The sequence below is a fragment of the Physcomitrium patens genome, chromosome 23 (genome assembly GCF_059467195.1).
Source record: "Physcomitrium patens ecotype Gransden chromosome 23, ASM5946719v1, whole genome shotgun sequence".
NCBI classification, from domain to species: domain Eukaryota; kingdom Viridiplantae; phylum Streptophyta; class Bryopsida; order Funariales; family Funariaceae; genus Physcomitrium; species Physcomitrium patens.
Genome location: NC_143432.1, coordinates 10063939 through 10208117, shown reverse-complemented (window position 1 = coordinate 10208117; position 144179 = coordinate 10063939). Strand labels below are relative to the sequence as shown.

The window sequence follows — 144179 nt, the reverse complement described above, 5'->3', positions numbered from 1 at the left end:
TTTAATGGCCTCGTACAAGGTGAATGGTCCTGCAGTTCGATCCCTTGCCTTTACAGGCATTTGTCATATTTTTGTTTGATTATGATTATATGGATGTATACTTTTATATATACGTGTAACATCTGTGTGATATTCTGGGTTAACAAAGTGGTTTGAGTAGGTTAATTGGGGGGTTCTACAAGACCATGTAAGTACAATCAAAATGTGTCTCGAAGATAAATCTGACAATGTTAAATATCATACTTATGTTTTAATGATATATCAAGGTTGAGACGGTTTAATAAAACTTGGTATGATAGCTTTAGAAAGTTTGAAATTTTGGTTGTTTATTTCACAAAATGTAGAGTGCATTGTTTTTCTACTAACATTGCTATTGGTAAAGACTGGTGATATACTAAGAGATGCTTTTAGCAATTTTTCCATATCAATATGAACAATTTAAAACTGTTTCATTTGTGATATGAAATTATTCCCATACCATTTTGCATGAGATTAGTTTTTAAATTTGAATTCATTATCAAATGCAACATGAATCTCCGTATTTAAGAACGGAAAAAACTACAGAACAAGGAATTATATGTTATGGTACTTTCTCAAATTTAATCAGTTGAAATGCCGAAGTTATAAATCATTCAAATAGTAATTGTTCATCAAATGAAATAATATAATGTTCAATCTTTAAATATTTGGTATGTATATATATATATATATATATGTATATGCGCACATCTATGTAAACAAATGGTTTGTGTGAATATTCCAATCACATGATTGGTTGACGTAAAAAAAAATTTCATGTCAAAAGACCACCCACAAACAAACACACGAAAAACGAAACAAAAGAAGAGCAATATATAAAAAATCTAAGTAAAGTAGAAAAAGCAAAGAGATAATATCTTCGAAAGCTCCACGCGCAGTTTCAAGCACGGTCCGAAGCGCAGTCCAGGTAATGCACGCACCATTTCCCGCGCGGTTCACCACGCGGTTGCAACCCTCTTATCCTCTTCCTATCCTCTTTCCGGATTTCCATCTCCGATCACAAAACACGCCCTCGTTCGATTGCTGTAAGTAAATCCCCCTCTTCTTCTTCTGCCGATCTGTTGGAGAATCCCTCGCTTGCGTTGTCTAATTCCTCGTGGAATTGCCTTTCCAACGATGGCTGCCATGGCTGCAACCGCGAGGATTTCAAGTGCCGGAGCGGCGTTGGACGTGGTAGCACACTCCAGAGTGGACAAGGGAGCGACGTCGAGCGGAGTGCAGGTTTTCGTGAAGAATGTTTCGGCGTTTGTTGGGCAAGGAGTGAAGGTCGCGGCGAACAGGAGCTGGGAAAGGAGAGAGCCGCAGCGGAGGAGTGTGATCCTCGTGACCAGGGCCTCCGAAAGCCCCCACGGTCAAGACCCCGACTGGAGCGACGACGATTACATCGTGCTGGGGCTGGCGCATTGCTTCCGGAAAGACGAGAACGGCAAGCTGAAGGATGTCTTCGTAGTGGAGCCCGTCACCGCCGGGACGCTGGAGTGTATGGAGAACGGTGGCGTGACGTGCTACAAGTGTGTTACGGCCACGAATCTCGGCGTGGCCCTGCAGGAGAAGGTGGAGTTGTTGCCTGCGGAGATGCAGGGCGGCGTGTTTGGCGATGAGTTTGATTTCCGTGCTAAGTGTGCCTCGCGGACGTGGAAGCGCGACCACCCTCAGAACAATTTGTTGCACATTGTGCCGAGGGATGGCGTGAAGTCGGACTACAATTTCAGTATTGAGGACAAGCGTGTGCTTAACGCTGAGGTGGTTGTGAATGACTCGGATAACATTAAGCAGGACATGAGCATTGATGTCTACGGCCGTGAAAAGGAGGAGGAGATGAAGAATGAGATTAACCAGTTGTACAGCGTGTAATCTTGTCTTCCGGTATGACTATTCTCGTTAGGCAAGATAGTTTTTCTTAGTGGTCTCATAGAATAGATTTCAGTGGTATTGATAACAGCACCAGACAGTCTTCTGGATTGTGCACTTAGTCAACTTAGGCGACAGCGTTGAACGTGGAGCTGTCAATTCTGTCATCTTGAGGAGTCCTGCTCGCGCTTCCTTCTGGTTCGTATGCAATTTTGTAAATGCATGGAATCGTTCTTATCACTACTTTTTATTGCTCTCGCTTAGGATAATCAACTCCTGGGTATGATTTTGTACCATGCTTAATATAAAGCCTGCACTCCAGCGACAGACACTGTTGTACCTTCGGTCATACAATTGTGTTGCCTAACCGATTGAAATGGTCACCTTGAATTGAGGTAATAATATTAAGAATGGTTTTGAATGCTGTTTAACGTGCATACGCAGCTGCTTTTGTGCAACAATGGAGAAACCCCAGTTAGGGTTTAGCGTTGCGTCGGTGGGGTATCATATCTTTTCAGCAGCCTTGAACCTGTTATTCCTTATTACACACTCCGAGTATCACTTTGTACCGTGCACGCTTATGCAATGTAGGTGACAGGCACTGATGAACGCTGCTGCTACATATCCTCTATTATTCTGTTCGGCTATGTAAACCACTTATATGACATGTACATTGGCGATTCGAACATTTCAATTCCATCTACCACATCCAGTGCCCTCGCCAATCTGCGCGTCGCACTTCCTGCACAGTTTGACGATACTTGTACATTATCTCCTGGCAATTGAACGTCTATGGACTGGATCCATTTCTCGGCGGGCATGCACTGCAAACTGGCTCCTTCAAACTGCAAATTTATCACACTTGGGAGCAGATCTTTCAAGAGAGTGTAGAAATGAGGAATTGATCTATCTACTTTGAGGAGTGAGTCGTGGACAGGAACCATCAATTTTGCAAAATTGATGAAAACTGCTGAAAAACTGCTTAACCCAAAATACCACTACAGTATCTTTAAAAATGATTGCTGCGCAACCCAGGGAAGAAATAGTTGAAGTAAATTAAGGTTAAGTACGAAATCTAGAAATTTATTGGTCTGCCAGTTGCTCTCACGTAAGGTTACAAATTTCTAAACTTCGGTGTGAGATGCTGAGAAGATGCGCACTTTGCATTCGTTCCACGATTTGATATTCTCCTTGTCAACACACATGCTTTTGGCTAGCACACAAAACAGGCATGAAAATAACTTCCAGAGAATTGGAGTTACAATCACCTTTCCTTTACATCTGCAAACATTTGCGTATAAAATTCTGAATTCCTGTAACTACATTCCTTCCATGCACATAGCAGTGGTGCTCTTGGGCAATGGTTCAACCTCGAATTCCAGCAAATGAGAGCAAGGCCATATTTCTGCTAATATAACATGTTAAAGTCGAGCAGAACATACTTGTTCGAGATGGACCAAATCCTCAGGTATGTTGAGCAAACGCAAAGCTGTCGGCGTGGGTAACCTAGTTAGGGTTGAATGTTTCTATCGGGAGCTTCAAAAACCTGGCGAACGGGAATGGTTCTGACTGTGCAGGATCAAATACGGTTTCCTATCCAAGGGGGTGTTGGCTTTGTGTTAAGGCAGTGCTGGTTTATGCACTTCTCCTACGGCATCCTGCGGATGTACTTGGTAAACTGGGTCATTTTCATTTGAAGTTAGCCATGTGGCCATCTCCAATAGGGGGTTTCAAATATGGCCTTTTCGGGTGATATTTCCATGGTGATATTTCTTCAAAGTATCCCATGGTATTTTGAAATATTACTTGATATTTCACCAAATCACCTACATTGTAAGGTTGGTGATTTTGAAATCAAAATATCAATAGAAGTGCTGGTGAATATCAAAAACCACATTGTTTGCCTCAACTTTCTTTTCTCTTTGATTCCATACTACACCATAGCCCCACCATGCCTTCCTTGGTGCTCCAAAAAATAGCAAATCCTCCAAGACTTAGAAATATTGATGACTTTCACAATTGATGAGAAATTCAATGAATTCTTTAAAGAATAGTACCAATAAGTTAATAGCAAATTTCAGGATTTTTTTTTTGAATTTAATTATATAGAAGAACTTGAATTGATTCACCACACAAATAATAGTCCTTGCTTCGTGTTTGCTCAAAATCTTATACCCAAATCACGCAATTAGGTTTTGAATTATTTTATAAATGAGCCTCATGCCAAGTTTTGTCACACAACAAGAATGTTGGGAGTAAGCTTTTAAGGAGTACTTTCAGCCATCAAAAACTATCTTGTTTTTAAAAAGAATGATCATTATCTACAAACTAATATCACTTGGCAATTGACATTAGCATTGAAGCGTCTTAGCTCAAATAGAAATGGAACTAGTATCAAAAGATTGAAATGGACTTGTAATATTGGCAAATGCATCATGTGCCTCTATACTAACCAAGTGATTGAAATCATTTTGTGATTTGAAAAATTATATTTGTGATAATCAAATACTCCCCAAAAGCTTCATATTAGCCAATCTTTGAGCCCACTTGGCTTTAAACATTACATTGGATTTGTTAATATAATGCAATTTCTTTTAAGCCAGTATCCTAAGAATAATGGAGATGTATTTTTTAATAAGAAAAAGAAATACTCTATGAATACATAGATTGTTTGTAACCTTGATCTTTATATTATTAGTCTAATCACTAATTGGCCTAGATCTTATAAAGATACAAAAATATTTAAAAAAATAGAGATATATAAAAATTCCAAAAAGTACTTTGATTATAGGCAATACTTGCTGGCAAACTCAACTTATGGTATGAGCCACATGGTTATTCCTAACTACAAGTCTCTAACTATAGAATGGTTGATTAATAGGGAGTTTAATTATTATTTAATTAAATTAGAGATTGTAAATAAATAGTACATTGGAATCCTAAAAAATAAGTGAACTTTACTCAAAGAAATCTGTATCTAACTCAATCAAACAAATGGTATGAAAAGAATTATGAATTAGATCTTTGTTTGTTGCATTTTACATAATATGCATGTTAATTTGAGTGATAAGTAGACTATTGAATTTACTGAGACTAGCCAAGAGTCATATAGACTGAAAGAATTCTATTGCCAAATTAGAAGAGATAATTTTCTTTAGAAAAATGGTTTGAAATAAAACAATGGCACACAAAGTTTAATTTATAAGTACTTATTATTCTTTGTGTGTTGTGCAAGTAAAAATAAAATTTTTTTTTTTTTTTAGATCTTGCCACAATTTTTTTCTTTTTTGTATTGTTGTAAAATGCATTGTTGTGTCAAGCCTTTGATTTTAGAGGTGACAACTTGCACTACAAGTATATATCACAAAATTTGTCAAGTTCTATTTACTTGTATAATAGCTCACAAAGATATCACTTCCAAAATTAGAGGCCTTTAGAACCTTGAAAATTCACTACTAGATGCTCAATGTATTTTCAAACAGGATGACATGTAATACAACAATAGTGGCATTATTACTAATAAATAGATGTCTTACAAAATATGATGGTGATAAATATTAGAATTAGAAAAAAATGAAAGAAAACAAAAGATTATGCTCCTTCTTGTATACCTCATTTCATTCATTAGAATTTTCTTACAATACAATCTTATAAGTATTTTTGAGTAGTAATTATTTAGGCAATAAATTCAATCAAGCAATAACAACAATAAATTAGTCATCAATATTGCCTCAGAGTCTTACAACAATATTGGTGAGATTATATTTATTACTATTGTGGAGTCAAAGAAAGGAATCATGTTTGGCTTTATATCATACAAAGCATGTATTCTTTTGAAGAGTCAACAAGTGTCCTTCAACTTTGTATCTATGGTGTATATACTCCACTTCTAATCTTTTTCATCAATGTTAATTTTGGTATTAATTGACTAATCATATGTAGCCATAAACTTTGCTTTGAAAGTATGCAATTAACCTAATATGTTGGCTATAGAAAGATTGAACTTGCTCTTTGATGCTTTGTTTATTTAGACAGTGAATTATACCAAAGCTCTAAATTTTGATGTCTACTTCTTACATATCTTAATCTTCCTTGAACTATGCAATTTTTTGAAGTTTGCTAGATTTTCAAACTAAGATGTAATTGTAGCATTCTATCATAAATATATATTTATTATAATTATTATCTAAATAATAAAAATAAATAAAAATAAATAAAAATAGATTAATTTCATAATATCTTTTAGGAAAGCTTCTTAGAAGCTTTATAGATGTTGCTTTAATTCTACATGTATTTGTAATTGATTAATAGGTTAAAAATTTAGTCAACAAGTTAACTATATGCCACACATATTGATAGCTTACAAAACAAGGTAACTATGTGGCATGTATATAAAAAAATTATCTTACAAGCTAAAATATAACTTGTACAAAATTAACATGTTTTAGAGGTCTTATAGAACGTCGCCACATAGCTCCTAGATAGACAACATATATAAAGATAAGAATGAAGCCTTCTTCACTGTTATCAATTCCTTTCTTACTTCTAGTCTAGTTACAAGAGTCTCTAGTTTCTTTATCTTTTAGCAATAGCTATTCTAATTTCTTTTTTAATATAAATACCTTTTTATTTTTATTTTGTCATACTTCTTTAAAAAAATCTTACTTATTTATTTATTTTCATTGAGTTTTTATCCTTGAAAAATTAACAAGAGTATACTTATAATATTAGAGCTTTATCTTTTCTTGATTAAGAGTGGATTATTCTTTTTTCTCAATATAATATAAGCATATTCAATGAGTCTCATGATATTTCTAAGTTTGAATTCAAAAACAATCTAAAATAATTTAAAAGTTGCTTATATGTTTTAGAAGATGAAGCTTGATTACGTATTCTCAAGCTTATTATGACTTTCTAATAACAAGATATTTTGGATATAATAAGACTTTGAAACTTATATCCAAATTTTTTGGTAGCCTCAAATATGGAAGGCGGTCGAAATTTTTTTACGATCTTATGATGTGTGCTTAATATCAAAAACTCCTTGTCATTGACCATATAGACTTTTTTAGCCATTATTCATTCCAAAACAATCATAGCTTTCTATTTCTAAAGATTTTATTATGGATCTTTTACTCTCAAGTTCTTATGACTTTATATTTGTGATAGTAGATCATTTCACTAAGATGGTATATTTTATACCATATACAAAATCTATCATAAGTAAAGAAACAAGTTTTTCATTAACAATATCTATTGCTATCATAGACTACCTAAAAATATTATATCAAATAGGAAAACTTAGTTTATATCAAGATTTTAGATAATGCTTTTTAAAATTCTAAAGATAGATATAAAACTATCTTCAACTTTTCATCTTCAAATTGATAGACAAACAAAGCATGTGAATCAAGTTTTTGAGTAATATTTGAAGTATACTATCAACTACCAAGAAGATGATTAGATAACTCTTTTGCCATTAATAGATTTTTCTTATAATAATATGGTACATTCTTTTATGTAAAAAATATATTTTTTTATTAATTATAATTATCATCTATAATTTGATGCTTTTGAATTTTTAAAAGTTGATAATCATGCAACAAAAAAATTAACAAATCATTTATTTGAGCTACATATAGCAATGAAGATACAACTAAAAGAGGCTCAAGAACAACAAAAGAACAATACGGATGCCTATTGCAAGAAACAACCTCATTTTTATATTAATAATAAGATATGATTACTTTATTATAATATTAAAATTATTTGATCTTGTGATAAGTTAGATCATTGTAGACTTGAACTATTTTCTATTTATGAATAAATCAATCTAATTTCTTATCAATTATATCTACTAAAGTCCATGAAAATCTATCTTATATTTTACATGATTCTTTGAAAGTCGTATAAGACAATAAAATTTCTAGAAAGAAGTCAAATATCACGACCTCCTATTGCAATGGATAATAATGAAGAATTTAATGTAGAAGAAGTCTTAGACTTGAGATAGTACAAACATAGGTTGAAATATCTTATTTATTGGCACATGTATGATATTAATAAATGTACATGGGAGCAAGCAAAAAACCTTACAAATGCAATAGAGAAGGTCAAAGCTTTTCATCAATAACATCCATCAAAACTAAGATAAAAAATATCAAACCTTTGTTAGAAAAAAAATACAATTTAGGAATGATTGCATTCTACCTTCTATCCTTATTTGTAGTTTTTGTATAATTGTGGGATTAAAGAGATGAAGTTAGAAAATTACAAAGGTTTCAACAACCTAAGAGGGAGTCTTGATATTTGGTGATTTTATTGGAAATAAGAACAACTCGTGATGGTATTACAAATATTTAGTTTGAATAAAGTTACGAAGATTTCAACAATGTTTAAATAATATAGTAGTCTTTTCACCTTGGAATGGAATATTATCAATGACTAAAAGGACCTATCAATTACCTTCAAAGAAAATAAAGTTTAAAGTATATAGGAAATAAAATTTGCCACATCTTAGACTTCTTCAACATGTGATTGCCATTCCTTATGGCATTTATCTCTAAAAGGAGAAATAATATCATAGACATATATTTACTATAATTATTATTTAGATAATATAAATAGATAGAAGTAAATAAAAATAGAATAATTTTATAATAGCTTCTAAGAAAGCTTCTTACAAGCTTCATACACACTGCTTTGAATTTATATGTATTTATACTTGATTAGAAACTTAGTCAACAAATTAATCACATGTCACACGTATTGATAGCTTGCAAAATAAACTAATTATATGTTATGATGTAAAATGGCTAATAGGTGAATGCGTGAAGAAAATATCATATTTTTGAAGATCTTATTTCAAAAATATTATAAAAAATTATCTTAAAAAAATAGATAATAGTCAAGGGATAGAAAAATTAAACAAGCTAATGCTGCCTTTTTGCAAAATAGACTTCTATTTTTTTTGTAGGACCACAAATAGAGCAAAATAAGGTAGATTAGAAAAATAAATAATATATGTACCTTTAAAAAGAAATTAAGAGTAGTTTTTGGTAAAAATTACCTTAAAAATTCAAGAGTTGATATCCAAAGAAGATCGGTTACTAACTAAGATTGAAATCAGATCTTGAGGCACAAAACCAAACCTTGACAACAACTCTAGAGTTCTTTTAGTGATCAAAGAAAATTATCTAAAAGTTGATTTGATGAAGTTTCTTTGAGTTTTAATTTGAAGTAATTTGAATGTGTATTGACTTTATAAGAGCTTTGCAAAATTGGAATTTGTTTTGTGTGACTCTGGATTTGTAAAATAAAATGGATGATACTTTTTGGAGAATTTTGTAAATTTGGCAATAGATCTACAAGTGAAAAAATTTGGATTTGCGGATGTAGTTGTGCTTGACATGTGCTGTGAATTTGGATTTGATCGAACAATTTGATTGAAAGGCATGAAGGTTTTTCTAAATTATGGTCTCAGAATTTAGGGTTTTCAAGACCAATAAGATTTACTTAGATATCTGTCAATTTACCAATTAGATTTAAGAATTTTTTTTTCATAGAGGTTGTCAACTTGATTTCTAATAAGTGTGTAAAGTTTGGAATCAAAGTAATGGTTCAATCAAGAGTAATTGACTTTGGGAGATTAGCATCAAGGTGAGAGAAGAAGACTAGCCGACACTCAAGCACATTTTTGAGGTTATCATCTATTTGGTAATTTCGATCATTTTTAATTTTATTTTTACTCCTTATCAACTTAATTGTGAAAAGATGTGCAAATTTTGAGTTAAAATAAACAATTCATTCATTAGTTATTGAGATTTAAAACTACTATAGGAATTACTTGGAATTGATTAGGATTCAGTTTAAGATTAGGATTAGGATTTTGGATTGATTTAAGATTTGATTAGGATTAGGATTTGGTTAAGATTAGGATTAGAATTTTAGATTTGATTTAAGATTTGATTAGGATTAGGATTTGGTTTAGGTTAGAATTTGGTTAGAATTTATCTAAGATTTGATTAGGTTATATTTAAGATTTGATTAAGATTTATTTAATATTTGGTTAGGATTTGTTTAGGATTTGTTTAGGATTTGTTTAAGGTTTGATGAGGATTTGATTAGGATTTGACTAGAGTTTGACTAAAATTTATTTAGGATTTGATTAGGACTTATTTAGGATTTGTCTAGGATTTGATTAGGATTTTATTAGAATTTAATTAAGATTTGATTACAAAATGATTAGGACTTATTTGGAATTTGACTAAGATTTGACTAGGATTTATTTAGGATTTGGTTAGGGTTTGTTTAGAATTTGATTAAGATTTGATTAGAGCTTATTTAAAGGTTGATTAAGGTTTGATTAAGATTTGACCAAGGTTTGACTAAGATTTGATTAAGATTTGACTAAATTTTGACTAAGATTTAATTAAGATTTTTCTTTTAATTTTTTATTAAGATTTCTATTTTAGTATTTTTTTTTGAATTTCTATATTATTTTTTTATGATTTATTTAAAGGATCTCTAAAAATTCTTTTTATTTCTTGTATAATTCCTTTGAAATTTTAATTAAATTTTATTGATGTTTGATTATATTTTCTAATCTTTAATTATAATTTATTTAAGAATCTATTAGAGTTATTAAAACTTGTTGTTGCAATTTTTCTTTTATCTTCCACAGCTAGGTGCCTAATGCATTCTCAAGCCAAATGCCATGGAATACAATAACATGTTGGTAGCTTACAAAACAAGGTAACTATATGGTGTCCATATAGAATATTTGGCTTGTAAGTTAAGAAATATCTTGTGTATAATCAACATATTTTGGAGGTCCTATAGAATATTGCGACACAGCTCTTAAGTAGATAATATATATAGAGGCAAGAGTGAAGCCTTCTTCATTCTTGTCAACTCTTTTCTTGCTTCTAATCTAGTTTCAAGCGTCTCTAATTTTCTTGTCTTTTGGCAATAGCCATTCTAATTTCTTTATTAATATAAATACTTTCTTATTTTTATTTTTTCATAATTCTTTGAGAAAGTCTCACTTGTTTATTTACTTTCATCAAGTTCTTATCTTTAATATATTTTTATTTATTCTAAAATAAATTTCTTTGTTACTATTTATAAGATTCAAGATCTGCTTTAGAGCCATAAGAAATAACATATTAGATTGAAAAGAATAGAAGTAGAATGCTAAGTTAACATGCTAGGTGAATTTAATATGACGATATATTACCAAAATATCAAGTGTTACTTCTTAAAATATAGAGAGATATTAAAATTTGAATGGTGATATTTATCATGGACATATATATTCTTCTAAATAAGAAGTGTTAAGTAGAAGGTAACAAAGATAGATTTAATATTATCTTATGGAAAATCTTCTTAGAGCTTCATAAATACATATTTGACTTTATATATATTTATAGTTAATTAATAGATTAAAAACTTAATTAACAAGTTAGCCATATGTTACAAGCTAATAATGTGGCATGCATATAAGAAATTTGCTTTGCAAATTAAGACATGTTGTTATGATGTAATATGGCTAAAAGGTAAAAAAAATTTAAAAATATTATATTATAGAAGATCATATTTTAAAATATTAAAGAAAATTATCTCAAAAATATAAATAATAGTTAAAAGATAATACACTAAAAGTATCAATGTTGCCTTTTTACAAAGTAAGCTTCTACTTACTTTGTAGGACCATAAATAAAAAAAAACAAGATAGATTAGAAAAATAAATAATGTAGGCATATATACTAAGGAATTAAATGTTGATTTCAGCAAAAACTACCTCAAGAAACCAAAAATTGATATCAAAAGAGGACCAGCTATCAACTAAGCTCAAAATTAGACCTTGAGAAAGAAAATTACACACCTAACAATGACTATAGGATTCTTTTATAAATCAAAGAGTAAGATTTGAAAGAAGACTTCATAGAATTTTTTTAAGCATTTGATTTGGAAAATTTGAGTTTGTAAACACTTTATAAGAGTTTAGCAAATTTAAGGTTGTTTTAGATGACTCTGGATTATGTGAAATAAAATAGGATTTATAATTTAAAAAATTTCATAAGTTTCTTAGCAAATCTATAAATAAAATTTTATAAGTTTGTGTATGTAGATATACTAAACATATATTGTTAATTTGAACTTGATTGGACAATTGGATTAAAGGCTATTGAAGTTTAAGTTGGCTAGGGTCTCAAAAATTGGATTTTTAGGTCTAATAAGGTTATTTAAGAATTGCAACAATTTTCCATTTGGATTGAAATAATTTTAACTGGAACTAATATTTGACTTGACTTCTAATACTTAAGTAAAATTTGAAAAAAAAATAACAATTCAATTAAGAATTATTCCTAAGAGAAGATCAATATTAAGATCAAAGATGGAAGTAGGTTGATACCTAAGTATATTATGATATTTCTCTCCTATTTTGTAAGTTCAATTCTCTTCAATTTTTTTTTTTCTTTTTTTTAATAAAAATATTGAAATGTGTATGGAATTTTAAATAAGATCAATGGTTTAATCAATAGATATTGAGGTTCTAAAACTACTCTAGAATTGATTTGAATTACTCAGATTTGATTAGGATTTCTTTAGAATTTCAATAGGATTTGATTAAGTTTTTATTAAATTTCATTAGAATTTGACTACAGATCTTTATGGTTACTTATTTATTTATTTATTTATTTATTTATTTAGAATTTCTTTAAGATTTCTTTAAGAATTCTTTTAAATTTCTTTTGAATATTTTATAATTTAATTAGAAGTTCTTTAGAATTTTTTAAAAATTTCTTTTAGATTTTTAGGATTTCTTTAGGATTTCTATATTATTTCTTTATGATTTCTTTAAAATTTCTTTAGAATTTTTTTTATATTTCTTTCATAATTTCTATAAAAAATCAATTAAACTTGATTAATATTTAATTATGTTTATTAAGCTTTAATTATAATTTATATATGATTCTAATAAAAAAATTAAGGCTTATTATTGTAATTTCTTTTTATCTTCTATAGCCAAGTATATAGCATATTTTCAAGCAAGATTTCATATAACAAGACAACATGTCTTACAAATTAGACATATATTAGAGATCTTATAGGACATCACCACATAGCTTCTAGTTAGGTAATATATATGGAGGCAAGAGCTAAAACTTCTTTATTCTTATGAATGTTTTTCTAGTCTTTAGTCATATTTTAAATTTTTTTTATCTTCTTGTCTTTGGCAATAGCCATTCTAATTTTAATATCATACCATCTTTGAGTAATTTTTCAAATATTTCAAGTGACACTGGAATATATTGATCTTTTAGTTTTTTAAGATTTATATTCTTAATAGTTTGATAAGAATTCTAACTCACCTTTTTTGTTTTTTTTATTATAAGAGAGTAGATTATTCCACTTTCATTATTATGATTTGAAGGTTGTAGACTATTCATTCTTAAATTCGCTTTTAGTTTTTCAATATTCATTTTTTTCTTCAAAAGAGTGGACTAGCCTTCTTTCTAAAAACTTTCATTTAATATTAGAAGTTGTTAATTATCTGCTTCTAATTTAATTTTTAGATTTGTTTGAATTGTTTATAGAAGAAATTTTTTTGGATACTACTTATTGCAAAAATTAGAATAGATTTGAAATCATTACAAATTTTTATGAATTTATTAACAGTCTTAGGGTGGAAATCTCTTATATCTCTAACAACAATGATAGAAGTAGTATTTTGATATCTATAGGAAAAATCAATAATAAAGTTCAAATTCTACATCAAAAAGTTGTGCAATTGAAAAAAATAAGTAGATCAGGCTCACAACTAAAACTAAGAAGTCTTATTATTCTAAGTATGAAAGAGGCAAAGATAAGTATGCCTACAAAGTTTGATGGAATAAGATCAAGATTTCAAAGATTTTTGTAATAAATAAAAATCTAAAATTGCATCTTTCTCAATACTTTGATGGATTTACCTAAGTTAGATTCATAAGTGTATTTCTCCCTAAGAATACTCTCTCTTGGTTTACACCTTTGATGAAAAAAATTCATGTTTTTTCTATGATCTAAATTCATTCTTAGAAGTATTTATAGCCACTTTTAGAAAAAAATATCAAAAAAAGATAATAGAGACCAAACTTATATCTTTAAGATAAAGATCATATTTAGCCACTATATATGCTATAGAATTCCAAAATCTTGCTTATAATATAGATTGAAATGAAAAAGCCCTTATTAATCAATTTTGATATAGATTAAAAAAGAATAATATATCAAAAAATAAGTTTCTTCAAATATAATAGAGTCTATGGGGTTGAAATCTTATATAACACCTAATAAAGATAATATTTTTTTTTAGATCCTTCACCTTGTTTTATAATAGAAGTTTATTTAAGATCAAAAAATCAAAAAGTCTTTGCCTTGTTAGATTCAAAAGCCTTAGTGTAACAGGGTATAGATAAGATATTTGTATTATTGATACATAGGCATAGATAGTTGGAACCATACTTGAAAAATTATGGAAGTTTTTATAATTAGGGCTAGATTAGTGGACCATGTGGGACAAATTGTAGAACATTTTAGAAAGAACTTAAGGTAGTTATTTAGGTAGAGTCGACCATAGAACCTTCTAGAAAAGGCTTAAAGTAGTTATTTAAGTAGGATCTACTATAGAATCTTCTAAAAGGAGTTTAGGGTGGTTATCTAAGAGGAGTCTATCATCTAGGAACATTTTAGAAAGCGTAGGGTGGTAGAACCAAGTATAAATAGAATTAGCTAAGGACTTTTGGCTATTTGGTTAGGTATAGCTTTGGACCTTCTTTCTTAGTAAAATTTGCTTTGGCATTTTTATATTCAATTCTATTTTGTTCTATTTTTTTTACATAATTTTTTCTTTTTTGTCCTATTTTGTTTACTTTTGTTCATTTTTTCATTGTTATTCTGGTCCATTATATCCTACCTTGTGATGAGATTTTATGTGGATGTAGATTAGAAGACATTTAGACTCTCAAAATAGACTAGTCTTATTTTATTGGTATCAAAGGGAGTGTTAGACTATTCTTTGGTAGTATGTCTATAGCCATCATCTGATTTGAGGTCAATTATTATCGTCACATTAGATATTGTATTAAAGCTATCATGAATTATTTCTAAAAAATGAACGAAAAGATAAGAAGGCATTAGAATAGTAGAATCTAATAAGAAAATTACATCATGGAAGATATGGTGGAACAATTCTAGATGAAGGCTCAAATACAATACCTCTTAGGTCAAATAGCTACTTAACAATGATAAATAGAAGCCTCTTGAATAAGAAAATTGACATGTTCTAGGCTGAAATTGACTAAGCCTAGTACATACTTTAAGACTTCAAGATAAGAAGATATAAGTCAATGGCTTATCAACATACAACAATACTTCCAAATATCTAAAGAAAATACCATTGAAAGAATTATGTATGTATCCAATTATTTAAAAGATGCAGCATCCATTTGGTGGTGATATCAAGTTCAAAGCTATAAAGCTTAAGGTAGATTTTGTAATTGAAAGGAGTTTGAGACCTAGTTCAAGAATCAATATTGGCCTATCAATGTGGAGAAGATAGCACATGATTAGTTGACAAATCTTACAAAATCTAGATTGGTGCAAGATTATGTCTCTCAATTTAAGTCTTTATATCTCCAAATTGGTAATATTTCATAGGCAGAGATGATAGATCAATTTCTATGAAATATAAAACCTAGGATCCAATGAGAGGTGGAGCTAAAGGATCAACAAATGTTTGAAGAAGCAATTAGAATTGCAGAGAAGATCAATATTATTGATTTCAAAAATCGTATAGCACGACCTATAGCACAAAGTTTTATGCTACTATCTAATACTTTGGTACAACAATCAATGCCAATGAAGATTGATGCCATATAAGGATCATTGACACCACAAAGATAACAAATATTGGTGCAAAAGGGATTGTATTTCTATTGTAAAGAACCAGGCCATCACATTATAGATTGTCCAAAATGTCAAAATTCAATCATCAACAAAATGAGATAGATTCACAATGTCAAGACTCACCAAGTGGATAATGAGATAGAGGAGAAAAACAAGGCTCTCTAGTAAAGGCACCGAAGGCCAATACTACAGATAGCTACTATCTCTCAGTCACAAATGGCATGGCCTTAATCAACTATAAAAAGAGTCGATTGATACATCTAATAGGACTATTAAAAAGACAACCATGTCAAGTACTTGTAGATTGTGGCTCTACAAAAAATTGCATCTTGATTGAAATTACCAACCAATTTAAGATTAAAACTAAGATAATCAAGAAAGGAAGTATATACCTTATAGATAATTAATAGAACATATTAAGTGAGACATCTGAAGAAAAAACCTTGAGATTGAAAAACACTTATATCCTAAGAAAGAAGTTTAAGGTAACAAAGCTAAAATATAATGTTATTTTTAATATGCCACAGCTGGAGGTGGAAAATAAACAAGTTGATTAGGTAGTAAGGATAATCTCCTTCAAAGATAGTCACTTTTATTGTAAGCAAATAAAATGTGAACTTTGCAAGTTGAAAGCTACCTTTTTGAGGCATGTAATGTCTTCCAAAGGCATGTGCATGGAACAAGATAAGATGAAAGCAATAGAGGATTAATCAACTCTTAAAGATGCTTCTAAAGTCTACTCATTTTTAGGTCTTATTAGATATTATTGCCATTTTGTTCAATGATTTATACACATAGCTACCTCATTGACAAACCTATTAGAGAAAGATGCCCTATTTGAATAGAAACTGGAGCAGCAAAGTACCTTTGATAGATTGAAGGATGTACTCATTACTACTCTTATATTGTAATTATATGATTTTAATCTTCCTTGTACACTTGACATTGATGCTTTTGACCTTACTATTACATTGATCTTTCAAAAAGACTTTAATAGGGGCCTTCAACTTAAGGCATATAAATCATCCAAGCTCAAAAAGATAGAGCATAATTTCTCTATACGTGATTGAGAGCAATTAGCAATTGTACATGACTTAAAGAAATGGCGATACTATCTATTGGAGAAGCCAATGGTTGTTTGAACTAACCATCAATCCTTACTATATAATTTGCATTTAGAAAATATAAAATTATGGCATTGTTGTTAAGAAGAAAAATTGCAGTTTTTTTTATATCTAGTTTGAGTATAAACAAGGCAATAACATATTGTGTGAGATAGCTTATTGCGGAGACCAAACTTAAAGACCGAATTAAGAGACAAGACAAAAGTTGCTACCATTAGTAGAGTTATTTCAAATTTAACCAAAGAAGTAAAATAGAAAAAAATTGTACATTAGGATGCTTATTTTAAAATGGTTAGTGATCGATTGAAGGTTGATGATATACGGTATGCAGATTACAATCTTAGTGATGGCTTACTCTATTTCAAGAAGTAAATTTATATACCTAACAATACTATATTTTAGATGCACATACTTCAAGATGGACATGATATCCCAATATCTAGATATCTAGGGTAAGAAAAGACTCTAGAATAGATCTCAAAGATTTTATTTTGGGCATGTTTAGATTGTAATGTTTGAACTTTTGTGCATTTCTACAAGTCATGTCAATGTAATAAAGCACACAATACAACGTATTTTGAACTATAGTAGTCAATTCCACTATTTACAGCATGTTGGAAGCAAGTGACTATGAATGTCATTACATGTTTGTCACAAACGCCTCATAATCACATTATGGTTGCCGTCTTTGTAGATTGACTTTTGAAGCAACTTTACTTAACTACAGTATGCTCAAATATTGATGCCCTAGTACTTGCGTGAACCTTCTTTGATATTATTTTTTGTCACCATAGCTTATCTCATGTCATTGTTTCAAATCAAGTTCCATATTTTATGAGAAGCTTTTGGCAAGCTTTGTTCAAGCTCACGACTTATCATGTGTAATGTCTTTGATCTCTAAATAGGTAGACAAACAAAGCATAGAAATCAGACCTTAGAAGATATGCTAAAGGTATTTGTGGTACTTCATTATAATGACTAAGATGAATACTTGACACTGTCATGGACATACATTGGAAGATTCTTCGAATATTCTTCTAGAATATTCTCTAAAGATTCCTTTAGAAGGTTCTAGAAGATTCTTAGAATATTCCCTAAAGATTCTCTTAGAAGGTTCTAGAATATTCTGATAGATTCTAGGAAGTTGCTCGAGAAGTTTCCTAATTAGTAGAAGTTGTTGGAGAAGCGTCCTAGTTAGCGGAAGTAGCTCGAGAAGCTTCCTATTCAGTAGTATATATAGGAGTCGAGGCTGAAAGGTTCTTCAGTCTCGACAACACATCTCTTGGAGTTCTAGCTCACCTTTCTGGTGTTGTTCTTGTACTCATCTGTTTAATCTAGTTCTGCCACTTCTTCTTGAACTTCTTATTAGATTTCAAGTCTGTATTTTGTGTCCGTGACAGTTTGTCGAGACTGCATTTTCACTAGTATCAGAGCTAGTTCCTTCTTGTTAGAGAGTGGATTACCCCTCTTCTTGAAGGTGTGCTAGTGTTTTAGAGGTTGCGGATTACCCTCCTCTAAACTGATATCTCTTCTTTCTCAATATTGAAGCCTTATTCTTCTTGGAGAGAGTGGATTACCCTTCATCTTGGAGTCTTAAGGCGTTTTAGAGGTTGCGGAGTACTCTCCTCTGAACCAATATTGTCCTCTTGTCAAAACTCTTTTTTCTTCTTTCTGAAGGTTAGCCGAAGGTTAAGACGTTAAAATGGCTGAAAGTTTGGAATCCAAACTAGACGCCATCATAAATGCTCTTGCCTCGTTGTCACATAGGACAACAGAGATCGAAGGAGTCATGGTAGGACTCCATAACAATGGAGCATCTGGGATAGCGCCATCTAAAGCATATCAACCTTAAACTTCTGCGCCAGAAGAAGCAGTTCTACCTCCATTTCAATAAGATCGAGTAGTCCTACAACGAAAGGAGCCTCGAGTTAGTCTTCCGGATAAGTTTGATGGAACTCGTTCCAAGTTTCGAGGTTTTGTCAACCAAATCAGGTTGATAACAATTTTACAGCCCGAATGTTATCCGACGGAGGAAGCGCGTGTTGGGCTTGTTGGAACCTTGCTTACAGCACAAGCTCTGTCTTGGTTTACTCCCTTGTTCGAGAAGCGATTGCCAATCCTGAGCAACTTTGAAACGTTCTTGGAGGCATTTGCAGAAGCATTTGGCGAGCATGATAAAGTTCGATGGGCTACAACAAAGATCCAATCGCTACGACAAGGAACACGCTCTGCATCAGTCTATGCCTCGGATTTCAGACAATTGGCAAGTGACATTAATTGGGGTGAAGAGGCGTTGGTGAGTCAGTTTTATTGGGGCTTGAAGGATGATGTGAAGGACTTGTTGTTATCTCTTCCTGATCCTCAAACGCTCAACGAAGCTATTAGCCAAGCTGTAAAGTGTGACAACCGCCTATTCCAGCGTCGCCAAGACCAACGTCCAAGACACCAAATGACTCGTTACGACGTGACTATGTCTGCAAATAGCTTAAACTCACATTCGGAGGCAACAGACATGTAAATCGACACGGCGCGTGTCCGATCTCTTACTCCAACAGAGAAGAAACGGCGTATGGAGGAAGGGTTATGTTTGTACTGTGGAGAAGAACGTCACAAGGTTGGAAATTGCCCAAAGAAGCAAAATTGGCACCTTGTCAAGACTAGAAGTGCGATGATTCCGGAAAACGACGATGCCCAGCCACAGTAGGAACCGTGCGGCTGGACAATCTAATATCACGACAACAATCAAGTTCCTCCTTCTCTGTCCAACCTGCCCGTTGTTTTACAATTCCTTTGTTTTTAGGCCCTCAAAAACAAAAAACTTTAGCTTTATTGGATTCGGGGGCATCTACTTGTTTTTTAGATGAAGAGTTTGCTAAACGCCACAAGATCCGTTTAGTATAGAAGTCCAAACCTGTTCACGTAGAGGTGATAGATGGACGACCCTTATTGTCAGGCAACGTTACCCACGAATCAGAACCTATAGAAGTGGTGTTTAAGGACCATAGTAGTCACGTTATTTTTAATATTATTAGAACCCCATCAAGCCCTGTTATCCTTGGTCTTTCTTGGTTAGAAGATCATAATCCGTCCATTGATTGGAGGCTACGAAGGATAACATTTCCTGAAAAAAATAATAATAAACCTGTTGGTAGAACCTACATGAAGAAATCCATGTTTATTGGAGCGAGAGCGTTCCTAAGATCGTCCAAGGAAGGCGCACCATTTGTCATTTATGCAGCTCCAACTAGCGGCGAGAATATCTCAACATCGAATATACTAGAGCAATATAGGGATTTTGAAGACGTGTTTCAGAAGAAGAACGCCGATATACTGCCGGAACATCGACTATATGATTGCGCCATAGACTTAGAGGAAGGAGCGCAACCACCTTTTGGTCCAATATACAACCTATCGCAGACGGAGTTGGCAGAATTGCGGAAGTACATTGATGAGAATCTAGCCAAGAATTTTATTCGACATTCAAAGTTGCCAGCTGGAGCACCAATCCTATTCGTGAAGAAAAAGGATGGCTCACTGCGGATGTGCGTGGACTACTAAGGACTCAACAAGGTGACCAAGAAAAATCGCTATCCCTTACCTTTGATCTCCGGCCTCTTAGATCAACTTAGACGTGCAAGGATTTTTACAAAGATTGATTTAAGAGGAGCCTACAACCTTGTGCGAATCAAAGAAGGAGATGAATGGAAGACAGCCTTTCGTACAAGGTATGGCCATTTTGAGTACAATGTCATGCCTTTTGGTCTTACCAATGCTCCACCGGTCTTTTAGCATATGATGAACGACATCTTTCGGGAGTACCTCGATGACTTTGTTGTCATCTATCTGGATGATATTTTGATATTTTCCAAGAATGAAGAAGAACATGAGAAGCACGTTTGTTTGGTTCTTGAAAAACTACGCGAACGAGGACTCTACGTCAAGTTGGAGAAGTGTCAATTTCACCAGAATGAGATGGAATTTTTGGGCTTCATTGCGACTACAGAGGGCTTGAAGATGGATCCAAAAAAGGTAGAAGCAATTATATCTTGGAAAGTTCCGAAGACGGTTAGAGATGTTCAGTGTTTTCTTGGATTTGCTAACTTCTATCGGATCTTCATCAAGAATTATTCTCAAGTTGCTGCACCACTCACGCGTCTAACAAGCAAAGACAAGCTCGAATGGGGATCACAAGCAGCAAAAGCATTTCAAGATCTCAAGACGGCATTCACTACGGCTCCAATCTTGGTACACCCTGACTTTGCAAAGGCTTTCTATTTAGAGACCGATGCTTCAGATTTTGCTTTGGGAGCTGTGCTTTCACAGATGGGCATAGACAAGAAGCTTCACCCAGTTGCGTTCTATTCATGGAAGTTCTCTGCTGCTGAGATCAACTACGAGATCCACGACAAAGAGCTGCTTGCTATAGTGGATGCCTTCGAAGAGTGGCGTCACTTCCTCGAAGGAGCTGCACATCCAGTGACTGTTTATACGGACCACAAGAATTTGGAGTACTTCATGACAGCTCGAATTTTGAATCGTCGTCAAGCTCGATGGAATATGTCTCTATCACGATTTGACTTTATTATCACCTACCGCCCTGGAAAACAGCAAGGATTATCTGACGCATTATCGAGGAGATCGTATCTTGCGCCAAAGGCTGGAGAAGCAGCGTTTGATCAACAATGTACAACATTGTTGAAACCAGAAAAATTCAGGATTTTTGCTACTGTTGCAACTATCGATGACGGCTTCCTGAGCGAGGTACGTACTGCGACCATTGAGGATTCTATAGCTCTTGACATCAAACAACGTGTCGATAATGACAAGTTTAAGGTGGAGGGAGATCTTCTATATTTTGAGGAGCGGTTGTATATCCCGAAAGGACCAACTCGACTCCGAGTACTTCAATCTCGCCACGACTTTCCAGTTGCGGGACATTTTGGATTCAACAAGACTTTGGAGTTCATTTCATGAGATTTTTGGTGGCCCCAAATGTGGAAGGATGTGAAGGAATTTGTCCTTTCTTGTGATGTTTGTTCAAGATCCAAGATCCCTCGACATCGTCCGTATGGACTTCTCCAGCCATTGCCTATTCCGCACCGACCATGGTCTTCAGTTTCTATGGACTTCATTACGGACCTACTGCCATCGAATTCATTTGACAGCATCTTTGTTGTGGTGGATCGATTTACAAAGATGGCGCATTTCGTGCCTTGCAAGAAAACATCGTCAAGTGAAGACACCGCAAGACTCTTTCTTGATAACATATATCGTTATCATGGCCTACCAGATGATATCGTGTCGGATCGAGGTACTCAGTTTGTATCCAAGTTTTGGAGGTCCCTCTTTGAGATATTGAAGGTGGATATTAAGCTCTCTTCGGCTTTTCATCCTCAAACTGACGGTCAAACGGAGCGGGTGAATCAAGTTTTGGAGCAATATTTACGATGCAGCATCAACTATCAACAAGATGATTGGACTGCATATCTACCGCTTGCTGAGTTCGCATACAACAACACTCTTCATGCGTCAACTCAACAAACACCATTCTTCTCCAACTACGGATACCACCCCAAGCTCGATTTATTGAGTTCTTCAGCAAATAACAACCCAGCAGCTGAAGGATTTGTGAAGCAACTATCGGAGCTTCAAGCGACGTTGAAGCTTCAATTGCAATCTGCCCAAGAGAGTTACAAGGCATCTGCAGATAAATATCGAAATGAGGCGCCTACTTTTAAAGTTGGAAGTAAAGTATGGCTTCTTCGACGGAATATCAAGACCAAGCGGCCATGTGACAAATTGGACTATCGAAGATTAGGGCCATTTGTTATCGAGAAGCAGATCAATCCGGTGGCATATCGTCTGGAGTTACCAGCTACTATGAAGGTACATCCAGTCTTTCATGTGTCTTTGTTGGAACCTTATCGAGAGTCAGCTTTTCTCCAAAGAGTACAAAGTCCGCCACCAAGTATCGAAATTGAAAACCATGAGGAATACGAGGTGGAAAAGGTACTAGATTCACGGCGTAATAGGAGAAAATTGGAGTATTTAGTGCATTGGAGTGGATACGATATCAATGAACGAACGTGGGAGCGTGCCAAAAATCTTGCCAATGCACCAAAAAAGGTACAAGAATTTCATCAACGATATCCTCATAAACCTAAGCCGATTCAACGATAGCTTCTTGCTGAAGCTTGTTCATCAAGTAGCATAAAAAGGGGGGAGGGCACCTCCAAAACCCATAGTTCGATAGTGTAGAACTTTGTTAGCAACTATAGTTTGCTCTCATCATTTTAGCCTTTGGACATGGATAGTCAAGATACTACACTTGTTATGTCATCTCAAGCGACTAGCTCACGAAGACGACCGCGAGATGAAGAACCGCCTGCACCACGACGACGTCGGAGGATACCGAGCAACAGATCGCTAGTAATTGTATTTGAGGTCGAGCCTGCCTACGACGGTCAGCCAGAAGGTGTGTTTGGAGGACAGTTTCACAATGAAGACACAGAAGTCCACGCTTAGTCAGAGGTTGAAGGTGTTGGTCACTACCGTTGGCTCGAAGGGCCGATGAATCATTTGCCTCGCGAACAACAATTGGAATTCATAGCGGATGTGATGCGACAGATTTTCATTTTCTTGCGTTGGTATTGACTGATAACAACATTGCTTCTCGGAGACCTCGAAGTTAGAAGAGGAGGTGATGTCATGGACATACATTGGAAGATTCTTCGAATATTCTTCTAGAATATTCTCTAAAGATTCTCTAAATATTCCTTTAGAAGGTTCTAGAATATTCTTAGAATATTCCCTAAAGATTCTCTTAGAAGGTTCTAGAATATTCTGATAGATTCTAGAAAGTTGCTCGAGAAGTTTCCTAATTAGTAGAAGTTGTTGGAGAAGCGTCCTAGTTAGCGGAAGTAGCTCGAGAAGCTTCCTATTCAGTAGTATATATAGGAGTCGAGGCTGAAGGGTTCTTCAGTCTCGACAACACATCTCTTGGAGTTCTAGCTCACCCTTCTGGTGTTGTTCTTGTACTCATCTGTTTAATCTAGTTCTGCCACTTCTTCTTGAACTTCTTGTTAGATTTCAAGTCTGTATTTTGTGTCCGTGACAGACACCCTCAAAGTTTGCTTACAATAGTAATATTCAAGCAAGTATTAGTCATTCAATATTTTTTTTAATATCAATTAGCATCTAATTACGCTAAAAACTTTTTATTGTTCCATTGATATCAACAAACCAACAACATAGGAGTTTATATAAAGGCTTACAATGGCCTTACAAGAAGCACAACATCCCCTCTTTATCACACAAAATTGACAAAAATAATATGTGGATAGCCATCGACAATACAAGATCTTTTGAGAAAGTGACCAAGTGTTATTCTCTAATATCAACTTGCAACTTGCTACATCAACCAAAATCCATAAATTGACACTTTAGTAGCTTCGACATTTTCTTATTTCTATAGAGATTTTTTATATTACATATCGCCTCAAGCTTTCACCACATATTCGGATCCATCCAATCTTCTATGTTTTGCAATTGAAGAAATTTCATATTGAGCCAAAGTGCTTTTTGAATTAATATCAATCAATACTACCACCAGTTGTAGTTGATGACCAATAAAAATATGAAGTATATAAGATTTTAGAGCATCAATACCTTTGCTATGGCAATGGACGTCCAAAACTTCAGTACAAAGTTCTTTCAAAAGTTTATTCCATCTATGATACAATGTAGGAACCTACACATAACTTCATCCATTGCCAAAAGACAATTTCGAGATACCATTGGAAGCAAAATGAGGACATTTTATATTAGTGGAGGGAGATTAACACTAACACGGTATAAATAAGATATTTATATTATTGACACATAGAGATAGATAGTTGAAACTATGCTTGAGAAGTTATGGAAGTTTCTAGAATTAGGGCTAGGTTAGTGGATCATATGAAACTTGTAAGTATAAAATTCACTCTTCAACTTAATAACAAGATGGCCTCAATTAAGAGTTACTTGTCATGGGTGGTATGAAGTGAAAGTAGCAAGAACAAGAACAAATGAAGCAAAACAAAAAAACAAGTAGAATAAGTACAATCAAGCAATTATACATTACAAAACCAGTTATAGTCTGTTCATTGAGTTTTCATCTAATAAAAAATAAAAAATAAAATTAAAAAATATATTTTTAAAAATTTGATTTTTATCTTTTCAATGGTATAAGAAATATATAAATCCGAGTTACTATGAATAAGTTATGAAGGTTTGAAAAATAACAAGTAAATAAATAAAAATTTAAATAAATAATTTTTACCTTTATGAATCATCAAATTGACTTAATTATTGTTTTAGGATAAAAATATGAATTTAGAATACTTTAAATCATAATATATGGTGAATAGTGTAGAAGTCCTTAGAGAAATAGAAAATTAAAATGTTAGTGGCGGAAATGGAGTCTTAGTAAGTTTTGGAGGCAATTATCTATGTTGATTTAGTATTTTTATTTATCATTGAATATTAAGGATTATTATTAAGACCAAAATTTATATTGGACTTCTATCTATATGTACTACTTATAAAAACTATAAATATTAGTAGTTAGAAGAAGCATGAGAAAGAACCTCATGTCATTTTTATTATTGATATAAAAAATATGATTTATTGTGGATTCAAATTAATTTTTATTATTATCAAAAATCACCAAGGTAGGAAAATATAGCCTTAGATGGATATTAGCAATATAGAAATATTTTAGAATTTTTTAGAAGTTTTTAGAATTTATTTAGAATGTTTTAGGAATTTTTAGAGTAATTTTTAAGATCTTAGTAAAAATGAGTTTTATTACTTTGGAAGCCTTTATGAAGAAATGGACCAATATTTGAATGCCACATAAGGTTCGTAAGGTAATTGAGTGTTTTTGAATACCATCATGAGGTCAAAATTGCAAAAATATTGGTCCTTCTAGTAGAAAATAGGAAGACAAGTAACTAATGTAGTCCTTGTAGAAAGGGAAGTACATAAGTCCCATGTGGATTGTAGGACCTTGAAGGTAGTTAGGAAGATAAGACTAAGACCTCATGGCCTCTCTTAGACACCCATATATATTACATGTGAACCTTTGTGAGGCTCGAAGCCTTGATCTATAAATAAATTATCTTTGAAGTAAAATATTTTTACTTTAGTTTTTAATTATTTATTTCATATCTTTAAAACTTCATAACTTATTTATAGTAATTTTAATTATTTACTTCTTATCTTTAAAACTTCATAACTTATTTATAATAATTTTAATTTATATATTTCTTATATCATTAAAAAGACAATAAAATTATCTATCTAAAAATATATTTTTTACTTTTTACTTCTATTTTTTATTGGATGAAAATACAATAAACAATCTATGACTTAGTTTTGAGTGTTGTTATTATTTCATATCATTTATTTCAATTTCTTTGTGGTTGTTCTATTTTTGTTCTTGTCATTTTTTTACTTCAATCTACACCACCAATTACAAGCAACTCTTAATTGAGGCCATCTTGTAACTTGAGTTGAGGAATAAAAATTTACACTCACAACCTTTAACATAACTTGCTTAAGAGATCATGAGTTCGAGCCTCACCAAGGCTCACAAGTAGAGCTAAGAGAGTCTGTGAGGCCTTAGTCTTATCTTCCTAACTACCTTCAAGGTGCTACAACCCATATGGGACTGGTGCACCTCCCTTCTTACAAGGACTATATTAGCTGCTGGTCCTCCTACTTTCTACTAGTAAAACCAATAATTTTACATTTTTGACTTCACCATGGTATTTAAAACATCCAATTAGCCTAGAAGCTTGATGTGGCCTTCAAATCTTATTTTATTTCTTCATAATGGCTTCCGAAGTAGTAAAACTCATTTTTATCAAAGTCTTGAAAATTATTCTCAAAATTCCTAAATAAATTCTAAATAAATTTTAAATAAATTCTAAAAATTCTTATAATATTTCTATAATATTAAAATAAATTTGAAGCTGTACTTTATTATCTTGATGATTTTTTTTATAATAATAAATTTAATTTAAATCTACTATAAATCTTATTTTTTATACAAACACCTAAAAAGACATGAAGTTCTTTCTCATGCTTCTTTTAATTATTAACTAATATTTATATTTTTTTATAAATAATATGTATAGATTGAAGGCTAATATAAATATTGACCTTAATAAATATTCCTCGATACTCAATAATAAATAAAAAAATATTAAACCAACTAAAACAACTAGTGAGTCGATTTGATGATTCACAAAATCCACTAAAGAACATTCTAAAAAGAGTTGAGGGCGGTTATTTAAGTAGAGCCTACCATAGAATGTTTTAAAAAAAGCTTAGGAAGATTATCTAAATAAGGTGCATCATTTAGAAACATTCTAGAAAGTCTAAGATAATAGAAGAAAATATAAATAGGACTGACCATGGCCTTCTTGGCATCTAGTCAAGTATGACTTTGGATCTTTTCTCTTACTAAATTTTGGTTTTTCATCTTCATTTTCAATTCTATTTTGTTTTATTTTTGTTTATACAGTTTTATCTTTCATGTCTTATTTTATTTACTTCTGTTCAATTTTATTTTGGTCCATTTTGTCCTACTTTGTGATGAGGTTTTATGTGATTGTAGATTTCAAGAGTCTTACACTCTCAAAATAGATTAGTCTTGTTTCACTTACCTTGTTTTGTAGATAAATCTTTTATTAAATAACAAGAAATATCTTTAGTCAAGAAAAATAAGTCCATGCATGTAGTCATAAATAGTTGTTCATCGTCCTCTAAAGACATTACATATAAAATTCTTCCTTTAAATATAAAAAATAAAGATTATAATAGCTTAGTAATATTTAATGTTATTAGATTTCCATCCAATTCAATTATTTTAGAATTATTTTGGATAAAAAAATATCATTCTAAAATAGATAGGACTTCTTGTATTATTGACATTTTTTGTAGTTTGGACTAGGATTCTGCTAGTTATGTAGAAATCCATAAATCCAAAACAACCAAATTCTAATTGATAGGTAAAAGATCTTTTATGCATATGGCAAAAGAACAATCAACTTTTGTTATATATGCCACACCTATTTAATAGAGAAAAGACTTTAAGTCATATTTCAAGCTAGTACTAAGATTAATAAGATATTTTTGAGAAAAATAATATAGATATTTTTATAGAACATTGTTCTTAAGACTATTCTATTGATCTTCAAGATAAAATTCAACAACTATTTGGACCAATTTATAGTTTATCATAAAATAAGTTGACTCCATTCAAAGCATATATTTATAAGAACTTTGCTAAAAACTTCATATATCATTCTAAATCTCTAATAGGAGCTTCTATCTTTATTTATAAAAAAAGAAGACAATTTTTTGTAAATATGTATTGACTATCAAAGATTCAACAAGATCACCATAAAGAATAGATATATTCTATCTTTTATTTTAGAATTTTTTTTTCAATTCAATGAAGTAAAAATTTATATAAAAATAGATTTATAAAGAATATGCAATCTAATATGCATCAAAAAAAGAGATGAATAAAAGATTATAATTTAAACTAAATATGGATATTTCAAATATAATATGATGTCTTTTTGGCTCAAAAATATACTAGCTACATTTCAATTTTTGATAAATGATGTCTTTTATGAGTTTTTTAATGATTATATGGTAGATTATTAAGATGATATTTTATCTATTCTAAGAACATAGAAGCATGAACTTTATATTTATCACATGCTACAAAAACTTATAAATACATGATTATATACCAAGATAAAAAAAAAGTATCTATTTCTCACTATTCAAGTTGATTTCTTAAGATAAATTATTTCAAATAATGGTCTTATAAAAGATCCTAAGAAGTTTAGACTATCATAGATTGGAAGATTTCAAAAAAAATCTGAGACATGTAATATTTTTTGAGATTTATCAATTATTATCAAATCTTTATTAAGAACTTTTTTCAAGTTGTGACTCTTCTTATATATTTGACATGTAAAAAAAAACTTAAAAAAAGAAATTGAAGCATCTTTTGAAGCTTAGAAGACAACATTTATTTAAGCACCAATTTTGTATCATGTTAATTTTTTAAGATATTTTTTATGAAAATAAATGCATTAGATATTGATATAGGTGCAGTATTATCACAAATAGGAAGAAATCATAAGATCCACCTAGTAACTTTTTATTTGAAGAAATTTTCAACATCGAGGTTTAATTATAAGATCTATGACAAAGAACTTCTTGCAATCATAGATTCATTTCAAGAATGATATCATTGTTTAAAAGCTACTTTTAGTCCAGCCACTAAGTTTATAAATTATAAGAAATTTAAATACTTCATATGGATACATGATTTGAAGCTATTGGAACATGTTTTTATGAAGATTTGATTTTAAGATCAATTATTGATTCAAAAAATAATAAGATTTGTTTGATGATCTTTTTAAATATTCTTATCTTGCATCCAAATAAGGAAATATAACTTTTGATCAACAAAGAATAATTCTCTTGAAATTAGAATATTTTTATCTTTGATAAATGAAATCAACATTAACTATTGATTTGATCTTTCAAAAATAAGTTCAATTAAGTATGTCTTTTGATCATTTTTTTATGGTATTAAAAATAATTATTTTTAGTCTTATGAAATTTTTAAGATTGAATTCAAGAACAATATATTTTATTTTAAAGAATGATTATCTATTCTAAAAGACAAAGCACAATTATATATTCTTTAAGCTTATCATGACTTTCTAGTGGCCAAATATTTTGAATACAACAAATCTTTTGAGCTAATATCAAAAGATTTTTGGTAGCTTAAAATATAAAAAGAAATCAAAGACTTTTTATAATCATATAACGTTTGTTTAAGTTCAAAAACTTTTCATCATCAATCCTATGGACTTCTCCAAGCATTACCTATTTTAGAACAATTGTGGTCTTTAATTTCTATGGATTTTATCACAAATCTTTTAATCTCAAATTTGTATAATTCTACATTTGTGATAGTAGATTATTTTATGAAGATTATTATTGGTGAAGAAATAGCTAAGCTATTTCTTGACAATATCTATTGCTATCATGGATTACTTTAGGATATTATATCAGATAGGGAGGCTCAATTTATATCAAGATTTTGAAAAATCCTTTTTAAGATTTTAAAGGTGGATATAAAGCTATCTTTGGCTTTTTATCCTCAAACCAATAAGTAAATAAAGTATGTAAACCTAATTTTAAAGCGATATTTATGGTGTATCATCTACCAATAAGATGATTGAATAATTCTTTGATTATTGATAAAATTTGATTATAATAATATTATATTTTTTTATGTAATAAACATCATTTTTTACTTACTATGGTTATTATTTATAACTTGATGCTTTTGACTTTTCAAAAGTTGTTAATCCTGTGGTAGAAGATTTAACAAATTCTTTATCTGAGATATATACAATAATGAAGGCACAACTAAAAGAAGCTCAAAAATAAAAATAAACCAATGTAAATGCTTATTGTAAGAAGAAACTTCAATTCTATGTTAGCAATAAGATATGATTACTTTGTTATAATATCAAGGCTAGTCACCTTTGTAATAAGTTGGATTATTATAGATTTAGACTATTTCCTATTTGTGAACAAATCAATCTAATTGTATATCAATTACATCTATTAAAGTCTAAGAAGATCCATTTTATATTCTATATATCTCTACTTGAGTTATATGAGGGAGTGAATATCTTGGAAAGAAGATAAATGCTACTTCATCTTGTAGAAGTAAATAATAATTAAGAATTAGATATGGAAAGAGTCTTATACTTTAGGTGGCGTCAAAATAGATTGAAATATCTTGTTTATTGATATAAATATGATATAAGTGAATGCATATAGGAACCAGCTAAGAATCTTACAAATACAAGAAAGAAGGTTGATACTTTTTATTGATAATATCCAATCAAATCAAGATGAAGAATAATACATCTTTGCTATAAAAAAAAAATAGTTTAAAAAATATTTCATTTTATTTTCTACCTTTATTTGTAATTTATGTGTATTTGTAGCAATAAAGAAATAAAAAACCAAAAACTACGAGATTCAACTCAAGAGCTATTATTTGATGATTTATTAAATAAAATATTATAATTTTCATAGCCTTAAAGAAGATATAATGAAGATGAAGATTCTCAAGAATGACAAGTTCTTTCTTGAATAGATGGCGAGATACAACATGCTTGGTATCATGACATTGGAAAAATTTCTTGATGATTGATGATTGTATTAGAAGTAAGAATGAGTCTTGATGGTGTTACAAATATTTTGCTTGAAGGAAGTTACAAAGACTTCAACAATGACTAAATAATAGGATGGTCTTCTTGCTGTGGAATGAAATATTATCAATGTCTAAGAAGATCTATCAATCACCTTCAAAGAAAATAAAGATCAAAATATGTGACAAATACAATTGGCCACATCTTGGACTTTCTCAATATATTATGACCTTTTCCTCATAGAACTTGTTCCTAGAAGAAGGGATAATATTAAAGACATATATATTTATCTAGATAAGAAGTGTTAGATAGAAGATAAATATAAATAAATCTAATATTATCTTGTGGTAAAACTTCTTAGTCCTTCATAAGTATGTATTTGACTTTATATGTATTTATAGTTGATTAGTAGGTTAAAAACTTGACTAATAAATTAGCCATGTGTTATATATGTGGATAGTTTGTAGTACAAGCTAACAATATGGCATGCATATATAGAATTTGTCTTGCAAATTAAGTCATGTCTCTTGCAAATTGGACACATGTTGGATGTCCTATAGAATGTCACCATATAGCTTTTAGTTGGATAGTATATATGGAGGCAAGAATAAAATTCTCTTTACTCTTGTCAATGCCTTTGTAGTCCTTAGTCTTCTTTCAAGTCTTTCTAGTTTTTTCGTCTTTGGCAGTAGCCATTCTAGTTTAATATTATATTATCTTTGAATGATTCTTTAGTTATGTCAAGTCACATTAGAGTGTATTGAACTTTTACTTCTTTGAGATTCATATCCTTCATAATCTTTTAGATTTGATAGTTTGCATAATCATAGAAATATCAAATGCTAAATTTTGATTATTTTTTTTAGAAGAGCACCATGTTTGAAATCTTTTAATGGTTATAATTTCTACTAATCTTATCTTATGGCTACAATCATTGTTAAATGTTTAAATAAGAATATCTTTCAGCATTGAAAATAAAGAAACTAATTGCATCATTGGATATGTGTCCCATGGCTATATAGACCTAGTATAGGATTGATAATGAAGAAAATTTATTAAAATCTTAAACAAAGCCATAGAAAAAGAAAAAGAAGGAGAGTCATGAAACCCATAAACTTAAGTAAAATTATGAATGAAAATTGAATAGTTTTATCAATTAGATTTACTAAATAATGTCTTCCATAATGTTTCCATGAATGCTACAAAAAACATGAAAATCTTCTTCAAATTCACATCACTAAAATTCTCTGCACTAAATTTGCATAGGCCACATTTGTTACAAGGCTGCATGCAATACATTGATTAGAAATGCAACAAGGGCTTCTGCACCCGTCATCCAAAGACAGCATCTTAAAACTCCAAGTCCAGAAGTGTATTGCACAATCAAATACCATCACAAAATAAAATCACTTCAAGCCAAGAATTCAGTTTAGAAGATTTGAACACTGCAAATAATTACACACATTTCTTCTTTTGAAATAGTAGGCAGTTAGGCATTCTTATAAGTCCTTCACTCTTCCGTTCCGTTGCACTAATTGCTTCTTTCAAACTTGGAACGCTCAAGTTTCACAATGAGCAATCTATCCAGGACCTCACACCATATTCATCTCGAAAATTGTGGGTTCTTCTTAAATACACACACATGCGAACAAAGACAATAACAGATCACACCAAATGGCATTCAGAGGAAAAAAAAACAAATAAATTATTCTGTTCTTATAAATTAATAGAAGCCTGACATCACCATTAGAAACCTTCCAGTTGGTATCAACTAATCCCAACTGTGCCTGAGTGGGCCTTAACCCTAGACAATTATACCACTGCTGCTACCATTAACGAACATGTTCATTCAAATGTTTACATGGATAGCGATATTAATGAATGTAAAAACAAATTGGAAAAGCATTCTAGATGTTTATTTTTAATTTGTTTTATTTTACACCAGAATGTAGGCTTTACAAAGACTGAATATCATGTTCATTGTTAAAAGTTTTTTGAATGTGATTAAAACTTTTACATAGGAAGTTAAGAGTTGAATCTCATTTAATACATTCAAGTTTATATTTATAAAATCTAGTTATTATTTTTTTGAGACTTCTATTTATTTCTAAAATTTATTTAATATATATTTAATATATTACCTAATTTACTTTGAACCAACATGATGTAATTTTAACATCAAATAATATATGTGTGTATATATACATACTTACAAATGTTGATGTTAAGCAACATATTACTTTATTCAAAAAAAAAAACTATGATATAAAGTATATAATCAAAAACTATGCTTTGGAATTTACAGAGCCAATACATGAATATATATATATATATATATATATATAGATATACTCTTTAGCTATATAAAATTGGTGTCTGTCCAAATATTACCTAATTGATTGGATTCCAACTATTAATTTCATTCAACTCCCCGATTGACTGAATTGCAACTGATATCTGATTTGCTGAATTTTTAAAAATATTCTAATTTGTATTTAATGTAAACATTTTCCAACTTTTTGGTGATTTTTTAAAAAATTTCTATAAGGTCTTTAGGAAAAATCATAAATAAAAATATCTCAAAAAATTCAACCAATCTCACATCAAAATTTCACAATATTTTTGTGATGATAGTGTGATATGAAAAACTATTTGTAATGCAGATTCTCTAAAAAAAATTCTTCTAGGCTTCAACAATCTTTAAGCATGCAAAATGGGTCTCCTTTCTCTTATGTATATATATATATATATATATATGTATATACATATCACACTTTAGCCTCGTTCACACTGCAGCCTTATGCTAGACAAATTAACTCCTTTCATGGAGTTTCCCTGTTCACACTAGGACCACTTTCACACCACAGCCCTGTTCTCGACTCACTCCGTGTTCATATTTGAGTAGTAAAATGTAACATCGTGAATTATGTTACAAAAATAGAAAAAATAATATTTTTTAATTATTAAAGTTTATACATTTTTATTTTATTTTTATTTTTATGCAAAATATGAAGAAAATATACATAAAAATAGATTAAAACCTAAATAAAAATGCAAATAATAGAACCATAAAACAATGAAATGCATAATAGTTTCATTTAGCTTGCTAAATGGGTTTCCTCTTGATGTATGTATGTATGTATGTATGTATGTATGTATGTATGTATATTTATAGTATTTCTAAATGATTATTTTAAGTCCTTAAAAAATAAAATGTTGTATTCTATATTTTAATTTTAAAATATTGTTGACATTAATCATAAAATACAAGTAAATGGTGTTGCACATCAATACATTAGTAAATGGTATTGTATTCATAGTATGATTTTTTTCAATATTTTCTACATCTGCAATTTTTGAAGTTTGTAAAAATTAGTAGATTAGTAAATGAGTAGACATCAAAGTTGTAAAATTTTAATTAGTCACGTTGGTTCTTTGACGACTAAGAAGTCAAAATTAAGTACTCTAAAAGTATTACATTATAATTATAGTTGTGTACAATCCACATCTCAGTCGAAAGATGATCTTTTCATAAAATTATCATCTTACAGCATAATATTGCATAATTTTTCTTCTATCTTCTAATGTTTGTATTATACAGTATCATATAGTTTTCTAAAAAAACTATGAGATTCGAAAATAATAGAAGGTTTGTTATACCTACCTGTTTGTTGTATCCATCACAAAAATTAATGGAAATAAAACACTGAAGAAATATGTTTTATATTTGGATGGCTAGAGGAAAAACTAGTGCTTCCATGATTTCTAGATAACTACTAAAATCTTACCGCTGGAAAAAATTAAAATTAAAATAAAATAAAAAACACCACGCACGTGCATTTGTGTACCAGTTCTGTCAATCATAATCAAACAATTATTTATGTATTGACTATGTCCAGCATGTGGCTACGCTGACTCATAAAAACAAATCCTAAACAGAAGCAAGTTGACAAGATTAGAAGAACGATAGTCTTGACCCAATCCTGGTGCAGATTCTACTACCTTTTCCCATACACATCCAAGAATGCGATTTTTAACTACATGCATTTTTTCACATTCGTTAAAAAAACACCCCATTATTTTCATCCTTCTTGGCTCATATGTGAGCAACAAATTAGCACATCTAAGCCCAACTTAGTTAATCAATCAACCATCCAGCTAAAGAGCATGCACAGATTTTGTGATGCAAAATAATGAATCCTCAAGACAAACTCTTGTTCAAACAACACAAAGACATACACATGCCCGAGTTTTATTTCCATGTGATTCTAGAATTACAAGTACGTTTCTTTCAAGCTTCCCATGATCCAGTATATTTGGAGGGTTGCTTTGGCTAGATTTGAGTTTGTTTTATTCACAGCTTCCAAACCACTAAGCTTTCACAGAGAAACCGTTAGGGTTGAGTTTTTTTTCTAAACAAAGTTCATAATGAACGCAAAAGGCTTTCTCTGGATAAGTTATTCTGAATTGGAGTTTTTTTCTGTCAACTAGTGTTCATTGTGAGTAATGTTTGAGTTTAGGGTCTCATAATTCAGTGTAGTTTCTAGTGAGTTACGAAGAATCACAGTTGCGTCGATAGGTTTGCAGATACAAGATGAGGGCCTACAAAGGGCTGCCATCAATGGACACGCCAACGGCGAGCAGAGAATTGGTGAGAATTACAGTCGATCGCCGTGCAGGTCGATCTCTATACTGTGTTATTGATCGGCCACCGCTTCACCGTTCGCTTGCTTGCGGAGAGTTTGGTACAGATAGCGACCACTGAGCATGTCGATCGTTACTGATAACGCGGAGGAAGCTCGTGCGGAGACCTGCACAATAGCAAGTAGATGAGTTCATAGAACAAAGGCTAATGGAAGAGAGTATGCCCTCGGAACACGTTAGGGTTTGTCAGAAAATCTAAGACGTGTAATCCGAGGGTCCGCGGGAATAAACGCAATGGGACGTGTTTGTGAGGACACGAAAGTGGAGAGATCGAACAATCTACAAATTAAAAGTACCAAGCTTTATGCTTCAGGCGTAAGACATCCTGTTGTTTTAGGAAGATTAGAATGAGTGCATGAAATTGCACGTCACGCGTTGAGTGTATGCTTACTACGGCAAAAAGACCCTTGTGCTCGATTGCTTGCTTCGGCGACTCTTCACTTGGGTCTAGGATGCTGGATTCCTGTTGCGCTTTCACAGTCTTCACGGCTAAGTAACCCGCCAGTATGGCAGAAAGGAAGAGCAGAATGACTCGTAGAGGACACATCCTGCTTTGAACTGCGCACCTTGACTTGAAAGAATTCCTCAGTCACAAACCCAAAAATTGTTCTAAAACACAGACAATACGCTACAAGAAAAAAACGAGCAAATTAAGGTACTAAATGCCCCCACGCGACAACCGCAGCGAATCGCAGAGACAGAAAACGAAACCCCAGGCTTCAATGCTCATTACACTCCAACCCACTTCAAAATGCCAAACGAAAACATGCGAAAAGGAACGACGAAATCGTACAACGATATCAACTAATCGCATGCAACATGTAATATCTACCTACACGCTATTATACTCCGGCACAGTATTAGACAACACGCACACCAAACATGACTACCCAACTAGGTAAACAAATCTAAAGTCAACAGAGCACATCGACGAAGACCCAAAACTCCTTCGCCAAGGACTGTTAAGCGAGATACAGAAAAATTCGAGGACTACTGTGGCTACAACAGGCAGCAACCCATCCGTGGATCAACAACACCGACCCCGCGGGACTGATCCACGCACGCGAGCAAGGTCAACAGCGTGTGGCAAGCGCGAGTACGGATAGTGGGAAAGGCAAGTCGGGAAAGTCGGGGCTGCCAGACTGGCTGCAGCCCCGAAGCGACGAACTTGCACGTCGATTCCTGTTGCAAAAGTCGCCTTCGCGAGTAAATGAGCCAAAACGGGATTTGTCCGGACCCGTGGGATGGAGGGATTCGCCCACGTCGAAGAATCCCGCCCTCTTGTCCTCGTGCCCTCGCTGCGGCCGACACGCTCTCGGCGCCCCCCGCCGAGGCCCCGCTCTAGCCGCAGCAGCAGCGTCGACGCTCTTCGGGGTTGCTCACGTGTCCCCGATTTAAAATATGAAACCCTGACGAGACAAACGAGGTTAGGATCCACAACGTGGTAACACACAGCCTTGCCTGCATGCTCGTGTTTTACCTGTTTGGCACATTTATGGCATTCATGGACCATTGACTTTTTGCATGTTTGTTTTTGTTGTGATGCATGCATCAATGGCATTTAGGGTTTGAACACTTGGAAATAAAACTCTAGGATTTTAGTTGATTGATAATAGGACTTTGTTTGATGAATGTGATTGGTTATCATTGGAAATTCTTCTTTAGATGGCTTAGTATTTTTAGAGAAATTAGATGAGAAGTTATAAGAGGAAACGATGAGGTAGAACTTATCATATTGCATGAATAGTTTTGTTCCTAGAATTTATCTTAGGCCTTTAAAAATTGGGTTTTAAAAATTGTTTGTCACAATTGCCAAAATCAAGATATGAACTATTATACTTAAAACAATAATAAATAAAATCATTTGATTTTGTCATTTACTTAGTTCTATCTCTAAATAGAGAGGTTTTTTAACAAATAATTTTTCTTCAATACGCTTAAGATATTTAGAAGTCTTTAGCTATAGTCTTTTAAACTTAACTCATAGTTATAAAATCCTCCATAGTGCCTATTTTTTTATATTTCATTGTGTTGTTCATTTTATATGTATAATATGTAACATGCATTTATATAGGCAATGATGACTTCAATGATTTTAGTTATGTTCATTTGTTTATTTTGTTTTGAATTAATTCTATGTAAAAAGTGGCTATACATGTAAATATGGCAAGTAAACTAATTTATTGTAATTAAATATTTTTTATATATTGCAAAAGAACTACATAAGAATATAATTTTTTAAAATATAAAATTTAATATATCAATCTAATTATGATTAAAAAAATATGTATATAAAAATATCTTGTATTGCATCAAGAATATTGCTTTAAGTATTTATTTTTTTTAATTGATATCTAAAAAAATAGTAATAAAAACCAAATATAATGATGATTATATATATATATATATATATATATGATTTTCTATAATAAGTACATACAAGCATTGAAGGCCATACTTTGAAAGTAATATATTGAAGCAAAATATTAATGTAAAATATGGTATAATATAATAATAATTAACAATACAATAAAAATAATTAAAAAATATTAATATATTCATATTAATATCATAAAAAATCAAATAAATAAATAATTAAAAATATATATATATATATATATATATATATATTCTTCAAAAAATAATTATTCATAATTTTTAGGAAATTCTTATAAAATAAAATAATATAAAAATATATTCTATCTAAAATATTAAATAATTAAGATATTTCAAAAATATCAATAAAATCTTCTTATGAAAAAAATCTAATAATATATATTACTTATTTTAATTATGAACACCATATACATAAGATAACCAATGATTGTATCTGTTACAAAGTGTTATATATAAATGTTTTTACTTGTCAAAGCATGAAATATAAACAAAAATCATATTCCATTTGTAGGTAAAGATATTAATGAAAGTTATGGTGTATATATATATATATATATATATATATATATAGATATAGTATAAAAAATACAAAGAATATTATAAATATATGTCCATATACAAAGACATATAAACATTAAAAACATTGTGTACAACTTATATTATTACTACAATTGTAATAGTTTTTTTAAAATATACTGTTTTTGCTACATTAGGATAAAAATCAAATATCTTCTTTATTTTTTCTTCTATTTTAATCTCTTGTGTAAATGTATTTGATTTATTTTTTAATTTTTTATTAAAACTAAAACTTATCAAAATTAGTATAAAACATATCTTATTGGAAGCAGAAATAGGATCCAATCTTGTTATTATTGTATTAATGTAGTAACTAGTAATTAATCTTGTAACTGCTAAGGATATAAATTTTAAAGAAAAAAAACTCAATACACTCTTATATCATTCAAAAAGATTAGAAAGTTATTCAAATTTGGTAAAAATTGAACTAGAATTTCTATTGCCAAAGAGAAGAAGTTTAAAAAGTTTTGAAATAAGATTAAGGACTAAAATTGCATTTGTAAGAGTGAAAAAGGCTTCATTCTTGCTTCTATATATATATTCTATCTAACTAGAAGCTATGTGACAATATTCTATAGAATCTCTAACATGTATTGGCTTTAAAAGATATATATCTTACCTTGTAAGTTAAGTTTTCTATATGTATGCCACATAATTAACTTGTTCCACAAGCCACCAATATATGTAACACATGATTAAGTTGTTGACCAAGTTTCTAATCTACCAATCAATTGCAAATATATGTAAAGTCAAAATCGAATCTATAAAGCTTTTAAGAAGCTTCTTTAAAAGATGTTATGAAATTAATATACTTTCACCTACTTTTTCTTAATCATATAGATAATTTTTGGAATAAATATGTATATTTGTGACAATAACCTCTCTATATATTCTATAACACAAACTAAAACCTTCATATGTATAGTAGAATATAAATCATTGATTTATATCAATTTTTACATGGTATTAAACTTTAAGAAGGTGTTTCTTGGATAATGTCACTAAAAGGTCTTATATTTATTTTTTCCTTAGAGCATGGTTAAAGTTGAGTGTTTGTTTTATCATCTTTGTCACTAAGTGTCTATGTGGCATAAATTGGAAAGTTAAAAAGATAAATGGTATGTGTGACAAGTTGATTTTATTTATATTTTGAGAGATATTTTGTGTGATTTTCCATAGCATCTAACTTTCTTCTAGAGATATTTAAGCTCAATGGAACGAACTATCAAACCCAAAAAGTCAAAATGAAAATATTATTAATAAAAGAAAAAACTTAGAAATATATGCATCTTCAAGGAAAAAATCCTCTCCAACTTAGAAAAGCCTCTAATATAGTTCTTGAATAAGTCAATGGTTTCCATTTGGTCATTATGTTAGTAAAAAAATAAAAGAAAAAAAATATATTCTCAAGTATTTTTGAATACATTAATTCCATTATAGCTTAGATATTGCTTGCTTAATTTTATCAATAGCATAGCAATGCTAAAATACTGATACTTTAACATAAGCTTCATTCTATTTATTTAACAAAAAAAACTTTAGTTTATAAATTTATTTATTGAATTCAAAAAATTCAATTTGAATTTTAAAAGCTTGACAATTCAATCTTTATTATTAAATTAATAGAATTTACTATTAATATGCTTTCTTCTAGAATAGATAACATGTACTAAAATATTTTTGAGTTCAATGCTATGTCATTTTTTGCTGATTTTAATGCTAAACTTTTTTAAGTAAAAATTCACACACAATTTTGTAATATAACTACTACTAGAGAAGATGCTTTAATAATTTGCATACAATACTTATTGCTTTTTGCTCCAAGACATCATATAGGAGGCATCCATTGATATCTATATAATCTAAGAAGCAAATACTACAAAACTCTTAGATGTAATTTTGCTGAGGAGAAAACCATTTTATGCACAACTTTCTTAAGTTGGCTTAAGAAATGGCTAAATCTGCTTGTAATATAGACATATATATTTATTTAGATAAGAAATATTAGATAGAAGATAAATTTAGGTATATTTGATATTATCTGATGACAAAACTTCTTAAAAGCTTCATAGATACATATTTGATTTTAGATGTATTTGAAGTTGATTGGTAGGTATCACAGACATAAATACTTATCTTAATATTTACTCATATAATTAAATAGAAGTAGATAAAATTAGTTTTATTTTAGTATATTTTTTAGAGAAGCTTTTTAGAAGCTTCATAAATGCTAATTTGACTTTACATGTATTTGTAATTGATTAATAGATTAAAAACTTGTTGAACAAGTTAATTACATATTAGTAGTTTGTAAAAAAAGCTAACTATGTGGCATACATATAAAAAACTTATCTTGCAAGTTGAGATATATATATATATATATATATACATATATATATATATATATATATATATCTTATAAAGTCACATAAATAAGTCTTTAGACTAAATATAAAGTCACATAAATAAGTCTTTAGACTTATTTAGATATATGGAAGTAAGAATAAATCCTTCTTCACTCTTATCAATGCCTTTTTAGTCTTTAGACTTATTTCAAGACTTTATAGTTTTTTGTCTTTAACAATAGCCATTCCAATTTCAATACTATGTTATGTTTGAATGAATATCTATTCTATTTGAATAACATAAGAGTCTATTGAATTTTTGATTCTTTAAAATTCATGTCTTTGACAATTTGATAAGATTATTAATTCATTTTTCTTGTCTTGTATTTAGAAGTGGGTGGACTATCTTACTTCTATTATTTTATTTTGAAGATTACAAATTTTCAACCCTCAATTTAATATTTTAATTTTCTAACAATGATTTTTTTCTTAAAAAAAATAGACCATCTTTATTTTTTGAAATTTTTATTTGATATTAAGGATTAAAAATTATCCTTCTCAAATTTGAATATAATTTTTTTTGAATTTTCTATAAAAGAAAAAATTATAGATGCAATTCTTGGCAGAAATAAGAATAGATTTGCAACTATTACAAATCTTTATGAGCTTCTCAACACTTTCAAGATAGAAATCTCATATATTTTTAATTTCAATCATATAGGTAGTATTCCAATGCCTATAGAAGAAGTTAATAGTGAAGTTCAAAGAAGTTGTACAGTTAAGAGAAGCAAGTAGATCAAGTTTACAACTAAATCTAAGAAGTCTTGCTACTACAAGTATGAAAGAAATAAGGATAAGTATATAAGAGAAGTTTGATATATAATATAGAAATTTCAAAGATTTTTACAACAAATAAAGTTCTATCTAAGATTGCATTTTTTTCAATATCTTGATGGATTTATTTAAGTTAAATTCATAAGTGCAATTCTTTCTAGATGTGCTCTCTCTTGGTTTTTATATTTAATAGAAAAGGATTCAAGACTACTCTATAATTTAAATTCATTCTTAGAAGTCTTTATGGCCGCATTTGAAGAAAGTAATTGAAAATGAATAGCAAAGATCAAACTTGTATCTTTATGACAAGAAACACATTTATCCATCATACATGTTCTTGAATTTCAAAACCTTGCTTGTGATGTGGATTGGAATGATCATGCCCTTATTAAGTAATTTTGGTATGGATTAAAAGATAACAGCAAAGATTTAATATTGACAATGTCAAGAATAGACTTATTATTTAAATTTTTTCTTAAGTCATTGCATGTGGCAATCAATGTTTTGAAAGATGCCAAGAACAAAGATTTAGTTATAGAGGTATAAGTTAAGTCATGGCAATAACTTCTAAATTCAAAGAAACTAATTCATTAAAATCAAAATCTATATAAATTAGCATAATATGTTTCAAGCCTCTTATTGAGTAAAAAAGACTTGATATTGTCAAGAAGGATTGTGTTTATATTGTGGAAAATCTAAGCATACTACTCAACATTATCTAAAGAAGCAACATAGTCACAATGAAGAGCATAGTTGCTAAAAATGACAATGTGTCGAAAAACCAATTTTTTTAGCTACAATAAGAACCATGGAACTAAAATCTTATAGAATATCTAATTAAAGTCCTATCTTTTCTTCACATCCTTCACTTTATTTTACAATAGGATTTTTTTAAGAGCAAAAAATCATAAAGCCTTAGCATTGTTATATTTAGGAGCCTCAATTCATTTTATTAAAAAAGACATTGACAAAAATAAGACATATCTTTAGTTAAATAAATAAAATTTATGCATGTAGAAATAATAGATAGTCATTTGTTGTCTTTTGAAGATGTTATTTATAAAATTATTCCTTTAGATGGGACAACTAGTGGTCATAATAGCTTAATAATATTTCATATAATTAAATCTCTTTTTAATTTAATAATTTTAGGATTATTGTGGCTAAAAAAATATAACCATCAAATAGACTAGATTTCTTATAACAATAATTTTTCATGTAATTTAGCCCAAGATGTTGCTAGACAAAAAAAATATCCATAAGTTTAATATATCCAAATCCTTATTGATAGGTGTAAGAACTTTTATGCATGCTATAAAAGAAGAGATAATGTTTGCTATACATGCCACAGTTATTTTTTATTAACAAAAAATTTCAAGTCATATTTTAAGGCAATATTAAGATTATTAAGATATTTTTGAATATATATATATATATATATATAGAGAGAGAGAGAGAGAGAGAGAGAGAGAGAGAGAGAGAGAGATATTTTTCTAGATTAATATTCTTATAACTATTCAATTGATCTTCAAAAAAGAGTTCAATTACTATTTAAATCTATCTATAGCTTATTATAGAACAAGTTGGCTACATTCAAAAAATACATTGATAAGAACTTGGATAAGAACTTCATATGCTATTCTAAATCTCTAGTAGGTGCTCTTATTTTAAAAAAGATAGATCTCTACAGATGTATGTGGACTATCAAAAACTCAATAAGATCACCATCAAGAATAGGTATCCTTTATCTTTGATTTTAGAGATTTTTGATCAATTTAATCAAGAAAAAATTTATATAAAAATAGATCTATAAAAAACATACAACTTGATATTCATTAAAAAAGGAGATAAATAAGAGATTACATTTAGAACCAAATATGAATATTTTAAATGTAATTTCATGCCTTTTGGATTCTTAAATGTATTAATTGATTTTTAATATCTAATAAATAATCTCTTTTGTAAGTTTCTTAATGACTTTATTTTTTTTTATGTAAATGACATCTTAATCTATTCTAAGAACATTAAAGAGTATGAACTTCATATTCATTGTATATTAAAAAAAATTAAGAGATATAAGATTATATACTAAGATAGAAAAGTGTATACTTCATACCACTCAAATTGATTTTTTAAAATACATCATTTTAAATAATGGCCTTATGATGGATCCTAAGAAGATTTAGACTATTATAGATTGGAAGATCTCAAAAACAATAAAAAATGTGCAATATTTTTTAAAATTTTCTAATTATTATCAAATCTTCATTAAGAATTTTTTTCAAGTTGCAGCTCTTTTTATATATTTGACATGTAAAGACAAATTTGAGTAGAGTAAAGAAGTTAAAGCATCTTTTGAAGCTTTGAAGACATTATTTATATCTATAGCAATTTTATATTGTATCAAATTTTATATGGTATTTTTTATAAAAAACATATACATCAAACTTTGCTATGGATGTAGTTTTATTATAAATAAAAGCAAATAATAAGCGCTACTTTGTAGCTTTTTATTTTAAAAAAAAAATAGCAATTAAAATTAATTATAAGATTTACAACAAAGAACTTCTTACAATGGTGGATTCATTTTAAGAATGGTGTCATTATCTAGAAGATGCTTCTAATCAAGTCACCATATATACAAATAATAAGAATCTTAAATATTTTATATCAACATAAGTTTCGAATTGTCGCTAAGTTTGTTGGGGCATGTCTTTATCAAGATTTGATTTTAAGATCACTTATTGATCCAAAAAACCAACAAGGTTTGTTAAACATTCTTATTTAATATTGAAAGAAAGATATGTATCTTTTTATCAATAAAGAATAATTTTCTTGAAGTCAAAGTATTTTGATCTTTGAGCAATGAAATCAATATTGATTATTGATTCAATCTTTTTCAAGCAAGTTTAATCAAGTATATCTTCTAATCTTCTTATTTATGATAATAAGAAAAATTCTTTTAAGTTATATAATACTTTTAAATTTGAATTTAAAAATAATCTATTCTATTTTGAAGGAAAATTATACATTTCAAAAGATGAAGCATAATTATGTATTCTTCAAGCTCATTACAACTTTTTAAAAGCCAAAAATTTTGGATATAATAAAATTCTAGAGCTAATATTTAGAAATTTTTTAGGGCTTCAAATGTGGAAGGCAGTTAAATACTTTCTTTAATTATATGACATTTGTTCAAAATCAAAAAAAATTCACCATAGATCTTATGGACTTCTTTAGCCATTACCTATTTTAAAAACAACTATGGTCATTTTTTTTATAAACTTCATTATGGATCTTTAAGTTTCAAATTTTTTTGACTCTATATTTGTGATAGTAGATCAATTCACTAAGATGGCACTTTTTGTATCATGTATAAAATCTATTACATATGAAGAAATAACTAAGCTTTTTTTTTATAGCATTTATTGCTATCATAGATTGCTAAAAGATATTATATTAGATAAGAAGATGTAATTTATATTAAGATTTTAGAAAATTCTTTTTAAGATTTTGAAGATAGATGTAAAACTATCTTTGACTTTTTACCCTCAAACTAATGGATAAACAGATCAAGTGAATCAAGTTTTGAAGTAGTATTTGATATGTACCATCAAAATCAATAAGATGATTAGATAACCACAATATTATCAACTTTTGAAAAGTAAAAAGTAATAAATTCTTGAGCTACATGCAACAATGAAGACACAACTTAAAAAAACTCAAGAACAACAAAAGATCAATGCATATGCCTATTGCCAAGAACAACTTCAATTCGACATTAACAACAAGATATGATTACTTTGTCATAATATCAAGACTATTTGCTCTTATAACAAGTTGGATTATTATAAACTTGGATTATTTCTTATATGCAATATATTAACCTAATTATTTATTAATTACACCTATTAGAATTTATTTGAAAAAATTTATAAAAGCTTCAATAATGATCAAATAATAAGGTGATTTTTTTTGCTTTGATAGAGAGCACTATCAATGGCTAAGATGACCTATCAACCACCTTTGTAGGGAACAAAGATTAAAATATGTAGCAAACATAATTTGCTGCATCTTGGATTCTTTCAACATATGATTGGTGTTCCTTGTGGAATTCATTCTTTAAAGAGGAAATAATGTCACAGATATACATGCTTATTTAGATAAGAAATAATAAATAGAAAATAAATATAGATAGATTTAATATTATCTTTTATTATACTTTTTAATCACTATTATATTATGTGTTGTCTTATTTGGGAATGCACCAATCACAACACTATGAAAGGCAAAGTTGAATTTTACAAGGATTCGAGAAATCCTAATAAATTTCATCCATATAAAAAAAATGCAATTAAAATTTTAATTAAAAAGTACTAAAAGCCAATATAAAGTGCTAAAAAATACTCTTCTTAATAACCTCAACTATACACAAACTCGAGTTGTCTTATTACTTTCATGATTAGGCAATTTTGATTTATCTTTGCAAGCCTTAATTATCGTAAGTGGGCTTCAATAAGCTATAATTCTTAATTTAATTATCGACTTGGTACAAAATTATACACATAAATACCACTATAAGTCTTTTATATGGTCAAAATATTTTAGGACAATCTAACTTATAAATTATGAAAAAACATCCAAAAAAACCACATTAATATCAGATGTTCCAGTAGCAAATTCTCTTTCTTCAAATGTTGTCTTCAATTCAAAATCGATGTATAGGTTGATCTTCAAGTCTTCTAACACCATGCCAAATTTCACCTTGTTCCAACTAGTAGATCTTTAGATATCATAAAAATCCTACCTAATTCTAAATTGCCAACTTCTGATATCTTCTTGTACCAAAAACCAAATATCTTTCAACTGCATTGTTAGATTAATATAATATTGTATATACACTTAGCACACTTTATCAATCAAGTATTATCAAATTTTGAATTGTAGATGTGACATCAATTGAATGAACTAATGAAGAGTACTAGTCCTAATTATATTGCATAAATTCAAAGTCACCAATATAAATCCTGATTTTAAACAAAAATTACAAAGTTAATCCAAACTCTATAAAAAGAAGTCTTATGCCTTTAGAAAAAACTTTAAGCTAACTCTCTAATCAAGATGATAATCTCCAAATACTTCCATACTTTGTCTTAGGCAGCATTTAAGTGGTTGGAGGTCTAATTTTGATCTAATTCTACAATGAGTCAATCCTTGAGTATCAATCCAATATATCTTAGGAATTTTTTAGTCCAATCTTATTCTTAATTTAATCCTAGTATCAACCATATTAATTATTTATATCTTTTATTCTATATTTATTAATTTATGGTTTTTCTAAGATAATAAAAGAATTTCTACAACTTTGAAGGTAAAATTATTAACCAATCTTTAATCTATTATCTATTAGAACAAGAAAATAAATTGAAAAGCTTTTATAAAAGCCATGTTTAAATATCTTAAATTATTATTGAATTAAGATGATTAATTATTAATTAAAATTTCTTGATTTTGGAATATTCTCAATTTTTGGCACATTGATTATTTGTAAGAATTTTTTGGAAGGCAAACAATCTTACCAAAAGAAATCTTAACTTCTTATTCAAAAAAATAAATGCCTTCAACAACTAATTTATTTTCATCTTTAAGATTCTTCTTTTCTACTGATTCTAGGTGCAATCTAATATTTTGTAATATTTACTAATAATTTTTCATATTATACATGGATCTTTTTTCTATACTATAAATCTAATATTCTTGAAAATTTCAAAAAATTTAAAATAAAAATTGAATTGGTGTTAAAATACTCTATTGGTTGTTTTAAAAATAGTAGAAGTGACAAATGTTTTTTTTAGAGCTTTCACTAAATTTCTTCAAAAAACCAGCATTCAACAAGAACTATTTGAAGTCCTAATTCTTTGCCAAAATGGAATTAGTAAACATAAAAATTATACACTTCTTAAAAAGACATGCTCAATATTTTTGGAAGCTTGTACTTCTTGCTACTTATAGATAAAAGTTATTCAAATAGCTAGCAACTCAACAAAAAAATCTCCTATACGTGCCAATGTTGAAGTCTCTTCCTATCAATGGTTGTTTAAGAAATAGCTCCAACTTTGCTACTTATGCATCTTTGGTTATTTGGTTTTTGTGCATAAACCAAATGAACAATATATAAAGTTTAAATCTAAGATTACAAAGTATATTTTTGTATATTATGAACCTATAGAGTATTTTAATACTAATTCAATTTTGATACAAATGTTATGAATCCAAAAATTATAAGATCTAGATTAGTGGTGATATACACTTTATAAAACAATGCCTTTAGTATATATTCTTTGATTCTATTAAACCTAGTCCATTGGTTGTTCTTGAATCTTTTTTGAATCATTTAACTATCATTAAGGTCTTCAACCTTGTTCTTGCTCATCTTTTTTATATCTCTAAAGTACTTCTATCTATTGTAGTCATTCCTTATAATATTCTTTCTATCTCTTTTAACGAGTCTCCATATTTTGAAGATTATAATTATGTATCTTCACTACTCCATTGTACTTATCAATAACGCTCTCCTTGTTTTATTGAGCCTACAACCACCATCCATCTTTTTGTAATTCTTGTGCTTCAACATTCTTCTCAAATCTTTATATCAAACACACTATACTTGGATTATGTTACTTCTATCACATATATTATTGACGCTCTTATATTTGTTGAATCTATAGATAAATTCTACTCTTATTCTAAAATTATTCAAGACTATGCTTGGCTTGATGCTATCCATAAAGAAATGACATCCATCATTGCTAACAACATATATGAGCTTATTCTGCTACCACTTAAAATTAAACTTATTACCATAAGATAGATTTATATGTTGAAAATTGATATTGATGGTCACCTTCTCTTCCATAAGGCTTGCTTGGTAGCACACAGTGATAAACAACTTCAAAGTATTAACTTTGACAAAAAACTTTCACATATTGTATGATGGTTGACTATATGCAACATTATTTCTTTGGCTGTTTAATGTGCCAGTCTCTATTGTATATAGATGTAAAATATAATTTCTTGAATAGCAACATTGTCAAAGAAATATATGTTTGATAACATCTTAGTTTTTTTTAGCCCAAATTCAAATACTATATCTATTAATTATGTAAAAATCTTTATAGACTTTGATAGTCACCTTGAGTTTGGAATGCTCATCTAAATATCTTTCTTTATAATATTGACCTCAAATAGTCTTGTATTGATCTTAACCAATATATTTACATCAATTATGATAGAATGGTTTTATTAATCATCTAAGTTGACAATCTTCTCTTTCCAAGTAGTCATCAAATCAAAATCCAATAGCTTGCTATACATTTACATTTTAAATTTTAAATTTCCATGTTTGGTCTCTTAGCAATATATTTAGACTTTACATTTCACTATAAATCTATTAGCATATTTAAGTCTCATTCCTAATACATTCATCACTGTCTAGATGACTTAAGCTTATTGACATATTTGATTGTTGTTGTCTTCTTAGATTTCACAATTAAATTATCTCCATATATGGATTTCCTTCTTTTACTTGATACAACTTATTATTGAGTGATTTTTGAGAAATTACTTCATTTAAATAATACTTATTCTAAAATTGTCTTTATTGTCAAAGTTTTGACTCATTCATTCAAATTCTTCATAAAGCTTATCTTGAAACTACCATTCATGTATTGTGTTATCTCAAAGGTACAATTGACTTTGTAATTCTCTATCAATAAGAAGAAAAGATGATTCTATTTGGCTATATTGATAGTGATTTTTTAGGTGATTTAAATGAACAATGTTTGATTTTAGGATACATGTTCAATATTAAAAATGGATCTATTTTATAATGCACTTAGTTGCACAACAAAATAACTCAGTTGAACTTTGAAGTTGAATATTGTGCTTATACAAAAGCAACTAGAAAAGTTCTATAGTTACTCAACTTCTTTGATGATATTTGTATGTCCCTTAAAATCATAGATTTTGTGAATTAGTAGTAGAATTCTTAGGAAAAATCAGAAAATAGATTGCTCATAGTAAATATGCAACCTAAGATAGAATTTATTAAGACAAAATTCCATAATGAATAGGTTTTTTTGTAGTTAACATTAGATGATGGCCAGTAGAAGTAGCCCTCATTGTCAAAAGAAAATAAAAATAAAAATAAAAAATTATTTTATTAATAGTTCTTAAAACATATATATATATATATATATATATATATATATGTTATTAAAAATTATATATATATGTGTTATTAAAAATTATGTATATATATATATATATATAAATAAAATATCAAAAGAGTAATAAAAAGAAAAGAGAATAGAAGAAAAAAGGAAAAAAGACAAAAGAAGGATATAAATAAATAAATAAATAAAAAGGAAATAAATAAAAATTAAAAGGTGATCAAGAAGGCGAGAGGCTGCCCCAAAATGGCGGCAGCCTCCTCGTCGACAGGAGTCCGACAGCAAAATCTCTCACTCTCTTATTTTTTTGGTTTTTTTTTCATGCAAGGAGAAGCTCCGCATCAATTGGGATTGCGGCCGAGAATCTCCATCTCCTCTTGTGTAGTACAAGGGGCTCGGAGGCTGAGTTTTTTGGTTGCAGCATGAAGAGTTGTGCAGTGACAGAATGTGCCTCGTTGACCAGAGCCGCATTCGGCAAATAGAAGCAACATGACTGAATTTTGGGCTCCGCTTGTTACAAGCTCTACTGATTGTTTTCCTCTATGTGTGCGACTGGATTGGTCTCCGACAAGGGCAGCTAGAAGTGGATCCTTCTTCCGTTCTGTGTTCAAGTGCACTTCTATTTTTTCTGGTTTCTATATTCAAAAGAAGCTCCGAAGGTGGTGTAACTGCTACGTGCAACGATGTGCTAGCGGTGGGCTGCTAGTGGTGTTTTCTCTCGTTGATGACTCTATAGTGGGAGCGTCAAATCTGGTTTTCATGAATTCCAGGCGCTTTGGATCAGTTTCTTTCTGCTTTTGAGTGAGGTGCTGCGATGCGGCCCTCTCTTGCAGAAATGATGTTTGCTACAATGCAGCAATAGATTGGAATGAGGGTGCTCTTATATAGTGTGCGGAGAGTCACCAAGCATGGTTCTTCATTTTCTGGGGTGTCTTTCTTGAGCTTGCTTGAGCAATCGTTGGTGGAGTTATTGTCAACGATTTGAATGAATGAGGCAATGCAGTACCAACAATGTGCGGCAAGGATCTCCAAAAATTGGAAAGATCTAGAAGGTTGCTGTTGTCAACGGTCTGCTATTGCACGGCGTCGCGTAGCATCTAAACGGCTTGATGGAGGGATTCTTCCTCACAATTGTTGATTACGGTTCAGCGGTGCTCATCGATTTCATGTTGACCTTGTTTTTTGCGTGGTTTTTGTAACAACGGAAGTGATTCTTGGTTAGAGGGTGCTCAATACCGCTTGTTTTGAAGAGACATTGATTTTTTGTTGGTTGCACTACTTTTCGTGTCCTGGCGTGGAAGTTCGATTTTCTACATTCAGTTCTTCTTGCGGCTACAGTGGCGAGCTTGTGGTTGGCGGCGGTTGTTTTCCAACAATTCTAAGGTGCTGGGCAAAAGGATTCTGCTAATACTAGCATTGCAACTTTGCTTAATTGCGTGCGGTGGTCAAGGGACTACTTCCTAGTCCTCAACAGTTCAAAATTTCAGTCAGCGGTGATTCTCTCGAAGACTAGAGAAGTAGACCCAGAAGGGTGTTGTTGAGTGGTTTTTTCGCTGGTCTGTATTTGTGTTCTTTTTTCGTTGTGTTGCAACGCCAGTGGAGGCGACTGCGACATCGTCGCGGCTGGTTCTTTGTGTGGGGTGTGATTCACCTCCAATCGACTACACTGGGTTGCAGAGGAGGAACATAAATAGTCAGGAAGGCGCTTGATTCAAGGATCAACAGCTCAATCGCTCTACTCCGTCAAGGGAGCTCGCACTTCTAGGTTCGAGGGTTGAGAATTGCGAGTCCAGGAGCAGTCAAGGATCTTCTTGACTACCATCATCTTGTGAGCAATTCAGATCATTTATAAAGGATCTATAATTTATAAGGGAATAAAATTGTCATTGGACGCACACATTTACAAATATATATATATATATATATATATATAATAAAATAAAAGGTTAGAACTTGGTTAAAAGTGGATGGTTAGTTATTTATTGGATGAAAAATTAAGTAAAAGATGAATTATTTGAATATGGATAGAATTTAAGTATGAATGACAAATTATTCATGGATGATTTTTTATTCTTTTATTCTTATTCTATTTTTTAATTATAAATTTTACTTAAATAAAATACGAATAAAATAAAATAATAAAAAAAATTAAATTAAGAGTTAGTAGAAGGAATTCCCTTGGATATGCATTTTTGTGGATAATTTGCTATTGTAATTGCAGGTTGGTAATAGAGATTATGCTTAACTACTTGGATGAATTAAGAGTTTTAAGTGTGAATTGATTAAAATTTAAATAAGAACTAAAATTCTAAAATTAATTCACTTGTTGTGATCTAGAATAAACTTTCAATGTCATTTATTATTTTTGTATTATTAATGGGTTATCATTTTGCTACATTCTCATTATTGAGCATCAAGATTAATTATTGTAGCAATCTAATGAATTCAAGTAAATACAAATGGATAAATTAAAGACTAGTATACTTTTAGATAAGTTACACAATTCAAATGAATATGAAAAATATTATCCCTCAAATGACTCACCATTTTTGTTGTCAAATGACTTTACATGCCCAACATTGAGTAATGCCTTCCTTGTACATCATGTGAATAGCTAATAACAATACCTTGGCCACTAAATACAAGGGCCAGAAGAAAATTTCATTTGGAAGTGCTCATAAACTTCAAGTATTGCATGAATGAAATATAACTGTTTTTCCCTCCCGAGACAAGACTTCTACCAAGGAAACAACACAAGCTTTATTTCAAGCTTACCCAAATGAACTTCATCAAAGCAATTACAAACATTGACACCCACTATAAGTTCACATGACCTCTCAAATAATCAACTCTCCGTCCCATTCCCCAACACTAATCCCCACTATTGTAGTCATGAACATGGTGACTATAAGCGGCTTCAAAATTAGGGTTTCAATGATCAGTCTCTGAGAACCTACAGTCCAGAATCTCATTGTCAGCACATCTGGACTGATCTGGGGTAAATCACTTGTGGGTTCTGGTCTTGGGCATAACTTCTCCGTTCAAAAGCCTGGGCTCTAACATGATATCCTTCTTGTTGCAAGCAGCTCGAAAGGCTGAGCCCTGTTACAAATTCATCTCTTTGTTGCAATTAAATTAGAAACCTTTGGTAGTGTCTTTGGGATTTGAGCAGTGCAATCTGTGACGGACAAAGTATGGCTAGTGAGCTTGGTTACGAATGTAAAAGTGATGGACTGGAAAGAATGCAAAAGGCAGAAGTAGTTCTTTAGAACTTGGCAGATACAACTGTTTTATCATTTTTAGATCAAATTTGAGAATGGGGAGGCTAGTTTAGAGCCATAAGGTTGCTGTCAGAGAAGAAGGGTATTTGCAGACTGTTGTAGTTATCAGTCAGCGGGTCATCAAATGCATTGTTTAGTATTGTACGTAATATTTTTTTCTATTCGGTCGTTTTGACACTACAATCCCAGTTCTGCATTCTCTTCCTCTCTTAATTTATGCAATCAGATTTTATCACATGGAAGCAGACTGAACAGTTTTTAGTACCTGGCAGCAGTTTGGGCTTCGATCGGTTGAAAATTTTTAAAAAGCATCTGTCCACCATGATACAACACAGGAGCAGCATATCTGGCCCCTTTCATTCTTGTGGGTATGTACACTGCGGATGTATCATGTGTATTAGAGAGAATGTGCAGACAAAGAAACACTACAAACAAAAGAACACACTTCAGGGCGACACAATCCAGCTACAGTTCAACATGGATTCCCAGATTAGAGAACACAATCTAACCAGTTTTCGTATCATGAAGTACAAGAGCTCACTTTGAACCAGACACATGATGGTGTGGCAAATGGATCCTCGGTGCTCACAACAAGACACAGATCGTGAGCAAATCTTAAGGATTCATGGCTCGGTTAGAATGAGAAGATATGGACTTGGAAATCCCTGCGCTGCTTGCCTTCATCTGGGTCATTCAACACTCAAGAGCGAAGGCCAGGTTGAAGGGTTACTGAATTAGTGGATTCCATGCTCTCTAAGGTCGCCAGAAGGGCCGCCGCAATGATGCAGCCGTTGTTCCAGCTGAATCACTGGTGGAGAGTTCAACAGCAACTTGCATTTGCGCCCGGTGTTCTTGCGAATGTCGGCGAGTCTGAGGATTGGACGTAATTGCTTCTCTTAGTGTGTCTGGATATGTCTTCCTGAGCTGCAGAGCACCCTGCGACCTCGGCTTCGGGTTTGCACAAGGGGAGGATAAGTGATTCAAGCCGGGTTGCAGTCCAGGACAGCTACCGACACTCTCTCCATCATAGTTCTGCTTTTCATCATCCTCAGCGAATCTAAGCTTTCGGATGCCGAACCGTGGCTTACTCATCTGGCTAGTGTCACAACTCTCTGCCAAGGTGGACACAGCTTTGCTTTGGTGATGTCTTTTGAGTTCAGAATGTGTCAGTTGAGATCGTTCTGGAGTTCCATGTGTGTGTTTGTTCAGCGGTGATGGTGTCGCAGGAGATGCCTTCGATTGCCACAGACCAGCTGCATGCTGTTGCCGCAGAGAGAGAGGCCATGGATACGTCATCGGACACTTTCGGCCCATGTCGGTGGCACTGTCAACCTCGGTGGTATACACCTCAACCGTGCTATTCACCGAAACACTTTCACTAACTGGCTCTTTGATGTCGAACATGTCGTTATCGAACACCTTGCTCGGCATCTTGTTCGATCCCATTTTGACGGTGCGTTCTAGCCAATTCCATACCCAGCTGGACTTATCAGGAAACGTATTGTCCACGATCAACGCAGGTGTTTTCGCTGACGGTGATCTGGATGTTTTCCATTTTTGCCGCGATGATGCATACTCCATCGCCCGCTCGCGTTTCATGGCCGCTTCTCGCTTGCCTTTCAGAATCGCCTCGCAATCCTGTGCCGTGCGAAGACTCCCGTTCCAACTCTTGCTCATTTGTTCCATTCTTCTGGCTCTTGGTCCAAGAGCATTGTCTAGTTTCTGCGGGTTCGTTTTCGACATCCGTGTGCTGATGGACAGGACTTCCTCAGCCTCCTCGTCTGTGAGTTCCCCGCTCAGGTACTTAGCGAACCTTCTGCGAGCCCTGTAGCCTCGGATTGCAGCTTGGATTTTTACAGCTGCGCGGATTCTGTCCCTCTCATTGGAGGCAGTGACATCCTTAACAGTTTCGGAACCCAGGTTTGCGGATTGCACACCATCTTCCCTTGAACCCAGAGATGAAGCACCATTAATGACAGCTTTTGGCAACGGCAACTTCGTTTTGGTAGCTTTAGGACAAAGATTACAATCAACTCTTGAAGCACGAGATCCCCGTGATCCCTTCCTGTCTGGAACAGAAGCAACCTTCGCCAACTGCGCCGCCTTTTTCAGGCTCCTTTGCGTCATCAAATCAGAAAGCTTGCTGGTGGCAGCGGCTGGAAACAGAGCTTGAGCAGAGGACTTCACCTTAGTGAATCGACTTGTTGGAGACGGGCCTCCTCCTAACAGGCTAGGTTTTCCGAAACTGTTCCACCGGCCTAACATGTAATTCCTTTTAGCAATTAAAAACGATGGCGATGACGAGGCAGTCATCGGCTCCCGTTGTATCGTTGGAAGAGGTCCTGACAGATATCTCTTGAACTTTACTTCAGGAGGGAGATTTCTTTCCATCTCTAACTCGTTAAAAGAACGCCTCAGCCTTGGAAGTGGTCCTGATTTGTGGTGTGTTTTAGCCTCGGGAGCTTCCATCCCAGGAGGTACTGAAAGTGGCGGTGGTGGTGGCGTCGGCAACCGTGTGGCCACTGCCGGAGTAAAGACGACATTCTTTGAACTCCTGGCATCTTGCAGCGTTCTCGGCCTGAACGAAGACCCTGCACAAAGAGGTAGAGCGGATTCGACTGATTTTCGATGGGGGATTAGAGACTCGGAAGTTGTAACATGGTTTTTCACATGAGAAGCGCTGAAAGATTTGCGTCGAAACAGACAGGGGAAAGAGAGGTCCTTGATGGGAGAGGATATGTGGATCTCCGCCGGCAATTCAAAGCTCTCAGAGAGATCGTCCCGCTCAAGTGTAGAATGAGAGATGGTATCTAGCTGACAGCAGGTTTCAAGCTGTTTTCTCACCACGGAAGCCGCCCACGTTGTCTTCTTCCTCATGGTACCCTTGTCTTCTTACCCAATCAGCTACGAACGCATTCCATACCCAGAAAGACTTGGCAAGCTGGCGCAAGGTAAAATCTCTTCCACCTCAGTTGTCGCCGTTGATGAAGATGGGAAAAATTTGGTACTATTTCGCTCAGTAACAGATTCTCTACAAAAATTGTTCGAGTCGTAAGTTCGTATCCATTGACATTACTAATTGGGTGGTTGCACACAGCAAGACGATTCTCGATGTCGTACTTGACATCAATGTAGCGATTCTGAGTACAATGTGTCAGCCTCTCGTGTGGAGTACCTGACCAGCAGAACAAAGGGGATCTAAGAGTCAGGATTACGATGCCAACAACGGGACTGGCGCTACTGAATTTCCGCCATGAAGATACTAGATGTGCATGAAATCACTTGAACTTACTGCTTCGTCGATTCAAGAACTCTGACTCGCACACATCAATGAGTAGTTTTTGACTCTGATATCTAGGGAACTCTTTCGAATCGAACCATAATCTGCAGCACGAAACCTAATCTCAAGCCTAGAAGCGGAGGACAAAATCGCGATCGACGCATGTGCTTGTAAACTCGCCACAATTCAAACTGTACGCTCTATACGCATAATATGAAAGCGATAAGAATCACAAAGCAGGTCGGAAGAACTCCTACAGATGGGTTGAAAGCTTTGAAGACACAGTATCCTCATCTGCATCCTACATTGGTGATATGACACCCTCAGTGAAGATCTGTTTGTCCAGAACTGAAGTAAAAAATCCTAGAGGTAAGAATGGACTAGAAGACGAAGCAACCAGAGCATTGTAATCGTTGAATACCATGCGCCGAGACAGCCAGTTATAGATGAGATTTTCATACCTGACGCACTTTAGATTTCATTTCTGGAGGCCACCACGAAAGTATCAATGCACGCGTGTCGCTCCAGTTGCAAAACCCAGAAGGTGGGAACAGCCCCATGAGCCCCCAGAACTTCTGCGAAGCGAGCTGAAACGACCATTGCACAACATTTCCAAGACGATACTAGAACTCTCGCTCCTGAACAGCACCATGAGCCCCCAAAATTGAACGCTAGCAGAGGCCTACTACCAACTGCAATCCCGACCACAACCTCACATTTGATCTATGGCAAAGCTCCAAGGGCACGAAATCACAAAGGCGGCTCAATGCATTGCGCGGGAGTGGAGACACCGGAAGAGCTATAAGAAATCAGCATTCGAAGTGATGGAGCCGATTGGGAACCCTCACGAAGCACGGCAAACAACACGAAATGATCTGCGAATCTAGTGCTCCATTCGGGGCTAGATCCTTGAAGAATCCAGCTGAATCACTGGATAACGGGCAGAGGGATGCTCCAAAGACTCACATAGCATCCATTCCGCTCTTTCAGCCCCGACGTCGCACACCTGTTGCGCGCATATCTAAGCTAATACCAAGTCCAAGACCACGAACACCCAACCGCTGCGCTCCAGAATTCGTGTATTCCTCCCCCGCATCCCACTCTGAAACCTATTTAAGCCAAATGCAGCAGCACTCAGTTACAGCATCACCGCCGAACAAAACACATCCTATCCAGAAGCACAACGTCTCGCCCTACACTCCCGCATCAAGAGAGGAAGAAGAAGAAAGCACCCGCTCTCGAATCAAAAATCTCGGCATTCTCTGGCGGCTTCCCCCCCACAACACCCAGAGCTATCTAGATGCGCAGCAATGCCGCACAGACCAAGTTGCAGCAGCAGCAGCGCTGAGAACAACGCGGGCAAGATGAGCAGTCGCGAGATTGGGAACTAATCTAGAGTGCATGCCCCCGTGACAAGTAATGCCGCATCGCATGGTCTCTCTCGTGGGGGGGAATCTGGTGCCCTCCGACGGCTCCGCCGCAGAAGGCCCCACAACAAGAGATGATGATACGAAGCTGCATTCCCTCCCTCCCCTTTCCTTTCGCGCCTCAATGAAACAATCAGTGCAGCCTTCCTTCTCTTCCCCCGAGCTCTAGCTCGCTCTCTCTAGCTCTATTCTTACCACCCGTCCTACTCCTCGCAGTTAGATCATCCACCGTGGCGTTAGCATTCATCAGTCCTCGGTTGACTTGGCTTCCTGATGCGGCGATCGGACTGACTAAATCGATATAAACAGGAAGAGGAGCCCCCCATGGATCGATGCCACTGGGCACTTGCTCCCACCCTGAAACCAATCTGCAACTACAGTTACTCCTACCATCACCACCACTACTACTACTAATTTCCCAGGCAGTAAAAACTAACACACTCTCATAGACCCACAGACACATACACACATAGAGAGAGCAATATGCTCACAGGATAGCACTCTAGTGAATCAATCCACCCCAGTGTGTTTATTTATTTATTGTTTCATTTATTGCTTTTCTGCAGCCTGGCACGGTTTTGTCGATACCGAAACCTGCACATTTCTACAACGCACTCATCCACATTGGTTTTTGGCTGTTTTTGGTTCCGAATTCACCTTTTTTCATTCCCTTCATGACAGTCCATGAGCTTCAGGTACCCCTCCCAGTGCCGCCTTGCTAATGTTCACTTTTCTAATTTCGATGCCTGGTGCGTGATTGTGCAGTGACTGTTTCGTCTGATTCCTCGCATGATTTGACGCGCTTCTTTTTTATTTTGGCTCCTCTGCTGCTGTTGCGAGTTCGTTCCACTCCGGTGTAGCTCATTCCCACTTGCCCAAGTGTGCCTTTTTTGTGGGGGTTTTGATGTCTGTTTCTGCACTTACTCTGCTGATTTGTTGCGTAATCCTGCATTTGTTGATGTGGGATTGGTGCTGATTTGTTCATGAGGTGTTGTTCCCAATCTTGTGTGATGTAATTGTAAGTTTTGTGCGGTCTAATTTAAGTGTGAAATTGTATTGAATGACTTTGAATTTGTAACTATTCAAGGTTGATGGTTTGAATTCCAGCTATGAAAACTTAATCTTCCCTACATAGATTGTAGACCTTGTGCTGGATCTAACCCACACAAATCTTTAATATTAATATTAAAATAAATTAATAAAATGTAAAATGTTCTCTTTCAAGATAGAATATGTTATTTTAGGCTTTTGTGGATGTTTTATAATGGTTTGTTTTTACATATTTATATTTGTATGTATGTATGTATGTATGTATGTATGTGAGTGTATATGTATATGAGTTGACACATATTATTGACATATTTTTATATTAACAATTTAAATACTTGAATTGCAAGTAGATTAAAATTTTAATTATAAAATAAATATATCTTATTAAATCATATATTAAAAATAAAAATTAATTTTAAAATATGCACACAAGTTATGGTACGAAATATATAAGATTATGACATACAAACTATAGATTGTGTGTTTTGATGCAAACAATGTACTCTTTTTGATTGTATTTTAATTTGCATTGTCAATGACACAAAAAAAATACAATATAATCCTTTTTATGTTGAATTTTTATTTTATTTAGAATTATTTTATTATAAACTAATAAAACTAGGTATAAAAATTAAATTTAAATGAACTAAATATTACCAAAGTTTGATTGAGATGTTGGAGTAAAAGATCCCTACAGTTGAAGATGTTTGATATGTTATAACCAATTAGTAAATTATGAAAAGCTTTAGTTTGAATTTTCTAAGAAATGTAACACTAAAATTTGAATGGTTGTAGCAATTAATAGTTAAAGTCTTTATATTGGTATAATTATTGAAATATTTTTGTTTGTGTAAGCAATGTCTTAATTTAATATTGTTATTGATAACAACAAAAATATACTTGGATTAAAAAAATTAGAATTAATATTTATAGATTTTAAACATACTTGAGTTGTATTATATTATGATATTTTTTTACCATATATATATATATATATATATATATATATGTAATTTTTCTATATTTATACAAAAAAATCCTTAACTTCCAAGTACTTCAAAATTTTGTTTTTAATTTCAACAAACAGAAAAATTTCCAAAAATAAACTCATTGCAATAGTTAACTACATATGATTTTTTACAGGAATAAGTATAATTAAATCTTATAAATTTCTTAATCACAAATAAAATGTGAGTATTTTGATTAACGACCGATAAAAAATAAAAATAAAGTAGAGGATAAATGATAATGTTATGTCTTTGAAAATCAAAGTATAAGAAGAATTTATAAAAATATCATATCAGTTTAATACCAAAAAAAAGTAGAAAAAAAAAGTAGAAAAAAAAAAAAAAAAAAAAAAAAACGGTTATGTCAATACACAAAGAGATTATTTTTATCTTACTATGTAGCCACAAGGTAACTATTAATAACAATAATAAAAAAAGAAAGATGAGTTGCGTATACAAAACATAAATTTAATATTGCTTCTATTTGTACTAATTGATGTAGATGTTTCATTGAGAACTTATAAAATAAAATATTTTGATTGCAATCATGTGGTTTTTCCAAGAAGATTTTTATTACTAAAACTTATCAAAAATCTCTCATGATGTCTTTCAAAATATTATATATATATATATATATATATATATATTATTAAAGTTTTTAGAATGTCTCGTCAATTATATAAAATAGGTTTTTATTGCACCTTTTATAAAAACCTTTGAACATGTACCTATCATAATTTCTTAGCCAAAGCTTTTAAAACCCTCCACATTTATTTTTTATCCATTAAAATCCTCTTCTCCTCTCTATCTTGAAAAACTACTCTAACATTAGACATATTATAATCTAAAAAATACTCCAAGAACCAAAATCATTCCTTGAATAACAAAGGTTTTCACCTATTGGTGCGTAATTTATTTTTTAGAATATATCCATCATAAAAAGGAAACCATTCGATTTATAAATAAATAAATAAATAATCACCAATGAATTTGTAAAAATCCACGCGGCTTTTCCAAATTTCACATTCTACCTCTAATTAAATCAGCTTGACTGGGAACATGGTTCCCAAACCTCACGACCTCAGGACCTTCAGTGAACAGCTCTGTTCCCACATCTTGTTCACATCATAGTCGAACGCGGGCAAAGGGCATACAAGAGAGAAAATAATAAAAATAAAAATAATCTTTTGTCTGCCCGGATGATAAAAAGTTCTCAAGGATGAACACAAAAGCGGCGAGGAGTCGCCTCAAGGACCTTCAGGTTCCCCAAATTCTGTGGATTTGCCTTTATTCAGGATATCTACAGATTGTCTAGATAATCTTGTGGTCGTAGGAGGTTCGAAGAATCTGTCCAAGTCTGGCTATGGCGGACCAGGGAGAGGGACTGAGTGAGTATATTTTGTCGAGAATACTTTGCTTCCACCTGGTGTCATGTTTGTTATGAATTGCGATTCCCTTTACACTTCCGCTGCCGTATTTTTAAGATATATCGTGGCTCGTTTCTGAGTCTTTGTGTCGCTCGAACAAGAACTTTTGTGAATTTTTTTGCGTAGCGTGAGTGTTTGTTTGGAGATTCTCGTCAAGGGTTACGAGGTTGTGAGAGTTTTTTTTTTTTTTTTTTTGTTGGAGGTCTTTGAACGTGGTGTTTTGGTGTGCGTCGCAGCGATTAGAGTTCCCGTAGACGTGCTCTCTTGAATGAGCCTTGTGTCGTTGTTTTCCGTTTTGTGAGGTGTTAGGAATTCTGGTTGGATGGTTGATTTTCTTGGGGTTTTGAGCGATCTAGATGTTCGCGTCGTGCGGGAGGAGATCGGGTTTGTTTGACAAGAGAAGTGTGAGTAGTGCGACACATTCACCATAGGACGTCACCGACTGTGAAGGAGTTGTATACTGTTGAGGGCACTGGAGACGTATTTATCATGGCTTTGGTAGCTGTAAAAGATGGAAACGATGATGCTGTTTGCCGACGGGGTCATAGTTCGATGTTGGTGGTGAGCGAGAAGCGTGTGTAGGTCTGGAGCGAGTAGATACCTGGAGGCGAGGCTGGATATAGGAAACAAGCATCCATGGCTTGTGTAAGTATCTTCTCTCATAGTCTCTCTTGTTCCTGACCCGTGTAGGCCTCTTAACGGTTCATGTGCTTGTAGCCGTCAGGGCCTCAGGGTGAAGACTACCTTCTTGGTGATTCAATTGTGGACCATGTACATATATGTTGTATGCGTGTGAACATTGCTGCCTCTAAACTCAGCTTACATATTGACGAGTTGAAATAATCAGCTACCACTTGGTTTTCTTATTGGATGAAATTCCACATGACTTTCCATCTGGTGCTCTTAGGCTTCTCGTACTCATACACCTGTGAATGATGGTTCCGAATTTCAAATGCAATTCTTCAGTTTATCAGTGTCTTCTACCCCTTTTGACCAGTTCATAAGGCGAATCCTTCACCGTGGATTTGTAGTGCTTATGCGACTTGTATCTATACTTTTGCACGGGTTGCGCATGATTCGTTCAACTGCATGACGATTTTAGCTCTAAACTCATGAATGGCGTGATTTTAAAGTATGTAAAGTCCATGTGTTGGCGCTCTAGGTTTGACGTACTTTATACCTCTTTACAACTGAGTGTCTTTCACATATTGCACTCTTTCTGATTTGGTCGTATTTATGAAAGTGTGATTTTGTTGAAATTCCGTTGGTTGGTATCGTGATTATTAATATTATCTGTCACTGTACCTGTGTCTTGTACAATCAGACTGAGTTTTGATGCATTCGGGCAGCTGGGTAACGGGCTCAGTCAAGATCGATTTACGTGCGTCTGCGTTTCTCTTCCACAAGTACACTGTGTGTGCGGCGGCTCTTGTAAGGAGGGAGATTCCAGGTGGTTTACTCTCTTGCAGATTGCCTTGCAGAATCGGTAATCGTGATCATTGCTGATGGACTTTGGTATTCAAAACTCAAATCAACTGTGTAGCTGGAACCAAGACTTAAACCGAATCTCAGAACTCCATGGCCTCTGTAAGTAATTTATGGTAACTGCATGTGAGCCAGTATTTGTGCCGAGGTAGTGAATGTGAAGTTATGGAAGACTGTCTGGATGCGTTTTGATCTTAGTCAGTGTTTTTGCGTTCCTTTGTTCTGCAGACATGCACTTGTCGCGTTGAGTCTGGAAGTGCTTGTGCTGCGGGGTGCTTGCATTTGTCGATCGTATCATTTAATGTGGTTAGCGTAAGTTCTTTGCCAGCTCCGCTGAGTAGGTGGTAACTTAAGCAGCTATGAAAAGAAGTTGAATGCTACTCTCTTGTCATGTAGTGTCTGAACTGATTAGTAAATCATATGCATTGTTTACACAATGACTTCAATTTCTAATTCGATAGTTGTTATGTATCTCTTGACAGTGGTACCTAGAATCACTTTCTAGTCTCAGTAGTGGATCATCTTATCTGCAGTGTTGTGCAAGCATTAATTCATTACAAGGGGTTTGTACGAATGAGTTGTTAGTACTGGCTGAGTGTTGAGACATTTTTTAAGCAGATATGTAAGCTGCAGTCTGTATGGTTATATTGTTCTTTTTTTAATGGACTTATTTTAGATGTAATATCTGCTTCAAGTCGACGTCTGCTCAATATGATGTACGAATATACTTATGTATCTTATCCTCAGGGTTTTGAGGGGAAACACACCCAAGCGAAGAGGACCACAGAACAACCAAAGCGCCTCATTCCTGTCATTCCTGCCCATGGATTCTAATGGCCACAACGAAGGCGAGAACGGAGAACAGGCACTATTGGGAGGACCACCGGACATTAATCTACCATTGTCAATCGAGATTTGCTCAGACCCTTGGGGTCTAAAGCCCTCGGACTTGCTGCATAGTAGCTTGGCTCCAGCTCAAAATCTTGATTTGGGAAATTCTACATCTTGCAAAGGACGGCGGTGGGTGCGACGTGGTGATACCATCTGGGGAGCTTGGTTCTTTTTCAACCACTATTTCAGACCTGCACTTAACGATGAACGTCTGAGCAAGCTTCAACGGGAGGGCATTCTGGCTGCCCCCGTGGATAAATCTGATCTGCGACTTGACCTTTTCCTAGTGCAACATGACATGGAAAATATGTACATGTGGGCTTTCAAGGAGAGACCTGAGAATGCCCTAGGGAAGATGCAGCTTCGAAGCTACATGAATGGTCATGCAAGATTTGGTGAACCACAGTTTCCTTTCAGTGCAGACAAAGGATTTGCCAGATCTCATCGAATGCAGAGGAAGCATTACAGAGGCTTATCGAACCCTCAGTGTGTGCATGGTGTTGAGGTTGTCAGAGCTCCAAACCTGTCTAATGTCAGTGAGGAAGATTTAAAACGGTGGACGGAATTGACGGGTAGAGAGATGAACTTTGTAATACCTCCAGACGCCGAAGGTTTTTCTGAGTGGCGAAGCCTTCCGAACACCGACTTCGATTTAGAGCGTACATTGTCTCCTTCTCAAAGCAAACCTCCGAATGGATATTCCAAGAAGCATGCATCAACACGATCGGGACGAATGAATGAGGGTAATGTAAGTGCTGCTAGTCAGTTGCCAAGTCCTGCTAGCAGTGGCAGTCGAAGCTTGAGTCCAGGAGGGAAGAGAAAGAAGTCTAATTCCATTCATCCTACTGGGCTCTTACCCTACGGCAATGAAGCCGATTCGTGTGTGCCAGTAGTCAGCTATGCTGGTCCAGAAAACTTTCATCCAGGAACGGAACCATGGTGGCTCTCAAGCTTCTCAGGAGTGATGACTGAACCTTGTGGACCAGTTACAGGATCCAAGACTATCTACGAGGATGAGAAAGGTTATCTTGTCATGGTAAGCTTGCCTTTTATAGATTTGCAAAGGCTGAGGGTTTCTTGGCGAAACACTGCAACAAATGGCATTTTAAAGATTCATTGCACCAGCACAGCCAGGACTCCAACAGTGGTGAGGGGAGACAGGACCTTTAAGCTAACTGACCCGAATCCAGAACATTGTCCAGCAGGGGATTTTGTGCGGGAGATCGGACTAGCTACAAGAATCCCTGAAGATGCAGAGCTGAAGGCCTTTTATGCGGAGGGATGCGCTGGCCTAGAGATACTGGTCCCAAAGCATAGTGTAGTCTCGGAGGAGAGAGAAGTTCGGGTTTTCTTGCCACCTCAAATGAATCAGACTGAAGCACTCCAGCTGTGAACACCGTGTTGCAAGTTGGCGAACAACACTGTTTTCAATCTTTACTGCAGAAGTTGTAAATTGTCATTTTTATGTCGCTAAGTGATTCTTATGTTCTGATTTTATATTTCTGAGTGATACTTATGTCCCTCTATACTTCATCAGAGTTCCTCTTATTTAGTATAAGAAAGACTTCGAAACTGAAGGTTGAAAGTGATTGTTTATTTCTCTTATTAATTCATGTCTTGTGGTGCACGTTTATTGTTGACTAGTTCACTGGTTGCGCACGCATTTTATTGCAGTTGTCACCTTCATTTCGGATTTACAGCGTACGTCTTACAGATGGGGAGCTATTTACGGTTCGGCAATCTTAGATGGGATTAGTGCACGTGTGTCGGAGGTTTGGTTTGCAAGTAAGTTGGATTTTTCTTCTAGTGCACTTTCGCAATTATGTCAGACACGTTCGTGAGCTAAGGCTCCGATACGCTTTGCGCAGTGCAAGGAGGTGCGATAACGTCATCCATACTAGGATGTTCCGAACACTTATATAGCAGCTCTTTTCTGGATTTTTAGGTTTTTCTACTTCTATGACGGGATGGTTTGTAAGAATGCAGCATGTTCGTACATCAACCATTAACCTTTCATTTCCCCTTCCCATTGAGAATATAATCTAGCATTTCTAGAATGCCTATTGAGGTTTATGGATGAGCACTGCAAGTGCCAGTTTCAGAAGTGTTGGGAATAGTGCCAAATGCATTGAAGTTGAAAAGAGTAATCGGTTCTCATGTGTCGATCATACAATGGTAATCTGTCCCGGTTGAAAATCATCGATGTGCTCTGCCGGCCCAATCATAGGATCAGTTTCAATCACCCTAGTTTTCTTCATGTACACATAGTCCACTATGTGTGCTGACTCCTGCAGTTCCTCAAGCTCCTCTTCTGCAAGCGAGGGAAATACTAAGCTGCTTCCCTGTCTTGCTTCGTTCTAGCCGCTGCAAGAGCAAATTGGGTTTGCCTCGATTCAGCAGCTGATCTTTCAGCCATCATATCTATTAACTATTGGAGTCGGATGACAGGTCTTTCGATCGTTGCCGTTCAAGTCAAGGAACAGACAGTGACAAAATTGCCAATGTCTGTTCACCTATTGCCTGGCGAGCTCATTTACAAACTGAACATCAGCTCATCCAACTCTCTTCATCTGCGCAAACATCAAGTAAATACTAGATTTTGTACATGGACGGACGTAGAACCCACATAGTAACTCTCATTTCAGCTGTGATAAAATTGAAAATTTAATTCGGATCATTCAGGTGAACAAACTTTCAGAAAACCATCTCACGGAGGCCTTTTTACAGATCTGTTCCTTGAAATTCAAATAATCTCGTTGGATATCAGGGTGAGCACTTATGTGAGCAACTGGTGGATAGAAAGCATTTTTTGCAAAATATCTCAAAAGGTATGTGGCTCTTCATAGTGAAATGACATCTCCCATGGCTGACTAAGACTTAACCTCCTGGAGAAGGATCGACTTGGGAATCGCTCTCGACCATTCTTTGGCTTCCAGCTAAATTTACCACCTACAGTTCCATCTGAATTTGCTCCACAAGTCGCGTTATCGCCTTCAACCTCGACACAATGCACGTCAGAGGCTCTGTCAGAGGAAAAAACTGTTACAGCAAACAGTTGAAACAGTATTCGGTGGCTACTCTCTACAATTATGAAACGGTATTCGGTGCCGAATTCCTCCTCTACACGTAAACTAAGTTAACAGACAACACTTCAAAACCTTGAGCAGAGCAGAGTAGCCCAACTCTCTACCACTCTCCATCAGTACGTTGACGAAAGCTGACTCGATTTTTAAGCTTCATATTCACAACTCAGGCTGACACCAATTGTTGCAGGAGGGGCTAGTGTGTCGGAGAAATGTACATGATTCAGCGTATCTGGGAACAAACTGCCCCTCGTATCTGATCAGATCCACACTATGACTAAAACAAAAGTCATAACCCACCTTCACCAAAGGGCGCTTGTGTGTGCAGGCTTTTTGTAGGTTCTGAGCTATGAATGGAATATCCAACGCTGTTCAGTGAAACGGTTGTGTGAGCGAGTGAGTGTGTGTGTGTGTCTCTGTCTGTGCTTCCATGGCAGGATGCTCTGGAGTTTTCCTTGAATTTATGAAGAGTATGATGACATGGGTTTTGCTTATGGTGGGTGCAGAGCATGCTTTTCGCTATGTCAAAGTTTGTTGGTTGTTCTATTACTGGATTGCAGAAAAGGGCTATGAGAGGAAAATCAGTGAAAGACAATAACTCATAGTCTGGCTCATTGCCAGGTTTGTTATAAGGAAGTTGGTTGTACTAGTATATATATATGAGTGCAGTCTTTCAATTTGCTTATAGGACGGTATTGTTAGAATGCCATGATAGTTGAAGTGGGCTACATGATGTTGGGAGGGAGAATACTATGCAAGGGAGGGATTGTGTCAGATTTTGCTGGCACTACACTTATCATTCTTTTTTGGTAGTAGTGCACTCTTGTGGAACCCTGAGATGAGGTTGGTACTTGGTTTCCTGCTTCATTTTTTAAAAAATAAAAATAAAATTAAAATTAAAACTAAAAATTAAAACTAAAAATTAAAACTAAAAATTAAAAAAAAACAGAAGAGAAAAGTGTTTTGTCATCTTGAGGAGTATTACCATTCTTCTAGAAGTGAAGGAAAATTTGAAAAAGATTGTTGCCATCTGTTTTCTGAAACTTGATTGAGAAGATGTACCTGTTGACATTTTATTTTATTTATTTTTGTACTACTTTGATTTATAAAAGTAGTTTATTAAAATGTTTTTACAGTGATTCAGTGGACTTTAACCGTGTGAATTGCATTATATTACTATCTTTTTAATATTTGCATGTAAAAACTGTCCAAAGTAATTCTTAAAATGAGGTTTAGAATAACATTGCCAATCATTATTGTTTTATTTGTTATTTGTTATTTTACCATTTCTGTCAGTCTAACATTAAAAAAGTATGGTTGTTAAATAATGGATTTGAAATTTGGAATTTGGAATTTTGGATATGTTTTAGAAATTTTTGTGCATTCAAATATTTATCTATTCTGAATCAAAACTCTTTTCTTCAATAACTAAATGTGTCTGAAATGTTGAATTTTGAAATATAATTTAATGAAAAAGAAGAAGTTGTGCACTTCAATAAAAGTGCTAAGTTAAAACTGATTTTCTAATCTTTTTTTATTTTTTATTTTTTATTTTCTAAATATACAACTTTTAACATTTGAAATAACTTTTAAATAATTTATTCCTAAATATTTCTCTATCTTAGTTTGAATTTTCTCTACTTGTTCCATTAAGTTTTGTTAAATATGTATTATGCATTATTTCTTATTTCTTATTTCTTGTGCAAAAAGTTTTAGAAGGTAAAAAATTGCAAACTTCTAGCACTATTTTCTTATCCATATCTTTCTGCAAATCATACTGAATAAGTAGAAAAAGAAAAAATTAATACCAAATACTGCAAGTTTTACTCTAACACCCTAATAACCTAATACAGAATGTAATCTACCTGTCACACACATTTATCAACGAGCAGCCTATTCTAATTTATTAAATTTTAAACAAATTCATAAGAGATAATTTTTATATTAATAGAATTCATAGATTTCTTTAAAAAATCACTTTAACAATCATTTCTTAAAGCTTTTTCTTCAACTCAAGCTAAAATCTAACTTCCACTATTTTTAAATTTTTATTTATTTATCTACAAAAAAACATGTGTAATACTTAAAATCATAAAATAGTTTAATACCATAACATATCTTAATTCTTTATAGTTACATTAATACTTAAGTGCATACACTGAAGTGCATACCTCAAATCTTTAAAACTTTAAAACATTTTATATCAAATTAAGGTTATTTCAAAACAAAAAATCATCAAGTTCTTTTAAACTATGAGTTTTAGCCTACACTCTATTTATACTTATATATATATATATATATATATATATATATGTAAAGAAATTCTCACAGAGTATCCAAATCCAAATCCAAATAATTAAAAATTAAATTTACAATATACTAAAAAATGTAATTAATTTAAGTACAAAATTTACAAGTCTTCTAAAATTTTAATACACAAGACTGTGTAATCCTATTTACGTGTTATAGTACAGACAGCAAAAAAATTATAAAATTATAAACTTAGAACATATTCTTATATATATATATATATATATTCGAATATTTAATACCTAACAGCTGTTTTGTCAAAATTCACTTTGTTTAAATTAGTATTCATTCAAATATATAAATTCCAAAACATGTATAGTTCATAACATTTTTTTGTGTAAATTGTTCTGAGGTTGATGTAGATATCAGAACCTAAACATCATTACAGGTATAATCAAAGCATTTGTACCAAGATAATCTCCTGGTACATTTGCACTTTAATAAGATTTATTAAAATCACAGTAAGTTAATATAAGATAGAATTTAAGATTACCTAAGATTAATTTAAGAGGCATAAGAATATATATCAATGTTATGGATTATTTATACCACATCTACATATCTTTTGTGTTACAATGCATTCACAAGCATCAATGATACTCTTTACACTTCCTAGTGAGAATTTAAATTATATATATATATATATATATATTGGAGAATGTTAAATAGACCCAAGTTTTTACTAAATTAACCTACCCATGATGAAGAATATGGTAATCACAACAAATTTTTCCAATAGTGGAAAAATGATTTTAGAGGTCATTTTTTCTTTTCTTTTCATGAGGGATGGATCAATTTAATAAAGTGTGGGTATATTTAACATTTTCAAGTATATATACATACAAAAAAATAAATAATATATATATAAATAAACATACACACAAGCAAAAGGAAGTATTTACTTCTACCCACCCATTGTCTTATGAACATGGGAAGCAAGAGATGGAGATAGGACCCTCAACTCAAATGTCACACACGAATAAGAATGACGTTCATCCACAACACAATTAGTGTGACCTCACCAAGTGTTTTGTCAAACTGTTCAATCTCAGCAAGACCTTTTTTTTCTGATTCCTTGTGTGAATAACTTTTTAATCTACATGCTATATATTACAAACTTATAGTCTATACATGTAAGTAAGTAGCCTCAATTTTGGTTCATTTTATTTTTTGTATTGTCTTTGGAATATCTATAGTTTCACATTCTTTTAAAATCTAGATAATCTGTAAAAAAAACTAATAATATCAAACTCTATAAAGTTGTACCATGATTTGGTCTCAGCTTAGTCTGAACTCATCACACTTGAAAGCATTGATATTCCGTGAGAAGGATGAATGAATGTGAGAGAAGAAGGATGAATGAAAAAGGCCAGAGGGGGAAGAGTTAACTGCTGCGGTATTCCCAAGTAGATCGGGTCGTGGGAGGGGCTCTGCTTTAAGCGCAGTGAGAGTGAGTGAGAGCTGGTGCTGCTGCAGCGTAGCCATCTTCAAATACGCCTTCATCGAGTGAACTCCCTCTCTTTATTATTCCTCTTTACTTCAAGTTACTTAGCGAACGAGTCAGCTGTCTTTAATTGTCTTTCAGGAAGCATGCCCAGTGTGGCGTGAGCATTGAATGAACATTTCATGATGTGCAGCCATGGTGGTTGTTAATGTGTAACGTGACGCTCGCTGAGGTCTGCGGTTAGTTTCTCGCGTTGGTAGTAGCCGTTGAGAGAATTAGGAGATGTTTAGGACCTGCGGTTTGCGGGCCATTGGAGCTGTGACGGCATCGCGGGGACGTAAGAGTAAAAGGTTCTTTCCTTTACTGCGACTGTTTGAGTCGTGACGAAGGAAGCTGTTCTGTTGAGGTCTTTTAAACGAGCATCCAGATATCCGTACTTCGAGAGGATTGCAGTTAAGAGAGAGAGAGAGAGAGAGAGAGAGGAAGAGAGAGCGAGAGAGTTGAAAGTTGGGCGGTACAGATTGCTGCAAGGTGCACCACTGGAGCGTCGGATGGCATCTGAAATGCAAGTGTCACGAGACGGTATGGCATTACTCGATTGTGTTGTGTGTGAAAGCGGCTCGGTTAGCGTGGTCCGCTCTAGTAGTACAGATCGCAGCCACTGCTACTATCATGTTCCAATGTATGAAGAGAGAAGTGAGAGTTATCGACAGAATTTTTGAATTCGCCGAGGTACTTCGACCATTTCTCAGATGCCTGAAGTTGCTAGATTGAAGCTCGTGCGAAATTTGATTTGTTTTTGAGCCAACCTACTCTGCATATTACGATCGGGAAGCTGGCTGCATTGCCATTCACTGAGCAGTATTTCTCGACAGCCTGCTTGGCACAGAGGTTGTGGGATAGTATACCCGAGCGATATCACAGTCAGTTGTTTCTTGAAAAAGCCATGTCTCTTCAGTTTAGGCTGACTGTAACACGCCACTACCAGCGTCAGACAATTTAATGTCAAAGTCCTCTTTGGTGACGCTCTTGAGGGTTCTGTCTCTTTAGCACTTCTCCCTTGGCTAGCTTAGAATTTAAGCCTCGTAGTGACTGGGGATGTCACAACCATCGAGTTCTCATCAATATGTTCTGCTGCATTCTGAATGTGGTCTCTAAACTTCAAATAAGTTGAAGTTGTATAGGAGTCCTTCATCTTCAGCATCTTTAGTACACAAGTATTTAGCCTCGAGTTTACTTTCACTCATTCCACTTAACAATTTAGTTGTGCTTTGGGAGGGCTATTATCCAGCATTCAACTTCATATATCTTCAGCTGTTTCCTCACCTCGTCATTTATGTCACTCCAAACCAACAAAGCTTTGTTTGTCAACTTCATGGGCAACTTCAGCATTGTTGAAACGAGCTCTGTGAGACCTTATTCGTTTGAACAAACGCAGTATAGCATTTAGCAAGGTGGGTAACATACTCTGACTAGTTGCGCCGGAGAATCATGTCACTACATGCCGCTGTTTTGGCTCAGGTTCGTCGTTACAGCATCCTGTAGTTTGTATAATTTCAACAGATCTTTCTGTAGAGAAGGTATTTCAATGGTGATCTGTTCAAATGCCCGTAGAATATCGTATTCTCTCGTCTCTTGCTCCCAGCCTTGGGCGTCCTCCATATGAACAAGGGATGAAATGTCTCAGCACTGTACTTTTTAGTCTCCTAATGTTGATTTCTGTTATTCTCCCTTCAATGTTCTCATTTGTTGTTCCTTTCAATATATAAGGAATCGTCTTTGCTTTGTAACGCCCTCAGATAGGCCCGTCAAATAATACATCTGGTGGAACCATAAAGTGACTGTCTTAGTCTGGAATTGCAAGAAACGGCTATTTCTTGGAGTCTGTTGTGTTGGATGTTCTCTATCATTATTCTTTGGGATTGAATTAATATTCATGTCCATCTACTGAATTTAATCCTCTGTCCGCTATCTCAAAGCAGTAGCTCCATGTCTCTCTTCTTCTTCGTAGTTTTAGAGCCTTCTTTTCGAAATCATGCAATATGCCTTAATTTATAATGCAGTACAATGAAGTCTGTTTTGAGATGAAAATGTCCTCTTGCCTTATCGAAGTGGAGCTGCGTGCGTGTTTCTTGCAGATAAGATAGAGAATGAAAACTTAGTAAGGCAGGCTCGCTAAACATTGCAGCGGTAAAAGCATTAATACATTCAGCTATGGGCAATCAAATTGCACGAATTCGTTTTAAGAAGAAGTCAAATCAGCGATCTAGTAGGGGAATTCTAGATGACGAGTCTATCAAGAACCAGGCATTGGCAATGGCCAAGCATGAACTGTATATGGCTAGTTTGAGTTCACAGGTCAAAGCCTTGAAAGAGACTTCCATGGAGCCCCCTAGGCATAGCTTCTCTGGGAAGGCCGACTATGGGAGGATTGAGTACAAAAGAAGTTACAGTATTCAAGCTCGAAGAGACATTGATTCCCTGCTTGACCCCGTACCATCAATGCATCTTAGAAAGGTTTTTTTCGGCAATTCCTTCATTTCTTTTTGTAAGTTTCGAGCTAGCCAGGTAGACATATTGTAAAGTGGTTATCATTAAGTGTGTTCACAGTCGATGTTTGATATGTGATTCATAATGGCGTGTTCGAGAAGTGTCGAAAAGCCATCTCCGACGCGACTTGACCCTGTTTAGTTCCTGTACCTGTTTGCAGTATTTGTGTTAACTTTTAACCACCTCAAATCTGAATGAAGATGGCCGATGTGTTTGGATTTCAGGATAGGTGCATGGATGTAGATCTGGAAAGTAGGCACTTCGTGCTGGTCCATGGGGGAGGCCTAGGAGCTTGGTGTTGGTACAAATCAATAGCATTGCTTGAGAACTCCGGCTTCAAAGCGACTGCTGTTGATTTAATGGGATCTGGTATCGAACCGACAGATCCTAATCGTGTCACAAGTCTTGTGCACTATTCAAAACCTCTTCTGGATCTCTTGAAAAAAATTAAATCAACTGCAGGCCATGAAAAGGTTAAATCCTCATTGACTTCTCTACAATGTCATCATGCTGAAGTTAGTTGTTGTTCTTAGAGAATTAGAAATTAATGAACGACCTGTTTTAAAACTTTTTCACACTTCACCTGCAGTCTTAATAGTTAATATTTTTTAAACCACAAACATAACAAATTTAACAGTTATATCATGATATTATCTATAATTGATTTGAGTGAAAAGCTATCTTACAATTTAACAGTGTTAATAAGATAATGTAAGCCATTATGCCATCAAAGATGTGTATTGAAGTGTCTGGGCAATCCTCATTATGTACTCGAGCAAGATGTGGGTCAAAAGCTATCTATAATTTACCGAGTGTATTCAAACCCGATAGCCTATTTTTGTCAACAGGTAATCCTCGTTGGCCACAGCATAGGGGGTGCATGCCTCTCGTACGCAATGGAATGCTTTCCTGAGCTTATTTCAAAGGCTATCTTCATCGCAGCTACTATGGTTAGAAACAATCAGAGCGCCTTTGATATTCTTGCAAAGCATGTAAGTTTGTTCAAATCCTCTTCACACCTTGCCTGAATCAAAACTTGTAAGAATGTATCCATGCTGGCTTGTGACTTCGCAAATATTGACAATGATGCCATTCATATCCAGCAACTCAACTTCAGAAGGATCACAAGGTCGCACCTCAGTTTAAACGCTACTTGTATTTATCCTTCGTTACACAGAAGAAGCACTGATTAACATTTGTGCATATTCATTCGAGTAGATGCAAAGCCCAGATGCCCTCATGGCGAAGGCTCAAATCTTTATCTATGGAAACGGAAAACAGAAAACACCAACAGCTCTTTTGTTTGACAAAAACTTAACTGAAAGTCTTTTCTTCAATACCTGCCCCACCAAGGTAACTTTTCTATTTCAGTGTGTGAGATTCTTACTTCCTTTAACTATAGATTGTGAGTGCAGCTACGAATGTTGATCCTGAGTAATGGTTAGTCTATTGGTCTAGGTCATTCATCTTTCTCAAGTTTGCTCTTGGTTCAAGTGACAAGATTTTTCAGCGCTCTCTCTACTGCCAGTGTTCAACTAACATTCCATTAGTAACTTTTCACAGGATGTAGCCTTAGCGACTCATTCCATGAGACCAACGCCTTTTGCCCCTGCCATGGAGAAGCTCACTTTGACAGACTTGAATTACGGCAAAGTAAGGCGATTCTACATCTCAACCACTGCGGATCAGGCCTTACCGTTCCCAGCTCAACAAATGGTGATTGAAGACAATCCTCCTGAGCGTGTCTTTACCTTAAGAGGTGGTGATCATTGCCCTTTCTTCTCTAAACCACAGTCTCTTCATAGGATTCTTCTTGAAATTGCCTATCTCAATCAGAAACAATAAACCGTGCTGCAACCTGAGTTTATGTTTTATTTTTAATTTTATTTGAATTTCCTCGATTCCGAACTGAATCAACTTACTAAAATGTTATCTAAATGCGCAACATATGTAAATTCAACCTTGCTGTCGAAGTTTTTTACAGCAATGCAAATTTCGAATACAGATACCTGTTTGTTAGTGTGTAAAGACTGTCAGTATAAGTTTCAAAACTATTCACAGCTTGAACTATTTAGAAACAATCTCCTCCGAGCCCATCATGCCCGTTTGTAGAGCCAATGGGGGTCAAATTAGAGTGTTAATGCCGGAAAATGGCAAAAATTTGTCACTTAGTGTTGAGATTATTATCTGTGCTACAATTCGGCTCTAGCATTTGTGCCCAATAACCCCAAGCTAACCTTCTCTGTTCTGCTACTTAAGGAGAAGATAAACGTATTTTCCACTTCTCTCCGAAATCTCATTACTTTGGATCTGAATGGATAAAAACGCACACCAATCCGGTTGAAAGCGGAAGAAGCTATCTCAGTTTGTCTAAGCAAGCTACTTATTCTTCCACATCCAGCAAGGTCACCGACTCAAACACCCTGAGCACCGTCGATACTCTCACATCCAGGCACTGTATTCGAAATCTAAAATACGTCCGAGAAAGCAATGTCGTCTCAAGCACGCACCATCAAGACAGCGGAGAGTGTAGCAAACTTCTCCACTAACATCGATTATTCGCGCACTACAAACAAGACGACAGTTCGGTACATTCATGCTTCGTCAGTCACAAAGTAAAACCAAGCTTACATCACAAATTGAAGGAATTAATCACGCTGCTAACACAATCGCGAAGCTCCCTAAACTACATAATTCCTAGCCCTATCAAAATCGACGTGCTCATACGCAGACCCTCCAACCCTCTCGAAGTGCGAGTACTCCCCCAAACCTCATTGAACTGGTTACTTGGCCAAATACGCAGTGGTCGTTCTTCACACATACACATCTGGTAGTCAACAGTAGTGAAAGATAATAACAAACTGTGGGCAGTGATAACTAACACTGCCTAATGCAATCTCAAAACCGTCATGAGGTTAAAATCTTACAAAAATACTGCACAGAAATTTCCCAAATATTGGTGTGAAGAATATGTGAAATTGGTTAAGAAGTTATACTAAGTGAATGATCCAGTGTTTTATTGTTTGTTTGTTTGTTTGTTTGTTTGTTTGTTTTTTTTTTTTCCAATTCTTGAATACCTTTTTATTGGTAGCTACACAAGCACGTGTTTTTATACAAGAATATATGAATATCTAAACATATATAATTCTTAATGTTTATAAATACATATAAAGAAATGGCTACATTAAGCATCATATATAAATATTTATGCATGTTGACTTACTAAAACTTTCCTTAATAAAAATTAAAAAAAAAGACTATTATTGAAAATAAATCCTACACCATCTTCCGCAATGCACCATAAAAGTTACTTTTTTGAATACATGGAATTGAAAATTCAGATTGCACTTTGTAAAATTAACACAAAATTAGCACAAAAGTGAAAAAATTTAAACAATAAAATTAATCAATAATTATTATAAATTCAATTATTTTGCGTGTTTTAAAATTGCATTTTAGACCAAATAAAAAGAAAAAGCAACAACGTTGAGTTAAAAAATCAGGCTCAAAAACAGTAACACGGAAAGGCATGGAAAGGGTGCACAGCTTGTGCACCGAGAAATCCTCGGCTTGTGCGTGGGGGGGGGGGCATTTGCGGGTCAGAAATGGACACGACGACCCACTCTCGGACCCGTCACCGCGGGGGTTGTGCCAGCTAAGCCTCCCGAGGGTGCCACCTCAGCGCTTTAAATATTGATCAACCAACTGTCGCCAACTAGGACGGAGTCGCGTTATCCTCTTCCTTCGACTCCCTCCCTCCGGAGTCGTGTTCAAAAGTATGGCCGAGACTCGTCGGCATGTGATCTGCCGCAACGATTTCTCTTCTCTCCGGATTGTTTGCGTTTGGTGAAGCTCGATTTCGGTGAGAGGAGGAGGCGGAAGAGGAGTAGAAGAAGAAGAGAAGCAATCTCCTCCTTCAAAAATTTCTCCCCGATTTGAGGTGTGTTGCTTAGTGTTGTTATTCTTTGTTTGTTTTTGTGACTGTAGATTTTTTTGTTAGTTTAGCTGTTTGGAGTCAGTCGTCGGTCTCTGTTTTTTGCGCTCTTCGATCGTTGAATTGGATGCGGAGATGTGTGCTGTGCATTTGGACTTGCCACTTTCGACTTGCTTTATTGTGCCTTGGTTTGGAGCTTTTTATCCTTCGTGGCTTGTTTAGAGACATATCCGGGTCTAGAGGTGACTTGCATTGAGTGTGCTGTGTATTTGGAAGAGATGTAGCTGAGACTTAGCGTCGTATGGCGAGTTTTCTGTTTTTTCGTCACCTGGTTTTAATTAAGTGATTGATTTATGGTCAAGACTTTTCTAAAGTAATGAGACTATCGCATCAATTGATAGTAGAAATCCTTTATCGTGTAGTGGAATTATGATCTGCTGATGTTTGTTCCGAATAACCATAAGAAACAGATCATCTAGTCTTCACTTAGTACATGATTTCGATAATGCGCATTGATATTTTTCTGGCTGTTAAAGGATTTGGAATACTCTTGGCAGCTGTTATCGTAGTTGAAGTTGAATTATGCTGGTATTGCAGGTTTTCATTTTGCGGTAATTGAGCCCCAGAATCTTTGGTTAAGCCTTAGAGGAAGACTTGTAGAGCTCATAGAGAGATAATTATGGCGGCAGCTGCAGGGATGGCGAAGCTGCTGCCATCTCCTGCCCTCGGCCTTACGAAAGAATTGACTGGGTTAAGGCTCTCATCCTCGCGTGCAAGCCCTCGCAGCATTTCTGCAACCCATGTTGTGAGAGCAACTTTGAACACTCAGGAGAATGACAGTACCGGCGAGCTGATTGTTCAGAATAGGAGAGCTTTGATGAAGGGAGGACTTGCAGCTATGGGACTATTCCTCCCTTCGTTAAAGATGCAATCCGCCAAAGCTGCAGACGAATCTGAAGGTGTCGCATCCTCCCGCATGTCTTACTCACGATTTTTAGAGTATCTTGACCAAGGGCGTGTGAAGAAAGTAGATCTGTACGAGAATGGCACCATAGCCATTGTGGAGACTGTCTCTCCCGAGCTTGGCAACCGCGTGCAACGGGTTAGGGTTCAGCTCCCTGGCACAAGCCAAGAGCTCTTGTCAAGATTCCGAGCTAAAAACATTGATTTCGCAGCCCACAATCCTCAGGAGGATCCCGGAAACGTGTTCTTCAACATTTTGGGCAACTTGGCATTCCCCCTTATTCTGGTCGGCACCTTATTTTTCCTCAACAGGAACCAAGGGGGACTTGGTGGACCTGGTGGGCCAGGTAATCCCCTTGCTTTTGGGAAATCCAAGGCCAAGTTTCAAATGGAGCCCAATACAGGGATCACTTTCAAGGATGTAGCAGGTGTGGATGAAGCGAAGCAAGACTTTGTGGAAGTGGTGGATTTTCTTAAGAGACCGGAGCGGTTCACCTCTGTTGGTGCAAGAATCCCTAAGGGAGTGTTGCTTGTTGGCCCTCCTGGAACAGGAAAAACTCTCTTGGCCAAGGCCATTGCTGGAGAGGCGGGAGTTCCATTTTTCTCAATCTCAGGTGTATCCTCAATCCTGTCTACCAGAAGAGTTGAGATTTTAAATGCCAGAAACTGTACGTATGTTTGTACTTTCTGCTGATTGATTTGGGAATGACTGCTGTAGGTTCTGAATTCGTCGAGATGTTCGTGGGAGTTGGTGCATCGCGAGTACGTGACCTCTTCAAGAAAGCCAAAGAGAATGCTCCTTGTATTGTCTTTGTGGACGAGATCGATGCTGTCGGACGGCAAAGGGGTACTGGCATTGGTGGTGGCAACGATGAACGAGAACAAACCTTGAACCAGCTCCTGACAGAAATGGATGGATTTGAGGGCAACACAGGTGTTATAGTTATTGCTGCTACCAACAGAGCTGATATCCTTGATGCTGCTTTATTGCGACCCGGTCGCTTTGATCGTCAGGTTATACCTTAGTCTGTGACCCGAGCTCTCTCGCAGCTTTTCTTTTTGTGGTTCTCTCCTCACCTCAAATCTCTTTCGATGAGCTTGAGATTGGTGTTCTTGAACTTACGTTAGGCTTAAGATCCAGCAGCCCATCGGAATGACACTATTAGTTTTTTCTAACGTGAAATCCTTTCTTGGTCAGGTTACGGTGGATGTGCCTGACGTGAGAGGGAGGACCGAAATCTTGAAAGTACATGCGAGTAACAAGAAGTTCGATGATGATGTGTCGCTTGACATTATTGCCATGCGCACTCCAGGGTTTAGTGGAGCCGATCTCGCTAATCTCTTGAATGAGGCAGCAATATTGACTGGAAGAAGAGGAAAGACAGCTATTTCTGCCAAGGAGATCGATGATTCCATTGATAGAATCGTGGCTGGTATGGAGGGGACAGTCATGACCGATGGCAAAGCAAAGAGTCTTGTCGCATATCATGAAGTTGGCCATGCTATTTGCGGGTACTTTTTCTTTCACCATCCAATTGCAATTGTACCTGCAGTTTCATTGTCTCTGGAAAATTTCTAAGGTTACGGTGCATTGACCTCTAAGGCTTATTAATAAATTAATTGTGTGAGGTGCAGGACCTTGACACCAGGCCATGATGCAGTGCAAAAGGTTACCCTGATTCCTAGGGGTCAAGCTCGTGGTCTCACCTGGTTCATTCCAGGCGAGGACCCCACCCTCATCACCAAGCAGCAAATCTTTGCTCGCATAGTTGGGGCTCTTGGTGGACGCGCTGCAGAAGAAGTCATCTTCGGTGACGCTGAAGTAACAACTGGCGCTTCCAGTGATTTGCAACAAGTGTCTTCCATGGCGAAGCAGGTAAATTGATTGCGTTGAATGCAATTGATATTTTTCACCTTGTAACGACGGTTGTCTCTTGAATACCCTGCGGTTGAAAATTTCTTGTAGCGTGACGATCGATTCTCATAATAATTGACACTGAATCTGATGACCTCGTGATGCAGATGGTCACAGTCTACGGCATGTCCGACATCGGCCCGTGGGCACTTATGGACCCATCTGCCCAAGGTGGAGATATGATCATGCGCATGATGGCTCGCAACCAGATGTCTGAGAAGCTGGCCGAGGATATCGACCGAGCTGTGAAGAGAATTTCTGACGAAGCCTACAACGTTGCTCTCAAGCACATTAGGGAAAACCGAGTAGCAATGGACAAGATTGTGGAGATCCTTCTGGAGAAGGAGACAATCAGTGGCGATGAGTTCCGAGCTATCTTGTCTGAATATACTGAGATTCCGTCCAGCAACTCGTCTAAAGATAACCAGTCAGAGCCTGTGGCTGTTTGAAGTTAAATTAACTTCACGAAAGTGTTGAGACTTTAGATTCTAATGTGATGACCTGCGGTTTGATCATTCCTAGAATACTTTATAGTTGAGGGGTTAGCCTTCCTTTTGTGCCATCACATTTGACTTACTGCTGCAAGAGCGTTTGAGATGTACTGTTTAAGATGTAATGAAATATGAATTCTTTGCACACCATACGTGGCAGACATTGCAGCAAACTCTTACCAAAATTTTCTCTGATTCTGATCCTCTGAACTGTGAACCGTAATCGTGTTGACATGTGTATTTCCTGGTTCTGTCACCACTCCTATTTGTGCATATGGTGAGAGATCGATTGTTAATATAGAATATACCTCACGTCTTCAAAACCTTCCGGCTTTCTTTGGTCATATAACATCTTGAATGTACAAAATCAAATGTGTGTGTGTAAACCATGAAAAGTTTTAATGTTGTTCTGGACCTCCTCCTCTTTTCATTGTCCCAATATGGGTCTTGAACATATCTTCCTTGTCCGGGCGGAAGGACCCGACCCGCTCTGAGGGAGGAGGTCCGAGACCCCCTTCGAGACAATAAAAAACAGATTCGGATCAGCCAATCAAAGCCTTGGATGTATGTATAGACACAATTGGTGTGTAGAGTAATTTGAGGTGTGCTTGTAGCTTAAGCTGTTATATATATATATATATATTCAAAAACATCTTAATATGTCATTAACATATTTCATGAACATATGTTAGTAACATAGTGTTATTCTTTTACTTAAAAAGATGTGACTAATTCATAATATTTATTTTATTAAAAGCTTAAACTATTTTTTAGGATACAATTCTCAAGATACATATACATATTCATTTCAAGAGTACAAATGCAACACATATTCATTTTATGCACTAATAAATATGGTTCTAAAATATACAAGCAAGCCAAAAATTATATCTTCTTCATTACATTACAAAATTAAGTATTATATTTAACTTTGTAAGCTTGAAGCATACAAAGTTACAAAGTTTGGTGTCAAGCATCATCTTAAGATCTTTTATCTTAAAAAATTGTAAATTACAAGATTAAAGTGATACTTGAAACCAAATTGTATATAAAAATATACCATTTATTGAATTAGAGTGAGTTATTAGAACTTAAGGTAAAATTAAATGATTTAATGAAAAGAATTTGTATAAAACTTATGTAAGGTATGTCTCTATAAACAAATAGAAATTTGACAATATTTTAATTTTAAATCAATGTATTAATTTTAAACTAATGTACTTGGTACTTTTTTAACTTGTTAAAACACATCAATACAAGATTTTGAAGAAATAAGAGGTTTTATAAAAATAAAAATAAAATTGAATTCTAAGCAATGGACTTTCTAAGACATAATTTTGCAATGTCATGACATTATCTTCTTTTTATTAATAGTAAATACTCATTAATTGTAATAGATTTAAAAAAACAATAAATCTATTACAACTATAAAATAAAAAATTATTAATCTTAAGAAAAAAAATAATGAATTAAAATTTTAAAAACTAAAATTGTATACAAAAATTCAAAAAACACCAAAACACCTTTAAAAGTAAATTAACCAATTGTTCATAGTAAATATTTGAAACACATTTCTTATATATTTGATAAAATAAGTTGATAAATAACTCTACAAATTTGACAAGCCTTCATTTAGTCTCTCCAAGCAACTTCACAGTATGACCTGGTTGAGTGGACCTTGAACAACTCTTCTTAAAATTGGACAATATGTCAATGTAAAAGTCTATTGAAATATAATAAATATGACCTTTGGTTAATCTACTTGATTAAGGATTGAGTTTCTATTCTAGTCCATTCAATTTCTTGTCAAGCAAACAACTCCTTCGCACCAAAATTGCCATAAGGTGGTGCCACATAAGCACTTTTGACCAAAACGTCTGATGATTGTTTGCCTCCAAGATGAAGATCAAGCAGTAATATTTCTCTTTTGTTAGTATCCTGTGTCCAATCAACAATCAGCCATAGTAAAGTGGCTCTAATGTCAATAATAAGAATATATAACCTAATAAAGCATGTACTTGCCTCAAAGTCATATATTGAAGTATCAATGAACATATGGGGCATGGGTGACCAAAGATCGTTGCCACCTCACCCATGTTGATCGATTTGAAATATTACTCCTGTGAAGAGAAATCAACTTCCAGAATATTGACCACTTACATTTCATCGATCATAGGTACTTTTTGAAATCTACGACACAAAAGCACCTAATATATGTTGGATGGTCCCCATTAGCAATTAGGTCTCAACGATGAGAACACTCCTCTGACGATCTACAATGTAATGCTGTGTACAATCTTTATAGAATTTCTTCTTTTTTTTTTTCTTTTCTGGAACACGAATGGGGTGAACCTATTACTTACGTAAAAGGAAACAAGCGTGTTCACAGATTTCTAGAAAGAAACGTGTCAATTACAAATTCCTACAGTCTGGAAATGAACTGTTGTTGATCAAGCATACCAGTACTGCGATAAATCCATCTGCAGAAAAAATCTTTTTTTTATATAAAACAGTTGTAAACAAGTGACAATCTATTACCTAAGAATTTTGTACACACAAGACCAGTGCTTCTATTCACGAAATGTGGCATCATGTAACTGAACATCCGCAATCGCTACGCTCCGGCTTTTCCATCAACTCGGAAAACCTAGACACATGGAATCTCAAGTTAGTTCTACCCTGTAATCTAGGGTTTCGATCAGCTCAATATCTACCAGCTAAGAGAAAAAGTTGGACAATATCAACAATATAAATACATTCTTCAACTTATTCATAATACACACCTTCATGGGACAAATCCACATCCAGGATCAAGCTCCACTTGATTAAGGCACCCAATTGACGAAACGCAATTAAATTGCACTCGGCTACTTATGCAAGATGTTCTTTTTGTTCGTCTTCTGACGCTTGTTATGCTGAAGAGACAACAGTGCAAAGAGAAACAATGAGAAAAAAATACAACCAGGGACAAAGAACCAAAATGAGAATTAAAAAAAAAAAAAAAAAAAAAAAAAAAAAAAAAAAAAAAAATCAACAACAAAACTAAAACCATAAAACAGAAGGACAAGGAGACAACAGGAGGTGGAGAACGATGAGATGAAGGACTCGGTAAAAAGAAGAAGCCAAAGAAGAAGAATTTTACCCTCGAATGCTGCAGCGCTTCTGTATCAATCCGCTCCTTCCAAGTGCTCTTTCGCAGTTTGATGGGCCTATTCCCAACGTATTTGCCTGCAAGATAAATGATCCCTTTACAGAAAGGAGACGAAAACTAGTGCAATAGGGTGGTTCCAGACCCACATAAAAACTTGGGCATTACTATACCAGTATATAACAATGTATTTCAGTGTAGTTTATAAGTAGAGAAATTGATAATGCGAAAAAACAAACAAAGGACAGAAAATAATAAAGAAAAGTGGGGTGGGTGTAATCGTGCGTTACCGTTCATTTCTTTCAAAGCTAATGCAAGATCAGAAGGGTTTGCAAAACTGACGAAGCCGAAACCTTTGGTCTTCCCTGTGCGTTTATCCCGTACAACCTGCAATAGATTGGTCACCTTTGATTAACATAAAACAGTCAAGGACATTGACGGGTTTCCGAACGTACAAAATCTTGAATCAAAAATTTCCACATATTTCGACTTGTAATTCTAAAAAATATTAAGTCCAGGATTTCTCTACAAAAAAGTAAGTTGCATTAGAATACTTACTCGGGCCATATTGAAAGAAGAGAAGCGTGTGAAGGCTTTTGTTAAAACCTCGTCATTCACTTCGTTACCCAAGTCGCCACAGAAAAGACGGTGATCATCTGCACGATCCGCAATCGTTAATAACTCGAGAATCGCTATGTAACTGCCAGGTAATCTCTTAAGCTGCCATAAGCAAGAAACGACAAAGCCATCCCATCATCTCATAATCAAAACTCCTCTTATTGAGTTGCTTATGTCCGAACATCTTAATGTACTGCAAAAACTCCAGTACTATAACAAGCGCTGTAGATACGGAGACAGGAAATTGCATATGCAAAATGTTAATAACTCGCCAAATACTCCGGAGTAAGGCTTGGTTAGAGAGTTACTTTCTGGCCACTCAGCGAGAGTAGGATCCTCCCACGTCTGTCCTGCAGCTTTCCGAGGGACCGCTTTTTTCTTCGTCTCAGCTTTTTGATCACCCTCACCACTGGCCAAAGCAGCCTTCACACTTTCGAGAGCCTCTGGTGTGATAGTTTGTGCATCTCTTTGAAAAAGCTGTTGAGCCTGCAATCATAAAACCACAAATGTAGGATTAGAAATTAAAGCTTCGTAGGCTACACAGCTTAAAAGTAAATTCCCCCTCTGCTTCACATGCTGCCATTTCTTAAATGTGCAAAAACTTAATTCAGTCTTTAAATCTTCTCTTGATTTGAGCAAAATTGAAATCCTCTAAATACATTGCACACGAGTAGATGAGGCCCTTAAATGATGGGTATTTCGAATTAAAAGTAGCCCTGCGTAGTATTAGATTCTGGCAACTGCCTTGGCACTGCACAGTACAGGATTCTAAAATATCTATTCAAAACAACAACTTTCCAAGCCCCCAAGGCCAGCATAATGCAAATATGCAGTATGAACTAGAGCTGTTGATAACATACTTGTTGTTGTTGAGGAAGAGGATAAACGGTTGGCTCCACTGACAGTGTAGCAGCGGCAGTGGCAGGTGTGTACAACGTCGAGTACTGATAGGGGGTTGTTGAGACACTTGACTGAACTGCTTGAGCATGAGTTTGAGGCTGTGCTTGATACGTAGTTTGTGAAGCTGGATTATATTGCTGTGGTGGTGCTTGATATTGTTGCTGTAAATGAAAAGGAACCGGGAAATAAGAACTCGTCGCAGCAGGAGGAGGAGGAGGTGGGGCTGGGGCATACGAGGGTGCTGCCGAGGTAGCAGGATAGGAATATTGGGGTCCAGACGAAGGAGGCGGAGGTGGGAGAGGTAATGTGGGAGCCACTGCTGAAGAAGGTCCGCGGGGAGCAGGTTGTGGCGGAGCAACGAGAGTTCCCGCGGGTGTCAAACGGGGCGGGGGTGGCGGAGGCACCAAAAAAGCAGTCGTAGGTGTGTTAGCCGTTGGTCCAACAATCTACAAAGAAGACCAATGAAGTGAAAAATACGACAACCTAAAAACGACGATCATCTAAACCTTTACAACCATGATGCTAGTAATAACAAAATCCAAAACCTAAAGACATCGTAAATAACGTTGTATATATACACACACACACCAACAAAGCTCTTCAAATTCCGTAGGCAATCAAAGGATGAGAGATACTCACAGGTGGTGGGGGAGGAAGTGGAGGTAGATGACCTCTTATTCCAACGCGAGGAGGAGGAGGAGGAGGAGGTGGAAGCAATTGCGAAGTCTCTGATCCAAGGTCCTTCATCTCCTGCTCGAACCTCTCGAGCTCACTCATCAGATTCGCCATTTCTCCCTACCCACAACCACAACTTCTCCACCACAAATACTACGATATAAACAACCGGGGACCCTCTCACCAAATCTCACAACCCCAAAAACTGTGACTAAGTCATCACCCGCGCCACTAGCTTGTCCCTTCGCCTCAAGAAATTAGTTCCACAAGAGCGCACATGCAAGCCAAATTACACACCCCCCACAATTGAATTTCGTGACGACAGTACCGACCGCGAAAGTTAGTTCCCGCAAATACAGTCCCGCGAACTCACACACAGTGGAACCCTAATTTGATATGAGTCCATCGATGTCGACGAGAGAGCGAGAAAGAGAGAGAGTGACGACGAAGGTCTTTCCAGAGGGTTCCTTGTGTTCTCCTCCCGGGTTCCCTATGTGTTCCCATGTTCCCTTCTCAATCTATAGAGGTCCTTTTGCTTGCTTTCGCACTGACCAAGTAGATTAGCTCTTTTTTAATTCGTTCCTAAATCAACAAGCCTTGCCACGCTGTCATCTGGTTGGAGTGGTTCTCGCTTCTGATCGAATTTGTGATTCGAGTAACGTAGTTGTTTGCAAGAAGAGCCAAAGATTAGGTTTTTAAGTGAAATCCATTGCCATGTCGTAGCAATGCAATATGAGCAATCCCCATTAAAACTTGGATCTTCTTTTTGCTTACAAACAAGCATTTTTGGACACATCTTGTATTGTTGGAAAAGCATGCACAATATTGTTGATGACAATGTTTGTGTGGTTTCTAGCAATATTACAATGTATTAAAAGGTTCTAAATACTTGCTCTCACCTATCCAAAATAAAATAAAATGACAAATATATCCACATGATCGATCTTGTTTATTGTATTCTAAAAAATAAGGAAGACGTATCCACCCATCATAACCAACACAGTATTTTTTCCATTCTTTGTTTTAATCCTTTCGTTCTCCATCTCAATCTCTTCATCCTCTATCTTGACCCACCCAAACAAAGAGAAGGGTGCTGTTGAAAATTGCAATATATTCAAAGAACTGCAAAAATAATTAACGTCCCTGAGAGGCTTGGTTAAGGATTGGAGCAGTCTCCTCTTCCCCCTTCCTGTACACACATCCCTTAAAATCAAGGATAATCTCCTCGCATTCACAACACAAGAATAATCCCTCTGTTCCTCTTCCCAATACACAGGTGAGCTCCTGTGTGCCACCTCTTTGAATCAACGAAGCGACCTCAAGATTGTGAGTGCTCGTATTAAGGATTGCTCCAATCCTCGACTAAGTCTCTCAAGGAATGTTAATTATTTTTGTGATTTTCTGAGTATATTGCAATTCTTAATAGCCCCTATCTGCCGCCATTCAGGGGGGTCGGGCTGGAAACAAGAATGGGGGACAAGATGATCAAGACAAAAAATAGAGAGATCAAGACAGAAAACGAAGGATATAGTGCTGTTATCATAGGTGGGTTGAATTAACAGCTGATAAGGTTGATTTAACATTTTCCTAAAAACAAATAATATGTTTTAAGTACAAATTGGGAATATTTAGTAAAAATACAATGTAACATTTAAGTTATGTTCTTCATTAAATGTATGCTTTAGCTTAAGTTTTAATTTGAATATATTGAAACATCCTTTTTGTTTGTTATCTAAAAATAATTGTAAGGAGTAAGGTTTTATTTAGAGTGTTGCTAATACCACCATAATTTACGTTATTGCATCTACATCCTCCCATCCATTACATGCCACCTTTGTTTAATACCTTTTAAATTATTATTTTTTATTTAATATCTTCTAAATAGTTTGATTGGAAAAAAAATTTATTAGAATAAAAAAATATTTAAAAAAAATATCAAATGGATGGTGGATTTTTGTGGTAGCAACAAAAATTGTATTGGCATTAATAATATCCTTTATTTATATAACATATACAAATAATTGAAAGTACAAATAACTAGTTGTTATAATTTTTAAGCATCAATATCAACATTAAGAAGCCAAAGGTATTTCTATTTTTATTTGATATATATACTTATCTAATTTAGAATTATTTAAAAATAAAATAAAATAAAATAAAAATAAGTTTTTTATCCAAATCTATGTATACAACAAGTTGTTGTATAGTTAATGTTTAGCAATTTATTACATTTCAACCATTTTACTTAATTAATCACATCATTCTTCATCCTCACTTAATTGCATAAGAAGTTACTAAAGAATACATATGCATTGCCTTATTGCAACATTTTTAAAACAAAGTATTATTTTACTTTAAAATAATAAAAACATAACTAAAAATAATATTTTTTTTCATATGATGTATATTATGCAAAAAAATCTTATGCATGTGCTCTTACAAATATATTGCCACAATAAAAGAAAAAATAGCTTTATTTTGTAAAAATATTTATATAATATAATCAATGTAGCTTGGTGATTTTTTTAAGAAAATGTATAATGATTTTAATATGGACCATGCACAAAAGGATATTTTTTTCTATTAAAATATAATTAAAAATCATGTCTTTGTAAAATATAGTAGATATGTTTTGCATGGAATACTTGGTGTTTTTTTTAGTATTGTAATCAATACATTCATATTTTCATTTGCATAATTTTTTTCTATAAGAATATTTCTTTTAGGATTTATTTTTAAAAAAAATAAGGTTTTATTTTTATTTTCATAATTTATACATATATTTTCAATGCATTTTTACTAAGATATTTTTTTGTTATACAAATACAATTCTATTTTCAGTTGATTTCTTATTTAAAGGTCAAGATGTAATCATTAAAAATCTAATAATATTTGAAGTATAATATTAGTTTGGGTATGACTAACATGATGAAATTTGAATTGCAAAAAATGAAAGACATATTCTTTTTTACCATATTTTAATTTTAAAAATCTTTGCATTTCAATTTTAAGATTTCAATTTTATAAGTTGGCACTTAAAACCAAATACATCACAGCTACAACTATTTAGAGCATCTGAATTAAAGTAGATACACACAAATTTAAAAAGTGTGAAAAATTTCCTATCCTAAAAAAAATGAAAATCTATTACAATCTTAAATAAGTAAAAATGACAATATTAATTTTGAAAAATTAAATTAAAATAAAAAATTTATTTCAAAAAATTAGTTTATAAAATAATACTTCCAAACCAACACACAAGCTAATGTAAAATGCTAAACCATGTGAAGTAAATACAACAATTTGAAATGTATAAAGCCAATAAGAATCATAAACCACAAATAAAATATCCAAGTTATCATATAGACCTCTTGTTTTTTTATGTGTATTGCATATATATTCTAATTTGCTACACTCTATTTCTTACAAGTTAAGGCATTGAGAGATAATATGTGGCTACCACAATGTCAATACTTTTTGAACATGTTGGAGAAGTTTGGGTTACAAGTCTAGAATATCACTGCCCTGACCTGACCAAGTGGGTGTTGAATTACATTGCAAAAAGTCTCTGTGACAGATGTGGGAAAAAGTCAAAAATCTATGCATATTGGAAAAAATCATGCATGAAATTGTTCCATTAATCCAAATATCAATAGCTGTTTTTCAGTAGAATTCAATGAAAATTGAGTTCAGGACAAAATACAATCTCTGTAACCATCAAATGCACTTGTTCTGGTATATCGCCGCTTGTTTATAAGGAAAGTTCAGAAAACAGTTACTCTCGTGCAACACATTGTTACCTGACAATGCTCACACTCCCAGGATCACCGGTAACACAAAAATGGACGCACTAATAAGGTAATGCACAATACAAATAAGACTTGCTGACGAAAGGTCAGAAACATTACGACCAAGGCACTTATCTAGACGATGTTACAATTGCGTTCCAGTTAAACTATGTTTGCACGAGCAAATTTAATAGCTTGGTGGAATTGCTACAAACGGGGCAAGTACAATGAGAACATGATTTTCGATATCAGAATTGAAGTAGTCAAAAAGCAGGAATAACATTTTGATAAACGCAGCGCCAGCAAGGTGATAGAAATCCTTCAGTCATTTACTGATCTGGAATTTGAGGAATGTCCACTGCCTCCGTTAATATCCCATTCGCATGAAAAGGATAACTCTGCTTTTGTCCTCGTAGTGGTGATGGTGTACACCGAACCAATTGAGCAGTTTAACGAAGCAAACAGAGAGGAGCTCAAACAAGGGAAAGGAGCCATGAGACAAAGTGAGACAGAGAGAGAGAGAATAGAATTCGATCAAAAGAAAGAAGTTATGAGATGAGGGATCAGAGAAGGATTCATAGCAGAGAGAGATCAGAGAGTGAACATTCCTAGGACTGACAAACTAAACAATTAATGCCTCCACAACATATGTATTTAGTAAAGTAGACTTCACTAAATACTTATGGCACTTTTCACAAGATCATATCACACATTTCTCAAATACTTATGGTGCTTTTTCCAAGTTCATATGGTATATTTTTCAAAGACTCAAGCAATATGCACACCCCAAGTTGGTATACTCACATCCAAGAAAATAGAGGGATTTGTTTGGCTGGTTTGCTAATTTAATCAGCAATTTACAAAGAAGAGGGAGATAAGGTCCAAGACTTATGCAAAGGAAGAGGGAAATGAAGTTTGGGACTTGGTTTGAGATTGAGATCCACTCAGGGCAAGAAAGAAGGAAATGAGGTTTGGAACTTGGTTTGGAATAAGAAAGAGAGAAATAAAGATTGGAACTTGGATTGAGACAAGAAAGTAAGAAATGAAGTTTGGGACTTGAGCTGGGAAAAGTGATGCAAAGAGAGAAATAAAATTTGGTACTTGCACCAAGATTGTGACCCACTATTGTATTGTAACACAATTATTGGATGAGAGAGAAGAACATGTTTCACATTATAGAAGATCTTAAATATAAAAAAATATGGTAGCAAAATACAAGTAAAAGGTATGAAAGTAGTAAAAACATTTAGTTTTAAGATTACATTTTTATAGAAAAGACTTCTACTTTCTTTATAGGGCTATAAACAAGATTAAAAAAAAAAGTAGATTAGCAAAAGTATAATAAGAATCTTTAGGTAGAAGTATATAGTAGCTCCTAAAATACATTATCTAGAAATACTAGATATTGATATCTTGAGAGGACCAATTGTGAACATGGATCAAAATCAGATCTTGAGAAACATAACTGCACACTTATAACAATTGCAAAGTTTTTTTTTTTTTTTTTTTTTTGTTGACTAGAGAGTAAGATTATAAAAAAATAAATAAATAGTTGAGGGTTTTTTAAACATTGACTTGAGGTGATTTGAATTTATATTGACTTTGCAAGAATTTTACAAAGTCAAAGTTGTTCTAGTTGATCTTGAGTTTTGAAAAATAAAAAAAGGGTTTATATTTTGAGAATTTTGTGAGCATTGTAGCATATTGACGAGTGAAAATTTGTGGGGTTGTAAATCTACTTGTTGTTAATGTAATTTGTATATTTTAGTTAAATCAAACAATTAGATTAAAGGTTATTGAAATTCAATTGAGTTAGAATTTCAAATTTTGGATTTTTAGGAATAATGAAGGTTTCTTTGATCTTGAGAAATTTGCCAATTGAATTAAAATCAGTTTTTGTGAGTAAATAGTTAACTTAAATTGAAATATTTTATTATTATTTTGAGAGAAAAATAATAGTTTAATAAGGAGCTATTGCTACTAGTTGATTGACCTTAAAGTTAAAGAAAGAGGACAACCAATATCCAAGCAAATTAGGCAATTTTATCCCAATCAGTAAGTTCAATTTTCTTTTAATTTTGTATGCTTGCTATTAACTTGTAGATTGAAATATGTGAAAATTTTGAAGCAAGATCAATGGTTTAATCAATAGTTATTGAGGTTTTAATTCTACTATAGCAATTGATTAGGGTTGGTTAGAATTTTATTAGAATTTAATTAGGATTTGTTAGGATTTGTTAGGATTTGTTAGGATTTCTTTGAGATTTATTTAAAATTAAAATTAGAAAATACATATAAAAATACATGATTTATTCTTTCTATTTTGTCTACCTAAGTTGTTTAAAATAGGCCATTTTTTTTTATAAAATATCCATTAAAAACCACTATTTAACAATTGGTCCATGTGAATTCTCCTAGAAAGATTCTTCACATTGTTCTTTTACTTTGATGCTCAGAATTGTAAATTGAAGCAATATATTCCAATATTAATTTACTATTGCAGTTTTACTTTTACTTGTTTGTGGTCGTATCATGCATCAACAAATTTCCAACTGATGGAATAGCATGTAGTCTTGTAAGTGTCCATTATAAATTCTTGATAAAAACATACTTTTAAAGACTTTGAAGTCCTAAAATAGAACATGTGTTTATTTCTCTTCCATTCAATAAAATAATTTCTCAAAAATATATTATTCAAGTTGTACTTGAAAATGGCCAAACACTGAATAAGATTGTTACTAAAAGTCCCAATTCATCAATGAAGAAAGCACTTGCAAAGACGGAATTCTGTGAGTGCTTCAATATTCATGTGAGCAGCATAATAATAGCTCATACTAGACCAGTTTAAGACTTGACCAATTGATGATCCCACAAGGGAGCCCATGCATGGCACCTTACACAGCATTAGCCTCACCTAAAATATTTTATAGAAGCCGAGACCAGTTGGTGCGGTTTTAACCAAGAACAATGCTTTTGATATTATATTACATATGATGAGATAAATCAAAAGTTCCAAGAATTGACATTCAAGAAGAGGGAACTATACAAGATTCGAAGTGTGGCCGGCTCAAATTGCAAGAGCAACTTGCCAATCTGCAGTTTACAAATTCTGGTCGCCAATCACCAGTAGTTTTACTAACACCTACTCACTGCTTCTTCTCTAATAAGCTATAATCAGTACAATGTTCCCAGGCACAAAACGTAACATGCCCATCTCTCTGCCACTAGAAACAACCCTTCCTTCACCACATTGACAGTGCAAATAGACACATATACATGTGGAGCATCGGGATTAGGCCAGATATCATTGAAGATTCGGCACCACTAAAAAAATCACATGGCCTCGAGACAACCCTCCTTTCTCCCTAATCATCCACCGTGTTGACTAGGTTTTATACAACAAACAATCCAATCGATACACTGTCAGTATCAGTGACACCAAGAAGCCTAATCCAAGGAGTTAAACTGTGTCCACATTCTGATAGAATCCTGACGAGTCTTCAACAAAGCACAACTGCCTCCAACCTCCAGATCCAAAAAGAGCGGTTGCTAGTCCTGGAATAACCAGGACGATGCACATCTCGAGGATCTGGAGTGGTGACAGGGAGCTAACAAGCTGAGTCAGGGACGAGATACTGAGCAAGAACAATATTAAAATCGAGGATAGTTACAAAGCACGCATTGGAGGAAGTGGCTGTGATATTGCAATACGTGCAATGCTCTTAAGTCCAATGAGTCCCCTCCTCTCCACTCCGACTAGATCCACCGCTTCTAGAGCTTCCTAATTTCGCCCTTCCACCTCGCACTTTGGAGCTCCCCGAGGCCTTGGAGCTGCTGCTGGACTTGGCTGCTACTTTAGGGATATCTACGTCTGAGAGGTTGCTCTCTAAAGCGTGAACTAGGTTCTCGAAGTAAGTCTTTGTCACGCTGAAAGAAACAAAATATACGCGATTTGTCAGCTCCTGCAGGAGATCCTGGACCCCAACTCTAAATGCCACAACCTAAAGCTTAATAGATAAAGATAGACAAGACTACTGTTCTTGTCATTATGCAGAAAGTTATTATTAGTGCAAGGATAAGAACCTGGTCAAGCCAGCAAGTTTCGTGCGGAAGTCATTGAATGAACTGGAGGGAGAGTCTCCTTCAAGAAAAGTCTGCAAATCCTTCTCTGCACACTGATGAAGACGCTCCAAGCCAGCTTCTGCCTCGCCTTGTGAATATTCAAAAAACTGTCTCTTTGTGTGCTCATTCTCAGGTAAATAATACCCATAAGCGTAGGTCCACTTCAATACACGCCGGCACTCCACAATCTGCTAAAGATAATAGCATTTAGAAGAAATACAGCTTCAAATTGTCAAGTGGATACTGCATACTCCAGAAGCACTGGAGCAAAAGAGTGGACGAGTCAGTAACAAAGGGATTGCGCGTAAAAATCATGTTCAAGCACGAAATATAATACCTGCAGCCAGGCGTCTGTTACAAACTTAAGCTGCGATACGGGTTGGCATTGTTTGTCACTCAGCTTTTCAATCTGCCCAGGATGCATTTGATGAAGATCTGCAAGCGCCTTCGCCCTTGACTGCACACATAAAAGAAATTAGAACAGAAATGATAAATATAAGCTCACACTACATCATTGCCTAAAATTTACATAGTCAATGTATCTGCAGTGTGAGAAAAGACAGCGCAATTAAGGTAGAAGAAAACTCGTGCAAACTCAAACCGGCACTCACAGATTCATTCGTTGCCCAGCGTTCATAATAATGTGTGTAACGTTCAAGGGAGTTCTTAGCCATCTCCCTCCTCCGCTCTGCTTCATCATACTGCAAATTATCTGTAGCAGTTAGCTCATCTGCAGAGACTCAGACAGGACTCCATCACCTAGCAAAAACCTAGGATCTTCTGTTGAGTGTGACCAGCTCGTGGGACGCAAGGAGAAAGAAAAGAATTGATCTTAGAGTGATTATTTCTCTCTCAAATTAATTCAAATGGACCAAATAATAAGTTGTCCCTGTAAAGTATAGCGACGGCCAAGTCTACGTACCACGCCTTCTTGCTTCGCAGTTTCATACCGGTTGCACGCATAGAACCCCCCCGTCCTTTCACCGTGATCAGTCCATGCTCCGAGACAGAGCCTTTAGAAACAAAAGTGGGTTGCTCATAAGTAAGTGTCTTATCAATGACCAGCTTTCAACCCATTCAGGCTAAAGCAACAAAAACTTAAGAACCATTATCGATGAGTTGGAGAGTGAATTTAAACCCATTCATTCCTCGAGACCCAATAAAATCTATTAGACTTACCAGCAAAACTCAAATTTGCAAGGAGGTGTGCAAGTAATGTGCATACACCCTTGGTTTTTCTCAATTGGCCTTTTACATTTGGGGCAGGGTTTGCTGTTTGCAAGAATCCTGTTTTAAAACAGCGATAATGAATAAGAATAGGTCATTCTCTAAGACAAATATCTTCAAGTTCACTTCTTACATATAGAGATTAGAGGGTTAGAATAGCAGATACTCTCTCACAAAGCCGATTCGAAACTCCAATACATCTGAAACCCAATCTACATACAATCCAAATAATATTCTGATCTTGGGACAGGAAGCGAAGATAAACATTAGATAAGCTGTGCACAGTTCTTACCAATTCATGTTCTCTGACTCTGCACAATTCTTCAATATCCACTTGTTGACTGTGTCACAATCCACAGGCCGATGTGCCTCTTCTCGACACTGGAAAGCAAAGATGCAGAGTAAGATCTCTGTGACACAATAAAATCCACGAACAACGTGCTCCACTTGTTGCGAAATAAAAGCCATACACGTCAACATGAAATACTCACATTCCAGCAAAAGCTGAAATCGCACTTGCAGACAAGGTCATATGAACCAACGCCAGGTTGAAATTCCACCGCATATTCACAGCCAGGTGCTGGGCACCACTTAACCTGCTAAATTACAACGCCCAACTTTCATGTCAATCGTTGTCCTTCCTAAGGACCTCGTCAAGAATGAGCAAAAATAAACGATGAATGCAGACGCAAATCAAGGATTTTTTTTTTTTTTTTTTTTTTACATGCTTCAAAGCAAAGCACAGATCAGATAATTCAACTCCAAATTTGAGACAGATTTGAATATTGACCTTTCGGTTGTCTTCAACATAAGATCTCAAAAGATAACGTGTGTACTTCTGTTGGTCTTCTACCGAAACCAAACCCAGTACCATGTCTTCTCCAATGGCTGACCCACAGGATGGATCCGCACATCGCAAAGTCAAACATCCAGGCCCATCATTAATAGCAGTGTGTATGTAACCTGAAACCAATCAAGATAAAAGGAAAAGATTGAAGTATCAGGTCAAGATATTTCTAATCACATCAGAGTCAGCCTATACCAACCAATCAAACATTGCACACTGCAAGATATACAACAATGATGCTAACAAACACAAATGTCCACAACTATTGAACAAAATCAATAACTCTAAGTCAGTAAGCTGCCAAAAGTATCCAATATAAATTTGTCGATGCAAAAATTAGAATACCCAAAGTCACATGTAAGATAGGTTCTCATACTCTAGCTCAAGGCTTGAATCACACAAAGACATGCCACAATACGCAGAACACAAGATGGGCCGTTATATTATTTCACGCAAACATTTTAAGGATAGAATACTCTACGTAATGCGGTGCCAATACCTGACCTGTCCAACAGGTCTCACAAAAATAGTGCCCGCATCTGGATGCCCTCATGTTCTCAAGCGGACATATCTCAAAACATATCTTGCAAACCATCTGCCAAACGACATCAGTCAGAAATTTCCAAGCGCAACGAGGAAATTAAAGCTGACAATGAACAAAAATATCAAAACCTGCTAAAGGAATAGTCTCCACACAAAAGTACCTCTTTTAGGGTAAGTCTTTTGTTAAACACAGGCTTTTCCAATAAACCGACGCTTGCGCGCACACGTTCCTCGTCCGCGAACCACTCGTCATTGACTTTGCTCACACTCCTGATCATTTTCAAGATTAATATCTCAAAGTAAGTGCATTGTTTCAAACAGATTATTGGCAGCTACAATCTGCTCTTTCTGATACGCTGCATTTAATATGCATTATTGAGACCTGAACAGTAAAAAAATTTAATAATAGCCAAAATTATGTGCAGAAGAATAAGAAAAAGTAATTGGAAGCGATTTCTGAATTTAAGGATAACCAGATTAGGTCACCCAAGTGCTACATCAGTAAGGTCTCCACATACAACGAAACCAGACGAGTCAAAGAGCGACTATTACCACTTAAAGTGTCGAAGTAAAACCCCAGCATCCACAGGAGATATAGACAGGAAATTAGTGATTGTTGCAACATCTTCAGCTTGTCGCTGCCGAATATCTTTCTCACTAAGGACTGTGAAATTAGTCTGCAGTATCAAATCAAAGCAAGTGAATTTAACCCCCTAGAAATCTTCAAGCCAACTCTAAGATGCATCTGAATTCCTCCCACATGATTTCTTTCTGAGAGAGACGTAAGACGAGAAAAAACTACATATTTCCAAAAACTCTTAAAAAATGTAGACGACACATACCACCTTCCTTTGCAGAAAGGACTGATTCCATAGAACATTACAAAACCTATTGGTTCAAGAACCAGAAGAAGAATAATCTAGAAATACCTGAGGTAGACGAGAACTGGGATGTAAATCGTCCGCATTCGAATAATCAAAACCATAATCTGATTCATAATTTTCGCCATCACTAGGAAGAGCGTCTGAATCCTCATCTTCTTCTTCTTCATTTACAAACTCGCCATCTGATGTACCAGCCCAAGCATCTAGCATTTCATCTTCAGAATCCATGTCTGAAACCCACGAAATGACGGTCTCAAGTAGTGGTTCAGGGGCAAGATGGACCAAGCTTGTCACCTGGAGCACACAAGCAAGTTGAAGGCGACAAGAAACAAAAACTTCCAACAGCAGCAAAACAGAGCACATGATCTCCAGCCTGGAGAACAGCCATTACTTGAACCAAGAGAAGGCATAGGCTGAAGTAGAACACAACATCAAAAACTAAAAATCCTCCCAAAGATCGATTCATCACAGCAAAAGAAATTCACATCATCTGAACTTCTACAAATGTCGGTGCAAATGAGTAAGGAAGAGAGGGAGCGCAGATGCCGCAGCACGGAATATAAAAAGCATCAGTGAGTGGATTGGACAGCTTTCCCGCAAGAAACACAACTGACATACTCCAAAAAGTATCCATCACAAGCTACGTGCTGAAAAAGACGCAATTATCACTATCACCCAAAATATTCCTGTTAGATCACTCGTCTACAAACCTGCAGCAATCTCTTCAGAAAGCTATCAATTGCTTGCAAGATTCTCTACAGGTGTGAAAAATACAAGCGACAGAGAAGCAAGAGGCCCTGAAAAGCTAAAACGTAACCAGATGCCTATGCCCTAAACCTGCAGCATTACATTGCGAGATTGCGCGAAGAAAGACAGCCCTTCTCACTGGATTGAGGTAGAATTCCCCACAAACCCTTGCTTCTAGACAACCGGTCCGAATTTCTCGAACCCCACCAACTCTACAAGCACGATTCTACAGCCCACCCACACCCCCCCCCCTTTACCATATCCTCGCATCCAACAACACAACAAACCGATTACACCACCAAAAAATCCAACAATTTCCTCTACCACTATCATCCGTACCTCGTCTTCCTCCTCCTTCAGGCAACCACCATCACCAGAATGCAACCCGAGGTACCACCATCGCCTGCCACTCAAGCCAACCCACAATCTACTCACGACCCCCAAAACCACCCAACTCCCTCTTACCACATCCGTGGACTACACTCACAAACTCGAGAGAACATGCGCACGATCAAACCTAGGTAGCTTATTCTTACTGGGAGAGAGATGCAAGCAAAGATGCGAGATGGGGGAGAAGAGGCAGAATTGGCAGTGATGAAGGTAGTATGTGAGTTTCGGCAGAGCGATCTACAGAAACAAGCGAAATGGGTAGAGACCCCAAGTGAGCAAGCGATGAAACAGAGGATGTGTCATGAAAAGAGCGCAGCAGGCATGGCGCAGAATGGAGGTGGGATTGCGCGAGGATCGAGGCGAGTGGGGAAAGGAAGGGAGCTTGCAAACAGAGCTACAACACAACAACAACACAACAACAACAACACAGCAACAACAAGACCAATACACAATACAATACAATACCAGGTCTGGCCCTCTCTTTCTCTTTCTGTCGGTCTATCTGTCTGTATCGTCCTGGCTGGTGACCTACTTACTAGGTCTCTCTCTTTCTCTGCCCTACTTTCCTTCCTTCCTTCTTTTCCACTTGTTGTGTCAGAGTTTTTTTTCCCCTTCTCCTGCTGCCCATTCTGCCCATTCCCCTTCATTCCTTGTGTGTGTGTGTGTGTGTGTGTATGAGTGTGTGTTTTTCTGAGAGGTTTTTGTTGATGGATTCGGAACGAATCTTGCATCGTCATCCATTTCGAGTTGCTGAGGTTGGACCCTTTTGAAGCTCCATTTGCGAATTGTCGTACACTGAATAATTGCCAAGATTTTTTTATGAATAGTAAATCAAAATACTAAAAGATTATCGGCTTATTTTCTTGCTTTTGTTTATTTTTGTTTAGTTTATTTTGCTTGTTTGTTTTTTATTTTTTTTTTCTTATTTTTTTTTCGTGTTTCATGTATGAATATTTTCTTATTCCTACAGTCAGAGCCCATGTTCAACTTTGGAAAAAACATGTTAGAAGCAAGTTATTGATATACAGTAACATACAATATAACAGTTGATCACAATGTAAACAATGTATCCTGGAATTCCTCAACTTATCTATTTGCACAAAAAATTTGCCAAATTCTTATTGACAAGGGAGCAATAGAGCTCTTCTTTTCTAGAAGTTTATTATTAATAATTTGTAAGTTTTCATTGGTAAAGGTCAAAAAAACTATAGTAGCATTTGCAACACCCAATATCTATATATGATATTAAAATGAATGAATTAATTTTTTGTTATTTTTTTTGAAATTACATATATATATATATATATCTATATATATGTATATATATAAACTATGTACTTTACAATGACCACACAAACTTTACATGCATGTGTTTATATATTTTTATGTAAATGACCACATAAACTTTAAACATATATTAACAAATATATAAATAAATTAAAAATTTAAACTTAATTTCATTTATACATTTTTAAATCTTGAATTTAATTTAAATAGTTTATATTTAGTATATACATATATTTAATTATATACAAGTTAAAATTTTAAATGATGTAATAAATACATAATATTATGTAGATTTAATGATTAAATTAAAGCAATGTGAAATAAAATTTTCATTCAACATATTGTGTACTGTAAACAATTTAGGTATTTTATTAAATTGATTTTATAATTTTATTTTTATTTTTATGAAATTTGTAATACTATAATAATAATTCTTCATATAGATTCTACAGATGCAATAATTATTAATAAGTGGTACTTATAATATTATTATTTTTAATTTTTAATTTTTAAATTTAATTATATATATTATCATCAAAACAAAATTAATAAATTTGGTTTGTTTAGAAATTATAATCTTTATTAGAAATTTTAAAAAGATTATAATTAATAAATTCTTAAGGTATTTGTTTGAAAATTGTGATTAAAATCATAGAGATTTGCAAAAATGTATTAAATCAAGTATAGATATATATATATATATATATATATATATTAGTGGAAACTAGTGTCGTTTGGCATTGTAATTTCTTGAATATCCATCCATTTTCTTATTCATTCATGCTTTTTTATTCAACTGTTTTCTCTTTTCTATATTCTCAGGTTCCTTGGTTCTCATATTTTTTGGTTTTTAAGTGTTATGGTTCCTATGCTCCAAGTTTCCTACATTCTCTTCTTTCCATGTACATTCTTATATTCTCCAATTTCCTCGCATTCCTTTCTTATGGTAGAGTTTTTTTGTCTCTTTGCGTTATATCCAAGTTTTTTTATGATATATATATATATATATATATATATATGTGTTTATCACATTTCATGCAAAACATCAATAAGGTTTAATTTGTTTTGCAAATTCTTCACAAAAGCAATCTCTAAATCAATAAAAAATATTTTATAAAATTCTATGATATATTTTGTCCTATTTTTTAATTATAAAATATTAAAAATAATTAGTCATATTTTTAGTTAGATTTTTGATAATTGGGTTTTAAATAGTTTATTTTTTTATTTATTTTATTTTTTTAATTAAAATATTTGCAATCTTTCTATAAATCAAAGTTTCTTGTTTCAAAATTATTTATAATTTTTTAATATTAGTCATTTTTAATTTATTTTTTGAATTTCTACACATTTATGTAAAAATAATCTTTATTCATCAAAAATGTTTATATGATAGTTTTATCAAATAAAAAATACTTAAGATTATTTTTTAATACTTAATTCCATGTAACACGTTTTAGTAAATTCTTATTTTATTTTTATTTTTTTATGCATGATCTTTAAACATCAAATAAAAAAGAAACTGCTAGTTGGACATCCCTCTTTTGTTGTGTGGACACCCATCTGTGCCACACACCCCCACATACACACATAATGGTCATGGAAGTGCCTTCAATGAAAGATAGATTTACTTTCTTAGAAAACACAAGAATATATGTTAGTACTTAGGATAGATCAATGATATTCCTTTTTCAAATTATTTAGGATGGTTTTAAAGCCCTTACGATTTACACTGAAGAAATTTCAATGCTCAACCATCACCTTCAAAAACATTTATCTTCAAAACCACTCTCGTATGGTGTTAAAGAGAATACACCCATCTTTCATTAAAGACACTTCCATGACCATATTGTGTGTATGTGGGAATGTGTGGCACATGAGTGGTGTCCACCCAATAAAATAAAAGGGGTTGCCCAAGTAGTGGTTTCTAAAAAGAAATTGAGAATTGTTTTACCAACAGAGACACAAATCCCAAAGGCAAATTCACAGATACATACACATGTCTATTGAAGCCACAAATTAGACAAATGCATGCAGCACAAACAATGATACTAGTTGGATAATCCTTCCTTAGTAGGTGTCCTCAAAATATGCAGAGTATCATCAAGATATCAACAAGTTTCCTTTACAACCTCAACAAGAAACACAACCTTCTTCATTGCATTTCATAATACAAATGCTTCCATTGTAAACAATATCCATGCAACCAATTCAATGCCACATTCAGAGGCCAAAGCAAAGGCAACCACACACAACAACTGAAAAGAAAGTAAACAAGCACACAGTGGTAAACAAATTGAAATTTTATGAAGATACTCATGGGTACTAATCACACCATAAATATGGATTCTGACACCATGCTTCTCCTCCACTTTCAATGCAACAAACAAGCCAAAATTAACGCAACATCACTTCAGAATTTCCTTGAACACCTGAGGTGCAAGCTTACCTCACCCAGTGTTGTATGTGACTGTTGACCACTGCTGTAGATGCCGAACCTTGGATGAGCTCCGAGAATTTTTGTACTTTTCCTAGAAGCACATGGATTAGATCGACAAGTTTATGGCATGAAACCCCAACACACTACACAGAGTTGACAAGCGACGAGGATTTTACATGAGATTTGAGTGGGCTGGTTTGGATCAAGGAACACGGATTCATTTCAGCTCCACAACGCTAGTTCCTTCATCACAAATGTGAGAGGAAGCTCAGGACGTTGTGGGTAGAACAAGGAAAGATGGCCAGGGCACATGTCTCCGAAGAGTTCAGTGACGGTTGCGGTTGCCTAGAAGCGAACAGAGCCTAGAGAATCAGAGAGCCCTGAACCTAGGTCTCGACGACAGAGTGTCGGTTGATACAACTGACAGTGGAGATCGCCCCCATTTGGGTGTGTTCCTAGGAAAATCGAAGCTCCGTAGGGATCCTGCTGGGGTTGGAATTCGATTGATCAACTGATGGACGACCAGTATGGAGCATCGTTAGACTCCGAAGTTGCCACTGTGCTGCTAGGGGATTGCACGGTGGTGTAAACCTCGGATGTGGAAGGCTTGCTGGATTGCGTGTCAGAGGTTGACCCTCGCTCCCGAACTTGCTTTTGGTAGCCTGAAACTAACGCAGACGCAGATGTGGTGGTGGTGGCGGGGGCACTGTCGGTCGGGGAGCTATCGTGCTGTCGGTAGCGAGTGATTTCCTGCCTGACAGCGCTGAGCTCGGCCTGAAGCGCCTGCGCTTGCTGTTGGAGAGCGGATATGGCACCCATGCAGCCGTAAACTGGGTCGCGGATACGCGCGTTCGCCTCGTAGACAAGGCTGCTTGCGGCGTCGGCACGCTGGTTCTCCGGCACTTCCATCAGCATCTTAGAAACATTGCTGGCGCCGAAGATTTTGTGGACGCAGGCAAATTTCTGGGGCTCATGGGGGGAGAAGTAGGGCGAGAATGGACACTCCTGGGCGCATCGTCTCCGGAGGAGTTTGCAGGCAGCGCAGGGGGTGGAGCCTTGCCCTTGGCTGCTCAGCATCTTTTTCCGGGACTCCGTAATGGACGACTTCACTTTTTCCTCCAGGTGTTCAATCCTGTGAGTAGCATCCGAATAATCCCCTTGAACAAATACAAAACACGATGATGCAAGTACCGTGATCAGTTGATAGTACCTGTTTGTCTCACCGACTATCCGAATGCATCGTCCAACTCGGTGTGAGCCCCAATCCACTCCAATCACCACGCAACAGTTTCAATTCGGTTTCAAGTCCATGCTGAAGAAGACGATGCGCAGGCTGGAAACATCATGCCAAATTGACAATTGCAGACTATATTCTGTATTTCGTTTTGAAATGAATACATGTCTTCGCTGAGAATGGTTGCATGATTGTACAACTGTGATATGCAAGATTCGCTCACATCTCTAAAGCAAAGCAGGTGCTAAAGAGACGAAGAAGTCGGACGTGTAAGGTTTCTCACTCTAGTCGTCGACAGAAAAAAGAATCCAGAATGATGCCTAGAGCGTAGGAGTATTGTGACTCCAAACACCGGCAGCCGAACGAAACACGCAGAATCGCCACTAGAATCTACTAGTCCGACAGAAGTTTACATCCGATTAAACCCCAAATCTAATATCCAAAATAACAGCAGCAAACGCACAGCTTTTTCATAAGCAAAGTGACTAACAAACCAGAGATACGCGTATGATGCACATCATCGATCATAGTGAAGCAATTAGCCGCAAATCATGATTAAGTGCATTCAAATCTACCTCGAAGTCACCCCCTAGTCTACCTGTCGAGAGGGACCCCTCCCCTCTTGTTGTTCTCTAAGCGCGAAGCCCTTTGGAGACAATGAGTTGTAAATTGTGGGCGAGCACAACAGTCGCACGGGAGCAGCCCAAGTAACGTGCATTTATGTTGCATCTTTCTTGTGCGGTGGTTTTGCCCAGCATCTGGGCAGTCATTTGAGAACAACCAGCGAAGATCCCCTCTTATTCATAAGAAACGCGGATCGCCCATTGACGCTGGTCTTATTACTTAATACAGAAAGATTATGAAATTTTAGCTCGGCTCCTCTCGTGTGGGTTTCAATTTTGAATTGGTGAGTTGGTTTTGTCAACAGTATTTAAGTAGATAATGAAAAGGCATCCAGCAGTTTGCGGGGGTTGACCCGGTGCCAGCGGTGATGTAGGTCAGCGAAGATACCGTAGCCAGCACGACTTCCGCGGCCCACTTACACGTTCTACAAGCCTGTCACCACCAGCTTACCTACTCCATTACTTTACTACAAAATCCATGCTCACACCTCGTTTACTTAACTTCTCTGTCTTGCATTCCTACCCCTCCACACAAACGCAAGAAAACCAAACCCCACCGATGCACCACATCGCAACCGTCCTCGACTCGATTTCCCACTCCAGATTGGATTCTGGTTGCTTCCAAATATTGAGTCCAAAGAAAATCGCAATCTTTTCATCAAGTCACTGGAATACTGCACACCCACACAGGCTACTTATCAGGACTTGCGAACCCCTGTAGATGTTACTGGGGTCGAGCGAGAACAGCGTCTGTGGGGCTCTTCCTTCCACGGACTAGACCGACCAAATGAATCGGGGGGGGGGGGGGGGGGGGGGGAGCTTTAGAGACAAAGACGAGGTTGGTGACATATGCCGAACTATGTCAGAGCAGCGTTCTCCGGGTGGCGATGGGGGAGTGGTCCCAATCGATCCATCCAGTGCATTACATTAATTACAGTTAACGGAAAAGCTAGTAGCGGATCAAAGAGGTCGACGAGCTCTATCGCGCGGGGTGCGTATTATAATGTCACGTGAGGAGCAGTGCAGACAAGTTGTGGCCCTGATAGTGGACATCCATCCGTGTTTGAATTCAACGCGGTCACCCCGTCCCCCCCTCCCCTAATCCCCACCTCCTCCTCCATGTGGGGATGCTGGGAATCCTGTTTGGCGTTGCAGGGAATGCCGTTTCCTCCGTAATCCCCGAACGCCGAAACCTGCACTGGTGCGAGTTTGGCGCTGGGGCCTTCCTCCCTTGCTTGCTGTTGCGGGGAGTCAGTCGGCATCCGGGAAGATTGTCGACGACCACCACAACGCAGCAGCAGCAACCATGCATCCCCACCCACCCCCGCACACGCACACACACTCACACTCACTCACTCTCTCTATCTCTATCTCTCTCTCCCTTTTGTCCTCTCCAAATCTAATCTAATCTAATCGCTGTTTCTGTCTTCTACACTGCTTCTGGATTTTCTTCTTCTTCTTTTTCTTATTTGAGATGGTGCCAGGGGAGTATGGCTGATGATACTTTACGCTTTCACTGTTGCCTCAGTCCTGCTCTCACTATGACTGCTCACAACTCTTCTCCTGCCTTCCTTCCTTCCTTCCTTTGTTGTTGTTGTTGTTGTTGTTCCTCTTTGTTGTTTGGAAGTCTTTGTTACCCTCTTTTAATTTTTTTTTTTTTTTTTTTTTTTTTTTTTTTTTTACTTTTTATGACTAGCATGTGTCTATGTATGGATATAATTTTGTGTGCGTATTTGTCATGCTTGCTAAGAAAAAAATACTTGTGTTTTTAGACGGTTAGGAATTTATTTTTATTTAATTTTTTTTTTATTCTATTTTGTGGAATTTATTGTTAGCAAGGGTTTTGTTTTACTTTTTGTTGATAGTTTTTGTTCATTTTCTAAAATTGGGTTTTTAATTCAAGTGTATCTGTTTATTGATGTACTTGGCAAAATACAGAAAAAGAAATAGTTGTGTGTGTGTTTGGACTAAGTAGAGTTGATCCTATTCTAGATATAGTTAATATATGGGCACCATGTTTTTGAATGTTATGTTTACAAATTTAATCACATGTGATGAAAGATTCCGAAAATTAAACACATAAGGTTATATACAAAATTAAAAATATTATAAATTGATCAAGACAACAATGTCCAAATAAACAGAATCATATAAACATGATCCTTAAAAATGTTTAATTGAAGTACAACTTCTATTCATCTAACATTCTTACATGTTACAATATTTGAATTTAATTTTGTTTCCAACTAGAAAAACTAGATGATATATTTGTAATATTTTAAAGAATTACATTTCTTTAGGATAACAATATATATATATATATATATATATATATATATATAAATATCAATACTAAATTCATGTTTTATAGTTTTTTAATGTACACAATTGAATTTATATAGTTGGCATTTTGGAAATGACAAGATGTTTGTATATAAATATTATAAAGGTAAGTAACTTCTAAAAGTTTACATAATAATGTATAAACATTAGAAATAAATCTTACAATTAATATATACACTTTTTGTAAATTACATGGTGTTAGATATATAATACAATGATTGTATTAAAAAAATTAAAATTTCGAATTAATAAATATGATAAAATATTATATTTAACATATAATTTTATATTTATATAATCCTTGTATATTTACAAAATATGATATAAAATATAAAATTTTCAAAGATTAAATAAAATATAATTAATATAATAATATCAAATATATATGTATATATATATATATATATATATATATATAGATTGTATAAAAATATCTTTTAAATTTTTTATCTCTAAATCTTTGTATCATATTAAAAGTAAAATTATACTTCAAGAACATACTATCACGGCCATAATCATGTAAGCTAATAATTACATATAGAAATAGGTAGAAGAAAGTAAAAGTAGGTAAAAATAAGTTAATTCTATAATATTTAATATAGAAGCTTCCTAGAAACTTCTTAGAAACTTCTTAGAAACTTCTTAGAAACTTCGTAGACACTGCTTTGACTTCATAGGTGTTTTTAATTGACTTTTTGGATTAGAAACATGGTCAACAAGTTGGCCATGTGCCACACATGTTGTTAGCTTGAAGATCAAGCTAACTATGTGGCCCACACGTAGAAAAACTTGCCTTGTAAGTCAAGGCATGTGCCCTACAAAGTCAATACATATTGGAGGTCCTATAGAATGTCGCCACGTAGACCCTAGTTAGAGAGTATATATAGAGACAAGAGTGAAGGCTTCTTCACTCTTGTCAACTCCTTTCTTGCTTCTAGTCTAGTTTCAAGGGTCTCTAGTTTTCTTGTCTTTTGGCAATAGCCATTCCAGTTTCTCTTTCAATATATATACTTGTTTATATATATTTTGTTACCTCTCTTTGAGTGAAGGCTCACTTATGTGAATTATTTTTTCATCGAGTTCTTGTCCTTGACAGATTGACAAGAGTACACCTACAATATCAGAGCTTTGTCTAATCTTGATTAAGAGTGGATTACCCCTTTTTCTTGATAAGATATAAGCGTATTAGAAGTTGCAGATTACCCTCTTCTAAATTGATATTTTCCTTAGTATTTTCTTTGTCTGCAAGTCCTCTCTTCTATTTGTCTTGAGCGATATTAGACATCTTCTCTCTTCTAAGTATTATCATGGCAGAACTTCTTGAAATGAAGAGTGCAATGGCACAAATGCAAGAGCAATTGAAGGAGTTAATGCTTGCGATGTATCAACTCAATTTACCACCACAAGGAGCAACAAGATTGGTAGGAAGTGAAGATATAGAAATGGTTGGAGCTGCTTCAACATCTGCACCAAACCATGTCCTTTCTCCTATGGTGGAACGCCCTTCAAATGTTAGAGAACCAAGAATTGCCCTATCCGAGAAGTTTGATGGTACTAGATCCAAGTTTCGAGGATTTATCAAGCAAGTGCAACTTGAAATTGAACTTCAACCCCAAAGCTATCCAACTCCAGGATCACAAGTTAGATTCATTGGTACGCTTCTTTCAGGTTCGGCACTATCGTGGTTTTCATCTTTTCTTGAAAGACGAGATCCAATATTGGATAATCTAGAGGCTTTTTTGGCGGAGTTTCGATCTATGTATGGAAAACATGATGCAATTCGTGTTGCAACCAATAAGATCCGTATTGTACGACAAGGCAATCGATCAGTAACGTTATATGCTTCACAATTTCGACAACTTGCAACTGATATCAAGTGGGATGATGCTGCACTTATTAGCCAATTTCTCTACGGATTACAATATGAGGTAAAAAAATTAATGCTCAACTTACCTGATCCTCAAACATTGAGTCAAGCATTTGACTATGCTATGAAGTGCGACAATCATCTTTTTGAATTCCGATCTAAGAACCGTACAAGCGGACCTCAACGTTACTATAATTCAATGGCAACACCAACACCTCTTCAACACATACATTCGAAAGTAGAAGATATGCAAATTGATGCAGTACGTTTCAAACCTCTTATTGAGCAAGAAAAGACTCGTCGTCGTCAAGAAGGATTATGTTTATATTATGGAGAACCAAAGCACAATGCTCAACATTGTCCAAAGAAACGACGCAATCACAAAATGAAGAGTATGGCTGTGAAAGAAGATAATATGTCAGAAAACGAGTTTATTCAGCTACAATAGGGACCGTGCGGCTGGAACCTTGCACAACTTCTAATAAAGGTCCTATTCTCTCCTCAGAGCCCTCTCCTTGTTTTACATTAAATGTTATTTTACGACCTAAACATTACAAAGTCTCTGCCTTGTTAGATTCAGGAGCCTCGGTGTGTTTTTTAGATGAAGAATTTACTAAAAGACATAGCATATCTTTAGTAAAGAAAACTAAACCTGTTCATGTAGAAGTCATAGATGGTCGTCCATTGTCTTCTGGAGATATTACTCACGAAACCCTTCCTATAGAAGTAATAATCAATGGTCATAATAGTTTTGTAGTATTTAATATCATTAGATCTCCTTTTAACCCAGTCATTTTAGGTTTATCATGGTTAGAAAAATACAACCCTCAAATAGACTAGATTTCTTGAACTCTCACTTTCTCTAAAAGTATAACTAACAGTGTAGTTAAGCAAGTAGAAAGTCATAAGTCTAGTTCAATTAAACCCGTATTTATAGGTGCAAAAGCTTTCTTGCATGCTGCTATGAAAGAATCACCATACATTATTTATGCTACACCCGTTTCTACTAGTGAAAAGACTTCAAGTAGCATTCCAAGCCAATATCAAGAATTTTAAGATGTATTTGAAAAAAAGAATGCAGATACACTCTCGGAACATCGTCCCTATGATTGCTCAATTGACCTTCAAGAAGGAGCACAACCGCCATTCGGACCAATCTATAGTTTATCACAAAATGAGTTGGCTGAACTTAAGGAGTATATTGAAGAAAATCTAGCCAAGAATTTCATATGCCATTCTAAATCTCCGGCAGGAGCTCCAATTCTATTTGTGAAGAAAAAAGATGGATCATTGTGGATGTGTGTTGATTATCGAGGACTCAATAAGATTACCATCAAAAACAGGTATTTACTACCTTTAATATCCGGACTTCTTGATCAGCTGAATCAAGCTAAGATCTATACAAAAATAGATCTTCGAGGAGCATACAATCTAGTACGCATCAAAGAAGGAGATGAATGGAAGACTGCGTTTCGAACTAGGTATAGACATTTTGAATACAACGTCATGCCTTTTGGACTTACAAATACACCAGCAGCTTTTCAACATCTAATGAATGATGTTTTTCGAGAGTTTTTGGACGATTTTGCGGTATGTTATCTAGACGACATCTTGATCTATTCTAACAATCCAAAAGAACATGAACTTCATGTTCGTCATGTGTTACAAAAATTAAGAGATGCAAGACTCTATGCCAAGATAGAAAAGTGTGTATTCCACACTACTCAAGTTGATTTCTTAGGTTACATCATTTCAAATGATGGACTTATGATGGATCCTAAGAAAGTTCAAACTATTATAGACTAGAAGATCCCAAAAACGGTAAGAGATGTCCAATGTTTTTTGGGATTTGTCAACTACTATCGGATCTTCATCAAAGACTTCTCTAGAGTTGCAGCTCCTCTTATACGTTTGACTTGTAAAGACAAACTCCAATGGAATCAAGAAGCGGAAGTTGCTTTTGAATCTTTGAAGACAATGTTTGTTTCTGCACCAATCTTATATCGTGTTGATTTTTTCAAAGCATTCTTTATAGAAATAGATGCATCGGACTTTGCTCTAGGTGCGGTTTTATCACAAATGGGAACAGATGACAAACTTCATCCAGTAGCCTTTCATTCAAGAAAATTCTCAGTAGCAGAAATCAATTATGAGATCCACGACAAAGAACTTCTTGTAATTGTGGATTCTTTTCAAGAATGGCATCATTATCTAGAAGGCGCTTCTAGTCCAGTCACCGTATATACGGATCACAAGAACCTCGAATATTTTATGTCAGTACGCGTATTAAATCGTCGCCAAGCTCGTTGGAGCATGTCTTTATCAAGATTCGAGTTCATCATCACTTATCGGCCAAAAAAACAACAAGGTTTATCCGATGCCTTGTCTAGATGTTCTTATCTTGCACCAAAAGAAGGAGATGCAGCTTTTGAACAACAAAGAACGGTTCTCTTGAAGCCGAAACAATTTCATCTTCGAGCAATAAAATCAACATTGATTGTTGATTTAACTTTCCTTAAGCAAGTCCAGTTAAGTATGTCTTCAGATCCTCTTATTCATGATATCAAGAACAATTCTTCTAAATCTCATGATCCATCTAAATTTGAATTCAAGAACAATCTACTCTATTTCGAAGGACGCCTATAAGTTCCAGAAGGAGAAGCTCGTTTACGTGTTCTTCAAGCTCGTCACGACTTCCCAGCAGCAGGACATTTCGGATATAATAAGACTTTAGAGCTGATATCTAGGGATTTCTGGTGGCCTCAAATGTGGAAGGCAGTTAAAGATTTTGTACAATCATGTGAAGTTTGTTCAAGATCGAAAACTTCTCGTCATCGACCTTTTGGACTTCTTCAGCTATTATCCATTCCAGAACATCCATGATCTTTTGTTTCTATGGACTTCATCACGGATCTTCCAATCTTAGATTCTTATGACTCTATCTTTGTCATAGTAGATCGTTTTACCAAGATGGCACATTTTGTACCATGTACAAAAACTATCACAGGTGAAGAAATAGCTAAGCTCTTTCTTGACAATATCTTTCGCTATCATGGATTACCCAAGGATATTATATCAGATAAGGGAACTCAATTTGTATCAAGATTTTGGTGAATTCTTTTCAAGATTCTTAAAGTGGATATAAAACTATCTTCGGCATTCCATCCTGAAACTGATGGACAAACAGAGCGTGTTAATCAAGTTTTGGAGCAATATTTAAGATGTACCATTAATTACCAACAAGATGATTGGACAACTCTTTTGCCATTGGCAGAGTTTGCTTACAATAACACGGTACATTCTTCTACAAAACAAACACCTTTCTTTGCTAATTATGGTTATCATCCACGACTTGATACTTTTGACTTTTCAAAAGTTGATAATCCTACTGCAAAAGATTTGGCAATTCATTTATCAGAGCTACATGCAACGATGAAGGCACAGTTAAAAGAGGCTCAAGAAGAACAAAAGGCCAATACGAATGTCTACCGAAAGGAACAACCATCATTCATCTTGGGTGATAAGATATGGCTACTTCGTCGCAATATCAAGACCACTCGTCCTTGTGACAAGTTGGACTATCGAAGGCTGGGACCATTTTCTATTTTTGCACAAATCAATTCAGTTGCATATCGTTTACATCTACTGGAGTCAATAAAAATCCATCTAGTATTCCACGTGTCTCTTCTTGAACTATACAAGACAGTGGACATACCAAGAAGACGACAAGCTCTACCTCTTCCTATAGAAGTGGAAAATAATGAAGAGTTTGAAATAGAAGAAGTCTTAGATTCAAGGCGACGCCGAAATAAATTAGAATATCTTGTCCATTGGCGTAGATATGGTATTAGTGAACACGTATGGGAGCCAATTAAGAATCTTGCAAATGCAGCAAAAGCGGTGGAGGCTTTTCATCGACGACATCCATCAAAATCAAGATGAAAACCTTCTTTATAAAAGAAACAACATTTAAGCAAGATAACATTCTACTTTCAATTCTTGTTCATAGCTTTGTTGTAGTAGTGGCGCTCAGGAGATGGAGAACCAACAACCAGCGGATTCAACTCAAGAGCCTTTATTTGCTGACCTGCCGGATGAGACATTATGATTGTCACAACCTTCAAGACGACGCAATCGAGATGAAGATCTTCAAGAATGACATGTTCTTCCTCGAATAGATGGTGAGATACAACGCGTTTGGTATCACGATTTGGGAAGGGACTCCCGATGTTTGGTGATTTTGCTAGAGATAGGAACAACTCCTGATGGTGTTTCAAATATTCTATTCGAAAGAAGTTACGAACGCCTTAACAATGATCAAATAACTGAGTGGTCTTCTCGCCTTGGTATGGGACACTATTCTATTTCTTATATGAAGTTGTCTACAAAAAAAAATTAGAATTAAAATAGTTATATATATATATATATATATATATATATATATATATATATATATATATATATATACATTGAATAATAAACTTAGTTTTTTCTATAAGAATAAATATCTTTTATCAAATACTTGCCCAAAATTGGGCTATAAAAAATACTTAATATTTTTTTGCATAAATTTATTATTTAAAAAAAATAATATTTTAATTATAATATTTCTAAATTAAAATAATATTAAAATAATATTTAATTTTAAGGTATTTCGAAAAAAATATAAAAATAAGTTAATTTTTTATTAAATTAGAATAATTAATATTTAATTTGGTATTTTTCTTGAATCTTTATTTCTAATAAAAATTTATTTATTTTTATATCTTAATCTTGAAGTTGAAATATAAATTTTTTATTTCAAAGAATAGTGATCTACTATTAATTTGAATTAAAGTTAATTAAATTATCAATAAATTAGATAAAATATTTATTTATAGAGTAGATATACATATATAATAAAAAAAATCAAATTTAAGTTAACCAACATATCAATGAAGGTACAAATTTTTGTCAATGATATCCTTATAAATCAGAATAATTACATGAATAGAAAACTAAAAGATTATATGATACAAATGATCTTGACAAAATAGTTCTTAAAAGATGCTATCTATTAAAATTTGCATGAAAAAAAAGGACATAAATTAAAAAGTATGAATAGACTCTTATTATTTATAAGCTAGATCTTATTTTTGTAATTTTAGTATCTCACTCAAAAATTTCTTTTTAAAATCTTAAGATTTCAAAGCTAAGTTTTTTCTTTTCTTTTTTTTCTAATTGTTAAACTACAAATTATAGTTAGTAAAATCTTTTCTACTATATAGAAGTCTTTACAATAAAATAATATCCTTCAAATATTAAATATAATCTTTAAAAGAATATGGTTGGTATTAAAAAATTTAAGAAATTACAAAATGATTCAAAATATGAGAAGAATAAAAAACAATATTAGGTTAAAAATAAAGTACAAGAATAGAAATAAGACAACATTTGAATTCCTACAAAATTTACAAATACATATTTAATGCAACTTTTGTCTTACTCTTTTATATATATTATGACATCTAACTCCTACAAATTTTTTTTACAAAGAAAGTTATATTCAAAGTTATAAAATACTTTAAAGATCTGAAAGATCTTCTATAAAAAACTTATAAAAACTACAAAAGTTTACAAGTAATAATAGAAGGTTTAACAAGCTTTAGGTGACTATAAGATTTTCTACAAAACTTTTATGAGACTATAAATCATTTTAGAATTTCATAAATGTTTTTTCAAAAATGCTAAAGACTTCTAGAGACCCTTAAAATACAACTCTATTAATAAAAAAAAATTAAAAGATGCCAAAAGATTTATGGCCCAATTGTTTTATAAATAATCAAATATTGATAATATCAAAAGTTAAATTTTAAAAATGACTTATCCAAATGTTATGCAAATTAGGATTGTTAATTGCACATGTCTTTAATATAAACTTATTTTCAAAAATACAAAATTAGGTTATTTCAAAATGATGTGCAATGGAGTGACTACAATATATTATGTATATATATATATATATATGTATAGGAAAATATTAAATAGACCCAAGTTTATACTAAATCTATTCATTCTAACCATCATGAAAATAAATAAATAAATAAATAAATAAATGACCTCTAGATTCATTTCTCTACTATTGGATCTACAACAAATAAAATCTAACCACATTCATTATTACCATATTCTTCATCAAGAGTGGTCTATTTAGTAAAAGCATGGGTTTATTCAGTAAAAGCATGGGTCTATATATATAGTAGACAAGAAGCATAGTTGAGTATTTACAAGTAGATTAAAGAGATGTCAAGTTAATCAGAATTGCGACGTGAATCCAGCTCCTGGAAATGTAGTTGTGTCTGTTGGATGGAAATGCTAAGTTGCAGCTGGATTTGGTGCTTCTCGAGAAACTGGTTGCCATGGGAAAGACCATCGGAATTATGAAACAAACACAAGTTGGACGAAGGCGAGGTGTGAACCTGCAGCGTTGCCAGAGTTGTCTGTGACGAGCGGGACGGGGAAGATTGTGGACTTCATTTTTCTGGTCTCCAATTGCGAGATGTGTTCACTTGGAGCATCCTCAATCACTCTGTTTTGGAGGGACAAGTGAGCGTGGTGAACTGAATTTCTTCCGGTTGGGGATTTCGTTTCCTGTAGACCGCGATGACTATGATCTATCTGCACAAGTGCATGATGCGAAGCATGAGATTCATTTGAACATTGACAGCGTGAGGCGCCGAGACTGCTCCGTGAATTGGACGAGTTGTCCTCATGACTGCCCAGACCTTACCTTCCTGCCTTAACAAGGACGATGTTTCCGACAGGGTGCGCTACAAAAGAAACCATAACATCGTCCTCAGACTCCCTAGTTGTATCAAGAGATTGAAAAAAAAAAAACAAAAAAAAACAAAAAACAAAAACAATGCCGACGTTGAAGCTGTCCCGAATTGGACAAAACGCACTGCAAGCATCACCCAATCTGGAACTGGATCGACATATTACCCAGAATCCGCCATTAACCATCGACTCTCCGCAATCCAGCGTCTTTCTCCAAATCAACCCATCAACCCTGGTCGACACGCTTCACTTCAGCGTGACCATCAAGCTTACAATCACCTACACACCCATACCCTCCCCTAACTCTTCACCATTTCGTGGCATCGATCCAACTAGCCATCGTCGATACAATGGCGGCCGGAACAGAGAGTGATAGCACAAACCTGAAAGCACTACCACCACCAATGCAAAGCACTGCAACCGAGAGATGTGTTCACGCAGAAAAGGGTGGTGTCGGAGTTGGGACTGTATGTAGCATGTCAGCAACAACAGCAGCATCAGCACCGAGATGGGGACTGCGGAGGGATGATGAAGATGATGATGGATCTGGGCACAGATCTGGTGCGAGGGATGATGATCGATCTATCGATAGATCGTGGGGAGTCGTGATGGGGTCGGAAAGAGGAGAAGGAGGTGGATCAGCGCCGCGTTTCTCTTCCTTCGATACCACAAATGCTGGTGCTGCCAGTTTGTTGGTTTGTATATTATTACATGGGATCGTGTGTGTGTGTGTGTGTATGTGTGTGAATAAAACATAATTTTCATGACTTCGAGAACTGCGCTGTTCACTGTTCCTGTGTTGTTCTTTATGTGTCTGATCAAATGCACATCCACTTTTATGGAGTATTATCCTCTTTGCTGAAGGACCAGATGATGGTTTCTGTTAATTTTTTATTTTTTTCTTCTTTCGGTGGATTTCATCAAAATTGTCGTGTTTTTTATAACCAAGGAAGCTGGTTTGTTAAGTAGCTGATAATTAGAGACGTGAATTTTAGTTTGAAAATGGAGCTGTATACATTTCTACTTGCTTAAAACATAGTTTGTTTAAAATAAAATAATAAAAGTATAATTTTAAGAAGATTTTAAATGCTTCATATTGCAAGTTGATTGATTTTTTAAAGAAATATTATACCTCAAAAAAAAATCTTTGGTGTTGTAGAATGTTGGAAACAACTAAATCTCTTTAAAGTTGTTATAAAAGAAGTTTTTTAATTTGTTAATTTTTTTAGAAAATAATAATAAATTAAACAAAATCTTAAGATTAATATTTAATCGGATATATTTAAAATGCCAAGATAGAAAAAGTTTCTTTTTAAAATTCTAATTTACTTTCAGCAATCTTGATCGACTTTAAGGATGTTGGTGTTAAATAAATGAGAATAGAATGTATAAAATTCATGTGTCTTAAGTTGGAAATAAATCCTTAAAAGAAATAGTTGATCTTATTGAAATAACGCCTCAAAATATCTTGCTAATAATTACTATGACATCAACTTAAGAACATCACCTAAAGATCGTCATATATTTTGTGGACAAACAAACTACAAAATTTGGAAATAACAAGTAATGTTGTTTGATTCTCCAAAGCCTTGTAATAGTTATACTCACATGTACTTAAAGTTATTCAATATTTTTAATAAAGGATATGAAATTGATTATTTAACATGGTATCAAAGTGGTGTTAGAATTCCAACATTTATTTTTAAGTGTTGCTCATAGATTAAATTTATTGTACTTATTAAAATAAGCTTATAGTAATGAATTCTATTTGTGAAACATCACTTTCAAGGCTTACAATTTTCTACTTTCTTCTCATATTATGTAGTTTATGATGATAAGTAAATAGTCTTCTATGATTACGATTGGCAAAAACAACAAATTGGAAGGTGTAAAAAACTACAATGTATAGAAACAGAAGATGAGAATGATATTGAAGAAGAAAAACTTGTGAGACTTAATAGAGAAGAAGATGGTACCATCATCATTTCCCACCATCTTTGTAGCATCAACATTTAGGATTGAGAAATTCAAGATCTAGAAGTTCAAGGCCTAGGTACTAATTGTGATAGCTATAAAAGATGAATTTATAAAAATTATTTTAAAAAACCATGATTCTAAAGATACTTCACAAGCAATAAAGAACAACTTCAAAGCATGTGATTGTCATGGATATACGTATTTATTTCAATCATAACCTATATAATTAAGTAGAAGTTGTTAAAAATAAATAAATTTTATAATATCTTCTAAAAAAGCTTCTTAGAAGCTTTATAGATATTGCTTTGACTTTATATGAGTTTGTAGATAATTAGTAGGCTAAAAATCTAGTCAAATAATTAGCGACGTTGTTGTATTATATGTATTCTTGCTTAAAAATGCACTAGGTATCTAGTTGTGGAAGATAAGTAAAAAATATAATAATAATTCTACCAAATCTAATAAAGCCTTAAATAATCTTCAAGTAATTTTTAATAAAACCAATCAAAATAAATTTAAAAGAAGTCATAAAAGAAATAAAAAGAATCCTTAAAAAATACTAAAAATAGAAATTATAATTAAAATTCTAATTGAATCTTAACCAAATAATATGTCAAATTCTAATGAAATCATAATGAAATCATAAGTCTTAGACAAGTTCTTAATCAAACCCTAATCAAATCCTAGATCTTAAAAAAATTCTTAACAAATCCTATAGCATTATAAAACATCAACAATTAATGATCAAACCATTGATATCAATTCAAAATTTGCACACTTTTTAATGTCTTAGTTAGAAACAAACAAAAAAAAATGAAATTGATCATACTTATCAATTGAAAGAAATACAAGATAATCCAATTGGATGTTGGACATTGTTCTACTTCAACCTAAATACTAAACTTCCAACATCAATATTTCCTTCTTGAACTAAAAAATTGCTCTCAAATTTCATCCAAACATTGGAAATTAAGTCTAATATCCATATAAAAAACTTTTACTTCAATCTAATTGACTAATTGCTGAAGATCTTAGAAACACTTGTTGACCTTCAAATTCCAATTTTTGAAATCTTAATCCATAAAAATCTTTATATATTTTAATTTAATAGTTTGATTAACTTAAAAATTTTCATACACACTTACAACTAGTACACCAAGACATTTCTCAAATTTTACTTACATATATACCACAAAACTCAAGAAATCCTCAAATTTATAAATATATTTTTATTTTTCAAATCTTCATCTCTTCAAGAATATCACTAATTTTAAAAATCCTTTAAAATTTTAATATTAATTCAAATAACACAAAACTAATGCCTAAAAATCTCTTCTCAAGTTTTCTCTTAATTTCCACACTTTAATCTATCTAAGAATCCTAGAGTCACCATTGCTATGTGATTTTTTGTCTCAAGATTTAATTTCAATCCAAATTGACAACTGGTCTTCTTTGGATATCAATTCTTTGCTTCTTAAGGTAAATTTTGCTAAAATCTATTCTTAATTCCCTCTTATATGTTTTTATATTATTTAATTTTCTAATATCCTTTATTTTATCTTATTTATGGCCCTATAAAGAAAGTAGAATCTTATTTTGTAAAAAAAATAGCATTAGCACTTTTTAATTTTATTATCTTTTTGACTATTATCTATATTTTAAAGATAATTTTTTATAATATTTTAAAATAATATATTCTATAATATATATATATATATATATATATATATATATATTTTAATTCATTAGCCATGTTACATCACAACGTGTTACACATATTAATTGCTTGTAGAGTAAGTCAATTATGTGGTACACATATAGATAACTTGCCTTATAAGTTAAGACATATATCTAGCATAGTCAACAAGTATTAGAGATCTTATAGAATGTTGCCATGTACCTCTCAGTTAGAGAGTATATATGGAGACAAGAATAAAGTCTTCTTTACTCTTGTTAATACCTTTTTAGTCTTTAATCTTATTTCAAGACTTCCTAATCTTCTTGACTTTCAAAAAAAATCATTTTAATTTAATATTATATCATCTTTGAGTGATTTTTTAGTCTTTTTGAGTGACACAAGAGTATGTTGACCTTTTGATTCTTTGAAGTTCATGTCTTTGACAGTTTGACAAGAAAGCTAATTTATTATTTTTATTTTATTTTAAAATTAAATGGATTATTGTAATAATCTTAATTTATATTTTTGATGGAAAAAAATTTATAACTATTCTATGATTTGAATTCATTCTTGAAATTACTTATTACTAAATTTTTAAAAAATAATTAAAAAAAGTAGTAGAGATAAAATTCATATTATTATAACAAGCATCATATTCAACCACCATATATGCTATTGAATTCCAAAATCTTATTTGTGACATAGATTGAAATAAAAAAGCCTTTATTAATTAATTTTGATATCAATTAAAAGATAATATCAAAGATTTATTATTGATAATATTGAGAGTAGATTTATTCTAGCAATATATTGCTTAAGCCATTACATGCAACAATCAATTCTTTGAAAGATGCTAAGAATAAAGATTGGTTGAAGAAGTACAAATCAAGTTATAGTAATACTTTCTAAGTTTTTGGAAGCTTATCCATCGAGGCCAAAGCCTATGCAAATTGACATAGTACCTTTTAAACCTCTTATTGAACAAGAAAAGACTTGTCATCATGTAAAAAATTTGTACATGTATTATGGAGAATTCAAGCATAGTATTCAATATTGCATAAAGAAATAGCACAATCACAAAATAAAGAGTATGGTTACCAAAGAAGACAAGGTGTTGATAAACAAATTTCTTTAACTATAATAGGGATGATGTAGCTAGAATCTTGCATAATACCTAGTAAAAGTCATCTTTTCTTCTTAGATCTTTCATTTTGTTTTACAATAAAAGTTTATTTAAGATTAAAAAATCACAAAGTCTTAGCTTTATTAGATTCAAGATCCTTAGCTTGTTTTGTAGACAAAGATTTTATTAAAAAATAAGATATATCTTTAGTTTAAAAAACCAAATTTGTGTATGTAGAAGTAATAGATGGTTGTTTGTTGTCTTTTGAAGATGTTATATATGAAACAATTCCTTTAGATGTAGTAACTAGTGGTCATAATAGTTTAGTAATATTTAATGTAATTAGATGTCCTTCTTATCTAGTCATTTTAGGATTATTGTGACTAAATAAGTATAACCCTCAAATAGATTAGATTTCTTGCAACCTTGAGTTTTTTTATAGTTTAATCAAAGATTCTGCTAGGCAAGTAAAAATATATTAAACCAATATATCCAAATCATTATTAATAAGTATAAGAGCTTTTATACATGTTGCAAAAAAGAGTCAAATTTTGCTATATATGCCATATCTATTGTAGATAGAAAAAAGATCTTAAGTTCTATTTTAAGCTAATATCAAGATAATTAAGATATTTTTGAAAAAAATAATATAAATATTTTTTGAAAGTATTATTTTTATGATTGTACTATCAATCTTCAAGAAAAAGTTCAACCATTATTCGAACTAATCAATAGCCTATCATAAAAGAAATTGGTTGCACTCAAGGAATACATTTACAAATATTTGGTTAAGAACTTCATATGCTATTTTAAATCTCCATCCAAGGCTCCTATCTTATTTATGAAGAAAAAAGATGGATCCTTGTGGATGTGTATAAACTACCAAGGATTCAATAAGATCACCATTAAAAATAGGTATCCTTTACCTTTAATTTTAGGACTTTTTGATCAATTCAATCAAATAAGGATCTATAGAAAAATAAATCTATAAGGAACATATAATCTAGTATTCATTAAAAAAGAGATGAATGAAAAATTATATTTTAAACTAAGTATGGATATTTCAAATATAATGTCATATTTTTTGGATTCACAAATGCATTAGCTACTTTTTAATATTTAATAAATGTTATCTTTTGTGAGTTTTTTAATGATTTAATATGTATTATTTAGACAATATCTTAATCTACTCAAAGAATATAGAAGAGCATGAAGTTCATGCTCATCATGTACAAAAACTAAAAGATGCGGGATTATACATTAAGATGAAAAAATATGTATTTTATATTACTCAAGTTGACTTTGTAGTATACATTATTTCAAATGATTGTCTTATAATGGATCTTATGAAGATCCAAATTATCATAGATTGAAAAATATCAAAAATAATTAAAGATGTGCTATATTTTTTGAGATTTGCCAATTATTACAAGATCTTCATTAAGAACTTTTTTCAAGTTATGACTCTTTTTATTTTTTTGTCATGTAAAGAAAAACTTGAATAAAACAAAGAAGTTAAAGCATCTTTTGAAGCCTTAAAATTTTCATTTATTTTTGTACCAATCTTGTATTATGTAGACTTTTTTAAAGTATTTTTTATGGAAACAAATGCATCAAAATTTGCTATGGATGTGATTTTATCACAAATAGGAGCAAATAACAAGCTCTACTAAATAACTTTCTATTCTAAAAAATTTTTAGAAGCCAAGATTAAATACAAGATCTATGATAAAGAACTTTTTGCAATCCTTGATTTATTTCAAGAATAACATCATTATTTGGAAGGTACTTGAAGTCTAATTATTGTATATATCGATTACAAGAACCTTAAGTATTTCATGTCGGCATGTATTTTGAATTATTGCAAAGCCTATTGGAGCATGTCTTTATTAAGATTTATTTTCAAGTTTATTTATTGACTTAAAAAATAATAAGATTTATTAGTTCTTCTCATCTTATACTAAAAGAATGAGATGCATCTTTTGATCAACAAAGAACAATTTTCTTGAAGCTAAAGTATTTTCACTTTTAAGTAATATGTTCAACATTGATTGTTGATTCAACTTTTCTCAAGTAAGTTTAATTAAGTATGTCCTTTGATCCTCTTATTTATGATATTAAGAATAAACTTTCTAAGCCTCATGATATTTTTAAATTCGAGGTTAAGAATAATCTAGTATATTTTAAGAGGTAATTATATATTCCAAATAATAAAGCATAATTACATATTTTTCAAGCTTGTCATGACTTTCCAATAATTGGACATTTTGGATATAGTAAGACTTTAAAGCTAATATCTAGTGATTTTTAGTGGCCTCAAATGTGGAAGGTATGCAAAGACTTTGTATAATCATGTAATATTTGTTGAAGATTCAAAACTCCTTGTCATTGATCTTATAGACTTTTTCAGCTGTTATTTGTTTTGGGACAACTATGATCTTTTGTTTCTATGGATTTTATCATGGATCTTCTAGTTTCACATTTGTATGATTCTATATTCATGATAGTAGATCATTTTATCAAGATGATTCATTTTGTAATATGTATAAATCTATCATATGTAAAGAAATGGCTAAGTTTTTTCTTGAAAATATCTATCACTATTATAGATTGTCCAAGGATATTATATTGGATAGAAGGATTCAATTTGTATTAAGATTTTAGAGAATATTTTTTTAAGATTTTATTGGTAGATATAAAGTATTTTTTGGCTTTCATCTTCAAAATGATGGACAAATAGAATGAGTGAATCAAGTTCTTGAGTAATATTTAAGGTATATCATCAACTATCATCAAGATGATTGGACAATTCTTTTGCTATTAGCAAAGTTTATAGTTAATAATTTGCTATATTCTTCTATTCTATAAATATCTTTCTTTATCAATTATAATTATCATCCATGATTTAATAATTTTGATTTTTCAAAAGTTTATAATTTTGTGGGAGATGATTTGATAAATTATTTATCAGAGTTACATGCAATAATGAAGGCGTAGTTAAAAAAAAAACTCAAGAATGACAAAAGATCAATACAGACGCCTATTACAAAGAATAATTATAATTCAATGTGGATCATAAGGTATGGCTATTTTATAACAATATTAAGACTACTTGTCTTTGTGACAAGTTGGATTATTATAAGCTTAGATCTTTTTTTTTTTGTAAATAAGTCAATCCTATTGCTTATTGGTTATATCTATTAGAATCTATGAAGATCTATTCTATATTTCACATATTTTTTTTTGAGCCATATAAGATATTAAATATCTTGGAAAGAAGACAAATGCCACCTTCTTTTATAGAAGTAGATAATAATCAAGAGTTTAAGATGGAAGAAGTTTTAGATTTAAGGTGGTTCCAAAATAAGTTGAAATATCTTATTCATTAACTCAGATATGATATTAATAAATATACATAAGAGCCAAAAATAAATTTGAAAAATGCAATAAAAAAGATTGAGACTTTGTCAAAGATATAAATTGAAAGAAGATGCATAAATTTAGAAAATTTGTGTTAAAAGAAAAGTGAAAAAATAGTAATAAAATAGTATATATATTAAAAGAAAATTGAAATGGCTATTGTCAAAAGATAAGGAAACTAGAGACTCTTAAATCTAGACTAGAAGCAAGAAAGGAGTTAATAAGAATAAAGAAGGCTTCACTCTTGCCTCTATATATACTATCTAACTAGAAGCTATGTGGCCATGTTCTATAGGACTTCTAATATGTATTGACTTTATAGGACACATGCTTTAGCTTACAAAGCAAGTTTTTTACATGTAGACCATATATCTAGCTTGTTCTTCAAGCTACTAATATGTGTGATATATGGCCAACTTATTGATGACGTTTCTAACCTAAAAATTCAATTATAGATACTTATAAAGTCAAAGCAATGTCTATGAAGCTTCTAAAAAGTTTTTATAGAAGATATTATTGAATTAACATAATTTTATTTATTTTTAATTAAATCATATAAATAATTATTAATTTATATGTATATGTCCGTGAGATTATCTCTCCCTTCTAGAGACAGGTTCCATGAGGAGTGGTCTTCATATGTTTAAAAAATCCAAGATGCGGCAAATTATATTTGTCACATACTCCAATCTTTGTTCTCTTTGAAGATAATTGATAGGCCGTCTTAATCATTGATAGTGTCCCATACCAAGGCAAAAAGACCATCCTATTAATTGATTATTTTTGAGGCTTTTATAAATTTTTTCAAATAAAACATTTGAAACACCATAAAAAATTATTCCTACCTCTAATAAAATCACCAAACATCGGAAGTCTCTTTGAAGGTCGTGATATCCAACACATTGTATCTTACCATCTATTCGAGGAAAGTCATGTTGTTCTTAAGGATCTTCATCTCAATTTCATCATCTTAAAGGTTATGACAATTACAATATCTCATCTAATAAGTCTGCAAATGAAAGCTCTTGACCTGAATCCGCTGGTTGTTGGTTCTCCATCTCTTTAGCATCACAAATACACAAAAGATACAAAGAAAGATAAAAATAGAATGTAATATTTTTTGGACCTTCTTTCTTTTATTACAAAAATTTACTATTCTTTATCTTAATTTAGAATAGATGTCACCGATGAAAAATCTCTACTACCTTTGCTATATTTTGAAGATTCTTTATTAGCTTCTATGTGTATTTACTAATATCATATCCATGTCAATGGACAAGATATTCTAATTTATTATGGCGCCACCTTGAGTCTAGAATTTCTTCTATTTCAAATTCTTCATTATTGTCTATTTCTATAGGAAGAAGTTGAGCTTTTCTTCTTTTTGGTATGTTCATAGTCTTGTATGGTTCAAGAAGAGATAAATAGAAAATAAGGTGGATCTTTATTGCCTCTAGTAGATATAATTGATAAGTAATTAGATTAATTTATCTAAAAATAGAAAAATTCAAGCTTACAATAGTTTAATTTATCACAATGATGAGTAGTCTTGATATTACAATAAAGCAACTATACCTTGTCACCTACATTGAATTATAGTTGTTCTTTTTGATAGGCATCCACGTTGATCTTTTGCATTCTTGAGCTTCCTTTAATTATACCTTCATTGTTGCATGTAGCTTTGATAAACGATTTGCCAAACCTTTTGCCATAGGATTATCAACTTTTGAAAAGTCAAAAATATCAAGTGGTGGATGGTAACCATAATTGGCAAAGAAAGATATTTATTTTGTAGAAGAATGCATTATATTATTATAAGCAAACTCTGCCAATGGCAAGAGGGTTCTTCAATTGTCTTGTTGATAATTGATGGTACACCTTAAGTATTATTCTAAAACTTAATTTATATGCTCTGTCTGTCTATTTGTTTGAGGATGAAAGGCCAAAGAAAGCTTTATATCCACCTTTAAAATCTTAAAAAGAGTTCTTCAAAATCTTGATATAAATTGAGTCTTCTTATCTAATATAATATCTTTCGACGATCCATAATATTGATAAATATTGTCAAGGAAAAGCTTGGCGGTTTCTTTGCATGTGATAGATTTTGTACATGATACAAAATGTGCTATTTTCATAAAATCATCTACTATCACAAATATAAAATCACACAATTTTGAGATTAGAAGATTTATAATGAAATCCATAGAAATAAAAGATCATGGTTGTTTTAGAATAGGTAATGGTTGAAGAAGATTATAAAATCCATATGTAGAATAGATATTAATTCGTTTTTGAAAGATATTGGTAAAATATATTAATAGTCTATATAATAGGAAATTCAGGAGGACGGATGAGTGATTTAGTTCTTAAAAGCAGTTAATTTGAGAATTACGGTTAGAATTTGGAGAATCAGGGGAAAGTATATAGGAGTTATAGAAGTTAATTAAGGTGCCATCGCTGTGATAGTTGTGAGCTGGGATAAGCTAGATGCTACCTCTTTTCTTTTGTTTGTTATTTTCTTGGAATAAGAGGATTGAGAGTTTTTGAATATTATGAAGTGAATTATAGAATGGAAATGTGATTGGTATTATTTGAGAAGAAGAAAGATTGAATGCTAAAATTTGATTGTAATTCAGCAGAGAGAATGAGTCTATGTTTGTGTGAAACATTGTAATATGAATGGCAGTTCTATGTGAAGAATTCCAGTGATTGGAATGAGGATAATTGTGTGCTAAAAGCTGTGAGGGCACAATATTACAGTTGGAGATTATGAGGGTGAATATATTAGTAGAAATAGCAGTTATTGATGTGACTAAATTATTGTAAGGAAGAGACCGATAAGGTGAAGGAGGAGATTATAGTTTCTTTGTGTGTTCAGATATTAAAAATAGAGACGATATATTCAAGAGGTAATTGATTGTATGATCCTAACGTGAACGCTTAAGCTACTACTCATTCCTCGTGTTCGAATCTTTCCTATACGGATTTATTCCCATTAGATTAATTTGGAATAAGTAAAAAAAGCAACCATATTTTGACGCCACTGCTGGGGAGTAATAATAGCTTTGAGTGTTAGGAATTAATTACCAAACATGTGAGAAAATTGGTAATGGAAGACAATTTCAGTAGTGTTTGAAGCAAGATTATGGTTAATAAGAAGGAGAGCATTGCATCGAGGAAAATAAATCAATTGAGAGAAAGACAAGGAAGAGCACAAGGAAGGAACTTGCTTAGAGAGGAGCAAGAATGTAATCTTAAAAGGAAGCATTGACAGAATTGGATTAAAACATGGTTGTAAGCTTGTTGGCGCATTCGAACATATCACGAATTGGACAGACTATTAATTCTGCAGTCATATGTACCATTAGAAAAACTGCCAAGAACACTCGCAGGAAATTTTGTTAACATTTCAATGGAAATCTTGAGGCCGTTAACTGAAAGAGAAGGAGGCGTAGAAGAATTTGGTACTCCATTGGATATTTTTTCAGTAAAGGGTACCGCTGAAATGAGCAATAGTGGCTCTTCAGATTGGCACAAATTGGTCGCAAATAAAGATAACTATATTGTATTTTAAAATCTAACGTTTTCACTTGTAATTCAACCAATAAAACTAATTGTAGAAAATGATAGTAAATCGAGGAGCACTGAGAGCTCAAAAATTAGAATAAGAAAAAGTAGAGATTATTTTAAAATGGAGTTTAGCAGAACAAGAAATTCAATGGCGTCAGGAGGACTAGCTGTTTCGATTGCAGTACAAATGGGTATAGTAGGTAATCATACGACTAGTTTTGTGCCACTAATTACTTTTCGGGGATTTTTTGGTGCAGATCCTGATCAACATTTGTCTCAGTTTCTTACAGCATGTGTAGCTAATAATGGCAGAACTGAAGATATTTGGTTGTGATGGCTGCCAACGACCTTAAAAGACACGACATTTGAATGGTACAACCGCCAACTAGTGGATCAATTTTCGAATTGGGAAGCATTGAAGAATGCATTTTTATCTCATTTTCGGCCAATTGGTTTTGAGGACTGCCTTTGAGAGAGGTTAATGAACAGCAAAATAATTATAGGAGAGGCAATGGAATCGTACTATGGCCGAGTGGCTGATATACTCAGTAAGTGGCCGAATCACCAAATACCGGAGGCATTTATCTTATCCATATTAATCAATGGTTTGCACCCATCAGAGTTAAAAATGTTTGTAAAGGAAGCTCAAACCGTTACGGTGGCTGCATCCCTTAATAGAGCCAAGGTTTGGGAGGAATGCCATTATGATTAGTTTTTAACTGTGGGAGCCACAATGATTCCAATTCAAGGTAAATATCAAAATCCGACTTGGAACGAATCAGTAGGTAGTTATCCACGGATGTTAGAAACAGGGGTCAATTCCAATACCAATATTCAGGGGCCAGTTAATGTCACCTCATTGCAAGCTATACCACTGAATATAATAATAGCATATGTTCTATATTTTTCGTATCAACAATAAGCATTAACTACGATAGAGATATCAATAATGCCAACCCTAAAAGATTCCAATGAAACCTTGTTATTGAATTTGACAAAGAAAATGGAGGAAATGGCCATCAATATGGCCAAAGATAAGGAGAAGAGGCAAAAGCCTACCAATACTAGGACCAATGTATGGTGTAGTAATTGTAAGGGCCACAGTCATTCTATAACAAAATGCCCCTCACCCTCACAAATAATGGATCAATGTACATTTTGTAGAGGAAAGCACCTAACAACAAATTGTTGGAATTGGCAAAGACAACAACAACAATTTAGTAATCAGACCATGATTCCACCAACCCAGTGGGACGTCAATCAAGTACAAATGGAAAATACGTTTGGATAGAATGAAAATCGATTTAATTGACAAAATCGAGCATTCAATAACTTTCAAAGTTTCAATTTTAATCAGAGGTCTACATCGAATCCCCAGAACTACGGTAAGGAGCAGTAGAGGTATCAGCAATATGTTCCACCGATGTCATCAAATCAAGTTCCTTCAATACCAACGGGACAACCAGGATCATTTTCTAACCCTACATGGAACAAGTCTAGTAGGTATATACCGGTGGAGACACCCAATATGCCTGATGGGGGTACAAGAAGACCACTTCGTTGTTTCTATTGCAGATAAATTGGTCATTATGCCAATAAATGTCCCAATCCCAAAGCCAGTGACGATTATGTGTCAATTTGTGGAAATTGCAAGTAGTAGGGGCATACGTATCAGCAATGTAATGCTCCGTTCAATTTCAATAATCAGGATCAACAGATCCAAAGCCAAGGAAAAATTGAGGAGATAAATCGAGGTCCTCAAGATTCTCTGATAAATTGAGTGGAATGTGTCCAAGCCGTTCTTATCCAGAGTCAGCAAAAGAGAAAAGGACCAATTCAACATTTGGGTAATCCCGATGCGAAAGACCAATTTGACCCAATTAGGGGACCATCCAATCCAGGTCCTGTTACGGGCTTCGTACCCAGTATGAGACCTGACTCGGTGGTACAACCCAATGAGGTTCCAATTATGGAGGCTTCGGTTCCATTCTAACCAGTTTCGATTTCTACGCAGTTTTGAGAAACATCCTATTCATTGAAAGATCCTCTCGGAGGTGAGAATTTCAAGGAAGCTCCGACTGCTGTTCTGATTCCGAGTCTAGGGCGGAAGAATATCTTACTTCACGGAGTTAAACTCAAACCAATGAAAAAAAAGAGGGCATTGAAAATTATCCTAAATATGAAATCCTATGATATTTTGAAGGATCTGGATGCTATTCGACCTTCTATTTCTATGAAGCAACTTCTAGCGGTCACACCAGAGTACCGTTCTACATTGAATTCATTGTTAACATGGCATAGGCACCATAATAAAGAAGTTTGTGAAGTCAGTTTGAACCTTGACCCAGGTGCACCAACCATCAATGTTTCGATTGATGGTGTTATGATCTCGGGTGTTTAGGTAGATGGTGGTTCCAGTGTCAATTTAATGAACATTGATATAATGGATGCTTGAGATTTGGAACACTTAGTACCCATGACATTGGTATTACAGATGGCAGATCATAGCCGGATTAAACCAATGGGTATCTTACGGAGTGTTAAAACTATGATTGTCGGTATTGCATATGAAATCGACTATATCGTCTTTCGATTACAACATTTGACTTTATCGTATCCCATTTTATTGGGCAGACCTTAGCTTTATCAAGCCAAAGCTAAGAATAATTGGAGTCGAGGCACATTGACAATTAGAAAAGGCCGAGTCCAGATTGTTCTACAAATGTATCCGGTACAATATCATGGAGAATCTCAATTGCCAGAATCAGAATTTACATTAGACAACGAGAGTCAATCAATTGAGGCAGATGACGATGCAATTGGTTCACTACTATTTGGGATAGGACAAAATACTTCAACAGTAAAGGCATGAGTCTACCAATGTGGAGGTCCCGGCGAATATTTATTGCATCAGGAGGATGCGACTAACTCAGATCATGCTATTGCCAAATGGATGAACAATTCCACAGTCAATAGAGTCAACACATTGGAACAAGATTTGGATGGTTCTTATATGTCAGATAATACAAGATATTGAGATCAAGAGAAGATAATTAAATCAGAGGTTGTTGAAGACCTTGTGTGTCAATCTATAAACCTAGGCACCAACGATTTACCACAACTAATTAAAATATATGTCGGTATTATAGGTACAGAATTGGATGCTTGGAAACAATTTTTTGTCCATCACAAATCTGCCTTTGCGTGGTCGTATGTGGATTTGAAAGGAATTCCAGTTGACAGGTGTGAGGACCAGATTATTTTGGAAGAGGGTATTATATCAAAGACAACATCAGCTTAATCCAAAATATTCTCTTTTAGTGAAAGAGGAATTGGATAAACTTCTCGACATGGGTTTTATTTATCTTGTTCCGCATAGTGCATGGGTGTCGTTAATCATGATGGTACTGAAGAAGAATGGAAAAATCAAGATATGTCAGGATTTTTTGAAACTTAATGCAGCCACCAAGAAAGATTACTTTCCATTACCTTTCCGGACAGTATAGGTAACATGTTGTCATTATCACTACTAGGTAGTAAAAGAATAGGAGTGGGGCACCAGTTAAACTCATTCTGTGGTATTGTTTTGGGTTGGCTGGAGTGCCATTTTCTTGTATTTCTTGTGTTTTCGAGAGTAGTAGTTCTAATTAAGAGTTAATAGTGAGGAGTCGGTCACAAGTGTCAATTGAAGATATTCCAGAATGGATGAGTCAACAGCAACAACAATTGGAACTTCGGGATGTCCAGATCTTGAAATTGGATGCTCAAGTCCGTGAACTAGGTGAGTACAATAAAGATCTTTCAGCTCAGTTGAGACAAGAGCTGATGGAAGGATTGGAGGACGATGAAGATTTGCAGTTGGAACCGGAATTGGTGGAACCAATAACAGATAATGCACTAAATGATTAATTAGGTAGGCTAGAGGAAGTAATAACTTTGTAGAGTTTTGTTAAATAATTTTTAGATAGGTATCAATTGAGTGTTTGCGAGGACACTACACAAATAAGAGTGGGGCTATGTAGAATAGATATTAATTTGTTTTTGAAAGATATTGGTAAAATATATTAATAGTCCATATAATAGGAAATTCAGGAGGACGGATGAGTGATTTAGTTCTTAAAAGTGATTAATTATAAAATTACGGTGTCGTGTTGTAACACGAGTATACCGTGAAAATATAAAGAAATGAGACTTTTATTAATGTTCAGTTACCTCGAATATTGGGAGCAACGACTAATTCCAGTGCAAATATGAGAGGCCAGGGTCAGTCACCCCATTACAGTCAGCCGGGGCATACTGAAATGCTCCATTCGATTCCAATAACGAGAGTCAACAGAAAGGGAAAGGACCAATTCAACGACGGATGAGCCTGGTTCGAAGAGCCAATTGGATCCAGTTACAGTAACATCTAGGTCTTACTATGAGCCTCTTATCCAATATGAGACCTGACTTGGTCGGGCAACCCAATGCGGTCCAATTACGGGAACATCGAGGTCTTACTATGGGCCTTTTAGCCAATATGAGACCTGAATTGGTCGGGCGATTCAATGTGGTCCCGATTATGAGCCTCTGATTCCGTTTCAGGCTGTTTTGTCCTTTGTGCTGTTCCGGGAACGTCTTTTCGGTAAAAGGATCTCTTAAAGGTAAAAACGGAGGAGAAAGCTCTGACGGTGGATCCAATTCTAGATCCAAGACGGAAGATTGAAGAAATTCAGAGGCTAGGGTTTGAAAGAGGGGAGAATTAGGATTAAAGAGGAGGATAGGTTAAGAAATGAAGGAAAGAGAATAAAGTTTTTAAAAGGTTAAAGAGCTAGCTTCATGCTTCGGGAGGGGGAAAAAGATAGAGAATTGGGTTTTTTCTCTTCATAGGGTTTTGGGAAGATTGAGGCAATCGTTGCTGAAGTCAGTGTTGTACTAGTGAATCGGGGTTTTAATGAAGTGGGTGTGATTACTCTTAACTGTTTTGTGAAATCAAAGTTACGTCTGTGATTTAAGAATTAAAAGGGTGTCTATAGGATTGAGTATGCGGAGTGAATGAAAATTTTTGGGTTAATCTAACAAGACAGCCAGTGGATACAAGGTCGTGAGTATAAAGCGGTATCGAAGATTAGTAGATTGAGTTGTTTGGGATTCTTTGTAATGTCTAGAGACCTACCGACTGGAGCAAAAAAGATTTCGGTGAGCAGTCAAAAGACATCCGTATAGATTTATGATATATTCTTGTAATCGTTTGTATTTGAACAGTCAAAAACCGATAGACTACTTGAATATTAGCGAATCTCCATACTACCTTCTACAGCCAAACGCCTAGCACGTTCTCGAGCAGGAAAGCATGTAATACAATACAAGTGGTGAACCCGACGTGAAAACTTGAGGTGGAAGGTATTGGATTTCATTTGATTTTATTTTTATTTTTATAGAGAACAAAAATAAAAATTTTGAAGGATCTTTGGGAAGAGTTTCTGGTGGGGGTTCTTCTAAAGGACAAGGTATATACATGGATCTATCTATTTTTAGTATGTTTCAAGCCTTCTCATTATCAATGCAATAACAACAAAGCAATGATCAAAAGGAAGCTTTGGCAACCAAAGCATTGCAAGCAGTGGTCAATAAAATTAATCGATTTGATGGAAGAAATATTTCAAGATATTTAAGATGTTATGTTTGTGAAATGGAATTAAATCGGATTTTTGAGAAGAAAATGGTTGAATTATTTGGACTTGCCACGATACCGGAGATAAGAGACCATATTACATCGATTACGGATCGTTATGGAAATTCATGGGAGGTTTTTTCACATGCATTGAAAGACGAATATTTCTTGGAAGATGCTGATCGCGTTATTAAGAAGCTGTTTTTGGAATGGATTGAACGGCCTAATAAGAATTTACAAGCAATAGAGCTACTAAGGAAATTTGAGAGGCAGTACTCTCAATTATCGAAGGTAGAAAAATTGACATTGGAGCTGAACAAAGTTGATCTATTTTTTCAAGTTGCTGATGGAGAATTGCAAGGAAAATTAGAATTCCTTCTTGAAGACAAAAAAGAAGATGAAGGATTGACAACAAAGTGGAAGAACGTTGAAGATGCGGTGGAGTTGCTTACAAAAAGAGAAAGAAAGAAGGATAGGAGCAATATTCCGAAAACAGTACAAGCACCCAAAGCTCCAGTACATACAACACCACCAACAATGCCTACAGTTCAACCTTCAACATCCTTATCAAAGAAAGAAGATATGGTGATGGAAGAAATTATACGAGGAATGCGAGATCTTCAAATCAAATTGGCAAGACTTGAAGAGAATACTTCTACAAACAATTCGAAGAATGTTTCAAAACAAGGATATGTACAAAGATGCATTTGGTGTGATGATGCTTCACACACTAGAAAAGATTGCAATGAATTTAATAATATGATACGACAAGGAATTATTTGCTGAAAAGATGGAAAGATAGCATTAAAAGATAGGAAGGATCTTCTTCAAACCAATTTTGACAAGGGAGGAATGAGAGCATTGGTTCAAGATTACTTAAAAGAGCATGAAACAGCAGCACGAGAAAGTGCAAGTTATGGTGCTAGAGTAGATGATGACCTTGGTGGAAGTACGGAAACTAGTGAGTTTTGGGCTTTTGCCATTTCTAAAATGCAAGAAGGAAAATTACCTTGAGAAGCGTTATTGAGGGTTGCAGCTATAATACGAGGTGCAATAGGTTGGGAGGATCCTGTTGAGTCTCTTTCAGTTCATGCATATATTGCTAAGAGCCAACATGAAGCTTTGATGGAAGAAAAGAGACGAGGAAGTTTTGATAATACGAGAGAAGAAAATTCTTCTAAGAGGCAAACTCGAGGAGACAAGGCTCAAGAGGCAACTTCACAAGAATTGCGTGTAAAGGATACCTCAGCATCATTGGAAGCAAAAACAAGGGAGACAAAAGATAAGGGCAAATCAATTGCTTATAAGCTACTTTCTGACATTGAAGTGACAACAAATTTGAAAGGGGTGTTGGAAGAACGTATATTAAATGCTAAGGTGGAATTCACATTGAAAGAAGTTTTGGGAATTGTAAAGAAGAAATTTCATGATGTTATTATTGACAACATTAAGCGAAAGAGGCAATTAATAGGCGAAACTAGAATGTCATGCTATTGATGCAAGAATATATAAAGATGAAGAAAAGGTTGATATTGGTTACAAGCAATCAACAAATAAAAAGAATGGGTATAATCAACGAGTACATTTCGAAGATTAAAGTGATAAAGAAATGGAAACTTTAAGCCATTATACTCGAAAGCATTGGACAAGAGCAACAACTGAGGTATTGGTGAAAGTAGGAGATATAGAAGAACCAATTGTTGCTTTAGTCGACCATGGTTCTCAAATAAATCTTATGTCTAAAGATCTTTATAAGAAGCAAAAATGGCCAATTGATATGGAACATGGATGGACAATACGAGCAGCTAATAACACATGGGGCAAATTATATGAAGCTTTTCTTGATGTAAAATTTCGGATTGGTGATGTTGCGATGGAGCAATATTTTTTTGTTCAAGATACAACATCTTATCCATTGATTTTAGGACAATCTTATATTACGGCAACACGGATAAAAACGAAAGTTCTTGACAATGGTTCTGCTTATGCAAGGGTACGTAGCGAAGATGGGAGGAAAGTTGTACAATTTCTAACAGTACCTCCTAACCATGAACGAAATCGAGATAAGTTGAGGGAGAAACCATTGCCAAAGATTGTTGAAGGATTTAAGGATTTTGGAGAGGTACCATTGTAAAGCGAGATTATAGAGGTATAAAAGAGGAGGTACTTTCGTGAGATGAAGGTGCCTTTGATGCGAGTTTTATTGGTATTTTGGAGAATAGAAATATTATGTATAAGAAATTTGATGATTTTAAAAGAAAAGAAAGAAAAATATTATATAATATTGAAGGAGAATTACGCAAGTTAGGTACATTGCAAGATGATGAGAGGATTTTAGGTGTTTATGAAGAAAATGGACTGGAAGATTCATTGGAATTGATTACATCTATTGGGTTAGAGGATAATGATAAGATTGTTGAGATTCATTCAAGAGAGGTTTATACCATACTTGAATCTTTTCAAGCACTAGAAGTCTTTGTAGAGACAAGATATAAAATAGCAAATAAGAAGGTAAAGCCTATTGTCGGACCATTACCAAAAGATTCTAAGGAACAAATGGGAGAAGCATCAAAAGAAGCAAGTTTAAGAGATCCAATGAGTATTGGACATCAGTTTACTAAAGAGACTTTTGAAGAATTGAAGATTGGTTCTGATGGTTCTTTATTGCCGGAAGAAATTACTTGCTTCAAAAAGATGTTGGCTAAACAAGGTAAATCGTTTGCCTTCAAATTTTATGAAATTGGGTGTGTGGATCCGAATATTATAACACCTATGGTTATCTTCATTGTACTGCATGTACCTTAGAATCTAAGACCGATTCCAGTACCGAGGGCACATTTACCTAAATTGGTGGAACTATTAAAAGAAAAGATAAAGATGAAAATATTGAAACCCTCGTTTGTGCCGTATTCTAGTCGATGGTTTACGGTACCTAAGAAGAATGGGTCACTACGGTTTATTCAAGATATGCAACTGATGAATGCAATAACTGTCAAGAATGCAGGAATTGGACCTATTGTGGATGAATTTGTTGAGGTGTTTGCTGGAAGGGCGATCTATTCAATGGGTGACTTGTATTCAGGTTATGATCAATTTCAACTTGCCGAAGGAAGTAGAGATATGACAATAATGAGGACACTACTTGGATTGGTTAGAATGTGCACTCTTCCTCAAGGCGCGACCAACTCAATTGCGCATATGATGAATGGGATGAATAAGATATTGAGAGATTTTATTCCAAAAAAGACTATGCCTTTTTTGGATGATGTTCCTATAAAAGGGTGCAGAGAAAGAGACAAGGATGAAACTTTAGATAAGAGGGGGTGTTGCAAATATGTTGTTGATCATATACAAGATTGTGAAAAGATTTTAACTCGACTTGGAGAAGTTCATCTTACATTATCGGATATGAAGTCCGTATTTGGAGTACGAGAGGTTGTGATTGTTGGACATTTATGTAGATCTTATGGAAGAAAACCAGATTCGACTAAAGTTGATGCAATTGGAAGGATGAAAGAAGATTGTGATTCTTTAATAGAGGTTTGCAGGTTTTTAGGTGCATGTGTATTTTATCGAATCTAGATCCCTCATTTTGCTCACATAGCAGATCCATTATATGAACTCTTATGCAAGGGCTACCGATTTAAATGGGAAGAAAGGCATATTCAGGCAATGCAAAGATTGAAGAAATTATTGTTGTCACCTCGAATATTGAGGAAGGTTGATTATAAGTGCAATAGACCAGTGATTCTTACTGTGGACGCTAGTCCAATTGCCATTGGATGGACTGTGGGTCAAGATGATTCAAGTGGGAATAGATTTGCAGTTCGATTTGGAGCTAAAGTTTTAAGTATTCGTCAGCGTACATATTCGCAAGTCAAAAGAGAACTTTGGGGAGTCGTTTCGGCTATGAAAGCTAAAAAGGACTATTTGATTGGGGCAGTAGTAGTAATTGAAACAGATTGTTTGCCATTTCTCGGGAGGATTACTAACTGTTCAACGCCAGATATTGCAATGTTGAGATGGATTGCTTATATTAAGCCACTAAATCCAGAATTTAAGCATGTTACTGGGAAAGACAATTTAGTAGCAGACATGCTATCTCGAGCAAGATACGAGAGGGAAGACAAAATAGTTGAAGACATTAATGACGTCGAATTGAAATTCTATTCAATATCAAATTTCAATAGAGAAGACAAGCTATTTCTTGAAGAATCTTATGAAGGAGGATTATTGGATATTGGTCATTATTTGAATACCTTGACTAAACAGGGGAATTGGTCTCCAAAAAAATTCAAACAAATAAGAAAAAAAGCATATGGATTTTTGCTTCGAGATGGATTCTTATAGAAGAGACCGAAGAAAGGAATTGGGATGCCACAACGAGTGATAGGCAAAAAAGAAGAAAAACTAAAATTATTAAAGGAGTTTCATGATAGTTTATGGGCAGGGCATAGAGGAATCTGGGCTACTTTTGCTAAATTCAAAGAACGATATTGGTGGAAAAATATGTATCGAGATGTGCTCTCAATTGTAGAGTCATGTGAAATCTGTTAATCGTATTCTAATATCCGACATCGAGATGGTCTTCATCCTACGTATCCTCTGGCTATTCATTTTAAATAGGTTGTTGATTTGGTTATTATGCCAGTTGGGTTATGGCAGATGAAATATTTGATTTTAGCTCATGAAGATTTATCAAATCAAGTAGAAGGAAGAGCATTGAGGACAAAATCTACAGAGGGGATTTGTAGGTTTTTGCTTCAAGATGTCATTTGCCACTACGGATGCGTAGGAAAAATCACTGTAGATCGTGGAGAATTAAATGCACAATAAGCTCGTAAGTTCTTTGAAAGATGTGGGGTTAAACTATCACTGACTATTGCTTATAATCCAGAAGGGAATGCAAAAAGCGAACGTGGTCATCCACCGATTGTGAAAGCATTAGTTAAAGCTTGTAATGGGAAAGTTAGAGAGTGGCTACGGCTTTTGTCATTTGCATTATGGGCTGATCGAACAACACATAGTTCAGTGACAGGATATATGCTAGTAGAACTTATAACATGTCAAAAACCAATTATGTCAATTGAAGAAAAGGTACTTACTTGGAGTATGCTACCATGGAAAGATGGATTGACAAGAGAAGAACTTCTGGCTGTTAGGATTCGACAATTGGAGCAAAGATCGGAAGATGTGCAGATAGCACTAGAAAGGTTAAAAAGAGCAAGGTTACAAAACAAGGCTCGATTCAATAAGCAACATCGATTGAGACCTAAAGCAATCGAGGAAGGTGACTGGATACTTGTTTATGACAATAGTCTGGATAATCAACATAGTACTTTGCGAAAATTTTCAAAACGTTGGTTTGGACCATATGTAGTAACAACTATTCATGATAATGCAACTTACTCGTTACGGGAGTTAGATGGTACAAAATTGAAAATACCAATTGCAAGGAAGCGAATAAAAATATTTAAACGAAGACACGTGGAGATGAATATGGAGGACCTTAATGAAGGTATAGAGATTCCGCAGCGAGAAGATGAAAGTGATTTGGATAATGAAGGTGACGAAGACAAACTGGACAAAGACGTAGAAAATATATTCTAAATCAAACAACAATTGGATAAATTGGTGCATACCGGAGGATGTACAAGTTCAGAGGAGGTGGATGTCGTGTTGTAACACGAGTATACTGTGGAAATATAAAGAAAGGGGAATTTTATTAATGTTCAATTACCTCGAATATTGGGAGCAACGATCAATTTCAATGCAAATACTAAGAGGCCAAGGTCAGTCACCCCATTACAATCAGCCGGAGCATACTGAAATGCTCCGTTCTATTCCAATAACAGGAGTCAGCAAAAAGAGAAAGGATCAATTCAACGACGGATGAGCTTGGTTCGAAGAGCCAATTGGATCCAGTTATGGGAACATCCAAGTCTTACTATGGGCCTCTTACCTAATATGAGACCTGACTTGGTCGGGCAACCCAATGCGGTCCAATTACGGGAACATCCAGGTCTTACTATGGGCCTCTTAGCCAATATGAGACCTGAATTGGTCGGGCGACTCAATGTGGTTTCGATTACGGGCCTCCGATTCTATTTCAGGTTGTTCTGTCCTTTGTGCCGTTCCGGGAACATCCTTTCGGTAAAAGGATCTCTTAAAGGTAAAAATGGAGGAGAAAGCTCTGACGATGGAGCCAATTTCGGATCCAAGACGCAAGATTGAAGAAATTCAGAGGCTACGATTTGAAAGAGGGAAGAATTAGGGTTAAAGAGGAGGATAGGTTAAGAAATGAAGGGGAGAGAATAAGGTTTTTAAAAGGTTAGAGAGCTAGCTTCATGCTTCGGGAGGGAGAAAAAGACAGAGAATTGGATTTTTTTTCTTCATAGGGTTTTGGGAAGATTGAGGCAATCGTTGCTGAAGTCAATGCTATACTGGTGAATTGGGGTTTTAATGAAGTGGGTGTGATTACTCTTAACTGTTTTGTAAAATCAAAGTTATGTCTGTGATTGAAGAATTAAAAGGGTGTCTATAGATTGAGTATGCAGAGTGAATGAAAATTTTTGGATTAATCTAACAAGACAGTCAGTGGATACAAGGTCGTGAGTATAAAGCGGTATCAAAGATTAGTAGATTGGGTTGTTCAGGGTTCTCTGTAACATCTAGAGACCTACCAGCTGGGGCAAAAAAGATTTCGGCGAGCAGTCGAAGGACATCCGTATAGATTTATAGTATATTCTTGTAATCGTTTATATTCCAACAATCAAAAACTGTTAGACTACTTGAATATTAGCGAACCTCCATACTACCTTCTACAGCTAGACGCCTGGCACATTCTCGAGCAGGAAAGCACGTAATATGACAACGATTAGAATCTGGAGAATCAAGGAAAAGTATATAGAAGTTGTAGAAGTTAATTAAGGTGCCATTGCTGTGATAGTTGTGAGCCGAGGTAAGCTTGGTACTACCTCTTTTCTTTTGTTTGTAATTTTCTTTGAATAAGAGGATTGAGAGTTTTCTGAATATTGTGAAGTGAATTATGGAATGGAAATGTGATTGGTATTATTTGAGAAGAAGAAAGATTGAATGCTGAAATCTGATTGTAATTCAGTAGAGAGAATGAGTCTGTATTTGTGTGAAACATCGTAATGTGAATGGCAGTTCTGTGTGAAGAATTCTAGTGATTGGAATGACGGTAATTGTGTGCTAAAAGTTGTGAAGGCGCAGTATTACAATTGGAGATTATGAGGGTGAATATATTGGTGGAAATAGCAATTATTGGTATGATTGAATTACTGTAAGAAAGAGATCGATAAGGTGAAGGAGGAGATTATAGTTTCCTTGTGTGTTTAGATATTAAAAATAGAGACGATATATTCAGGAGATAATTGATTGTGTGATCCTAACGTGAACGCTTAAGCAACTAGTCATTCTCCGTGTTGGAATCCTCCTATACGGGTTTATTTCCATTAGATTAATTTGGAATAAGTAAAACGAGCAACCACACTATACTAAGGAATTTTTGACCTTGAATAAATGTCACACTATTGAATAAAGTCTTTTATAGCCTTCTACATATTTGGCCACTAAAAATCTCTAGATATTAGCTGTAGAGCCTTCTTGTATCTAAAATGTCTTACTACTAGAAAGTCGTGACATGCTTGAAGAACACGTAAACGTGCTTTTCTTTTTGGCACATATAAGCATCTTTCAAAATAAAGTAAGGTATTTTTGAACTCAAACTTAGAAGTATCAAAAGACTTAGAAAAAGTATTCTTCATATCATGAACAAGAAGATCAAAGGACATACTTGATTGAATTTGTTTGAAAAAAATTGAATCAACAATCAATGTTGATTTCAATGCTCAAAGATGAAATTATTCTGGCTCCAATGAGATTGTCTTTTTATAATCAAAAGTTACATTTCTTTATTTAGGTATAAGATAAAAATATCTGGAAAGAGCATCAAAAAAACCTTCTTGTTTTCTTGGCCAATAAATGATATTGAACTCAAATCTTAATAAAGACATGCTCCAACAAGCTTGGCGACAATTCAAAGCATGATTTGACATAAAATACTTAAGGTTCTTATGATCTGTATACATGGTGATTAGATTGGAAGTACCTTCTAGATAATGATGCTATTTTGGAAGAGAATCCACAATTATAAGAAATTCTTTGTTATAAATCTCATAGTTAATCTCGATTGATAAAATAAATTTGGAATGAAAAGCTATTGGATGAAGTTTATCATCTATTTCCATTTGTGATAATATGTCATCCAAAGCAAAGTCCAATATGTCTATTTCCATAAAAAATGCCTTAAAAAAGTCAACGTAATATAAGATTGGTGTAAAAACAAAGGCTCTCTTTAATACTTCAAATGTTGCTTCTGCTTCTTAATTCCATTGAAGTTTGTCTTTACAACTCAAACGTATAAGTGGAGCTGTAATTTGAGAGAAGTCCTTAATAAAGATTTGATAGTAATTGGCAAATTTCAAAAAATATTAGACATCTTAGACCATTATTAAGATCTTTCAATCTATAATAGTTTGAAATTTCTTAAGATCCATCATAAGTCCATCATTTGAAATGATGTAACCTAAGAAGTCAACTTGAATAGTTTACAATATATACTTTTTCTATCTTAGCATAGAATCTTCTATCTCTTAATTTTTGTAACACACAACAAATATGAAGTTCATGTTCTTTTGTGTTCTTAGAATAGATCAAGACGTTGTCTAGATAGTAGACAATAAAATTATCTAAAAACTATCAAAAAACATCATTCATAAGATGTTGAAAAGCTACTAGTATATTTGTAAGTCCAAAAGATATGATATTATATTTAGAATATCCATACTTGGTTCAAAATGTAGTCTTCTATTCATCTCCTTCTTTGATGCGTACCAGATTGTATGCTCTTCATAGATCTATTTTTGTATAGATCTTGGCTTGATTCAACTTATTAAGAAGTCCATATATTAAAGGTAGTGGATACTTGTTCTTGATGGTGATCTTGTTGAGTCTTCAATAATCAACACACATCTACAATGATCTATCTTTTTTCTTCACAAATAGAATTAGAGCTCTTGTTGGAGATTTGAAATGGCATATGAAGTTCTTGGTTAGATTTTCTTCTATATATTCCTTGAATTCAGCTAACTTGTTTTGTAATAAATTGTAGATTGATCCAAATGGCGGTTGTACTCCTTCTTGAAGGCCAATTGAGTAGTCATAGGGATGATGTTCTAGAAGAGTATCTACATTCTTTTTTTCAAATATATCTTAAAAATCCTGATATTGGCTTGGAATATGACTTGAAGTCTTTGCACCATTAAAAATGGATGTGGCATAAATAATATAAGATGATCTTTTTTTTGCAGCATGTAAGAAAGCTCTTGTATTTACAAACGCAGGTTTAAATGTACTAGACTTGTGATTTTTTACTTGATTAACTACACTCTTAGTTATACTTTTAGAAAAATCGAGAGCACAAAAAATCTAAACTATTTAAGGATTGTATTTTTCTAACTATAATAAATCTAAAATGATTGGATTAGAGAGAGATCTAATAATATTAAATACCAAAAAGCTATTATAATCATTAGTTATTACTTCTATAGGAAGGATTTTGTAAATAATATCTCCAGAAGACAATGGGTGACCATCTATGACTTTTACTTGAATATGTTTAGTTTTTCTTATTAAAGATATGTTAAGTCTTTTAACAAATTTTTCATCTAAAAAATACGTTGAGGCTCTTGAATCTAAGAAGGCAGAGGCTTTGTAATATATAGGTCTTAAAATTTTATTTAATATAAACAAAGAGAAGATTTTGAAGAGAGAATATGACCTTCATTAGACATTGTACAAGATTCCAGCCTCACTGTCCCTATTATAGGTGAATAAACTTGTTTTCCAATATATAGTCTTCTTTGATATTTGTACTCTTCATTTTATAATTGCATTACTTCTTTGAATAATATTGAGCACTCTGTCTAGGTTCTCTACAATATAAGCACAATCTTTTTTGATGACAATGAGTCTTTTCTTGCTCAATAAGAAATTTGAAATATATTATATCAATTTGTATATCCTCTACTTTTGAATGTATGTCTTAAAGAGGCATTGGTGTTGCCATTGAATTATAGTAACATTGAAGCCCACTTGTCCAACTCTTAGATCAAAATTTAAAAAGTTGATTATTACACTTCACAGCAAAGTCAATTGCTTGATTCATTGTTTGAGGATTAGGTTTCTTTACTTTATATTGTAATCTATAGAAAAATTGACTAATAAGTGAAGCATTATCCTACTTGATATCCATTGTTAGTTTTCAAAATTGTGAATTATATAATATTAGGGATCGATTATCTTATTGTAAAATACAAATCTTATTTTTTGTAACATAAGTTGCATCATATTCTCCATAATGGATCAAAATTTTGTTAAAAAAGTCTTTAAATTATCCAATATTCAATCTTATTATTCAAGAAAAGTTGAAAATCATAATAATGGTGAACCTAAAAGAAGTGTATTAATGAATCTAACTTGTGATCCTAGAGTTGGATAGCTTTGGGGTTGAAGTTCAATTACAAGTTGTACTTGATTGAAAAATCTTCAAAACTTGGATCTTGTGCCATCAAACTTTTCAAGCAAGGTAACTCTTGATTCTCTAGTATCGAAAAGATGTTCCACTGTAGAAAAAATGACATGATTGGGTGTAAATGTTGAAGCAGATCCAATTATATCTATACCATCATTTCTTTCCATTCTTATTGCTCCTTATAGTAGTAAACTAAGTTGATGCATTACAAGCATTAACTTCCTCAATTATTCTTGCATTTGTGTCATTGCACTCTTCATTTCAATAAGCTCTACCTTAATAATATTTAAAAAATAAATGTCTAATATTGCTCAAGATAAGCAAAAGAGGGGACTTAAGAACAAAGAAGATACTAAAAATAATATTTATTTAGAAGAAGATAATCTATAACTTCTAATATGCTTATGTCTTATCAAGTAAAAGAAGTCATTTATTCTTAATCAAGAGAAGACAAAGCTCTAATATTGTAAGTGTACTCTTATCAATTTGTCAAGGACATGAATTAGAAGATGTATAAATTTAGAAAATATTTGTTAAAAAAAATAATAAAATAATAATAAAATAATATATATATTAAAAAAAAACTAAAATGGCTATTGCCAAAAGATAAGAAAATTAGAGACTCTTAAATCTAGACTAGAAGCAAGAAAAAAGTTGATAAGAGTAAAAAGGGCTTCATTCTTACCTCTATATATACTATCTAACTGGAAGCTACGTGGGGATGTTCTATTAGACTTCTA

The 144179-nt window shown here is 33.9% G+C and overlaps 8 protein-coding genes and 1 long non-coding RNA gene across 22 annotated transcripts; 3 read left to right on the top strand and 6 right to left on the bottom strand.

Moving 5' to 3' along the window:
• Positions 1-35490: 35490 nt before the first annotated feature.
• On the bottom strand, positions 35491-36783 carry LOC112275586 (uncharacterized). Its single transcript, XM_024506068.3, has 2 exons — positions 36372-36783; positions 35491-36087 (listed from the first exon to the last, which is right to left on the bottom strand). The coding sequence occupies exons 1-2, from the start codon at positions 36525-36527 to the stop codon at positions 35974-35976; spliced, it is 270 nt and encodes an 89-aa protein (XP_024361836.1). The 5' UTR covers positions 36528-36783; the 3' UTR covers positions 35491-35973.
• A 17136-nt stretch (positions 36784-53919) lies between these two features.
• LOC112276249 (uncharacterized) lies at positions 53920-57529 on the bottom strand. Of its 3 annotated transcripts, XR_002967951.3 has the most exons (3): positions 57386-57525; positions 54186-56819; positions 53920-54021 (listed from the first exon to the last, which is right to left on the bottom strand). XR_002967951.3 is itself a non-coding variant. In XM_024507384.3 (2 exons), the coding sequence occupies exon 2, from the start codon at positions 56519-56521 to the stop codon at positions 54398-54400; it is 2124 nt and encodes a 707-aa protein (XP_024363152.1). In that variant the 5' UTR covers positions 56522-56819; positions 57395-57529; the 3' UTR covers positions 53920-54397. The 3 variants fall into 3 exon arrangements, 2 of the variants coding, with proteins under 2 accessions (XP_024363152.1, XP_024363153.1); XM_024507384.3 differs by having other exon boundaries at positions 53920-56819; positions 57395-57529; XM_024507385.3 differs by having other exon boundaries at positions 53920-56675; positions 57386-57527.
• Positions 57530-61784: 4255 nt separating this feature from the next.
• Positions 61785-65844, top strand: LOC112275750 (uncharacterized). 4 transcript variants are annotated; one of them, XM_090246452.1, is made up of 5 exons: positions 61823-62480; positions 63160-63422; positions 63549-63632; positions 64068-65247; positions 65414-65844. In XM_090246452.1, exons 3-5 carry the CDS (start codon positions 63622-63624, stop codon positions 65441-65443), a joined length of 1221 nt encoding a protein of 406 aa, XP_090102578.1. In that variant the 5' UTR covers positions 61823-62480; positions 63160-63422; positions 63549-63621; the 3' UTR covers positions 65444-65844. The 4 variants fall into 4 exon arrangements, with proteins under 4 accessions (XP_024362139.1, XP_090102577.1, XP_090102579.1 ...); XM_090246451.1 differs by having other exon boundaries at positions 61807-62480; positions 64068-65844; XM_090246453.1 differs by lacking the exon at positions 63549-63632 and having other exon boundaries at positions 61812-62480.
• Positions 65845-71056: 5212 nt separating this feature from the next.
• On the top strand, positions 71057-75602 carry LOC112275752 (putative methylesterase 11, chloroplastic). Of its 7 annotated transcripts, none has more exons than XM_024506374.3 (6): positions 71057-72569; positions 73187-73565; positions 73823-74071; positions 74447-74590; positions 74817-74951; positions 75162-75602. In XM_024506374.3, the coding sequence occupies exons 2-6, from the start codon at positions 73263-73265 to the stop codon at positions 75441-75443; spliced, it is 1113 nt and encodes a 370-aa protein (XP_024362142.1). In that variant the 5' UTR covers positions 71057-72569; positions 73187-73262; the 3' UTR covers positions 75444-75602. The 7 variants fall into 7 exon arrangements, with proteins under 7 accessions (XP_024362142.1, XP_024362141.1, XP_024362145.1 ...); XM_024506373.3 differs by having other exon boundaries at positions 71065-71630; XM_024506377.3 differs by having other exon boundaries at positions 71270-71630; positions 73187-73596.
• A 1807-nt stretch (positions 75603-77409) lies between these two features.
• On the top strand, positions 77410-81051 carry LOC112275748 (ATP-dependent zinc metalloprotease FTSH 2, chloroplastic). Its single transcript, XM_024506367.3, has 6 exons — positions 77410-77538; positions 78130-79109; positions 79214-79509; positions 79694-80007; positions 80131-80371; positions 80518-81051. The coding sequence occupies exons 2-6, from the start codon at positions 78212-78214 to the stop codon at positions 80857-80859; spliced, it is 2091 nt and encodes a 696-aa protein (XP_024362135.1). The 5' UTR covers positions 77410-77538; positions 78130-78211; the 3' UTR covers positions 80860-81051.
• Positions 81052-83382: 2331 nt separating this feature from the next.
• Positions 83383-86673, bottom strand: LOC112275751 (uncharacterized). The gene is made up of 8 exons (XM_024506372.2): positions 86207-86673; positions 85528-86013; positions 84976-85153; positions 84608-84705; positions 84340-84436; positions 84044-84129; positions 83685-83816; positions 83383-83548 (listed from the first exon to the last, which is right to left on the bottom strand). Exons 1-7 carry the CDS (start codon positions 86354-86356, stop codon positions 83769-83771), a joined length of 1143 nt encoding a protein of 380 aa, XP_024362140.1. The 5' UTR covers positions 86357-86673; the 3' UTR covers positions 83383-83548; positions 83685-83768.
• Positions 86674-93080: 6407 nt separating this feature from the next.
• LOC112275918 (putative E3 ubiquitin-protein ligase ARI7) lies at positions 93081-99282 on the bottom strand. Of its 3 annotated transcripts, none has more exons than XM_024506685.3 (14): positions 98740-99282; positions 97699-97947; positions 97322-97446; positions 96931-97039; positions 96731-96821; positions 96170-96342; positions 95871-95975; positions 95672-95760; positions 95332-95439; positions 95075-95165; positions 94764-94853; positions 94490-94609; positions 94114-94340; positions 93081-93957 (listed from the first exon to the last, which is right to left on the bottom strand). In XM_024506685.3, exons 2-14 carry the CDS (start codon positions 97879-97881, stop codon positions 93753-93755), a joined length of 1716 nt encoding a protein of 571 aa, XP_024362453.1. In that variant the 5' UTR covers positions 97882-97947; positions 98740-99282; the 3' UTR covers positions 93081-93752. The 3 variants fall into 3 exon arrangements, with proteins under 3 accessions (XP_024362453.1, XP_024362452.1, XP_090102940.1); XM_024506684.3 differs by having other exon boundaries at positions 95871-95978; positions 98740-99250; XM_090246814.1 differs by having other exon boundaries at positions 97699-97883; positions 98740-99233.
• A 3431-nt stretch (positions 99283-102713) lies between these two features.
• Positions 102714-105330, bottom strand: LOC112275919 (LOB domain-containing protein 15). The gene has a single exon (XM_024506686.3). The coding sequence runs from the start codon at positions 103592-103594 to the stop codon at positions 103025-103027; it is 570 nt and encodes a 189-aa protein (XP_024362454.1). The 5' UTR covers positions 103595-105330; the 3' UTR covers positions 102714-103024.
• Positions 105331-114478: 9148 nt separating this feature from the next.
• LOC149986525 (uncharacterized) lies at positions 114479-115949 on the bottom strand. Its single transcript, XR_016500283.1, has 2 exons — positions 115566-115949; positions 114479-115241 (listed from the first exon to the last, which is right to left on the bottom strand). It is a non-coding gene; the product is annotated as an uncharacterized LOC149986525 (long non-coding RNA).
• Between the last annotated feature and the right edge of the window lie 28230 nt (positions 115950-144179).

Bases quoted from the DNA above. Each gene is read 5' to 3' on its own strand.
- LOC112275586 (XM_024506068.3), bottom strand. From the start codon at position 36,527: ATGTGTCCTCTACGAGTCATTCTGCTCTTCCTTTCTGCCATACTGGCG. The intron at 36,088-36,371 runs GTAAGCATACAC...GCTATTGTGCAG, and splicing joins ACAAGGGTCTTTTTGCCGTA to GTCTCCGCACGAGCTTCCTC.
- LOC112276249 (XM_024507384.3), bottom strand. From the start codon at position 56,521: ATGAGGAAGAAGACAACGTGGGCGGCTTCCGTGGTGAGAAAACAGCTT.
- LOC112275752 (XM_024506374.3), top strand. From the start codon at position 73,263: ATGGGCAATCAAATTGCACGAATTCGTTTTAAGAAGAAGTCAAATCAG. The intron at 73,566-73,822 runs GTTTTTTTCGGC...TTTGGATTTCAG, and splicing joins CATCAATGCATCTTAGAAAG to GATAGGTGCATGGATGTAGA. The intron at 74,952-75,161 runs GTAACTTTTCTA...AACTTTTCACAG, and splicing joins TCAATACCTGCCCCACCAAG to GATGTAGCCTTAGCGACTCA.
- LOC112275748 (XM_024506367.3), top strand. From the start codon at position 78,212: ATGGCGGCAGCTGCAGGGATGGCGAAGCTGCTGCCATCTCCTGCCCTC. The intron at 79,110-79,213 runs GTGTATCCTCAA...TGACTGCTGTAG, and splicing joins TCCATTTTTCTCAATCTCAG to GTTCTGAATTCGTCGAGATG. The intron at 79,510-79,693 runs GTTATACCTTAG...TTTCTTGGTCAG, and splicing joins CCGGTCGCTTTGATCGTCAG to GTTACGGTGGATGTGCCTGA.
- LOC112275751 (XM_024506372.2), bottom strand. From the start codon at position 86,356: ATGGCGAATCTGATGAGTGAGCTCGAGAGGTTCGAGCAGGAGATGAAG. The intron at 85,154-85,527 runs GTATGTTATCAA...TTATGATTGCAG, and splicing joins CTCTTCCTCAACAACAACAA to GCTCAACAGCTTTTTCAAAG. The intron at 84,706-84,975 runs GTAACTCTCTAA...CGGATCGTGCAG, and splicing joins TCTCGCTGAGTGGCCAGAAA to ATGATCACCGTCTTTTCTGT.
- LOC112275918 (XM_024506684.3), bottom strand. From the start codon at position 97,881: ATGGATTCTGAAGATGAAATGCTAGATGCTTGGGCTGGTACATCAGAT. The intron at 96,822-96,930 runs GTACTTTTGTGT...GTCGTTTGGCAG, and splicing joins AAAGACTTACCCTAAAAGAG to ATGGTTTGCAAGATATGTTT. The intron at 93,958-94,113 runs GTTCTTATCCTT...TGTTTCTTTCAG, and splicing joins AAACTTGCTGGCTTGACCAG to CGTGACAAAGACTTACTTCG.
- LOC112275919 (XM_024506686.3), bottom strand. From the start codon at position 103,594: ATGCTGAGCAGCCAAGGGCAAGGCTCCACCCCCTGCGCTGCCTGCAAA.